Source organism: Centroberyx gerrardi, chromosome 14 (assembly GCF_048128805.1).
Source record: "Centroberyx gerrardi isolate f3 chromosome 14, fCenGer3.hap1.cur.20231027, whole genome shotgun sequence".
In the NCBI taxonomy this organism is placed as follows: Eukaryota; Metazoa; Chordata; class Actinopteri; order Beryciformes; family Berycidae; genus Centroberyx; species Centroberyx gerrardi.
Window position 1 is genome coordinate 10,656,074 of NC_136010.1, and position 142,306 is coordinate 10,798,379.

General features: G+C 43.3%; 7 protein-coding genes and 1 long non-coding RNA gene across 21 annotated transcripts; 6 read left to right on the plus strand and 2 right to left on the minus strand.

Annotated features, from left to right (window-relative positions):
• Nucleotides 1–1,203: 1,203 nt before the first annotated feature.
• Nucleotides 1,204–14,722, plus strand: larp4aa (La ribonucleoprotein 4Aa). The gene is made up of 16 exons (XM_078288289.1): nt 1,204–1,754; nt 5,213–5,330; nt 5,778–5,936; nt 7,042–7,126; nt 7,238–7,374; nt 7,473–7,576; nt 7,707–7,817; nt 7,920–7,973; nt 8,088–8,297; nt 8,569–8,672; nt 10,395–10,619; nt 10,772–10,826; nt 10,933–11,091; nt 11,221–11,366; nt 11,484–11,688; nt 12,108–14,722. The coding sequence occupies exons 1-16, from the start codon at nt 1,638–1,640 to the stop codon at nt 12,498–12,500; spliced, it is 2,382 nt and encodes a 793-aa protein (XP_078144415.1). The 5' UTR covers nt 1,204–1,637; the 3' UTR covers nt 12,501–14,722.
• A 492-nt stretch (nt 14,723–15,214) lies between these two features.
• On the plus strand, nt 15,215–20,509 carry asb8 (ankyrin repeat and SOCS box containing 8). The gene is made up of 4 exons (XM_071919904.2): nt 15,215–15,264; nt 17,711–17,916; nt 18,010–18,114; nt 18,894–20,509. The coding sequence occupies exons 2-4, from the start codon at nt 17,788–17,790 to the stop codon at nt 19,527–19,529; spliced, it is 870 nt and encodes a 289-aa protein (XP_071776005.1). The 5' UTR covers nt 15,215–15,264; nt 17,711–17,787; the 3' UTR covers nt 19,530–20,509.
• Nucleotides 20,510–22,969: 2,460 nt separating this feature from the next.
• On the plus strand, nt 22,970–38,088 carry atf7a (activating transcription factor 7a). 4 transcript variants are annotated; one of them, XM_078288390.1, is made up of 12 exons: nt 22,970–23,007; nt 27,878–27,949; nt 30,579–30,675; nt 30,937–31,067; nt 31,779–31,943; nt 32,246–32,394; nt 32,549–32,642; nt 32,745–32,864; nt 34,775–34,924; nt 35,432–35,620; nt 36,133–36,238; nt 36,515–38,088. In XM_078288390.1, the coding sequence occupies exons 2-12, from the start codon at nt 27,902–27,904 to the stop codon at nt 36,745–36,747; spliced, it is 1,482 nt and encodes a 493-aa protein (XP_078144516.1). In that variant the 5' UTR covers nt 22,970–23,007; nt 27,878–27,901; the 3' UTR covers nt 36,748–38,088. The 4 variants fall into 4 exon arrangements, with proteins under 4 accessions (XP_078144516.1, XP_078144518.1, XP_071775985.1 ...); XM_078288392.1 differs by lacking the exon at nt 22,970–23,007 and adding an exon at nt 27,690–27,714; XM_071919884.2 differs by lacking the exon at nt 22,970–23,007 and having other exon boundaries at nt 27,725–27,949.
• A 4-nt stretch (nt 38,089–38,092) lies between these two features.
• LOC144542324 (uncharacterized) lies at nt 38,093–39,006 on the plus strand. Its single transcript, XR_013507183.1, has 2 exons — nt 38,093–38,295; nt 38,336–39,006. It is a non-coding gene; the product is annotated as an uncharacterized LOC144542324 (long non-coding RNA).
• A 2,010-nt stretch (nt 39,007–41,016) lies between these two features.
• dip2ba (disco-interacting protein 2 homolog Ba) lies at nt 41,017–84,529 on the plus strand. The gene is made up of 38 exons (XM_078288024.1): nt 41,017–41,225; nt 58,736–58,807; nt 60,141–60,296; nt 60,473–60,598; nt 60,792–61,025; nt 61,146–61,268; nt 62,510–62,629; nt 63,135–63,332; nt 63,622–63,713; nt 63,799–63,909; nt 64,812–64,935; nt 65,267–65,376; nt 65,988–66,090; nt 66,744–66,808; nt 66,916–67,009; nt 67,416–67,535; nt 67,672–67,786; nt 68,291–68,430; nt 68,599–68,735; nt 69,414–69,494; nt 69,631–69,758; nt 70,355–70,469; nt 71,112–71,313; nt 71,766–71,878; nt 74,090–74,170; nt 74,408–74,531; nt 74,737–74,858; nt 75,598–75,709; nt 77,016–77,125; nt 77,535–77,665; nt 77,775–77,943; nt 78,430–78,600; nt 79,043–79,104; nt 79,231–79,288; nt 79,416–79,490; nt 80,402–80,576; nt 80,790–80,913; nt 81,106–84,529. Exons 1-38 carry the CDS (start codon nt 41,141–41,143, stop codon nt 81,356–81,358), a joined length of 4,731 nt encoding a protein of 1,576 aa, XP_078144150.1. The 5' UTR covers nt 41,017–41,140; the 3' UTR covers nt 81,359–84,529.
• Nucleotides 84,530–85,626: 1,097 nt separating this feature from the next.
• On the minus strand, nt 85,627–89,072 carry LOC139927654 (transmembrane protease serine 11D). The gene is made up of 5 exons (XM_078288086.1): nt 89,069–89,072; nt 87,763–87,946; nt 86,616–86,881; nt 85,962–86,104; nt 85,627–85,863 (listed from the first exon to the last, which is right to left on the minus strand). Exons 1-5 carry the CDS (start codon nt 89,070–89,072, stop codon nt 85,627–85,629), a joined length of 834 nt encoding a protein of 277 aa, XP_078144212.1.
• A 5,536-nt stretch (nt 89,073–94,608) lies between these two features.
• On the plus strand, nt 94,609–131,999 carry scn8aa (sodium channel, voltage gated, type VIII, alpha subunit a). 11 transcript variants are annotated; one of them, XM_071919849.2, is made up of 26 exons: nt 94,609–94,887; nt 100,219–100,337; nt 101,840–101,929; nt 102,273–102,401; nt 103,067–103,158; nt 105,989–106,210; nt 106,486–106,549; nt 106,696–106,837; nt 108,793–108,999; nt 109,159–109,440; nt 110,690–111,004; nt 112,649–112,784; nt 113,021–113,259; nt 114,763–114,936; nt 115,176–115,532; nt 115,695–116,168; nt 117,071–117,188; nt 117,780–117,934; nt 118,641–118,814; nt 124,166–124,288; nt 128,758–129,042; nt 129,460–129,513; nt 129,682–129,819; nt 129,931–130,035; nt 130,172–130,442; nt 130,739–131,999. In XM_071919849.2, the coding sequence occupies exons 1-26, from the start codon at nt 94,609–94,611 to the stop codon at nt 131,896–131,898; spliced, it is 5,904 nt and encodes a 1,967-aa protein (XP_071775950.1). In that variant the 3' UTR covers nt 131,899–131,999. The 11 variants fall into 11 exon arrangements, with proteins under 11 accessions (XP_071775950.1, XP_071775952.1, XP_078144598.1 ...); XM_071919851.2 differs by having other exon boundaries at nt 110,690–110,971; XM_078288472.1 differs by having other exon boundaries at nt 110,690–110,923.
• A 7,337-nt stretch (nt 132,000–139,336) lies between these two features.
• LOC144542282 (glucagon-2-like) lies at nt 139,337–140,801 on the minus strand. Its single transcript, XM_078288009.1, has 3 exons — nt 140,717–140,801; nt 139,916–140,068; nt 139,337–139,544 (listed from the first exon to the last, which is right to left on the minus strand). Exons 1-3 carry the CDS (start codon nt 140,749–140,751, stop codon nt 139,508–139,510), a joined length of 225 nt encoding a protein of 74 aa, XP_078144135.1. The 5' UTR covers nt 140,752–140,801; the 3' UTR covers nt 139,337–139,507.
• Nucleotides 140,802–142,306: the final 1,505 nt, after the last annotated feature.

Below are 142,306 nucleotides of genomic sequence, written 5' to 3' on the forward strand. Positions count from 1 at the left end.
GTGTTTTAATGGCTTATCACTCATTCCTGATTGCATCTTAAGTTTGACAAAAAGGTGATTGCATCACAGGAGTTTTTCCCTTCAAGTCTCCTTCTCTTTCTGGTGCCTTACAGGTGGAACTGGCCTGGCTGCTGGTATTGCAATCATTAGAATCCTCTTTTCAGGTATCACCGTGATAGCAGTGTATTAACTCAAAATACAGGTTCCTTACCAAAGGGAGCATTGACAATTTCATAGGGAAAGATAAAATATTTATTATTTCTCCCTCAAAAGCATCTGCAAAATGGAGCTCTTTCCTCTTTAATGTTTATGGATTGAATTTACATATTGAAAATATTGTGGAAAATATATTTTGATGAAGAAAAAACTTTCAGATCAGAGGTTCAGTTTAGCAATGTCTTAACTGTGGATGGTTTCCTAACAATATGCTGCTTCACCATATACACAGCTCATTGGCTGTGACTGTCATTTGATAATAATCACCTGTTAATTTATTACAATCACCTGTCATTTTCCTACCAAGATGGCTGTGCGGTGATGTAACAGAATACTATGAATTAAATACTATGAATTTGGTAAATTGGCTATATTGGTAATGCATAAAAATGGCGGGCAAATTATTGGCATTAAAAAAGGTAAACCAAAAGTAGCCTACAACTAGCGGGTTATGAAGATATGGTTCTGATGTGAAAACAATGTGTCAATATCCCTTGGCCAGTTAACATTTTATAATCCCAAATCAAGACTCAAGTGAACAAATCAGTAGCAGCTGTTTCATAGCGGTCACAGAAATGCTAATAACCTCACCACTGCTACATTATGAGTCATTAAAAAACAAACATTGTGATCCCAGAGGTGTGTCTGGTGAAAAGTGGGCTGTGTAACAACAGTGCACACCTCCGTTTCTACATATTCTCCCCAAAGTTTCTCTAGCGGTCGGGCCTTGTTGTTACAGGTAAGCAGTTGTTAGTTTAAAAATGATAAAACTATGAATGACATGAACTGTGGATGTCTGGATAAACTGATCTTTTTTTTTTTTTTTTTTAAATCAACCGATACTGTCACAAAACGCAGAGAAAAGGTGTTGTCTAATACATTAAATTACAAAAGGCTGACAGGAAAAGGAAATGGTTCCTCGAGAGGTCATTCAGAATTCGCAATGCCAGCCGGGACGTCGGCGGACCGTCTGCCTGCGCTTAGGAAAGGTGCGTGTCCCCAGTGTCCGCTTCGGTCGCCCGGTTAGGAATGCGCCTCACGAATCTGGTGTGTCTTGAAATATTTGATGAAACGCTAGCAGGGACGATGATCTAAGAAGCGTCATGGTTTGGCATCATTTATACAATTAGTATCTTAGCGTCCAAGTTTGATTCATTCAGCTAGCTGACGTTAGCCAGTTTCGTTGATTCATAGCAACCTAGCTTGCTAGCAGCCATAAGTCTGTAGCATACTTGCTAGCCCTGGCACTTTTAGTCCGCTAGCTAGCTAGCAGGCTAGTTTTAGTGTGTTGCTGGCCAACCCAGTCGAACAGGAGAGAACCGGACAGATTGTTGAACCCAGCCGGTATTTCGAGAAGAGGAGGTGGTGGCAAGCGGGGGCCGGGAGAACGCGACGGGGTAGACGTGAGTCAGGAGCGGCTGATGAGTTCAGACCAGGGCGGAGAGCCGCCGCTGCTGCAGGAGGAGGCTGATCCGGGACCGAAGACCGGTGGGAAGGACGAGGCTCCACTTGGGATCGAGGGAGGGTCAGGCGGCATGGTGAGTTGCGGCCTTCTTTAGCAAGCTAGCTGGCTACACGACTACTGCTCAGAAACCTGTTACCACCATAATTGTTTTCTATTGCACCGGGCCGAATTGCTTTGCAGCCGCCCCCTCTGTATGCTATGCGTCGTTTTATTAGCTAACAGTTAACATTAACCCAACCAAGGCAGATTGTATTAACGTTATAGTAGTAGTATACATTAAGTTTTAACATGGCCGTCGAATTATGTCAGTTTTGTGGAATAACCAGAGTAACTTTGCTGATTGAAGTTTTAATCTGATGTAGTTGTTTTTTAGGCAAGGTGGTATTAGTTACTAAGCGAAACCATCACGCATAGCCAGTTTCCGACATGGCACGAGTTAACGTTACCAAACTCGTGCTGTTATTATTTGTAACTGTTACCAAACTGTGGTGGAACGAGTTACTAAACTCCATTCAATCCGCATCCCTCTCAATCTTTAAGAAAAGGCTAAAGACCCACCTCTTTAGTGAACACCTTCTCACCTGATGGATTGTGCTTTAGCTTTATGGCACTTAATCTCGTTGTTCTCTCCTGAATAGATCCTTGCTTGTGTTGTATAAAAATCTCATATGTACGTCGCTTTGGATAAAAGCGTCTGCCAAATGGGAAATTGTAATTGTAATGGGCACACACGACACCGCTTGCATTACGACCACCACAGCCAGTTCAGGCAGGTAAGTTAACAGTTATCGTTAGCAAGATCTCAGCAGCAGCCCCTTCAGATGGCTAACGCTAGCTTAGCTAACGTTAACCACTGGAGCAAGCAAGCTCATTAAGTAGTTTGCTGAGTAATCATTAGCTTAACTTATGACACAACTGTGAAATCGTGGTAGTGCTGTTTAAAGTTCAGAATCAATGATTGAGCTTTTTGTTAAACGCAGTGTAGGTGCTCGATGTCTCGATTATTAGCCGAATGATAAATGTTCATTCACTCTGCTAATCGCGCAGCTAGCTAGCTAGCTATATGACATGCGTTGCAAATACCTGGCCTATGCTACACAGCGTAGTCAGCTGACCTTAGTTGGCTTGCTACGGCCTGTAACAGAAGCATGCACTGTAGCCATGTGTCTTAACAGTTACAAGTTGCACGGTTTTTCAAATGATGTAGAGGCTAAACCCACGGGCACATCCACTCATTTTTAATTTGTATAAGTTCTGGAGAGGCATATTGTTACTGGCAGCTGTTCTTGTCGGGCCAGCGCGTTGCAAAAGGGGGAGGATCCGTGGGCAGGTGGCAAGTGACAATGTCAAATTATGAAGCCGGTGAATCGGCAGCATAGTTACTGACGTTTCGAAGTTTTTAAAAAGCTGCCGACTGCTCTGTGAATAAAAGCATCATCCACAGTTAGTTCTCGCTAGTATCTGTAGCCCTTGAAATGTACAGTATGCGGTCTATTCTCGGCCGCAGACCTTTGCCAGTCTGCAGCCCATTTGATAGGGGTAGTCTGATCCTCCCTGAATACTGTACACCAAAGCGATAACTATTTTGATGAACGTAAGATTAAGTTTATGCCCGTTTATTGTTACGCCCTATTTTATCAACGGAGTTTATTAGTATGTGATAGACATTTGTGTATCACGATAACAGCGTAGCAGGATATAGTAAACCTATTTAGATAAAACTGACAAGACCACTCTATCCCCTTAATCTCCTCATCTAACGATTGGATCTAGACTAGCATGTGTTTTGCCCTCCTAAGAAGTGAACTAGTGTTACCAAAGTGGGTAGATAATGATTGTGTGTGTGTGTTGCGCAGCGCTGCGCAGCGGAAGCCCCTATTTGGGTAACTGGGTAGATTGACAGTGTCCCACCCCAACAGCGGGGTGGGCCGGGTCTGGTTTGGCGGTAAACACTGGCAAATACAGCGGGTTCCCCACCGCTGTTTTCCCAGACATGTGTTCACCCGATGGCATCTCGCATTTTCGATTAAACTTGTGGTTAGACGCGTTAAAGTTCTCGGGGTAGTCGGCCTTGGCGGGTCTACCGCATTGGAGGTTTTAAAATGATTCTCCTCTTTGAGGTAAGAAGGGAAATGTGCTCTTTTGTCGGCTGGGGAACACCGGGCCACGTGTTGGCAGACTTCATTTTAATTCTGTTTTCCAATTAGCCTATGTGCAACGGAAGGCCAAGAGTGAGCAGGTTTTCATTCCAACCAAAGACTACATCAGCCGATTTCACTAATCAGTCCCCCCTCTCTGGTTGAAGGCTGCTAATTAGTGAAATCAGATGGTGTAGTGATAGGTGAATGAAATATGCATTATGTTTGCCCTTTATGGTATGTCGTTGGAGACCACTGTTTGACCCCGTGCTAATTGATTAGGTCTTTTGTTGTTGCCTGTGTGGTTGTGTTCATGTTGAAGCCTTTGTCATTGCGGAAGCGCATTTATGCATGGCACGCAATACAGCTGTAAAGTTAACCCAAACAAAGAATGTGGTAAAAGTTGCTTTGAATTCACATCAGATGAAAATATGTGTTTCTAGCACTAAGTCGTTCATTTGTAGAGTTGAGGTGATAAGGTTTATCCATGGTTAGTTAAGGCAGCCTGCAAAGCTGAATGGTTATATACTAATTTTTGATGTGATTTTTTTGATATTTTGTTAAGGGGGTGCATTTGTTGTCTTGTAGTGTTTTTTTTTTCTTGCATATAAATTGTTGAAACCAAAGATGATGGTCCCATTTGGCAACTAGATCTTGTTTTTTTTAATTTTATGTTTAGCAAGTCCAGTGCCATTTTAATTTGATCAAATTACAATGTTTCCTTCCAATTTCCACCCTCACTCATAAATATGAATTCATGTAAGGTAACTTTTGATGGCTCGGCATTACAACATAAAGTCCAACTTGTAGATTGTGTGTGTAAAATGTGTGTGCTCTTCGATTGCTCCTATGGGGATATGCTCAGATAAACTGATGAACACAATGGCCATTTGGACAATCAAAAGCACAGCTGATGGGACATAAGGGAATTTTTTTTTTCATTTTGAGGGCAACCTGGGAACATTTCTGGTGCCAACCAGAGAAGAGATTCCAAATCTGGGGTGAACCAACTAGATGATTATATAGATGATTGACAGTGTAATGTAGGTCTAGTATCTAGATGCAGCATATCAATCACATTATGAGCCACTTAAATATTAATCAACTCTTTATTGCAGAGATATGCTTATGGAGAGAACTGACAGACACCATTACATGTAAAGTATTAGCAGTCTGCATTTGCTTGTGTGATTGTCACTTGTGCCAAAATCTGCCTGTACATGTTCTTAAAGGGATGTTTCAGCAAAAAGACAAACCTATTTCTGTGTTGTGTTTAATAGAAATAAAGGGAGCGCTTCCTGTGCTACTTTGGAAGCCCTTTTCTCCCCACTGTTTTTTGTTGTGTTTAACAGATGATTTAAACTTTACTGAACATGCTGCTTCTGCTTTGAAGGTCACCTCTAAGGGCGCCGGTCTGAACCCTAATGCCAAGGTGTGGCAGGAGATCCCAGTGGCCCCCAGTGAGGCGGTGACTGACGGCCCCCACTGGTCCCCCTCCGAAGTCAATGAGGGTGAGAGATGCACTTCCATCACAATTAAACATCCATCTGAAACATCTGAACTGAATTAACTGAGTTGTATCAAGCGTTCCTACGCAGGTCTGAAAAGGATGGAACATTTTTTGACAATTTCCAATATCATTACTTTGGTGTGGACATTAATCATGCCTCAGCTTCCCTCTCTGTCATATTGAATATTTCCCAGTAAACATCAGCTATCACACTAATGATCAGTTTGAATGACACCTAATTTTGCCTAAAGGCCCCATTTTTCAGTTTTTTTTTGCCCTTTTCCCTGACGAGGTTTCTGTACATCTCTGAATATTACACACACAATACTTAACCAAATATTGAGGTCAGGAGACATATTGAATTTCAAAATGGATAAAGTGAAGCTGCTCTGGAAATGATGGCTATCATTCCTGTCAGTCTGAATAAAACTCGTGACCTTGTTGGCAGGTTATTCTGAGCCTTCGTCCGCTGGGTGTAAGCAGTACACTGTGGGATTCACGGCCCTGGAGGACAGCAGCTCCACAGCAACAGCTGAGATAGCAGTGAATGGAATGGACCCTCCGGAGCTGGGCTTTTCCCCCGCTGAGTCCACCACAGGGACCTCCGGTCAGTCTCCGCACATCACATGGCACGCTCTTCACGGGCCTAAACTAACTGTGACTGCAGCTAAGGACTGTTTTGTTTTCAATTAATCTGTTGATTATTTTAAAGACTAAACGACTAATTTAGAATGAGAAAAAGTTTCCAACTGAAACAAATTTGTTAACATATATTTTCATGTGAAAGGGGGACAACAGATGGAAATGGGCTTTTAGCTACAGTACTGTGCAAAAGTCTTAGGCACCCTAGATTTTTTTTAAATATCAATTTTGCCTCAGATGTTTATTCGTTTTCTGCATTAGTGTGTCAGACTGCTCTTTATAGTACATTTTTTGATATTTAGAAACTTTTCATTTCATTATTTTTGAAAGCATCTTCGCTTTATGGATTTTTTTTTACATGTGCCTAAGACTTTTGCACAGTACTGTATATCTGGTGCAATGTATTTATTGTGCATTGTCCCCGTCTCATAAACAATAAATAAATACAGAAAAAAATCAGTACAACAAAACTACACTGCAGAATATCATAGACCATGTCCAGAGCTTAAAAAAGATACTGATTATTGCTCGACACATTTGCTTTCTATTCCAATTGTTTGTATTTCTGTATGGCTGAAGAGCTGATTATTAAGGTGAACTGGAAACTCATGGCAGCCACCTTTAAGAATTTACACTCCAGGAAAAAACTACTCGGTGGCAATTTCAGTGGCAATTTGACCATTAATAGAAGAGCAATAGCTACCTGGCTACAAAATAAAAGCACGCTAGTTGGCTTACATTGTGTGTGTAACAGCTGCTGTAATGTGCATCAAGCTGCAAAGCGCTGGGAGTGTTTTTTTTTTTGTTTTGTTTAAGTTCAGGTGTTCATACATAGCAGTTAGTGCTGTGAACTGACAATAAAGTTGTATCGTATATATGATTTCAGCTTTGCACAGTGTACAAGACATCATATTGGGTTTCATAGCAACACATCATAAATATGCAAAATAAATTTGCATAGTCAGTGTCATCAATGATGTGAACTAATCATTGCAGACCTAAAACCAACATTAAGCTAGTTGGCATGTTGTCAATTTTCCTACCACTGACATGTTGTTTTTGGTTCTCAGTGGACTCCAAAACTGAGGAACAGCCCGTCTCTTCTGAGAATCTACGCGAGTCTCTGAAGAAAGAGCTGGAATTTTACTTCTCTAGGTAAGGCAGGCAGCCAGAGGAACTTGTAATGATGGTTTTGGAATGCAGACTTCTTATTTCCCAGGTCCAAGAGATGACTAATCTTCCTGAATTTGTCCTTGGGTGATTCAGGGAAAACCTGTCTAAGGATTTGTACCTGATGTCCCAGATGGACAGCGACCAGTTTGTCCCCATTTGGACTATAGCCAGCATGGAGGGCATCAAGGTCCTCACCACTGACATGGACCTCATCCTGGACGTCCTGAGATGCAAGTGGAAAATATACGACAATATATGTTAAAAACTCATTTGGATTAATCTGTTACGTGACTAGATTGAAATTTCTTGATGTTTGCCTTTCCCTCAGCCTCTCCTATGGTACAAGTGGATGAGAAAGGGGAGAAGGTGCGTCCTAATCACAAGCGGTGCATTATCATCCTGAGAGAAGTCCCTGAAACCACACCTGTTGAGGTAAAGGAAGCCTGTGCGCATACACATAACCAGAATGATTTTTATTTACATGCATGTAAATTCTGCATTAAGAATCACAGAATTGCAGTTGATGTTCAAGTGTGAGACCAATTCTTTTGTAACTTCTCAGGAAGTGGAGTCGCTGTTCAAAAATGACAACTGTCCAAAGGTGATAAGTGTTGAGTTTGCGCACAACAACAACTGGTACATCACATTCCAATCAGATACGGACGCTCAACAGGTAACAGCAGCCGAATTACACTTTGCTTACACTGTGTGTCTGAAATATTCAACGCAACTGTTGTGTTATGAATTGCCTGATGATTCTCCCTCACCTCCATAGGCATACAAATACCTGAGAGAGGAAGTTAAAACATTTCAGGGAAAACCCATTATGGTGAGTAATATTATGACTCCTGTGTTCATTTTGAAAAGGCCCATCTGTTGGTCAAAATGGATCGTTTCATTCTTTTCTCATTGCTCCTTTTCTGATTTTTCTGCCTCCTGACAGGCCAGGATAAAGGCCATTAACACCTTCTTTGCAAAGAATGGCTACCGTAGCATGGACAGCAGCATGTACGCCCAGCAGTCCCAGAGCCAGTCCCAGTACAACTCTCCGCTCTACATGCAGCACGTCTACCCGCAGCAGCAGTACCCAGTCTATGGCATTGTACCTCCCACCTGGACGCCGTCTCCCACGCCCTACTTTGAAACCCCTCTGGTAAAGGCACACCATACTCTCCACTGTTACACTGGGAGTTTTAATTGTCAGGAAGACGTGCAATGTTTTCCTGCTTTAATGGCAGGGAGGCACAATGGTTTTCTTCACTTTCAAGCAGTTGTTTATCAATGGAAAAGATTCAGCAGATAATTCTTTTTCAGGTCCATTCATTTGTGGTTCAGACTGCATAAATAACCGCGCAAATAGTTTCATTGAACAGGGTGTGTACATGGATTTATGTAAATACTGAGTTGTTTTCTTTCATCTGCAGGCACCGTTTCCCAACAGTAGCTTTGTCAATGGATTTAGCTCTGCTGGACACTACAAAACTGGCTCCAACTCTCTTAATATTAGTCGCCCATTCAACAGAAACCGGTAAGGATTTTCTTTCTCCAGATTGTGTATTTCTGTGCTTTGACTTAACTGTGAGTTGAGTATATGCTCAAACAATTTCTAATCAGAATATTTTGCCACTTGTGTCATTGTTTGCACAATGTTGTAAACACTCAACATCAGATCATCTGTGATAATATTTTGTCTAAAGATAATGTAACCCCACCAGGGAACTGCAGTTCTTTACTCCCTGTCTTTTTACTGTCCCCACAGTGTCCCCCTCTATTCAAGAAAGAATGTAATAAATGCCTTCAGGTACCACTGTTATTGTACAATAAGCTTCATCGCTACTTCCATCTCTTACCATACTCCAGCAGCCAAATGACTAAATCCATAACTGGGCCCATGCCTTCTGCCAGTCAGATTTTTATGGCCATAACCCTTTTCATCAATGTGATAAATGTTTGTTGCCAGGTATTGGACATCCTGGATTTGTCATGTCATTTGATAGATGTAGCCTTGCCTACTGAATGGCTGCAGCTGCTATCTGATTCTGAGCGATTTGCTTTTTCGTGTAACAACCACCTTAGCTCCCAAACGTCAACTTCACCATTTACATTATGACATGTAACCTTTTCTTCATCCCAACTAACCATCCATTGTGTTTCCGTTCATTGTTTTTACTTTGTTTTACTGCTACATTCTTTGGTAATGCATTCATATTGCCAAAGAAATATGCCATAACAAAGAAACGCTGTCTGGCACTGTTTCACACAGCAGCTGCATGAATAAGATTAGAGTTGAGTGTAGGTCAGCCGAGCTGTCAAGCTTTATTCTTTATCTTGTTAAATCTTTTGCAAGAAATGTGGCAACTTTGCAAGTTGGTTTCTCTTGGGAAACACCAGCTTTACAAAGAAAGTCTAATATATCTCACTGGGCTCTCCCAAGTCAGACCTGATGATGAGATCATGATGCGCATAGAGGGGAAATCAGGCTGTGGAATGACTGGCTTTGGTTCTCTCCCTCTCTCTATCTGTCCTCTTATTTCTCTTTCTTTGCTCTCTACCCTTTCCCACCAAAGTCAGGAACCTTCACTCCTGTCCCGATGAGCGTTCAGATTATGAGATCTGAGGGTCAGAGATTAGGGTTAAATTGAGTCCATGTGAATTTATGCTGCTAGGTATGTAGTGACAAACATCACAATCAATATCATAATCCTAAAAGTGTATTATGGTGCATCAAGATGCTTGAAGTAGCCTGTTTTGTTCTTACATGGACATTACATCAGCTCTTCTCAACAAGCTAATGATTGGTTGCAGGTTATTGACAGCCATATGTTGACATCAAAGTCTCTATCCACTGCTTTGACCAATCATGAGCACAAATACAATCAGAGAACTCTTTGCATGTCTGCACATTTACCCTGAGGACACAGCATGCTGTCTTATTCCTCCAGCAAATAATCAAGTTGTGGTTGGTACTACCAGTGTTTCCCTTACATTAATTTAGCTGTGTTGGAAAATTGTTAGCACACTGTAATACAATTGTCATGATATGAATACCCAAATAAGAGTCATTCTTAAACTGTAACACCTACTGTAACTGCTCCTGGAGTGGGCCCAGGAGCGAACCTAGGTCTGCGAACCAAAATTCCCCACACATGCAAAAACTTCTACAGGAAACACTGGGTGCCAGTTTACCCTAAGGATATCTTCAACTGACATGTCTACTTTTCTCATATTCACCTGTTCTCCGCTGCATCAGAAACCATGTGAAGCCTCAGGTGAGGACAGGCGAGGTTGCCCCAGCGTCCATCACTCCTGTCCCCTTGGAGAGTCTGACTGGCCTGCGCAGCCCGCAGCCTCCCGCCGCTGCCACTGCCACCACTAACCCAGTCCAGACCGCTACTGACCTGAGCTCGGCGTTCCCGCATCTCTCCTCTTCCTCCCTGGACCCCAGTGACGACAGCGGCATGGCTGGACGTGGACGGTAAACCTTATGCCTCCGTTTTTATTTCTGGACTACATATGAATGATTCGTACCTGGCCGTAATGGCTGCTGCATATCAATAGACTGACCGTATCCAGTAATGATGCTGATTGATATTGAGTGTTCACACCCTTCGTTTATTTATACTTCAGACGGAGCACTACCTACAGAGGAACACGGAGGAGGCGAGAGGACGATCGCATTACGGTACGTGGCAATTTCATATCCTCATAGAATTTGTGTATGTTGCTCTTAAAGCGTGTGGCATCTCATCTCTTTTCTATGTGGATTCCATTTAAATTTCCTTTTTCAGAGGCCCGTACCGCTAGCAGAAGTTAAGGTTTCTCCTCCCAAGTTTGACCTGGCTGCCACCAATTTCCCTCCTCTACCTGGCTGTGTGGTCAGCACACAGGGAGAGCCAGTGCTAGAAAACCGAATGTCAGATGTTGTACGCGGTTTGAACAGAGACAAGGTAAGAACAACAGACCATTATCAACTCCTTATTGACTACTCCTTAATGTCTTGGGTATATTGCAGTGGGAGAAGGACTAAGGAGGGGGAATTGTACAGTCTAATTTGAATTCCTTCTTGCTTTTCATAGACTGAACAAATCAACAAAGAAGCCACTGTGAGTGCAGGTTCAGGCCCAGGCCAAGGCCCAGTCGCGGAGGAGGCTGTGCCTGTCTCAAGTCCTGCCCAGACAGCAGCAAAATCTGCTACACAACCACTTGGACCCTCGGCCCCCAGGTAAGACAATATCTCAACCACTAGAATCTAAATTGGGATCTTTGGCATTTGAGACTTTGAAATACTAGTATAACATTTGAGGTGATAAGTTGGAGGTCTAAAACTCTTGTTTGATAGTATCACCCGTCAGGAGAAGAGGGTTGAAAGGGCGGAACCCCCAGCTCCAAAAGTGACCCCGCCCACACCTGTTCCGACTACGCCTGCCCCATCCTCCTCCACACAGCCCGTGCCTACCCCCCGGCCTCAGCCCTGCGCTGCCTCCGCACCAGCCGCCCCCAGCACGCCGGCCCCTGCTGCAGCCACTATCGCCACCCCTGCACAGGTGAGAATCTGGGTCTGAGACATGACAGCCAACGCTTGTATAGATTTCCTCCTGATATTATTGGGTTGGGTACAGGTTTTTGTCTTCTTGGCCAACGAATCCTCGCCATGAGAGTATAACCCACGTCAGACCTGATGATGAGATCTTTTGCGCATAGAGGGGGAATTGGGCTGTGGAATGACTGGCTTTGGTTCTCTCCCTCTCCTCTATCTGTCCCTCTCTTATTTCTCTTTCTTTGCTCTCTCTACCCTTTCCCACCAAAGTCAGGAACCTTCACTCCTATCCCGATGAGCGTTCAGATTATGAGATCTGAGGGTTTGAAATGGGGATTAAGAAAATGGATGTTTTGAATTGACAGGACTGCATTAATCTTGTCTATGAAACATTTAAAACCGTTCCTGTCTCTTGCCTTGGTTCAGGAGCCCCGTAAGCTCAGCTATGCCGAGGTGTGCCAGCGACCACCCAAGGACCCTCCTCCTGCGGCCCCTGCCCCAGCTTCCTCCGGCACCGCATCAGGCCAGCCGTTGCGTGAGTTGCGTGTGAACAAGGCTGAGGAGCCGGGCTCCAGCAGTGGCCCTGGAGACAAGCAGGAGAAGGCCCACGACAGGGAGGGGGGATGGGAATGCAAGGAAAGCCGGCCACCGCGTGAACGTGACTCCCAAGGCTACTACCGCAGCAACGGCCCCAGAGGCACCGGGGGCCTCAAGTTTCGTGACCAGAGGCGCCCCCCTCCGGCCCGACGCAGCTCCCCCCAGGGAGGCTATAGGCACACTGGCAAAGAGCAGAATATTCCACCAGTATCGCCAAAGTAAAACTTGATGTGAATGGAAAAAAGATGTATGAATATATACATGGATATATATAAATATATAAAAATGAATAACATAAAAGCAACAACATTATGGTAGCCACCTCCCCCCCTGGAACTTGTCCAAAGAAAAGCTTTTAAAATGACAATGAGACTGGGACATCCAGGACTAATGGGCAAAAAACATCATCTGAAGAAGTGTGAACTTTCAAGAGTGATTTGAAAAGGAAACAAAAATCTTGTTTTGGCCTCCAGCAAATGCTTAAAAGAATTTAAGTCAGTGTGATTTATCTGGAGGTCATTTCCTCTCAGCTCTGCTGGGGAGAGGTGGGATGCTGGGCCGTGTAAATGGCCCTCTACCTTTTTTTGATTTTAAAGAATAGATGTTGGTCTGCAAGGAACATATGCACTAAGAAGAAAAGAACATGCATATATGTCATGTACATATACAAAGATATCACTAACACGCAATGAGACATCCGTTTTTTTTTTTTCCTTGTGTGCTTACGTTTGCAAGAATGACTGAAGGATTGACTCATGTCTGTGTATGCATTGATTGTTAAGCAAAATGATTGGAGTGCTACAGTTTGCTGTTGCACTGATTATAATGAAATGGATAATTTTGATTTTTTACATCAGAGATTCAGAATCATTGTCCAAAAACTGGACAATGTGGTCCTCTAATGTATATTAATGAAATGTGTACTATGGTGGTATTTTGATCCTGGTTAATGATTGGCTTAAATGTATCATTAAGACATCAACATTTTTTGGTGATGTAAGCCACAGTCATGCCTGTAGTCAGAAGATGGGTGGTTTTGTTTGAAGCCGAAATCCACTTTGGGGTGCCCACTGGCCTGTTAGCCAAGGTGAACCTGCTAGCCTGGTCCAAAGTTGTTCATGTTAAGTTGTTTCATCCCTGCTATCTAATCGAAATGTTTTGAATCCCCCTGCCCTCTAATGGATGCAGAACATTGTCATGTTGATAATCAGTCAGGCTCTCTGTTTACATGTTTCTTTGCATAGTAGGGCAGTGTTACTTTCCAACAGAATAAGGAATAGGTTAACAGTCAAATGTGACTATGTAATGCGCGTGATGGTTTAGGTGAGATTTGGCTTTTCTACATCAACACAGGATATCCAGGTTAAGCTTATATTTGTGTATTGTTCTTAACAAGGGTATAGTGTCAAAAGTAGGCTGGAGAGTGCTGTTAGCTGAGGATGATAGCTACATAATATTTGGCAGCCAAGTCAAGGGTATAAGAAAATCTGAACATTTTCATGTGCTATGTGCCAGCTGCCTATGATCATAGTTGACTTTGATAGGTTAAAGTTTTGAGTTGTGTTGACAAGGTCTACTAAATAATGTAGTCTTGGGGGATCTTTTGGCCCAGTTAAACTGGACTTTGAAAAAACTGTAGAGGTGTAGTTGCCTATGCTATATCGTAATAACCCTTCACTAGAAATGTGTGTGGGAGAATGTAATTGTTCTAGTACTGAATTTAGGGAGGGAGGCTTTTGTCAGCAGGTATCCACCAGATTGTTTTGTGCTTTTAGGGTGAGTTTGCTGTTTTTTTTTTTTTGTTTTTGTTTTTTTTTTGTTTTGTTTTGTTTTTTCTTCCTTCTTTTTTTTTTTTTTTTATTTGAAAAACAAACAGGTTGACTTAGAATTTGCAGTTTGACTCACTGTATGTATTGCTTTTTAAATTTATTTATTTTAATCCTAACGTGCAACGCTTTTTTCCCAATCTTGGTAGGCTGGTTTCCCCAAAGTTGTGTGAAATCGCATTGGCAAAAAAAATCACGCATATGACATTTATATATTGTTCAAGATGTCAGCTGAGAGAATACTTGATGCATTGACTTTGGGTTTAGTAATGCAGTAAATGAGTAACCAATCACTGGGGCTGTTATTTCTTTTTCATTAATGAGTATGAGCAGCTAGTGATTTTAGTGTAATTAAATAAATGCACTAACTTGTTTTTAAAAAAGAATCTTACTCAAGTAATGTGAAATCATTTTAGAAGCATATGGTTGATGTTGACAGGCTTGCAAAAATCTACAGGAATTGCTTTTTTTTTTTTTTCCTCCATATGTTTTGGGTTATTTTCTGTTAATTTGGGTTGGGGTGGCAAAAGGAAATATAGTAATGGATCAATTAAGTGTTTGAGACACAATTCTAGAACTGTATGAAATGTCACCAAAAATAAATTATTTTGATTTGGCTTTTGAGTGTCCCATTCCTTGTCTACAACCGTTTGTGCTGTCTGCATACAGCAAACATAAACACCAGTGCCAGTAGGTGAATGTGTTTCAGTTTTTCATAACGAGTAAATCGGCCATATTTGACCGTCTGTTTTGCTTGCAGGATCTATTGGGCCGCTGGTCCTTGTGTGTAGGGTGAGCCATTTGTTCAGTGTCTCTCTGGGAGACTTCCTTATCCTTAACATGGGCATGAGGCGAAGGCATTTATAGCATGCCGGGATGCCTGTCGGTGAGTCCATGCCTATATTGGGAAAGAAACCACACGTCAAACCCGTCCGTTTCGGCAGACTGCGTTATAGTCGGTATGCAAAGAGCAAGTCATTAGGCGTTATTACAGAATAAACGAAGTATTTGCTCTGGGCTGGGAGCTTCAGTGAGCGTAAGTGGCTTTCAAGCTCAAGACAGAGGGCGTGGCTGCGACCAATGACGTTGCTGTGTTTATGTCAAACAAGCAGCAAGCAGGCAACGCCGCACTCAGACCTTCAAATTGTGGATCATAAACGGTATGTTGTCTCATTTATAGAGGTAATTTATCGATACCCAATGTAAAGAGAATATTGAAAAAGCTTTCCCAAGTCATTGCAACGAATGGCATTCGATAATATTGGCTACAAGTGTCGATTGTTCCTCGCATCTCGACGCTAGCTCGGTAGCTAGCCTGCTAACTGGTGAAAATGTAGCTCGAGCTGACATTTCTTTGACCAGCCCGTCGCCTGCTGCTTGCCAGCCAGGCGGCACGTGCGACTTCCATACACTAGCTATCTCAAAAAGCGACAATTTGGTGTGAAACATGCAGCATTTTACGGGCCTTCTCTGTTCTTTTGTTTTGCAGCATGTTCTTGCCAAGCGAGCTAACGTTAGCTGTCAGTGTCACTCATCAATTTACATGTACATTGTTGGCATTTTGCTGACGCGCTGCTCGCGAGCGACCTAAAATAAGTACAACACTAGAATAAGCTTCAATTCACCAACATTACAAGCACCAACTAGTAAGAGTGTAAATTTGGAGCCATGGTGCCCTGACGATTTTTCTCTGAGCCTAAGATGATCATTTAAAAGGAAAAGAAGTAAGAAAAATATGCGCTTGGGGGAATTTGTTTTTACTTCAAGATAAGAGCATATGGCGCTGTGACGAAACAAGACAGATGTCTTTTCCTCATGCACGATTGCTTGCAACTCTGATCAAAATCATGTTTCATGATTATCTAAGCTTATGTAACAAATACATTTGTTGCCAAGATGTCTCAATGTTCGGCAAAGCAAAGACTAAAGGTGTCAGGATCACTGCATTGCCTTCCTATAAATTCAGTAGGCCTATTTGTCTGGCAAGGCTTTTCCTTATGTATGATTTCTTATGAAATAGGCTATAAGAACACATAGAAAAGTAAAAGTAGCAGGTTTTATTTTATTATTTATTATAATAAATAAAGAAAATATTCTCATTCTCAAACGTCTAGATGCAATCTAATGATGAGTTGGTAAGATTAAGCTTGAGAATGTTATTGCCAGTGTGCCAGTTCAGTTCAAATTACACCAAAGGGGTGAATATTTTGACAGACTACATTTCTGTTACTTCAATTTTATAATTCCAAATTAATTTCTAGAATTTCCTTTTTTCCTATAATGAAGTAAAACACTTAGTGGCACAGAACGCCATAGGAAAAAATCTCAAATTAAAGCTTTTTGAAAGAACCTTGCAACACATGCGCGCCAAAAGTCCAGGTGGTGCTGGTTTAAACGGTTAGCTACATGTAGGATGGATACTGGAGAGTGCTGGGGAGTGGATGCACTTATATTAATGTAACAGACACAATGTAATAAGGAATTGGTCACCTGGCACACACTCCCTGGCACTGACTGATAAGTAATTATATAATGTAACAAGGAGAGGAGACATTTCTAAAAATCCTATACTGTAAACATCATCACGTCCTTCTCAGATGAGACAGCTTTAATGGAAGATTTTGCTGCTATTTCCAGAACAGATGCCCCAGGGACTCTTTAACTTTCAATGTTTTCAAAGAGTGAAAACATCCTCCACATCTACTGTTATTATGGCATTCAGACTTACACAGCCCAGAGTTGGCCTCTCCAAAGATTAGATTTATTTATTTTCGTTCACAAATCCAGAACCCACTACAATCAAATATAGCTGTAGTTGTTTTTCATTTGTTTCAGTCTCAGTGCCAGCATTACAAGCCTTATCTTCAGATTTAAAATATGTCCTGTAGATTTGAAATAAGGCAGATGTAGTCTCCTCGTGCAAGATTGCTTTTAACTCTGACCTTGGAAACAACAATGAATGACCGTCATATTGTAGTTCTGAAGTTTTAACTTCTATTATAAATGAAATTTCCTCAACCAATCACATAGCCTTCGTAATGGGTTATACTTTATGAGAAACAGAGTTACCAAACGGAAGCAAACGGCAACTAAAATACACTTGTCAAACCATGTGAACTCGTAGATGTACAACCAAACAAAGTTACTGGTTGACATAGCACATATACACAGCATGTGAAAAGGCCCGCCTACAACTGACTTGTGGGTGGGAGTGATGTCAGCCGATTTAACCACACCATGCTTTACCACAAAGGCCCTGATTGGTGCTCTAGTTGCTTGCTGAATCAGGGGAATGTATTTTTTTTTAATAAGGACCAACATTAGTGACCACTGAAGCACCCTTTACAGAAACTACAGATTGGTTATACTAGAAACATCCAGGAGCACTTACTTAGTTTGTGCTTGCTAACGTCTGATTAATGATTGATCTTTATTTGCACATGTGCCTGTATTTGATTTTTTATTGTTTTCACACATCCATATTTAGGCACTGATGGGTGTGAAATGCTTGCATCTTAGTCTCTTTTGTAATTTGTAATTCATTTTATTGTGCTAATTTGTCACTCCTTACTAACTATAAACATTAATCTCTATAATGTCTTACAGCTTTTAAACATCTTGAAGAAGGTGTTCAGTGTGCTGCAGTGCCACCCCCGCCCGGGTGCCATGTTCCTCTGTTACACATGAGCTCTACTATGTGGTACATCATGCAAAGCATTCAAAGTAAATACTCCTTGTCCGAGCGGCTCATCCGCACCATTGCAGCCATCCGTTCCTTCCCACACGACAATGTGGAGGATCTCATTCGTAAGGTAGGCTTGCTGATCTCTTTGACTGGCTTCAACTTGATAGGATCTCTCCATGTTATCAGTTGTATTGACATCATATCCTCCCATATGCCTAAGGGTGCTGATGTGAACCGGATGCACGGCACACTGAAGCCCCTGCACTGTGCCTGTATGGTAGCTGATGCCGACTGTGTGGAACTGCTGTTGGAGAAGGGGGCAGAGGTATGGCATGGCTGACTTCTGCACATTGACTACGTTTACATGGACAGCAATAATCCCATATTAACCCAATTAAGTAAATAGTCTGAATAAGAAACTGCCACGTAAACAGCATTTTCTGATTACCGTAGCCCCGAATAAGGTCATAGTCAGAGTAAGCATAATCGCATTTAGACATGTGGAGTATTCCGATTTTAGTCGCATTATTGAAGGGCATTTTAGACATGTATACACCTTAATCAAACTATGACTATCGGAGTATTTGCAGCTTTTTGCGACACAAGTGGCAATCCAACTGCTTGATGACGCATGCTCTACCTTCTGGAGGTTGTTTACAGAGGAAAACGATGACTGATACCAGAAAAACAGAAATCACATCATTTTTGTGGTGAGGCTGAAACTGTCACCATGCTCAGGATTTTGAGGAAAATGGATATCATTAAGTTTTCAATAAAGGCTTAAACTGTGCATGTGTTCCAGTGACTTCTCCTTTGTTCTGTTAATCAGACTTTGCTCCGTAGCATGTAAACAGGAATATGAATGGAATAGTTCTATAAGCAACCCATTTAAACAGCTTAATAGGAATATTGTCTTATTTAAGGCCAATAGTTGGATTATTGCTGTCTATGTAAACGTAGTCATTGAGGAAGCTTATGATTTATTCATTCATTTTAATGTCAAGTCTAACTAGCAACAAGTCTCCCATTAATGTTGCCCAGAATTGTAAAAGGTCAGCAACCCCTCTGCTTATGATCATTCATTACACTGAATTTCCTTGTCAGGTGAATGCGTTGGATGGCTATAACCGCACAGCACTGCACTATGCAGCAGAGAAGGATGAGGGCTGCGTGGAGCTGCTGTTGGAGTACGGGGCGCAGCCCGACGCCCTGGACGGCAACAAGGACACTCCGCTGCACTGGGCCGCCTTCAAAGACAACCCAGAGTGTGTGAGGGCCCTGCTGGAGAGCGGAGCCTGTCCCAATGCCCGGGACTACAACAATGACACGCCTTTGAGCTGGGCAGCAATGAAGGGCAACCTGGAGAGCGTCAAAGTGCTACTAGACTACGGGGCCCAGGTCCACGTGACCAACCTGAAGGGCCAGACCCCTATCTCCCGCCTGGTGGCCCTGTTGGCCCGTGGCCTGGGCAGCGAACAAGTGGAAGAGTGCCTGGAGCTGCTGTGCCGGGCAGCTGGGCGGTTTGAGATCCGGCGGGCCGACGGCACCCTTCCCAGGGAGCTGAGTAAGGATCCCCAGCTACTGTCGAGGCTGACCAGCATGGTGGCTCAGGCCCCAACGCTCCGCGCTCTGGCCCGCTGTGCTGTCCGGCAGAGTCTGGGAGTGCAGTTCCTCCCCACTGCAGTAAAAGAGCTGCCTTTACCAGAGTCTATCAAAGACTATCTACTGCTGAGAGACTGAGGGGGAGGAGCCAGACGGGACCTCAGTTATCACTGGCTGATTATTAGACAGCTCATTACACTGCTTTTCTTGGCAAGAAAGTCTCTCTCCATTGAGTTAGATGATATTGTTCAGACAGTGTCTGATGATGCAAGCTGTTCAGTAATTCTGTCAGAGGTTGCAGTTCCTTAAGTGACGCTTATGAATGGATGTAATATGGTGCGTGTGAGTGTGCAATTATGAGTGATCATGCTTTTCTCAACGATTTCCCACTGAAATCATGATGCAGAATGATTTTTTGCAATCCCAAGGAAAATTCAGTTCAAACGAACATAATAGATTGTGCCAGATGGGAACAGTTTTATTTGTTATGTAGAAAAAACAATAAATTACAAAAGTCACCCGATGCCATTGGTGTCAGAAAATGTAGATAATTGGGCCAGGTAGGCTAATCTTGTCTTCTCAAAATGTACAACGCTGATAAAATGACATGCGCTTCCTGAGCTCCATGTCAATATGCCTGCCGTCAAATGTGATTTGGTATTTGTTTGGGATTTATTTTAATGTAAAGAAAAGGTGCAGTTTACTCTGCAGTTGCCAAGGAAGAATAAACGGCTTGTTTCTGTGTAGGTTTACTCACAATCTTAATTTTCAAAAAATATTAGAATTTTCAAGGGTGTTCACTGGTCCAAAAAATTTGCAACATGTTTAAAAATCTGTTTATTTTAGACTAAATGTTTAAATGGTAGAAACTGTGAAGTGGCATGATCACTTTTAAGTTTTTGTCTTTTAAAGATAAACTAAATAAGCATCTGGAAATGTACTTAAGTTTGCATCTGTCTAAATCTGACCATTTTCTGTGCTTGATTTTGTTTGCTTGTTCTGCAGATGTGTAAAAATAACCCTCTTAGATTGTGTCCTAGTAGCGCCAATTTTGTGTACACCCGTAAAGTGCTTTTTTTTTGTTGTCAACTTAATGAAAGTAAATGCCTTTATATTCATTTGGTTTTCTCTCCATTGTCTTTCATAAAAAAATTAACCAATATTGAGCCATTTAAGTGGACAACTCAGTTACATTTTTGGCTATATTCTTTATATCTAACAAATCATAATTAGGCACCATGACTTTAAAAACCCAATTGTAGGAGAGTTCGACACCCCTGCTGAAAACTGGCCGTACTCCACTCAAGGTCTTATTCGGATTAAGCTGTTTACATCCCCTTGTTACCCTGAGAATGAGTCTCCGTGTTTCGATTAATAAACAAGTTAACAGAATATTTCACCTGTGGTGTCTAACCCACAGACAAAACAGCCTGCAAGCTAAAGAAAGGTGTGGTCGCCATTACCCTCTCCCTCTTTGATTGAGCAATACCAGATTACTTCTAATACATGGGAAAGAAATGATGATGCCTATAATCTCTGCAACATTCTTAATGCTACTGACAAATGAGATGATGTTACAGGCAATTATACTTTTCCTTGTCATCCAGGAGTAAGATGTTCACATGCCACAGAAACCCATTTAATATTGGAGTAAGACGGGCATCTTGACACGGTTTCTCAAACCAGGGTTTTTCTAATAGAGTTATGATGTTATGAGCCATTGTTGCTCCACTCCAGGTTGTGTTCATATATTGATTTTTGTATTGTAGACATTTACTCAAAAACGTATTTTTAGTGTGAAGTTTGTTGGCTGAGCTTTTGATAAAAGAAGTGAAAGTATGCAACAGCTAAACCTGAGCTTTACATATATTTTGATTTTCAACACTGTGAAAGTTTTGTTTACTTTTTGAAAACAGCAGTGAACTAAACCTTCATGGGAGCAGCAATGTGAATATAGGCACACAAAAAAAAAAATAGATGGCCAAATATATTGCTGATCTTTACTTCTCAATTTTAGCACGCCCAGTTCTCAAATTATCCACTAGGGGTCTCTCTAGACCTTTGTCTCTGAATCCACATAAATTCACTGGCTTGTAAAGCAGTCAGCATCTGTATGGGATATTCGCTATGATTTGTAAAAACCGAGGGAAATTAATTGTTCAGAAATAATTTATGGCATTTAAAGCCTTCCACTGTTGTACATCAGCTGCGTCGTCTTTAATCATTTCCCCACATTTCCAGACACTCGGCATAACCAGGGTTTACTGTATATGATTTGTTGCCTATTGTTTTGGGGCATTTACAGCACGTTGCCCTGTCCTTCCACAGGCAGGACGTTCACTTCCAGGCAGAGAGAAGAGGGTGAGGATTTCAGGAAGGAAACCAAAGCAAGACTGAAAAAGACCCCCTCTCTTCCATTGTTCATTCCATCGTTTCAACATTATGCTTTTCTTGCGTGAAGTGTGATATCAGCAGTTATGTGGATAAGGATTTAAAAGGAGGAAGAGAAACACGGTTTTAACCAAGTGGGGAAAGACAGAAGTATCACAATAACTACACTCATCCTGCAGTCACAGAAACACACCACATACCTGTTACTGTCAGGCCTGCTGTTATGCAAGGTTTTATTCTAGGGACCGCAATAACATAAAGTATACTGTTCTTCCCACGATATAGAAATGGGAACAGCCCGAGTGGCAAAAGAAAAAAAAAATTGCCAGTTAATTCTGAATTAATTGGGTTTATAGAGGTAACTGTAAAATGTAACAAATTTTGGCCAAAATCATCATTGTTGATTTAAGACAGTTTGCAAGTGTTGCATTTTGAGGAGTCTCGTAATTTGAGATTGGCAAACAGTCAGTCAAACTGTACTGTATTGTACCTGCATTATCACCAATAAATCATAGGGAGACAATGCTTTGAGAATGTAGATACACAAAGCAATGGGTAAAATCCATTTTAAATTTAGTTTATGCTGTTAAATTATCTGATAAAATGCCCAAATACCCCCAATAACAAAAACATGTTTCTTCAATTTTCGCACACACGCAACAGTTACAAATGAACGTTATTTTTTAAATGCATTTATATGTTTTGTATAGTAAGTCTAAACCCTTATTATGCATAATCTAAGAGTGTATTAATGAACATGGGTGTTGTGCTTTTTGAATACGGTCAAAGAGAACACTTACACAGAAAGGCAACAGGAATGTGAGCGTAGGGAACATTGGTTGTTGTTTGTAGTACGGAAGTACGGAAATGCATCAGCGATTAATATTGCTAGTTTTCGCATACACTTCATGCGCTTGCCTTATAATTGGCATGTTTTTATCTAATGATCTTTGGTCTGACTTGACAGACAAATCGACCATTTCCCACGTTGACCTGTAGCCCCCCTCCCCGCGTTATTGAAATACCAGCAGACAAAGGAGACTCATTATAATATTGTGCAGACCTGGTATGCGTCTCCGCCTAGTGTCCCAAAAGTCAGGAGTCTTCTTGTCTCGCCATCTTGGGTGAATATGGTAACTGACGTGGAACCTCGCGATGATTCGAGGGCGAGGGGAGTGTCAAATTCCAAGAGAGAGGAGAGGGAGCCAGAGAGAGGGGCGCAAAGGTGAGTTTGTAAACAATTTATTACCCCTTAAATTTACCATATTTATGTAGTTCATACTAAACTATGACAAAGTAGTGTTCGGAGCAGTAGTTTTCAGTGTTTTTTACCATTAAAATTGTATGTCCAACCAATTGTCAAAACTGTTGTGGTAACGTTAGCTACAACGTTTCACTCGCACTGTCTCGTTTGCACTCAAGTGTCAGCCTGCTAACTAACTGCTAGCTTTTGCTATTTTTTGGTGATGTTTGACTGTGTACGAGTTCTTATTAAATGCGCACAGTCAATCTCAGTGATAATTAAATGGATGTTTGTTTTTGTTGTCATCGCTGAAACTAATAGTCGTTGGCGACGCTTTAGTGTTGCAGGAGCGCTGTTGTAGTCACTTGAATGTGTGTTCCCTCATAGCGGCCTGTTGTTAACGTTAGCTAGACCAGCTAGCCATCAGTTTCATGGATACAAAAGTTGATTTCGGTTTTAACCAATTGGATTCTACTAGCCGCTGTTATTGACAGGGTCCAAAGCTATGCATGAATTACATGTTGTTGATTGACATGCTTATAACCAATAACTGAAAAGAATAGGCGGTCTTGTACGGGAAAAGGCAGGGCTAAGTTTGCTCGTGCGCAGCCAGAAGGTAATGGAGGCTAAAAGACAAACTTTTCAAGCCAGCTAACGTTAGCTGGAAGAAACTGACTTTAGCAAGGGGTTTAAGTTTAACGTTGACATCTTCTACATCTCTTACTACATGGAATTTACTTGCATATCTGTTGTTTGGCGATGGGATATGCTGTGATGATAATTTGGGTCTGCAAGAAGTCCTCAAAAGTGTTTATTTAGTAGTCAAGTAATAATGATATCCATAGTATTGCAATTTGAGCTCTTGAACACCCCACGATCCGCATCCCCATGCATGTCAACACCTTCATTAGGAATGTAGGTCATGTTTTTGGCAGAGTTGTAGCTCATTCCATCACATAGACCAGTGTTACACCAGAGAAAACTGCAGCCTGTTTTGTCAAACCAAATATCTTGATCTATTTAATAATCATACAAAATTGAAATTATATGTAATTGAACTGTTTTTTGTATTTTGCTGGATTTGGTGTAACATTAACATTTGTATAATCACATGCTCTGAGAATAAATTCCATATGCAGAATATATGTTGAACATAGACACTCACCTTTAGATATCTGGACCTGTATCTGAGATTTCAGTGACTTAAGCCTAGCCATGTTATTACTGGTTTGATATTACAATATTGTACTGTGCACACAATATAGTACTGAGTGTGAATGATTAAGCTAAACTGTTGTCAGCACCGGAGGCTATGTAGGCTCTACATTTGTTGAGAACCTAAGGATCGAGTGACATGGTCTGTTTTCCTCTTAAATTGTAGTCATGGCATATAAACCCCATGGCAATTGCCTTCACAAATTGCTGATCCATGAATTGATGTGCAGAGTGTTTCTAGTTTCATTTTAGAAAAGTGTGCTGGGTCTGTCCTGTATTGTCCCGCATTGTCTGTTGGCTCTGCATGGATTTAGCGTTTAGACCTTGCTAGTTATGCAGACATGGATATAGGGTTTCATTTGTTCCATTTACCAAATCTCAGGTTCACTTTGCTTACATAAATACATATTGGCTGTTGCACACACCCAGCTGCAGCCTAGATCTCCTGTCTCAAACGTTCATAGCCCACATTTACCAATACCTCACCTGTGATCCAGCAAATACCCTTGATCCTTCACTGAACCAATCACTGACCCCTCTTTCTTTCTTTCTTTTGCTCTTTCTTTCTTTCTTGCTCGCTCTTTTGCTCTATCCCTCCCCCTCCCTTCCTCTTTTTTTGTGGGGTCTCCCCTACCCTCTGGCAATTCAAGCCTCAGATTCCAGAGTCGCGGCTGCAGCACGAGCTATTAATACAGTTTGTTTAGTCAGTTTCCTAGCAGGCTGCATCAAACACTGGATGGCTGTGGCTGATTATAGCTGGGACTCGTTCCCCTACACCTGCTGAGTAGGAGAAATCCAAGTTAACAGTGGGACTTTGCCGGCAGCTCAATGAGCGGGACAGGAATTAGGGCACTTTGATGGGTTCCATGTCACCTTGGATGAATGGAGGCGAAAATAGGTTGACTTGATATCCATGTCTGTAATGGATATCAATGATGTGCATCAGGACTAATGCGGCTTGCAAACTGATTTATTGTCTCACACATATAGTTGAGGTCTACAGAAGCAGAGCGTAGTCATTTTAGAGGGTGCAGTAAACCATTACAGTGTTTAGAGTCCACTCAATAATTATTCTCAGGCTTTATCCTCAATGTGAGAATCCTGACAATCAAAGTAGTACATAAACGGGATCAAATATTCCCGTATTGATATTGATCTAGCAGTTACAAATAGTTCTGCAAGTTTTTTATGTTTGTTTATTTATTTTTTAGCATGCAACAACAAAAAAATAAATAAGAACAAAACAAGAAAATCCATCAAATAAGCCAAAAAAGAAACAACAGCAACAAAAACAAAAACATACAGTAAATTCTTGACAAACAAAAAGCAGTACATTTTTAAAGATGTCTTTTAAGATGGATTGTCTTACTTCAAGGCCAAGCAGTAGATGCAAAGTGAAGAACTTAACACATCTGTTTTAATCAGGTTTAAGATATTGGTTGGGGCAGCTATGAAAACAAATGGTTTTTTCCAGTCCTGTCATCTGGAATTTATGGTGGACTTCCCACAAAATCAAATTCCACAATTCATGTCAGTGCCAGCCAGGCTAGTTAATGTCTAGCATGTCTTTAGTAAGATGTAAACTCTGAAATCTGTTCCCCTTCTCACGCCAGATGTGTCCATTTCCCCATGCAGTCCACACCCTCGGTATAACGAGCTAGATGGAGTATCTCGTTTGCAGACACATCTCTGCCCAAATAGACTCAGTGGATTGGAAGCACTTTGTGAAGGCCCTGGCACCGGCCTGTTGCCTTTCTCCAGAGCCTGGGAGGTCTGCAAGAAATCAGACTGCTCCGCTTCATCGGCCCTTTGATCTGCATGGGAAGGGACGGGGCTTTTACAGGCAAACAAGATGCAGCCCCTTTCCTCATAAAGGCATGGAGCCGAGAGACACAATGGTTAGGCCCTGTTACAAGCCTAACGGCGTGGTAGACCGTCTTATTCCAGCGCAAGTCATCGGGAATCATGTGTTGGCTCAGGGGCAACTGTCCTCAGCAGAGGGAGAGATGGAGGGAGGAAGGAGGAAAATATACTGACTTCAACACTGGAAAACTTTCAAACATTTATGCCTCGCCAACATAATGAATAATCTGTCCCACTCAATAATGTTAGGCTACATGCTCCTCCTTAACCCATATAGTAGGTACAATGGAGGTTAACAGCTGTGCGATTTCGTAACTCAGTAATACTATAATAATTATACTTGAAGTTCTTAGCTAATGTTACTTGCCTGTCTGTGGAATAGGCTTATATATTAAGTAATATATCAGTGGCTTTTGTTTATTGGAATGTTTCTTCTTGTGTACATAGTGAGGACCTTGATGCATGCTGGTAGTTGGTGTGCTGTCATGTTGTCTCAGCGGTGGGACGGAGTTGTGTAATAGCTGCCAGACGTCACTTTGAGCCAGTCGGGAGTGCTAAAACATTAATGTCCCCACTCCACCGCCACCACCCCTCGCATTCCCTGATTTAAATTTAATGACCAAGTTATTTTTCTAAACTTCCCAATTTGTCTTCACATGGAGCGCTGTTCAGCTGTGCAGTGGAGGGTGGGGCGGTTTTGGGGAGGGAGGGGAGTGGGGGCTGTGGGGTGCAAGAGTTGTGCTCCTCCGTGGAGACAGCTGACGGACAAAGACGCTGCGAGGCTTGCACAGCTTTAGTTTATGTCAGTTCAGCTTCAGTCACAAGAGGAGGAGAAACAAAACAGTGGCGTGTGCATATTTAACTCTCGTCAATAGCATGTACTCGGGAAGAGGGGGGAATATTTGGTTTGCAGTCCTGTGGAAAGCTTAGCATTCTAAGGGCTAGTATATGAAGAATTACTAACTTTTTGTCCCTCTTTCTTACACAGTCTGTCATTTACTGTTTGTTAATAGTAGCCATAGTAGTAGTAGTCACAGTGTTATTATGCACCAATAACCATAACAATTCATTTTCCATACTAATTCAACCAACTAGCAGAGGCCTCTCTTCCAGTTATATTTGCATACTGAAACACAGAGATGGTGAACGTGCAGGGCTTCTACTTTGCACAGGCTTTAAAGTGAGAAAGTTGGTGACGACCAGGAGAGCGAGTACAACTGAGAGATGGTGACGGGGTCAGTGGGAGAGTGCCGTAGCAAGATATTTGTGCCTTGGAATCACATGAGACTTCTCAGAAACTAGGTGAAGATGATCGAAACAGAGATTGTGTACAGAGAGGCAGTTGAAACTGGAAGAGGGAGAGACTGAGCTTGGGGTTCTTGTAGGGAAAAGGTGGGGGCTGCTGGAGAGGTGAAGAGAGGGAGTGGTGATGAGAGAGGGAGGGATTGGGAGTGAGGGAAAAAAGAGAGAGATAGAGGGAGAAAGAGAGAGAGATGTCTTTGTGTAAACGGTAGCTATCGTCCTCGCTGTAAGCGGTTCCTCATTGGCCAACCAGAAGCCCCCCTGTGTGAAGGAAGTATCACCAGGGAAACTTCGTCTCGCTGCCTCTGTGTGTGTTTTCCTCCTTGCCAGGGTTATTTTTAAATAGCATTCTGCTTCCTGCTTCGACTAAAGACTACGAACCACAGCATCCCTGCTTTGTTGTTCTCAGGATTTGCCAATTCACAAATCAAGAAAAGCCGCAACAATGTTTTCCTCTTCTCCCTTCCCACAGTTACATTGCAAGCTCTTTGCAAAAATGGGGGATGACCGACCTTTTGTGTGCAATGCTCCTGGCTGTGGACAGGTAAGCTCTCTCCTCCCTTGTCTTGGGTTTCAGGTGTGTGTGTGTGTGTGTGTGTATGTGTGTGAGGAGGGGGGTACTTTTTGCTTTTGTGTAGCTGCTCTCCGGAAGTTGACTGGAATTACTCATTATTTCAACGTGTTTTCCTCTGAACTGAAAGTAAACTGAAGGCAAAGAAAAAAGAGGTAATGTTGTAGTACTTGAAAAGGCACTTCATTTTGGTTGAGTATAGCTTGATATACGATGAGAGACCTTGTTAACCCTGAAGAGACTCTTGGTCTGCCAACTCTTCCTCTCCTTGCCTGCATAGGCTAACCGGCTGTGATTTATGCGACACCGTTCATGATCATCACACAGATAGCATTCTAGGTAACGCTCTGTCTTGTGAAACAATGCTGTCTCCTTTAGCAGTGACTCACTGGCAGCTCCAGTGAGTAATCAGAGCACAGTTATTGTTTCAACCTGTCACTGTTGACTGCTACCGCCTGCAGACACAGGTTTGAGCCACGGGAGTGACTCAGCTGAGTGCCAATAGTGCGCTCACATGCCAGTAACTTTTGTTGGGGCCTGGCCTGATGTACTGCGAGGAAGGCTCACAACAAATTAAAAGACATGTGTTCTAAGACTCATGATCATACAACACAGGAAATACACCATCTGATATCGTGTTCAATTAGCTGTCTGACACTGTGTTCCATTGGGTGCGATATCCTCAGATTTAGTGATGAATTATGACTTCTCTCCTGAGTATAGACGGATGAAAGTTAGCCTAAGTATTCATGTGGTTGGGAAACATTTGTGATTCATAAGCCCACTTCCAACCTCTGATCAAAAGTGATCTGTTGTACATGAGTTTGGCATTTGAACAACAGGCATGTAAAGCAGTTCAACATGCATCTGTCCAATGAATAAATTATGATCTGTTTGCTTCTTTTCCTCTCAGTACTTTATGGACACCTGGGGACCCCATCCCTGATAGCAGTAACATTTTAACTCTCCTATGACTTGTTTCTGTGACGTAAATCCTCTGCATATTTTATCTGTTGACATCATTATTAATTTAGCTGCCAGTTAAAGGAACGGAAACACAATGGATGGTTGTCAAGGCAAAGTCATGGTTGATGTCAATGTTGGGTCAATACTGAAGGCTGTGGCACTCTGGCCTGCTTTGTGTGATGTGTCAAGCTGTTGTTGTGTAAACATATCTGCGATCATAGTAGGGTGTGATGGGGCTAGCTGTTTGATAGTGTTATGATATCAAAAACACACCCAGAGTTGTTATTTACACATTGTACCAGCTTAGGCACCAGTATACAAAGTGTAGTAAGGCCTACCCATGTTCTGTAATTCACAGACCTTTATATTTGTCAACTTTGAGGTTATTGTTGGTATTTATTTGTGCACAATAAGATATAGAAGATCCTTTATGTTATGAGCGAGCGTCTAATGTCCGAATGTCTGTTTCACTGCTGCCCTTTGCACGCCACAGTTGTCTACCAGGAAACTTTGAATCATGCCCATTATAGAACAAGGATGATTGACTCCTGGCTTTGGCCAAGATTTTCCCTTTACCAAGTTAACAACAACAACAGCCCCCCCATTCTAAGCTGCCCAATATTTACTGTGTGGGGAGGGGTAATCCTAGCTGCCAGTATCTCATACAGGGAGATTAGTTGGAGATAGTTTCCTAGTTTCCTCCCCAGGCCCAGCCGCCTTGTTCAGAGGAATGAGACAAGTGAGACATGTAGTTGTATTGGTGATGCTGCCTGGTGGGGCTAAAAATAATCCCCCTGACACTTGACTGTGTTTCCACTTCACTCTCTCACGACTGAACTCGCAACTGCGACGCGGCGCCCGAAATAGGCTGTAAGGGACGGTGAATAGGCTGGTGCCAGAGCCACGATTATTCCTCCTACGTCTCTGACTGATTCACCTCACCACTTCTCCAAAGAAGAGGTGCCATGTCTGAGAGGATGACTGTTGGAGCGCTTCAATAAGTCTGATTTGCTCAGTGCCAGACCTACTGCAGCTTCCACTAAGGATGACTGATAGGAAGGAACGACGCATAGGCTGTTGTAGAGCTTTATTGAGAAAGTTTACAGCATCCATTTGTTTGATACAATAACTTGTTTGACATAAAAGTGCTCAGCTCTGTAAAAACGCCTTAACACTTGCGTTTGAGCAAATAGTTTGATGTGTCAGCTCATTTACATTCAGTACTTTTCTGTGTCAGTATTTTTCACACATTTCTCATTTCCTAGATGCTATGAAGATAATTTCAGTTTTCAACCATGCTTGCCCTTTTCTAGTTAAGTCTAGCATGTGCTAAGACATTTGAGGCCATGTCCTACGGCTATAATGGGCCCATACAGGGTTCTAAGACAGAGTATTATGCACCGCAGATACAGTTTTCTTTGTGGTGCGTCTCATAATGGTACAGTATACATGTGTTAGGCTACATCTCCGAGAGATCGTCTGTCTACGATTAGGCCTATGTGCAATACGATATCTGGGTTAAGGTGCTATCTGCCTTCAGTTCACTAGGACAAGTAGACAATTACCTCTAGGCCAATTCATATAATGTACTTTTCTTTCCTTTCTTCTTCTTCTCTTTCTTGTTCACTTGTTCCAGAGGTTTACCAATGAGGACCACTTGGCTGTACACAAACACAAGCATGAGATGACACTGAAATTCGGACCAGCCAGGACCGACTCTGTCATTATTGCAGGTACTGTTTCTACAGGTACTGAAAAATGTTCAGCTTTATCTCTTTGCTACAGGGCCTTTCCCAGCATTCAACTAAAGACTGTTTAGCCAACTTCAGTGCAATACAACACTACAATCTTGCAAAGAAAAGCATCTCCAAAAACACATTTATGCCTGAATGACTCAGAGAGATTTCTATATTAAATGCTAAGTGTTAACTAAGTGTGAAAGCGTTTCTTTGAATAGTTATCTCTTCTTTTTTTTTTTCATTCCCTTTTGCCAGACCAGACACCTACTCCCACTCGCTTCTTAAAGAACTGTGAGGAGGTTGGTCTGTTCAACGAGCTGGCCAGCTCCTTTGAACAGGAGTTCCGCAAGGCGCAAGAGGATGATGACAAGAGATCCAAGAACCCTGTAAGAAGAGGGATGGGGGTGATGTATTTCTCTGTGTGTTGATCTCTCTTTTGTCTGCATGTTGATTTTCTTAAAAGTCCCTATGAAATGAAAAATGACTTTTTTTTTTAACTTAAGTGATATAGCTATCCATAAGTTACTCCAAAAGTTGTGTGGTGTAGGCCAAAAACAATTCACAAAAGTTATGCCTTGGACAAATTCCCGCTCACAACGGCCAAAAATACATTTCTCCCTTCTTCCTTTTGCGCTCTATGTAAGTCTCCTTTAACCTGCACTTGGGGGTGTAACATTTTGATTAACATCAAGCTGGGGGCTTGTTTCCTAAGTGCGGTGTAAACAAAGGTCTGTTAGTTCATCTTTACCATAGGCTAGCAATTTCAAAAAAGGCACAACGATCCCAGTAATTGGCAACAAATATGGCAACATAATCTGTTTTGACTACAGCCATATTTCATCACTGCTTCTTTGTGTTGTTTTTTTTTTTTATTTCCCCCTCCTCTTATAGTGTGTAATAAGTTGATGCTGTTGGGCATTTGGTTCAATGAGTCCTTTCATTGTTCAGATTGCATGACGACTGCCAGTTTCCTTTTTTAACATTAGGTCTACAAGAATATTCTAATCTTTGACGCCTTAAGAAGTGCTGATTCTTTTTCCCTGCCATTATACCATGCCAACCTGCTCTCTCTCTCTCGGTCTCTTTGTCTTTCCCAGCTCCCGGCTCCCAACTCGGTGGCTCTGGACATGAGCCTGCAGACAGCATCAGATGTGAAGGTGAAAGAGGAGGAGCCTGTAGAGGTGGACTCCTCACCGCCAGGAAGCCCTGACTCCATCTCTAGCACGTCAGACAGCAACAGAGAGTCCCTGGTGAAAGGAAGGGTAAGAGACAGAGGAGTGACAGAAGGGGGGATGGATTTAGTTGAATGGAGAAGAGGATGGACACTTAAATGATGAGGAGAGGATATGGCAGATGATACAGGCCAGCATGATTAGTGCAGTATTACGTAAATGCAAATTGTGGAATCTGTTCAGGAGTGCACCATGTTACCATCTTTTTCTTTTGCGTGGCAGAGGTGTGAATGCCTGGGATGTTAGAAAAACAGAATCGTGTCTATGATTTGAATACTTGCCTGCTGTATTTTAACTGCTCTGCCTAACTGACCGCACCCCTAATTCCCTAGGACACACCACCCAGAAGTTCGGCTCCCACCCCCACCATTGTGCGCCCGGGTTCCCTCCCACTCCACCTAGGCTTTGATGCCCTTCAGCCCACCATGCCCTCACCCACCTCCGTCATCACACAGGCACCACCCTCCAATCGCACTCTGGTGTGAGTAAAGCTCTCTGATATATTATTATTCTCCTGTTTTACTGATGGGGAAAGTTGCTTTCTTACAGGACTTTTTCTAATGTACAATTGTAAAGTCATACAAAAATAATTGAGCCTCCTGCTCCTCCTGCCCCTCTCCTGTTTGTCTGTCTAGCTCGCCAACCAGCCACTACCCCATGATGATGCTTCCCAATGGCCAGGCAGTGCCTGTGCTCCCTGGCCCCGTACAGATGCCCTCTGTCATAAATGTAAGGCACACCAACCGTCTAAATATGTGGTATTTCAATTGAATAGCTCAAGAGATGGTTTCAGTTGTTAATATGTGTGTGTGTGTGTTATCTGGTCTCCAGCTGGCCCGGCCCATGTGCATGGTACCCAACATTCCTGGGATCCCTGGTCCTCCTCTGGGAGGCAGCAGCAGCGGCTCCAACTCCCCCTCTGGCTACAGCATCCACTCAGAGGCCAAGATGGTCAGCACTAGATTAGCTCTCTCCCTGGCTCTATTTTTGTCTCTCTATCTGTTCTGTTCTTTTTGTCTCCCCTTTCGCCCTCCAGCCTTCCTCTGTCCTGGCTTAGTTTGTTCATCATATGACTGTGTTTTTATTACCTCAGACAGCAGATTTGTTTATTTAACCCTTACACACTTCACACTTAATCTGTAATGCATTTATGTTACAGAAAAGTATATGCAGGGTTGTATGCAAGGATCCCATGTTTCAACTGTACTGAGATGAAACTAATCAAGTGTGGTTATTGATTATAGTATTAAAGCATACACTCAGTGTCCACTTTATTAGATACTCCCCATTTACACAAACGGCTCGCTCCTCCAGACAGTGCGTCATGCATAAATAAAGTGTAAGTATAAAGCGTCCAGACAGGGTTGAGAGGTTCAGTTTGTCTAAATGTTAGATGGGCAAGAGGCATGATTAAAGCAACCTTGAATGTGGCATGATCATTATCATTAGTGCCAGACGCGCCGGTTCCAGCATCTCTGCCCCTTTGGGATTTTCACATACTACAGTGTAGAGTTTACCAAGAATGGTGCGACTCGTTGAATCTTGAAGTAAATGGGCTACAGCAGCAGAAGACCGTGCCAGGTTCCACTCCTGTCAGCTAAGAACAAGAAGATGAAGCTACAGTGGGCACCTGACCACCAAATCTGGACAATTGAAGAGTGGAAAAATGTTGCCTGGTCTAATGAATTACGATTTCTGTTGCAACATGCTGATGGCAGGGTAAACATTTGGCGTAAACAGCATGAATCCATGGATCCATCCTGCTTGGTGTCAATGGTACAGGCTGGTGGTGGTGTAATGGTGTGGAGAATGTTTTCTTGGCGCACTTGGCCCCATAGTACCAATTTAACATTGTCTTAACGCCACAGTGTACCTTAACATTGACCAGGTGCATCCCTTCATGGCCTCAATCTTTTTCAAATCGATACAGCAGGATAATGCTCCATGTCACAATAACATCATCTCAAGATGGTTCCAGCAACATGGCAGTGACTTTTGTTTACTGCAATCGCCTGCACAGTCCCCAGATCTCAACTCCATGCTGCAAATTTGGGATATGGTGGAATGGGACGTTGGCAGCATGAATGTGCCACTGAAAAATCTGCTGTAACTGCGTGACACTATCAAGTCAGCTGTGATCCTGTGGAACGTGTCGAGCACCTTGTTAGATCCATGCCTTTCTCCTATGCTCCTACCTGGCTAGCACCTAGTTAGGTGTGCCTAATACAGTGGACACTGAGTGTAAATTTTCATTTCAACTTAGATTTCATCATGAAAACATCAGAGAGCTAGCAGAAAACAGGGTCAAACAGATTTAGGTTACACATGCATAAACAACACCTAAGTGGAATAAATCCAATGCATGCAGCATTTGCATTGCAAAGTAATGCACCTGCAATGCAATGCTGCAGCATTAGGATTTTGTCATTTGAAATGAATGAGCATTTAATGCGTAAGTGTGCCCAACAGGTTAGTTTGGGCTATGTTGAAGATACAATGTTTATTCTAAGTTATGTTTGCTGATATAAATGACTCAGTGGGCTAACATGGGGCCGGCTTGCTAGTACAGTTAAGATGCACATGGCTCTCTTGCTATACTACTGCTTTGATGTTTGAATGATAATGGCAAAAAATACTCTCAAGTGCTAGTCCCACAGTTGCCAAAACTGTAAATTTTTGTCACAGAAACTGAACTGCTGTGTCTTGACCTTTTTCAATGTATAGATCATGTGTGTTGGCACAGAACATGCTAGACCCAGACTGAAAGCTTAACCTGTCAGTCCCTGTTGACATTTTTTTTTGTCTTGTATATTTATTATTTATTTATTATTTATGTTGGTCATATCATTGTTCCCCTGTAGCGTCTGAAGGCGGCGCTCTCCCAGCAGAGCCCATCGGGACACAGCATGGGGGGCATGGCCATGGGCAGCAGCCCCATGGTGCCCCAGAGGGCGGAGCAGAGCCAGCTGCTAGTCCAACATCCAGATGCTCCATCGCCTGCACAGCCTCAGGTACAATGTATCGTCTATACACAAAGACCCGACTGTTGACATGAGTCTGGAGTCTGATACCAGTATCAGTAAAAATTCAGAATAGTCAATATATCTACAAACAATGATTTGCTCTTGTGATATTGTTGTTAACCAACATAATTAATTATTGTAAGTCATCTCAAAACCTGGACCAGTAGTCTTAACACATATTGGGATTTTGTTTAGAGTTGTCCTTTGCTCTCAACGGTCTAGTATACTGTAAATGTGGAAATCTTAAAAATAACCAAAAGTACTTGAGCCAAAATCTATTTCATATAGTACATATCAACCATATCATCCTATTTTAGTTACAGAAAATTATGGGTGTACGTGCTGTAGTGAGATGACTATGATGTACTCTGACTAAAATAATGATACTATGACTCAAACTTCCCTTTTCTTCCTCTCTCTCTCCTCCCCTCCCCTCCCCTTGGCTCCCCTGTTGGTCTGTCTCTCTCTCGTTCTTTCACCCCGTTCTCCCTGCAGGTATCTCCAGCCCAGCCTACAGGTGGGCGTCGGCGACGGACAGCAGAGGATGACCCAGACGAGCGGAGGCAGCGCTTCCTGGAGAGGAACCGGGCTGCGGCCTCGCGCTGCAGACAGAAACGCAAACTGTGGGTCAATTCCCTGGAGAAGAAGGCCGAGGAGCTCAGCTCCATGAACGTCTCGCTGTCGGTGAGTGGGCTTGGAGAAGTGGGGGGGGGGGGGGTGGAGGCGGGGCTTGTCTGTCCTCTGTAAGTGTATGCATATATGCTACCGTCTTTGTGTTGGTCACATTATAATTAAGTAATAGTAATTAAGTAATTATTGGAATATCATGGGATTTGGGGAGGTGTATTCTAGACAGGGAACGCCAGGGAATTTGATCAATTTCAGGGAATATCATGGAATTTTACAAATGGGTCAGGTTACAGGAATATAGCAGAATGTATTTTACAACTTGTTTCACATATTTACTGCATTAGATGGTGGTTTCAGGTTTTTTTCTACATTGTTTGTCCACTTCTCCACAGCTAGCTCAACTGGAGTGGAAACCAGACTGTTTACCCGTTTAGAACTTTTCCGAGCTGAAAAACAACATTAACAAACCAGGAGGGAATTACGTTTTTAGGTCATGGAAGCTCTCTGAATTAGCAATGGAATGAATTGTTGAGAAGTGTTGATCCTCCTTTTTTCTATCCTGTCAGAATGAGGTGTCTCTCTTGCGAAACGAGGTGGCTCATTTGAAGCAGCTGCTGCTGGCCCACAAGGACTGTCCTGTGACCACCCTGCAGAAGAAGACTGCCTACCTAGGTGAGCCTCGCATATGCTATTTCTCCCTTGGTTGGACCCTTACATTTTACTTTCTCACTCATGTAATCCATTCTGGGCATAATTTTTAAATGGTGCAGTGTGGATACTGTTCTTCAGTTCAACTACATTGTAACTGTTGAACATTGAACGTGATTTCCTCTGCTTTTCAGCATTTCAGGCAGGTATGAAATGCATTGAAGGTTGAGAGTGAAATGCTTGTCACTTTGAGCTTGCATGAGCATAACTCTTCAATTATTTCCTCTTTTTTCTGTGTAGCAGCAGAGGAGAGTATGAAAGACCCCTCAGAACCGACGGGCTCCCCTGCCCCAGTGATCCAGCACAGCTCCCTGGCCCACAGCCCCTCGGCAGGGCACAACGGCCTGAGCTCGCGGGCGGCGGCCGAAGCCATGGCCATGTCTGTGCTGGCAGGAATGGGCCAGCAGCAGAGGGCTGAGAGCGGATCCTCTCACATTATCATGGCTGCACAGTCCCAACCTGCTGCCAGATGATGAGCGATGCCACCACGGCCCAGACTTGGCTCACACTCATCACCGAGGGGCAGGAGAGGAGCAGAGGACTTCCTAAAAGTCCCAACCACTTTCCTCCCCCTTCCCCGCGCTCCTCTCCCCTCTCTGCCCCTCCAGTGGAGCCATCTTGCTGTGGCCTGGAGCTCAGCAGCAGCCTTCTGGGAATGGACTGAGACTATTGAGAGAGCTTCCTGTTCACTTTGCCATAGACTACAGGGGCTGGACTCCAACCTCCCTCTCCCCCTCCCCCCCCCCCCCCGCCTCCTCGCTCATCTCTCCTCACCCTCAGTCAAAATGACTCTTCACTGGACTGTAGGACTGCATCGCTCCGAGTGTACTGCCGAAATGAACTCCCCATGTGGACAAATACCACATATCTGCACGGTTTCAAACACACAGGCATAAACATTCTCAAATCAATTAAAATACCAAACACAGCACACAGGGCTTCACACTGTTGCAGCAGGGAATAGTGCCTTGCGGCCATCAACTTTTTACCCATACACACACACACCCACACACACAGCATACATCCACATACATCCTTGGCTCCAAAGATGCAATAGTTGTCTAGACTTCAATCACTCAGATGATCAGATCTCAAGTATTTGCCCAAACCTTTTGTAAGTGGTTCCACCTCAAGGTAATCTCAACATGCACCCAAAAACCTTACCTCATTTACACCCCTTTATGATAAAATTTATAAACTGTGTGTGAGTGGCTGTGTGTGTGTATATATTTATGTACATCAGAACATAGCAGTTTGCTTATTCATGGTCTGATACACTAATAGCTATATTGTTAGCATGTGACTTTTTCTATTAGGTTGTTATATTCTTGACATGTGCAGCTACAGTATCTTTTAAGTTAATTGGCACATCCTCCCAGCTTGCGCCGTAGAACCAAAATAATGTCCAAGACAGTATAGTGTCTTCGAATCAGTTTCAATCAGTTTCAGTAAAGGCCCAAACGCACTGGACACGGCTTGTGACGCGTGTCTTTTGACGCACCTTGTTTGACGCTTCTAGGCGCACTGCAGGCAGGAGATGTGAAGCGTCAACACCAAGGCACTGGGATTTGCACTTTGCACTGCAATGTGGATAGTATATTTTTGCGTGCAATAAATTCTATAATCTGGTATATAGTCTCTCTATTCTATGAAACTTTACAAACTAGCCAACTTCACAAGCTGCCAAAGGGTTCTGATTAACAAATCCCCAAAACACCCTGTAATAAAAGACTGCAAATGAGAAATTAATAAAAATGTATCATGGACATGCCCATTTAGATAATTAAAATACCTATTGAATATCGCGTCCTGAAAAAAAAACATTATTTTACCTTTTTTCTTTTGTTCTGCGGCTCCTGAAACCACAAATAAAAGCCATGCTGGTCCTCTTGACGCTCCCAAAAGTGAACCAAGTTCAGAGCGATGCGTCAAGGCAGTTCCACACGTTTGGCCATTGGAAACAGTTGGTGCGTTTGAAAACACGTGCGTCTGACGCTTCCAGTGCGTTTCTGACGCTTCCAGTGCGTTTCTGACGCTTCCAGTGCGTTTCTGACTTAATAGTCAGCATCTTTTACTGTATTTTTCTGGCCTGAAAGGAATTCAACTTCTCTTCCCCTTTTCACATTTCCTCTTCACCAGGCAGTTTTAGTATTTATTGGTTTCTAAGTGGATGTGATTTCCATCTTCTATGAAACCATTCTAATGGCTGTGTTTCTCTGTGTGGGTCCTAGACTTACTGTAACTGTTGTTTTCACTCTTCACGGGATGGTTGCACATCCTTGCTGCTCGTCGGAGTGTAATGAACCCCTTAGTCTTTTTGCTCGTTACCAAACCTAAACTAAGCCATAGTTACAACAAATCAGATCTCTGAATCTCCAAAGACCCCCGTGGTTCTGGTTCTGGGGCAGGATGTAAATAACCTGACTGTTATTTTGTGGTTCAGAGCTCACAGTGACACCATACAGTATATCACTGCTTGTTACTTGCACTTACACACACAGTCTCACACACTATGTCTCATAATTTTGCCTTAAGATCACGTTGGTGCCTCTGACATCCCCACTCAAATATGTATTTGCTTGTGTGAAAAACAATGGAGCCTTAGGAAAAACATCATTGTCTTAATTTGGTTGTTTTACCAAATGAATAGCCATCACAGTGAGGAACAGATGACCTAATAATTTGTTGAAGATGCCTTTTAAAATCAGGGTTAGTCTGCCCTCCAGTCCCTGTGTCAGTGATACAAAGTGATGAAATACTTGTCTGTCATCTGGTGGAGAGACATAGCAAAGACATCTTCGCTGGTAAAAAGCGAAAAATAAAATTCAGAGTTCCTGTGGCTGTCTCTGAATAGCTTAAATTCTTCAGGGATCCCCCATTTTACCAAGATACAAGATATTTTTACATAAATGCCTAAACAAGGGGTTTCCTTTTCTTGTTTTTTAGTTCCATGTATCTCTGTCCCTCTTTTGTCTGATATGAGCATGTATTTGCAAAATGAGATGTTGCAAAAATAAGATATCTGTCCATGAACATAAGGGCATGCCTTTATGCACTAAAGAGATGCAAGTTTATTGTTGCTTTGTATTTTCTGTTCATTTTAATTTTCTGCAGACCTTTTGTCCTCTTGACACAAGGTCTCTTTCAGTGATGTCAGAATATTGCTTTATTTCTCTCGTATCTGTACTGTATACATGAATGGGAATTTGCTCAGCAACTCCTTAACACCTCTCACAATTGACTGAACCTCTTGTCCTACAGTCCCAATGGTGACCCTGGCATTGTGTTGTACTTTTCAGCTGGCACTATATTTTGCTGGCAGTCCCTTATAGACGATTGTTCGTATGAAATGAAAATTCAAACTATATTCTGCTTTCATGTTAGTAATTGTCATTGGCACTTTTTCTTTCGTTTCTTTTGTTGTGTGCTATTTTCAGCACTATTCAACTTGCTGTCATAATGCTTCTATTCTGTCTCATTGTACTGATGAATATAGAAATTAATTTGTTTAACACATGGATTTGTTTTTATTTCCTCAACAGAGTAATTTCATTAGTCCTGTTTTAAAAAAAAAAACACTTATCCCCTTTGTATCTTCTAAGATGAATTCTGTCAAGCCTTTTGACTGTCCTTGTGTAAGTTATTTTTTAATTGGTCTAATAACAATCGTCATAACAGTCTTTGACATATTAACGTTAACTAGAATTGTTGCGAAAAGAGCAATTTAATGAGAATGCAACAATGTGAAAATTGCTCATAGTGTTTTAATGGTTTTTCACACTCCCATTGTTGGACTGATGATTTCAGAAACTGTCCTTGTACTGTACATATCTGTACTATATGAATATATTTACTTTTCCATGCATGTCCAAGTGGAATACTACACTTACAGTGCTGCAGTTTTAATTAAAGAAACTACATCTTAATGGACATTACGAGCTTTTCTTGATGATTTGTGTTTACAGTGTAGATCCAAAATAATCACACATAGTTGAGTTGTTGATCACACATAGCCATAACCAGTGGAGGCTGGTGACTTGATGACAGGTCTTGGTAAAATGTGGGATAAAAGCTTTGGCCCAAAAATGCATGTCTAATAAAACAAAAACTAAACACTCTACTACAACTAAAAGGCTAAAAATGTGCATCCCCCTTATCCTCTATCCAGCTTCCCCTGGTTACAACCACAAGCTAATTCCCACAGCATTTCCCAAAGCGGGGTCTGAGGCCCTCCAGGGGTCCTTGAAGTGGTTCCTTGGGGTCCGCAGGAACATGAAGAACTGTTTAATTTCACTATTTCAGTAGATAATGAGAAAATGTATCAGTATGACATTGTACAATGAGTATTTCGTTCATAGTTTTCACTGTAGCCTCTGTTACCTCCCCATCTTTGGTGTAGACCACTATGCAAATTCTAGACACAATCATCACTAACAACAAAAATCTTCCTTGGGACAACATTTTGTGGGAGGGGATATCATATCAAACCGTCTAATGGTCTAATGCTTGTCTTTTTTGGAGGTCTGTTACATGAGAAAGTTTGAGAACCTCGCAGCTAATCAACACACTTTGTAATATCCGCTAATTACCAATGAAGGATGTATCTTTTTGCCTGTAACGCAAGAGGGAGCAACAGCTTTGGGGTTTGGACTGGATGCAGTGAATTAATGTACAGGCGAGGTAAATGATGTCACGTGACCGCTCATTGCCGTTGGTGAGTTTTTCCCATTATGGCGGAGGGGCCAGTCGTGCGAATGGATTGTCTCTCCCACTCTGATGCTTGTTTTGTGTCTTGAAGGGGGGGTATTTTTCACAATAACCCGGCTTCTTTTCAATTAGAGTACACTTGTGTTTATCTGCTAAGTCATGGCAGACCGTGGCGTGGATTTGTCCGCCCTACCAAAAGAGGTTAGAGACCAATTGGCGGAGTTGGATTTGGAGCTGTCTGAAGGTAAGGAGGGGTGACGGGGGATGCTACAGCAGATTTCAAGCTAGCTATTCATCTCAGCTGTCTTGCTACCGGTATCGATTAACCCAGTACTTTCCCCAAGTCTACTTTCCATTTATAAAACGTGTAATTGAATGGGTCGGTAGTGAGAACAGAGAAGGACGCATAGTATTTCAGCAAATGCTGTGCCACCCAGTTTATTTTGTGCTAGTACAGGATGTGATAGCCGGCTGGCAGACGAGCTAGCAGTGCATGACAGGCAGCAGAAGGAAGAGAAAGGCTCAACCATTGCCTCGTGTTTCCTTTCTCTGTCTCGCACCATGTAATGGCTCATTAAAGGCAAAACATCGATTGAATAATAGGTTATTATTATGGTTCTGTATCAAATCTCTCAGTGTGCTGTGCGATTGAATGTCAAAGCCATACCTAGCCCGGTGTGTCTGTCTGTCTGACAGATTGGGCTAGCCAGAGGCAAGGTCTGGCTATCAAGCTTGACCCTTCCTCCAGCCCATTCTTGTCTGTCATCTCCAGTTTATCATATGATCTAGATATATTTACGACCTTGGCCGCCAATTTTCCATCATAAAAGCCTTTGTCAGCATTGTGTTTCATTTTTAAACGGTATGAATGATTGATCCGCTTACTTGGAATCAGTGTCTAGGTTTCAACTGAAAAAAATTATTGCAGAACTGAATGCTGTGAGTCAGTGCGTGGGGTTGTGACTAGTATTGAGATGTAATGACAAGGTCTACAGTCATCATCTACAGTGATCTCACCTGAAGATGCAGTCTGTTATAAATGACTGCCAATAATTACCAAGACCATAATCAAACGTAGTGCATGACCTCAGTGACATTAAATGAAGTGATGCGCATCAACTCCATGGTTAGACATGCGTACAGAGCCTCATACACCTGTGTAAACCAGCTATTACTGGAATTATAGGTTTACCTGAATTGTTTGTCTTGTGTTACACTACACTTACCCTTGTGGTCAGCAAATTGTGTGAGCTGTAGGTGTCTGTATGCGTGTTTGTGTTTTTGTGTGAAAGCTCATGGGAGTGAGGATGGATGTGTGTATTTGTTGTAGTTTACACATATGTCAACCATTCAAGGCATAGCCCGCCTCCTTCCCCCCCAGAACAGCTGTTAGCCCCTTTCCTGCTCCACACCCGCTGTCACATCCCTGCCAGCCCCCCCCTTCCCTAAACACCTGGGCTGCATACCTCCAGCTGAGGAGACCGAATCCAATCATCCTGAGCAATGACCAGTCAGTGTCTACTTATCCATGCCATTTGACATTTGGTTATTTGAGGAAGCAGACTACCCTCTCATGCTGTTAATGCATTATTAACCTGAAGACCTATGATATCTGGTGCGTTGCCCTCACCTGTTAAGAGTTGGCTAAGCTCATCTAGCCATAATGGCTGAATAATTTTGTGTGTGCAGTGTTTCAGGTTGGTGTGCATGTCAGCTAGTCCCTGTATGATTGAGTGCTTGCGGTGTGCCACACTACCTTATAGGCTACACTCCCCCAAGTCCATAACAAGCCCTCCGCAGAACCAAGCGGAAATGCCTGTTGTTGGGTTGCTCGGAGAAGAACACAGGCCTGCCAAATGGCCTCTTAAATAACAACCCAGTTCTGCTAGCCCCCTGTGACCATGGGGACACAATGAGCACCATTCAGCTGGTCTGAGCCGCCGTGGTCAGGAGCTCTGCTGCCATTTAGGCCATTCAACTGAACTCAGTCTTTGTGTGCAAGTTGGAATGAGCTGCCTCCATAGGAAGGGAGGGGCTGGTGACTGGTCATACATACAAGATGACGTATAGTGTGTACTACACTCAGTGGGAGTGGTTCAGCCCCCCCTCCCCTGCCTCTTGTGTTGTTGCTGTTCAGCTGGGTCAGGAGTAAATGGGCGTGTCTGCTTCTTCTTCCTGTAACTACCTGGTTGACATCCCCCCTGCATCTGTGAAGCACGTTACAGAAGCATGATATCTCTGTGGAATTTTGCTTGTGTCAGCAGTGAGTTTTTTGAGAATGAATTAGTAGCTGTCAGTCCAGGTCAAGGTGTAGCAGGCTTGCAGCCAAATCAGCTATGTCGACAATAAAATACTGCAACCTGAAACTATTACAGTTTCCTCCCAGTCAGCTTCTTAAAGTGATAACCAGGAAGCACTTTCAGGTGTGTGTTTGTGGTGTGTGGGTGCATATGGATATCTGTGTAGTACTGCCTTGTGATGAGAGATGCAACCTTAGTCTGTGCCTGCATCTCTGATCAGTGTGATTGAGAGTCCAGATTATTGCCAGTTGCTTCCTATCTAGGCCAGCCAGCCAGCTAACCAGCCAGCCAGCATTCAGATGCAGCAGAAACAGGCTGTGCTCATTTGTGCTCTAAGGGAGTGGGGTCAGCAGTAGAGGACAGACAGCAGCAGCACAAAAATGGACCCAGTCTGTATCAGCCATCCATCCTCCCAACCATAGCCATCAGTGACAGCATTTAGGATAAAGCTCGATGGACACATGAGGACGACTCTCCTCCCAGGCAGGGAGGAGGTCTGATAACATTTCTCTTCTGTCTCTGTATTATTTATGAATGGGATGAACAGCAATCTGTTGTTTCTGTAGTCAGGCAAAGGGCTTATTTTGAGACAGATTACAGACTTGTGATAGACTTCCTCTAACTCAGCTGATGGGTTGCAGAGCTATGCTTTTAAGGAGGGGGTCCATGCTGGCAAAAAGGGGAATAAGGGCATTTCACGCTGAGAAATGTTGTAACTGACTACATTGTGTATGACTGGAACTTCTGCCAAAGATCACTTCAGTGCTTTTGACTGAAGGCCTGATAGTATATTCCCTGTTAACTGCTCCACCAGATGTTAGTGAAACAAGCACTTGTCCTGCAAGGCAACATGGGGCCTTTCTCCTTTTCTCACCATATTCAAATCATCTGTGTGTAGTCTTCAGAGTTTTCAAGTCAAGTCCTAGTTTTCTGATGAGATATGTGGGTAATATAGGCCTAGGCTACTCTTAGGCTCATGTGAAGTGCCCAATAGGTCAGAACCCAAGAGGGACAAATCATCTTTCTTGTAGCTTCAGAGCCAAGGCCTTAGGCCTGAGCAGATGGGAAATGGGATATTCCATCAGCCTTGGTTAGTTTTGGCAAAGGTTTTGCTTGATGTGTGTATGTACATGCACGTGCATGTGACATAATACTGTGTCTGTGAATAGTTAATGATGGCTGCAGTCCCCTTCCTCTTCCAGGCCAATAGTAGGCTGAATAATTCACATGCTCTCATTAAATACCAGGACACAAGGTTGTTGCCACTATCCAACAGCCCTCTCACCATGTGGTGTGGTGTGGTGTGGGTGTGGGTGGGAGTGTGTATGTAGGTGGTGTGTGCACGTGACTTCTATCTGCTCCCTAGGTAGAAGTTGAAGCATGTGTGGAAACAACCTGACCTCTGTGTATCAGTGCCAAGAGATGTATTGACATCCTACTCACCAACCCTCGAAGCCCGTGAGCAACTCTGGTGTTTGTAATTCACTTTCTACAGTTGAAGATGCCCAACTTGTTGAACAATCTTCCATGAGATGTTGGGGCTCTGTATTTCCTATTGCCACCTTGTGTTGTGGAAGTCAAAGGAGACACAACACACCAGAGTGGCACAGTGAGTAGGGAGACTGCCGTTGAAATTGAGGGCAGGTCTGGGTTTAAGCCCCCGTGCTAAAATATCACATTACATTAAAACTAACACTCAGACTTTGGTGTGATGTTTATCCTACCTACGAATCTCAAGCTAAACTAACAGTGTGTGGAAATACGACAAGCCTGTATCCTCCCTTAGCTGTGGATCTATTAGTCACTGCAGTTAGGTGTGTCCTCCTCTCCAGGGCAATCCAGCCACCACAAAGTGAGAGAACCTGTTCCCGGCTTCAGTGTTGTGCTGTTTACCAAGTTGATAGGTGGGTTTCCCATCTTTCATAATGAAACTGCGTCATAAGGAATGAATGGGAGCTTTGTGAGATCAGACCCCTTCTCCCAGTCAGCTCTTACCTTCACACACCACTTGACCCACCTGTATTCTAGACTATAGGCTACAGTGAAACAACTCTCTGACGTTGCATTGCGCAACCTTCCCACTCACTGCTTTAGTGCCCTGCAGTCATTTAGTCAGAGGCCCAGGCTGCGACACACCAGGCATGTGCCGACTGACACCTTCCATCATAACCAACACATGCCACTCACTGACATTACAACTCATTTAGCACTGAAGAGGAGCACAGAGAGGCCCCAAAAAACAACTCTGATGTACACTTTGATTTATGCCTCATTGGCTGAATGATGAATTCATTGGTGACAACATCCATGGTGACAAAACACAAATAGAGCCTGGTTGTGTTGTCTTGTTGTTCTCAGACTCTGGGAGCTGAGGCAGAGCCCCTCCAAGCTATCGCTAGGCTATATCCACTGCCCGGGAGGCCATGTGACTGTGCTAATGCTGAAGAATGCTCTTGTGAATATAAATAGACCTGGCTGGCAAGACAAATTCGCTTTCATGGCTGAGGAGGAGAAAACAAGCATCCCTTTGACACAAAAGCTCCACCATTATTGCAGTGGAGGCCCCCCTCTCCAAGTCCCAAGGAGTCAGTCCTAATTGTGTGTGTCTGTCTCTCTCGTGTTCCTGGCTAGTGGGCAGAGGCCAGTGGTAAACACGTCCACGTCTGACCGGTTGGCTGCCACATGTGGGTCACTGTTACACCCATGGGCTGTGTGTGAAATACTGCGGCCTGCGGGGAACTGCCCATCTCTGACCAATCAGTCTACTGTCTGGCCCAGTGAAGAAAGTTGCTATAGGCATGCTAATTGTTAAATCCTTTGAAATGACAAGAGCTCTGACTGTAAATAGATGTTCACAGGAGCTGCTGCTGATTGTACAGGTGTGGTACCTTTTTTATAACAGCTGCAGTCTATTGTAGTTCATGTTTTCCCTAGTGTATCTCTCTCCCTCTCTCTCTCTCTCTCTCTCTCTCTCTCTCTCTCTCTCTCTCTCTCTCTCTCTCTCTCTCTCTCTCTCTCTCTCTCTCTCTCTCTCTCTCTCTCTCTCTCTCTCTCTCTGACCCTGTCTCTCTCCCTCTCTCTCTCTCTCTTGGCTCTACAGCTGATCACAGCTGATCATTACAGCCTTTGAAGAGGGCGTGGAGAACACAGGGTATTTTCTCAGCAGCTGGTCAGTTTCTATAAATGAAAGCTCAGGCCTGCGTCACAGGAAGAGTCGATGGGAAACCAGACCTCTGTGGGAGGGCAGTCCTACTGTATATATACAATGTAGGTTTCCGAAAGGCCAACCACTTACTCTGTCAATCACCCTTGAGTTGTTTTCTCTTGGACTCCTTGCATTTGAATGGTTGTCTTCCTAATTCTTGTGCGGAGCTGAAGGGTTATCGAAAATTCCCAGTGAGTAGAAGTCCTCAGGAAGCCCTCGCAACAAACCGATCCGTATCTCCCCTCTTGCCCCTCAGAACGCATTGTGTTGGAGCCCGGCTTGTAGTCATGGACCCCTTTAATTCAACTCCCCAGAGAAAGAGGTAAAACAAAGGCCACGAAAACACATCGAATGGGTGTGGTTTCAGTCTCTTAACCCCTAACCGTCAATAGCACCGGCATCTAGGCTAATGCAAGTCCACCCATTGTCTATTCATTGCCTTGAATGGAAAGGATTAGCTTAATATTTTGACACCCGTTAGACTCACAGCAGCGGTTCCGGCCAGGCTGGTGTTAGTCATTTCCTGGTGATGAGCTAAAATGGGTTGTTTGCTGGTAAGCTTGAGCTGTGGTATCTTGATCGATGTTGAGCAAGATCTGGTAATGTTGGTGTTAAATGAAATAGAGGCTCTGATGATGGTTTGTGGAGCTAAGGAGTAGCCGCGTCACTGTGAGTAATGAGAACATATATATCAAAGCGCTGCTCGCCGAATATCTCACACTCCTATCTCACACTCCTATCTCAGTAGTAGGCCCTCGCTCTAGGTTTGTGTCTTATCATACGCTCCCACGGACACTGACGACACACTGATGATGACTGTTGTCTGGATGTTATCAAAATCAGATGGTTTAATAGTGGTGAAACACAAACTATTTTGATTCACTGGAGTTATAGGCTAGCCCAAGATCTTCCACTTGTTAACTCTTGAACCTGTCCCTCACAGGACTCAGCATGTTGTGTCAGGAGCACATGGTTTTAATGGGTGCACTGTCAGGTTTCTCCCTCTCTTCTCTTCTATCACAACACCTTCCCCTAATCCTCTAATTGTGTGGAAGTGAGTAGCCTGTAGTTAACATGATCTCATTACCTCTCACCCTGTGAATATGCACCTCCAGTTCCACATGGTTTATGTATTTTAGAACTTGACGGATGCTTATACAGCCTACTTTTCACCAGAGTGTATTTCTCTTTTAAACGCTCTTGTAATGTTGCGCCTTCTTGAACGTGCCCATAGATTTTAGGGCCACCGGTCTCACAGTGAATATAGATTTCCATCCTGGTGACAGGCTGTTTAATGACTGTGTGTAGTAGATGTAGGTGGGAGGTCAGGAACATGAGCTGTCCAGAGAGTGAAACATAGGCAGTAGGCTTGCCACGCACGGTTTCATTGTCAGCGATACACTCAACATCCTGGATGCGGGTGTTCCTCAAAGGCCACTCATTGCTTGTTATGAGCTTTTAATATTGATTTTAATGAGTCAGCTGGCTGGTTAACATTCTCCCCTCTACATTAATGTCCTCTTTTAAACTGAACTGCCATGTGCAATTAGACACAATCATGGAGCATAATTATGAATATGCCATATATAGGTAGATGGACAGGCATGGAGAGGCCAATACTAAGCTAAGCTCTCTTTTTTATGGCACATGCTTATGTATTTTTTGTGTTGTGTACTTGCTGACAACATTTGCATGTTGATGTTAATGGGTAACACAACAGGCAGATGACAGTGCTGTTGATGTGCGTGGCCCAGTGGCCTACAGGTCAGGTCTGTGCCGCGCCGCTGACCCTGCATCTCTTCACTACAACGCCGCCGCAGTGAAACCCGATACCCCACACTCACTCTCACTGCTCTAATACACTCTGGTTACCCAGCAATGCTGAAACACTGGTCTGTCATGCAGCCAGCCAGCCTGTCTGCCTGTCTCAGTGACTCTCAATGACCTCGCCTGCATTTTTTTTACAGTGCGCTGAACCAAGAAAGAAAGAAAGAAAGAAAGAAAAGTGTATAGCTCACTAGTGACATAAGACAGAGTGAGATTGAGTCCACCTGATGAGGAAACATGTTAATCAGTCTAGGTGGCAGGGCAGCTGGCGAGTCAGACCAGAAATCAACCTGGGATGTGGCCTCTCACCTCAGATGGTCTCTCTCATCTGCTCACCTAATGCCACACACCAGGGAGACTCGAAAACATGAGCTGTTGGCTAATAGCACATAGGTTTATAGTGTGTTTTTGGGTAGCCTAATGCGAGAAAGAACTATGTTTATCTCTCCTGGCTGGTAACAGACAAACCAATCATGCCTGTCTGACGTAAATTGTCTGACTCAGCGATGAACCAGCCACAGTTGTTTTCCACTCTTATCGCTTTGATGAAGTAACTTGCCGTGGATTTATCTATAAAACAGCTTATCACTGCATCCCAATACTGTGAAACAGAGGTCTGTATTAGTCCTCAGGGAAATATTGTGACCCAAATTGGTGTCGGAAAGTTATATGTGTGAATGATAGCATAAATGAGAGGTGGGTGTCGTGTTTTGATGAAAGGTGCAGTAGGGACTGAAACTCTGATAAGGCCTGGCTTTACAGAGAGTAAGCTTTGTTTCGTTTGCTGGGTTGCAGGATTTCGGGGTTGGAGAATGTGCTCTCTCCTCCAGTATGGCTGTCTGATGGAGCAGAAAGTACAATTTAGCTCTCCACTCTGTAACTGTCCTCGGCTCAACACTCCTCTCTACTCGCACAGCTGGCCCAAGAGTGCTATCCCATTCCAACCGGTATAGAATTCACAATGTAATACAAGTAATGGAGGAAGTAGGGCAAGAGCTCAACACTCCCTCTGCGCTCATATGCCCACGCTTTAAAGACACGGAAGAAACATTTGTTTTCTCTTTGGCGAAAATAACTTTCAGGATGCTGACCGTTTAGTCTGATTGTACCTCAGCTACAGAAAAGGGTGGTCACTTACAGTTCATAGTGGCCATATCTGTATTTTAATCTTATTAGGGCCCACACAATTGAGCTGCATTGTTTTTGTCCTGAAGAGGAAGGCCTGATTTGATGAAACGATTAGGAGCTTGATTCAGGCAGGGCTGAAACATTCTTCAATGCTCTTCCGTGTGTGGGTGTGTGTGCATGCATGTGTGTGTTTGTGTATGTGCATTTGCATGCGCCTGTGTGTTTGTTTGTGTGTGCACATTTTCGTGTGTGTGTCTGCTAGAGGTGAAGATAAAGATCTTGGTAAGGCTTTAAAGGTGAAGGGCGTTCTTCATAATCTGATTGATTTACATTCAGGGGAGTAACCCTGGAGCCTTGATGTGCATGTGTGTGTATGTTGCGTGTCTGTCTGTATATATCTGTCTTTCTACTCCTGCCACACGGTTTCCTGCCAGTCAGTTCCACACGGTTTCACTTTCAGGCTTCAGCACTGCTCAAACCCTCTGTTACACCCTCTGCGTTGCTCACATCCTTTGAATATCTACAGTTATCATCTTGATAGGCCAACACAGGAGATACACGGCTTTGATTTGTAAGTCATAATTGCACATGGGAATGTTCCAAGTTAACTGATTTGTTTGGCTGTAGGTGCAACCGGCCTCTTCTGTGCTAACATGCGGGTCCTGTCTGATCCTAATCAGTCTTGGTAATGCTGAATGCCCTATGCAGAAATATCACTTCTACAGACTGGCCTTTAAGTAATTGTTTATCTTGTTTTAAATCTTGTCTTCTTGCCGTATGCTTTCTATTACTGTCTTTTGTACTACTGACTATCTCCTGTATTGCTGTCCATCTCTTTGAGTTGTTTCTTTTGTTTTCTGTAAAGCACTTTGTAAACACTTTTAGAAAGGTGTATACAAATATAGTTTATTATATGATTATTATAATTATTATATGATTCTGTATGCAGTATGTGCACCAAGAGGAGAGCGGGTAGACCTAAGACTAACTCTGTCATTGACCAGTATTTTTGTTTCGAGGCAGACAAGCTTTACTCGGCCTGTTTGTTGAGTTTTCCCAGGCTGTGAAAGTTTCACTCCCCCAGTCTCTCTCTCCACTGGCCTGCAGCTATCCACAGCCCTCCAGAGACCACTTGCTTTCCTGTCTCTCTCTCTCTGAAACCCCCACATCCACTGGCTGAGTCCCACAGGACTTGTATGCTTGCTCTTGGAGTGGGAGATGATGGTGCTGATGGTGGGAGGCCTGGGAAACAGCCTGGTCAGTGTTGCATGTTTGGCCGGTTTATAGTCAAACATACAAAATGGTCCATATGTATAGTTAAAAGGGATGGGACGATATGCTTATCTCACAATACGATTCCGGGTTCATGATTCAATACAACCACAATACAATGTAATAAATAAAAGTTCAGTGACAACAAAGTATGACTCTGCAAAATTATGTCTTTCTAGCGATGGCACTGACTTGCTAGAATGTAAACAACAATTTAAAAATGTCATTACAAAGTGCAAATAATATAATTCTGATGGAGAGCTTGTGAAATTGTGATGGGCAAGCTGTCTCATTTGTGATTACTACAGCAGAATATAATGTAGCTAATGTCGCGATTCATTTTTATGCCCCACAATACGTATTGTCACATATTTGTATTGCGATATATTGAATTTCGACATCTCATCCCATCCCAAAGTTAATGTAATCAGTACCCGTGCAAAAATAAAATACCCCTGTGAGTGAGAACTTGATTGCTGGTGTCATTTCACTGCTTCCATTCCAGAGAAAGAGCTAAGGAAATAAGATTGTAACAACTACTTAAACTAATAAGCAGGTGCCATTATATGGCCTTGGTGTCAGACTCATTCATTTGCATTTCCTGCCATGTGCTGTTTATTCATGCTTTGGCACAGTCTGCCTGTTGTTGTTGTTGTGTGTTTCTGCTCAGTGGCTCTATAAATAAGATTCTGTGGGTGACGCCAGTTCCTCTTCTCTCAACCCCTGTGTTTATGTGTGTATTTTCATGTTAATGTGCACACTATGGGTGTTTATGGGAGTATTTTTGTTTGTGGGTGTGCTGTGTCTGTCCTTAGCTGCTCTGTGTCTCTTCACTGTCATCATCTTCTCATCAAGACCCTACGGGATAATAGCTTTCTTCTGTTGGACTCATTTTTCATGCAGTTGAGTGGAAACAGCTTTATACATGAATATCTGGCAAATATACAACTGTCACAGACAATAAACCACTGATACACAAAGACAGCTTTGTGTAAATTGAACCAATATTACTGGCTCGGAGCCCGACCGTGACCTCACAGCCTTAGAAGACAGTCCTACACTACAGAGTGGGATTCAGAGCCTCGGTGCCGACATTTTCGTCATCTGTCCTTTAACAAATCCACACTTTCATGGCCAGACGGAGAGATGTGATCATTATTAAATCAGATGTAACCCTCTGTTAGGTTTGATGTAATCTGAGATTACAGATTAGGATAGAGCATAAAATAGGAACGCTGGATGATATTTACTTCTGCACCAATAGGAGGTAATCTAGGCAGTTTACCATGCTGAAGTCTGTATGTATGTGTGTGTGTGTGTACATGTTTACAGTCATGTGAGAGCAAATGACATGTCACATGTAGGTGCCTCTGTGTGTACAGAGAGAGGAACTGATACTGTGAAGCAAGAGGAAACAGCAATAACAATGGCGATGTCACTTCCTCCCAGAGCTGGTTGTGGCCAGCCTGAGCTGTCTACTGTAATTACTGAGCTGCCTCAGCGGGGTGCTGACTGCAGGACGGGTGGCTCAACACAGGGACGATAAAGACGTGTGTGTGTGTGTGTGTGTGTGTGTGTGGGAGGGGGGCGGTAGTCGGTACATGAGCCTGTTGTGTGTTTGCAAGCTAAACATAGGACTGCACAAACAAAATTAGATCAGCTGACATTAGTATTGTTGCCACATTCTCAAGACAGAGAAGTCAAAAACTGACTCATTCAGCCCAACTAGGCCTATACAATAGTGTATTGTCAGGGGGAAAGCTTTGTTCGGTCATGATCTTGATGTCACTGAATTAAGCTGTCGTTGCTTGGAGGCTAATCAGCTGATTGCTAATGCCATTCAGTCACACGGCCCCCCAACTAGTGCCTGTGTACTTTAATGCACTTTACTGACTTTAATCTGATTGTTTGTGTGAGTGTGTGTGGGTGTGTGTGCGTGTGTGCTGTCAGGGGAGGGTTAGTGGTGGTTAAGTGTTAACTCTCTTGTCCGGACTCTCTCCTGTCTGTTGGCATCAACTATTAGCTCATCCCTCTGGCTCAGAATAGGAAGCATTAGCCCAGCACTGAACCCTGACGGCTAGCAAAACCCCTCGAAGCTATGCTGCCTCCTTGTTTTCATTGCTTTGGTTCATTGTAGACTCTACTGCCCGGCTGATAGTGTAGTGTTTTCACTGCCCGGTCCCTGGATTGCTTGCAGAACATGTTCCTATACTGTTCTTATTATTATACAATCCAGGCTGTTTTCTCTATACATTAAAAACAACCAAAGGCATATTCACACTATTGTGCTCTTTTCAAACTGTTAATGGCCCTTTGTCATTAAAGAGAATGTGGAGCGGCCGCAGAGTGGATGGAAAGCAGTGGCTTTAGAAAGGCGCTGCACCTGGCCTCTTTTTAGGCAGAGAGTTGAGAACAGTTTAACTTTTTAGGAGTGCTCATGATATGTACCCATTTTTTGTGAGCCAACTAATCTCAGCGAAGAAGAGGCAGGGTTTCACGGTACATGGGCAGCTTACTATTTATGACAACAACCAGAATGAAATTAGACAAACAAAAAACTAATAATAATATGATGCCCCATTGTTATTGCCATACATGACACACAGCATCAATCACTTCTACTATCTACTATGGAAATTTGCACTTTACGTCATTCCTGACGTGTGCCATATGCTGTCACCATTACGCGATGCCAAATGCCAAAAACTGTGTCCCCTTCTCACCATTACGCAATGCCAAATACTCAACGTGCATGTCCCGTTAATCGTCATCACACATTGCCAGTTGCTATAAATACGTAACCTACAACCAAGAAAACCAACACAGTAAATATGTAAAAAGTACAGCCCAGCAAAAAGTCATGAAAATAACCTTCATCCGACGCAGTGGACACACACAACGCACCCGACGTACAACGTACCCAACTCACACACACATTCTTATAATTTCAGCCGTCAAAAAATCTCTGTGAATTTATTTTTTCCATCCCGGGAGACTGAGGCTAATTACCAGAGTCTCCTGGCCAATCCGGGAGGGTTGGCAACCCTATCTGGACCGTTTGATTTTTGGCTTTGTGAAAGCGAACCGAACCGAACCAGCTGAAAAACGAAACAATGTATCATTCTCGCATCAGGTGCGAACCAAGGAAGCGGACTGTCAGGTGTGAAAACGCCCTTAGATGAAATTAAAAATATTTTTTCTGTTTTTCTATTCATCTTTGGACCTCTCCTAATATTTCCAAATATTAAATCTTTTCTTGAAATCTTCCTTTCATGTCCTCTCCTAATCCCTGTATTAATTCCACCCAGTGCTGAATGACCTGGAGGTTTACACAGGGTTTTAGGTGCTTCCGGTGAGGATGTGTCCCAGTTCGTGATAGAGTTTGTGTTTCATTGCCAATTCCCTACAGTGTGCTCCTGTAACCATAAACCCAGCCCTTCCTCCCCAGCTCTCTCTGAATGTTTACTGCACTGCACTCGTATCACTCTTCAGTAACAGAGAGTACTCACTGTTGTTGGTCACCATTACAGGATAACGGTGTATGTTTATAAGTTTAGCTGAGAAAACCAACTCCTTATTATGAATGGTGACCCAAGACATGAAACTACACTTTTCTAATTTATGAGCCATAGCAGTCAGAGGATTCAGTGTTTCATCTGTATATTTGTAGCAGCTGATGTACATGGAGTGGTCAAAATAATGGAAACAACTAACAATATATGAATATCTAGCATGTTTTAAGGAATCGGGCCACGCTTTGCCTTCAGAACATCTAACAGGTGGAAATCTACTTCGTACTCTGTGCTCCAGAACGTCCCATAAAAGATTGAATGATGTTCAGATCTGATGAGTGAGGAGGCCATGGTAGGCGTTTCTTGAGGCTGTATGTCACCTTGTTAAGGATCCATCTATCCCTGTCGTGAGCTTCTTCTTGCAACCACTGTTCCTCCCTACCGATGCAGTTTGTCCTATTTGGCATACAGTACAGAATTTCAGACATTGAATAATTTAGCAGTTTTTGTGACCACTGCACCTGCAATTCTGGCACCAACTATTTGGCCTCTTGGGAACTCCATTTGAAACTCAAGTATTGAAGTGGTGCTTGTCAGACCCAAGTGTGAGCGAAATTCTAACCTGGCACATACTGCTAATTGGCATTCAACTTAATATAACTTGGCACTTCCGTTATTTTGGAATTTTTAGAATAGAATGACTGACTGAACAGAGGTTTTATATCTGCCAAAGTGTTTAGTTGACAGATTTATAAGCCACAGCCAAACTTTAGCACCGCTTAGGACTGGACAATCTATAATCATATTCTGCGATTTTCATTTCCATAATTAATAAGCGTAGTATATTGGTGTATTGGCAATATTGAAACATTTAATTTGATTAAGAAAGAACGCGGTAGGTGAATGTTGATACAAGATACAAAAAAGGCAGTGAAGCACTATTCTTAAATCTATTCTTAAATCAGTGACATTAACAGTTACAATCAACATCACAATAACTAGTACAATAATCAGCCAGGGTAATCATTTCAGCTATAATTGTACAACCCTACCAGTACCAGCAGTTGGCTGGTGGAAATTTCAAATGCTTTGATGGCTTAAACCATTCCAAGGTCATAGTTCAGCTTGGAGTGATACACACCACACAGATAAAGCATGGAAGAGCTGCATTAACACAAAAGGCTCTAATGCGCTGGATCAGGCTGGAGAATGTCACTGCAGATTAAAACTGAAATGGTCAGTATTAATAATGGCAGGATGGATGACTTCTTCTACTGTAAAGCCTTTTAAGTCAGAATGCGGTTTAGCTAGCTATGGATTGGTTTGACCGGGCGTGATGTGTATTTGTGTGTGTATGTGCATGTGTGTATGTGTAAGAGAGACAGGGTTAGTTGGTGGGATTGTGTGTGTGTGTGTGCCCCCCATCTGACCCTGGGCCATCAGCTGTGAGGGGATCATGTCCCTCTATGTCTTGCCCTGAGGTCAGGGGTCAACAGCAGCAGTTTAAAGGAAGAGTCAGAGGGTCACTGTCGTCTAGTCTTTAATGAGCTCTGGGACGGCCATATCGGTTGGCCTGCTTACAATACCAGCTTGATAAAGACAAGTTTAAGTAGGCTGGATGACAGGAGGAAGGATTATGAAGATTGCTTATAGGAGTGAGGTAACCTTTGCCATTGACGTTGTGCATTTAAAGACACACATGCGCACACACAAACACACACACTTTCCTCTATATACCCTGCAGCCCTGTATCCACCTTCAGAAAACTGGGGGCTTAGGAAACCCTGGAGGTCAATGTGGAGACACACAACAACAACAACACACACGCACATACACACACATGCACCGGCTGGGTTTGACACACTGACATACATCTCACTAAGAAGGCCTGCCATGCCACTCCACTTAAAGCTCAGTCAGCACTCATTCCTCTGAGTACTGTAGCACCCTTAACCTGCACCAGCTGTGTACACACACACACACACACACACACACACACACACACACACACACACACAGATACACTCGCTTCCTGTGCCTCAGGGGAGTTTTTGGCCAATGAGCTGGCTCCTCTGGCCAGTTGGCCCTCTCTGTTAGTAGGGTGTTCTCCAATCAGCACATTCCTCTTTCTGTAGACAGACACAGGGAGACGATTTTGGCAGCGCACACACAGGGTGGGGTAACGCTCATATCCTGTCCACTGACCTCGCATTACACACACACACACTCACTGTACTGTTTGCTCATGCTCATGTTCACACTCAAAACACCACATTCTTGCTCTCAAAACATACAGCTTTTCCTCTGTTTTGAACCAGCTGTCACAGTCGCTCTCTTTCATTCACACTTGTGGTGCATTCTGACCCAGAGCCGCTGCTGTCTCTCTGCCCACTCTGCCTGCCCACTGCCAACCACAGTGCCAGTGTGGTCGTGCCAGTCTGTGCCTGTTGTTGTGTCCCAGACCAGTACAGACTCTCCTCTGTCTGTGTTAATGACCCCCCCGCCCCCATCTTTCCACCCATCCCTCCCTTCCTCCCGGCACCAGGACTGGGCCGGACAGAACCCACTTTCCAACAACAATGGAGCTCCAGTCCACCACCGTCAAATCTGCTGCTGATTGCTGTGTGTGTGTATGGAAATTTGATTTTTTTTCCTCATTGTAGCCGAGCCTGTTTTGTCTGTGCGTTACGGTAGCATGGCTGAGAGAGAGAGAGATGGAGAGAGAGAGAGAGAGAGAGAGAGAGACAGGCAGTTGCTGCTGTGTTTCCAGGCCATGGTGTATTCTCAGGCCAGTGTGTGTACCCAGGCATGAACTCGATGCTGAATGCTGGCTGTCCCCTTTGAGCTTTTTTACACAGAGAATGACAAAGCACTCAGCACTCAGCACTCAATCACACACTCTCTGTCTCTTTCTCTCCCTCTCTGTCTGTAAAACTCTCGTTGACTTTGTTTTACTGTCTATTTCTCTGTGAATTGTGCACACTCCCTCTTTTTTTTTCTTTCTTCCTATCTCTCATGGTTTCACACTGTTGTTGTAACTTCAGCTTGAACCCCTCCTCCCTCCCCAATGTTTTCCATATTGAAAGGATCTGAAATCTGAAAAGTCTGCAAAACTCATCTAGTAATACCCATACTGGCTTGGCTAGCTACATACTCAATCCTATGGGAACTTGTTATTTGATCCTACTGTTTCTCAGATAAACATACACACCAGAGAATAGTGGTCACAGAGAGAAAGAGAGAGAAAAACAGAGAGAGAAAGCTTTAAGACACAACACAGTGCATCTGAGTCACACACGGGACTCCCCACCCAGTCCCAGCTTATCCAGCCCACCACCTCCTCCTCATCCTCCTCCTCCTCCTCTTCCCCCATCTGCTGTTGAACTTTGGCTCCCCCTCTCCTCATTTTCTTTCCATTGTTGTTTCACACACACTAGGTTATGTTCCCTCTCACTTCCCCACTGCCTCTCACCCTGTGTTTATCTTCCTCATCCCCCTGGCTCTTGCCCTCCCCTCTTAATTCAACTTCTACCCTCTCTCTCCCCCCATTTTCTCTCATTTTCTGCTCCTCTCCCCCGGTCCTTTCTCTCCCTGTGCCCTTCGTGTCAATAGGTTGGGTGAGGGTCTACTTGTTGTCGCCAGTCAGTGTGGAGGAGGTGTCAGGGGATTGAGGCTAAGCAGTCCTTGGACACATTGCACTTGACAACGCATGTGGTGTTATCACTGGACACACAGGAAGGGGAATCAAGTCTGTGTGTGTGTTTGACAGAGAGAAAGAAGAAGAGTGCAGTGGCGAGATTGTATTTGTATAAGTTGAGTATGTTATTTGACTGGATAGGGTGTGTTGCATGCATGCTTGCTACACAAAGAGACTGTGTGTTTTTGGGGGTGCCCAGGCCCCAGTTGAGTGGACTTTGCCTTGCTTCTGTTCCTCTCCAACAAACTCTGGTAGCGGTGGGAGTCCTGCCAGTCCCAAGGCCGAACGAGGAAGGGGTGGTGCTGGGTAGGGGTGAGGGGTGAGGGGGTGGGGGCGAGGTAACCAAGTGAGTCCCATGTGAAACTGGCTCACATGGCTTCCTCTTTGCTCTGCTCACTATCCCAACTGTGCCCGATAGCCTTCAAGCTGCCATTGTTCTCTGCCCGGGTATCAGCCAGTGCCGTAATCATATTTGGGTTTCGTAGCCTCGAGGAGGTCTGTGTGCACTCATCATGTTTGTTCACCAGGGCTAATGTAAGGCTAAACAATGGCGTTATCTCTTGCCTGGTTGTAAGTAGACTGAGCCGTCAACATGTGTTCAACAGTTCAGTAGATTTGGTTTAAAGAGGATTATTATGACTCAACCCCTGCAAATGTATTATCCAAAGTGGAGGCTGTGCGTGTGTAGTTTCAGTGTGTCAGAGCAGTATTGTGTGTACTTTATCTGGTTGGTGTGTGTGTGAGCAGTTCTCTGGTGTTTGTGTGGTACTTATGACTAACATAACGCTGTGGTGTTGTTGTCCTCTCTCCTAGGTGACATCACGCAGAAGGGCTATGAGAAGAAGAGAGCCAAGCTGCTGGGCCCCTACATCCCCCATATGCCAAGTAAGACTAGCTCTTCCTCTGCTCTCCACTTTTCCTCATTTGACTTCTACCCCTCCTTCTCTCTTTCTTTTCCTAATTTCCTTCCTCTGTCTGCATTCTTGGTTTTGGTCACCCCATGCTGTGGAAAGTTAATGCATTTGCATCAAAACCCATCAAGATTATAGGCGCGACTTGAATCTGCTGGAATTGGCATCTCAGCTGGTGGTTCTTCCCCTCCTGTATGGAGAGTGATATACAAAAAGTAACCAAATTAGTGTCGTTTGACTTGTTTTAATTTTGTTCAACTCTATAAAAAAACAACTTGATTGAATTTCCAGTGTGGCTGTTTCTCTGTTTGAGAGATTTCTGACTTTCTGTGGCACTCTAGTGGTGATTATGGGAATTACACCTCTGCTGGCCAAACTTAACTTCTAACAACTCTTCTAACAACTGCACCGCAAAAACCCAGAATAACACTGTATGTGTCAGAGTTTGTGCGTCAGTTTGTGAACCTGCACTATATTTTGCTGAATCCAGCAGCGGTTTACCAGCACTTGCACCAATAGGGAAGTGTCACTGTACTTCTGTGGCCCAGTCACCTCTCCTTATTGCTGTTCAGTCTTTGTCAGTCAGCAGCCTTGCACAAGTGTGTGGTGTTTCCTCAGGACAAATTGCACCACACTAGCATAGCCATGAGAAAATCACCCTGTAGGCTAATTAAAAAAGCGGTTTGATAATCCACCTTGGCCTGCTTTGGCTTGAGCTACCACTTGATACATAATTTGTTAAGTGCTTACACACACTAGGGGAATTAAAAAGGACTGCATGCATCTGATTCTCATGTGGAAAATCCCTAGATTTCATTCTTGAAAAATTCCAAGTGTGGTTTGTGGGTATTGCTTTCTGTTGTGCCTTTGGCAGCAAGCACTGGTTGTCAAAGCAGGTATTAGGGAGCTTTGAAGCTGAAAGATCACCTCGCCTCCTGTTCCAGCACCCGTCACCGCAGGTCTCCTTATCCCTCTGAACCATCTTCTCCACAGGGGCCCTGTGGCCCAAGCCCACTGGGAGGAGCAGACTGACAGTTGACTAAAAATATAGTTGCTTGAATATAGCCCAGTTTCATGTTTTCAGTTAAGAGTGTAAGTTGCATCAGTCAAGTATATGTCCTTATTTCATTTAATGTTCACAGACTTTGTAGTGAGGCTAAATTTAGAAAGGAACACTGCTTTTTGGTGGATCATACAATATTTAGGCCTACATGTGGCTGTAATGACATAGTGAAAAGCAAGAGTGTGTTCTGTTGTGTTGTTCTGTGTTTATATTGACTTTGTGCATACCCGCTCCTGTTCTCTAGAAGTAGATCTGTCCCTGCCAGATGTACAGCTCTCCCCGGGCCACAGTGCGGACCCCAGCCCCAGTCCTGAGGCCCCGGGCCCCTCCACATCTTCAGCCTCCAGACACCACCGCACACACCGCAGTGGAGGGGCCAGGGACGACCGCTACAGATCAGGTACACAACATAAACACAGACGTACACATATATACACACACAAACAAAACTATAAAACTCATTGAATAAACACCATGCAGCAACAACAAATCATCAGTCTATGTCACCCTTTTTTTTAGTGTCTCTTTCTACCTTCCTCACTTGTTTGCCTCGCTCTTTTCTTCCCTCATATCTAGACATCCACACAGAGGCTGTGCAGGCAGCGTTGGCCAAACACAAAGAAGAGAAGATGGCACTGCCCATGCCCACCAAGAGACGCTCAGCCTTCGTCCAGTCTCCTGTAGACAACTGCACACCTCCAGGTAAAACTCTTTTAATTTATCACAGTCATTGGGTGTAGTGATGAGGGAGACTGTCCTGTGAAGAAAAATGTGTCCTTCAGGGATCAATAGAGTATTACAAAAAAAACATTTAAAATCACTCTAATGAAAGTGGATTGAATCAGGACTAGAAGACTGTGTCCCATCCTTGTTTGGTGTTCTCTCTTCCCGTCAGACACGTCTTCTGCATCAGAGGATGAAGGCTCACTGCGCAGACAGGCAGCTCTTAGTGCAGCGCTAGCCCAGAGCCTGCAGAGCCCCGATTACTGGATCAACCGTTCCGTCCAGAGCTCCTCCACCTCCTCCTCTGCTTCCTCCACCCTCTCCCATGGAGAGCCCAAGACCCAGCCTCAGCCCCAGCCCCAGCCTGCTTCTGCGTTAGCTGATGTGCTGGCCCACACACGCATAGGTAAGCTCACTGAAATATACTAAATAGCTTATTAAATAACATCAATAAACAAATGAATCCCAGTAATTGTTGATTATACTTCCCCTTTAATGACGCTCCCCTTCTTTCCTTCTCCTCCAGAAAACAGCGTCCCCCCAGATGTGACGTCCTCCACCCCCCAGGAGAGGGGGTCCAGGGTGCCCCCCGCTGTGAGAGGCATGAGCCGTGGACAGAGCCGCTCCAGCATGCTGGATACTGCTGACGGTACACACACACTCACACATACAAGCCAGACTCTTTCATCAGGGTCCCTACACATGTCTGGAAAAACATTTGGTAATTTCCAGGTTTTGGTAATTTCCAGCGTTTGCTATTCGGAAAAAAATGCTGCCCATCATCGTACACATTATGAATGTTTGCTTTTGTAAAGAATAATCTTCATCTACAGAGTGATATGGCATAGCTAATAGAGGTTAGGCAATATGACTAACAGCATAAATTATCTGAAACATCAACAAAACGTCCTCATATCCAGTCATGAAATAGGCCAAGGCATCGAATTTCAAAATTGAAAGTGTGTAGGAATACTGTTTATTATGAACCATGTTCATAAAGACAGAGGTCTCCTTGGCTGATGTCATCTGGCTCTCCACTCCTATTACACAGTGCAGTAATGCATACCATGCATTCACTCAGCTTCTTCCTCTGTGTTCCAACTGGCAAGAATGAATCTTGCTGTCTTTGCACTGTTGGCTAGGTATGCAAAGAGTGATGACTTCAAACCAGGAGGTTGATCTTTTTGCAGCAGATCTGCTCTGTACTAGTTTTGTTCAGGTGTTGACTGTTGTACCATATGCATGTAGCAATCATGGCACTTTATTGACACATTTCTGTTTTGCATTAACTGTATTGTCCATAACATTGCAGTGTGAGTCCACGAGGTTGATTGGGGTGTGATTGTAGAAATGATCTGCTCATGTTCATCAGAAATCACCTTCAACATCATCCTCATTTCAGCCAATGTGTTGTGAATGCCGCTAACAACAGCTATGTTTGTTCTTTTTTTTTGGGTCCATTTATCCGCCCCCTGTCTTGCCTTTCATTTAAAAAAGGAAAGAGAAAAGGTAATATGAGTCGAAACGGGGAGAGGGGAGGGACGCTCAAGAGGCCCCAATCAGCTTGCTTTCCAACCTGGTGTCTGTCTGTCTGTCTCTGTGTTTGTCTCGTGTCGTAGGTCTAGACGTAGAGAACCTCCTCTATCAGATTCTCAGTAAAGTCGTCCACTCTGTCTGCGTCTATTCAAGTACAAACTACCCTTTTGAATTCTTCCTGCTGCTGATGCTGACTGTTTGCTAGTCCGTGGGGTTCTGCCTGTATGAAAGTGTCTAATAGAATAGAGATTTGTGTCGGTATGGAGTTGCATGTGTGGGTGTGTGGGTGCGCGAATGTGGGTGTTTTATTTGTTGTATATGTTTGTGATGATGGTGTTCTTGGTGTTTGTCCAGGCGTGCCAGTCAACAGCAGGGTGTCTACTAAGATCCAGCAGCTGTTGAACACACTCAAACGGCCCAAGAGACCGCCACTCAGCGAGTTCTTCCTTGACGACTCAGAGGAGATTGTAGAAGGTGAGAGACACAGTGTTCATGTATATTTGTTTTGTTTTTTGATTAGAAAAAGTGGGATAAAAAAAGTGATGATCTTGAACTGAAATAAGCCTATAAGCTTTCTTTTACACGCACATATGCATTTCACTATACCGTAGTTATATTGGGATATTTTACTCGATTGTGGAGCTGCAAGAGGTTTCGATTGCGTCCATGTAGAAGGCTTTTGCACCTAAGCTTTGACCAGCCAGATATTTTTTGCTGCTTTGGTATTGCCTTTCACAACGTTGGATTGTTTTGATGAGTTAACATAGTTAGCTAGCAAACACTAATTAGGTCAATAAGCTTGTTCACTGTTCACACATCGGCGGAGTTTCCCTGCTCACTCAGCTCTATAGGAAATTAATGGACTCCGGGTGATTTGTTGCTCGCAGTGTGAACGCAGGGTTATAACTTTTCTCGTAGCTTCTTCTAACCATCTTATCTCCTCCCCCTCTCCCTCATCCCTACTTCTCCCGTTGCCCAGTGCCCCAGCCGGACCCCAACACCCCTAAGCCGGAGGGCCGTCAAATCATCCCAGTGAAGGGGGAGCCTCTGGGGGTGGTCAGCAACTGGCCCCCGGCCCTGCAGGCTGCCCTGGCCCGCTGGGGGGCCACCCAGGCCAAGAGCCCCGCTCTCACCGCCCTGGACATCACCGGCAAACCCCTCTACACACTCACATATGGTGAGCAGCACTTCACCTCATAGAACTGTTCTGTAGACATTAAACAGCAAAGCTTTTTGTTCAACCTGAGTTTCCTCGGTTTACAAAGCCCAAAGACTATGTGTGAGATCAATCTCTTGCATATGATCTGGTTTAAATGAACAAATATTTGTTTTTCTGCGCAAAACAACACCTACTTTTCCTCCTGTATGGAGCTGCAGTGGGTTGGCGATTTTTTCTTTTTTCCTTCTATGAGTATTGCAGTGCCATTGTTGGCATGGTGACTGGCAATCTTTTCCTCTCCCCCCAGGTAAACTATGGAGCCGCAGTCTGAAGCTGGCCTACACACTGCTGAATAAACTGGGCACCAAGACTGAGCCTGTCCTTAGACCTGGAGATCGGGTAAGAGTCTGTCTGAGGACATGACAATAAAAGGACATGACAATAAAATGTCATGACAATAAAAATGAGTCTGTCTGTGTCTTAGGTGGCGTTGGTGTACCCCAACAGTGACCCAGCCATGTTTTGGGTGGCATTTTATGGCTGCCTGCTGGCCGAGGTCATCCCTGTGCCCATAGAGGTGCCACTGTCACGGCAGGTAAGGCTGGCACTGATGCAGAGGAAGCACAAGGGACTGAACTGCTTTATGACGAGCACTGAGGAATATAAAATCAGAGAGGCCTCTTTGAGGTCAAGCAACAGACCATGAATCGATTGAGTATGATGGAAGTGAGGGCATTTTATACAACAGACAGAAAATTAACACCTGGCAAGCGCCAAGTGCCGATAAAATTTGTATTTGGCAGGTAAATCAATAAGGGTCACCCACCACACTGGCTGGTAAATTTATGAGATTATAACATTTGAATGCCTCAGTTATATTGAGTTCTGCTGCACTTCATGATGAATTACAAACTACATCCTTTGTATAAGTGACTCAGCAAGTTTTAACTGGCAGACAGTACATGAAATAGTATTGAAGATGGGTGGGTGACATATTTCTATGAAAAATGCTTATCATTTTGACCAATAAAAATGACAAATGATTCCTGGCAGTGTTTTTTTTCGTTTACCACCACAAATTGGACACTGGTTCCTATCCTTTGTTTGGATTTTCTGAGTCACATACATAAGTCATTGTACTATACCTGATAAATACGCGCCTGTAACGACATAACTGTTGCTAGAACTATATTTGTAGAAGAATAACATTTAATTATTAGCCTATTATCAAATTATTATTCTTTAAAACATACATACATATTGACCATTTGCTTTGCACAGTTCCTTACAAATGGCACTCAGCTATTCTAAAATCACTCTGAGGCATCTTGTGTCATGGCTTATTGCTCAAGTAACCTGATGGTCATATTGTAAATCGATATTTTCTAACATATTGATCCCTAGAATGTACTTATGGATTTTAATTGTCTCAGTTTTGTATACATGCCTCTCTCTGTGGATCTAAGTCTCTTGTCTCTCTCTTGTCTCTCTCCACAGGACGCAGGCAGCCAGCAGATTGGGTTCCTGTTGGGCAGCTGTGGGGTCAGCCTGGCTCTGACCAGCGAGGTGTGTCTCAAAGGACTGCCCAAGACGCCCAACGGAGAGATCATGCAGTTCAAAGGTCAGCTAACCCCAGTGCAGCTGGCTCAGCAGTGGTCATCTCTTTCTCAATCTCACTGGGACCCATTAGATAGACTCATTAGAGGGAATATATGATGTACACTGGCCAATTTGGGTCCAGTATGGGTGTGTGGGTGGCTGGGTGGTCACTGTGGATGGAAAATATTGGCTAGTCAGATGTTTTTTGGTCAACAGCAGGGGGGTTTAAAAGATGAAAAGTGTTGCTTTAGTGCTGCTCATCATCAGTGTAACTAAAAGACTCTTCGTCCATGTCAGCTAAAATGTTTCTGTATGCTCCATGTTCAGTATAGTGTTGTGGTTTTGTTCACCAGGATGGCCGAGGATGAAATGGGTGGTGACAGACACCAAGTACCTGACCAAACCCTCCAAAGACTGGCAGCCTCACATCCCCACCGCCAACACAGACACCGCCTACATAGAGGTACTGTTCTGTACTTGTGTTCAGACCATATATTCCCAGTTTTAGCATCTCTAAACTGATCACCAGTCAGATTTTGAGTTGACTTTACCGTTTAAAGCATGGCTAGGTCTGGCCCATAGCTACATTATACTGTAGATCGCTTAATCCCCTGATTAAGAGATCTACAGGGCTCATCTGACTTTCCCAGTCTAGAGTCAACACTAAAGGTGACTGTGCTTTTACCATCAGAGCCCCAAAACTGTGGATTGCCCTGCGTGAGGAACTTAAATTAACTTAGTTAATTGAGTGTCATCTTTTAAATCACTTCGTAAGACGTACCTTGTAGTCTTGCTTTTATGTAACAGTTTTGATTTTTCCCACTTTTTGCTCACTGTTGTAATTTTTGGTTTATTTGTAACCCCTTTTCTTTTGAATCTGTTCCCAAGTTTGTATCTCCCTTTGATAAATTTAGATTCCTTGTTTTTAGGCCTTTTTTGTAAAGCACTTTGTACACTTTGCTTTTAGATAAGTCCTATATATATATAATATATATTTATTATTAATGTTATTAGTTTATATTAGTCCTCTCCTGTTGTTGATGTTTTTGTATGTGTGTCTCTCCCCCACCCAAGTACAAGGCCAGTAAGGAGGGGACGGTGATGGGAGTGGCTGTGTCCAAGATCTCCATGCTGACCCACTGTCAAGCCCTCACCCAGGCCTGTAACTACTGTGAAGGTGAGAGCCCAGTATGTTCTTTAGCTCTCTCTCTCTCTCTCTCTCTCTCTCTCTCTCTCTCTCTTTCGCGCTCTCTCTCTCTCTCTCTCTCTCTCTCTCTCTTTCTTTCTTGCTCTCTCGCTCTCTCTCTCTCTCTCTCTGTCTGAGGTATGTTAACTGAGATGTTCAAGCATTGTAAGTCTATATCAACAAATGGTAAATAGCATGAAGGTATAAGGTTCATAGAGATGCTCAAATATCAGTTGAGGCTGTTTTTTACCTCCTTGTCTAAAGTGTAGATCCAGGTTCAATAGTTCCTCAGTGCTGAACTCCTGAGCTCCCCAGCAGAAGGCCCTTTCACCGACAGCCTTGTCCAATAATTTATTTATTTAATTTACCTGTTCCTACCCAGAGCCAGGCACTTATAAACACAGGACACTTTAGCCTCATGTCTTGGAGAAGATTGGGTTCCATGAGAAAGACTTAGGGGCTGCGGAGCTTGACTACAACAGGAAAATATTAAATCTAATGGGCCAGAGAAGAACACTGTTTTCACTCCACCCAGATTATAACGGTTGTACAAACTAGAATTAGCTTGTGACTGCACACAACTTCTCTAATGTATATTGTGTGTGTGTGTGTGTGCGTGTGTGTGCACGTATTTCCTACCTCAGGGGAAACACTGGTCAACGTGTTGGACTGCAAGAAAGATATGGGCTTGTGGCACGGCGTCTTAACGGTGAGTTGGGATACACACAATAGGGAGAATCTATATATTGAGACAAATTGACCTTATTGAGATGTAGCACAATGTGACAATGACGAAATGTGTGTTTTTCATTGCAGAGTGTCATGAACAGAATCCACACCATCACTGTGCCCTACGCCGTCATGAAAGCCTGTCCCATGTCCTGGGTGCAGAGGGTCCACATTCACAAAGGTTCAGCCCTGTCCAGTCTTAATTTAATATTCCATCTGTAAAATGGCAGCTGTTTAGTTAGTTTATTTATTCACACATATAAGGTGGTAGAACACAGAAATATATGGAAAAAGAGAAAACAATTACAGATTGCTCAGGTCAGACAAGAAACCCAATGGGATAATAAAAAGAAGAAACAAACTTAAAACACTACTGAATTAGATAACAGAAACTAAATGACAACAAAATTCAGTATAGCAGTAACAGTATAGCAAAAAGAAATCTACAGATGACAAGGGATGAAACAAATTCTAAATACTATATCTACTGTACTATTATTTATATATATATATATATATATATATATATATATATATATTTATATATATATATATATTAACAACGTGTCCCCCTTGTCTTCTGGTAGCACGTGTGGCCTTGGTGAAGTGCCGTGACCTCCACTGGGCCATGATGGCCCACAGGGACCAGAGGGACACCAACCTGTCTTCCATACGCATGCTCATAGTGGCTGACGGAGCCAACCCATGTGAGTCACTTCCTCCTGCATGAACATGAGCTCTTTATAATGAAGAACCGTATGGTCATTTTGTACAGAGGATTGTGTGTTTTTCGGCCACTTGTGCCCCATCTTGGTGACATTTCCGTGCTTTGTGGGTTTACAGGGTCTGTGTCGTCATGTGATGCCTTCCTGAATGTGTTCCAGTCTCACGGTCTGAAGCCAGAGGTCATCTGTCCATGTGCCTCCTCTCCTGAGGCTCTGACTGTGGCCATACGCAGGTACCGCATCTCCATACTGACTGACATGGAAGAGGCACCATATCTTAATTTTTCAATCTTTATCTGTCTACACTGCAAAGTCATTTAGTCTAGTTTTGTCTTAAAATCTTATTTTTCTTAGAACAATTGAAAAAATCTGCTTTCAGGGTAAAATAATTTTACATCTTTACTGTGCAAGAATTCTCTTGAATCAAGAGTAATTTTCTTGAAATTAGTGGAGTGATTTGCTTTATTCTTTCTGCCTTGTTTCAAGATATTGACACTTGTTTCTTGAAAATTCTTGAAACAAATGAAACTGTATTGGAGACAAATGGATTTATCTCACACCATTGGCAGAATTTTCCATTTTTTGGAGTGTATATTATAGTACTGCAGTTTTGCATGCAAACAATTAGAGTAGTTTTGTACATCACCAGTCCTCAACCTTGTCTTACTTTTCCACTCCCTTCCTGTCTAGCCTGTCATTTTCCTCACACTATCACTTCTCTTTTTTCTGCCCTCCAGGCCTGGGGCACGTGGAGCTCCTCTGCCAGCCAGGGCCATCCTGTCCATGGGCGGCCTGAGCCATGGGGTGATCAGGGTCAACACAGAGGACAAGAACTCTGCCCTCACTGTGCAGGATGTGGGCCATGTTATGCCTGGAGGTCAGCCATTGTAGTTTGCTGTAATTGGCACTGTAATAGTGTAGCAGTAGCAGATTTTGCTGCCAAATTTGCATTCTTGCTGTCAGTTTCTTTTCTGCTTCTGTCATCAGAAGTCAGTTTCCTAATGTGCATTTGGCACTAATGTTTTGACCTGTGTTTGTGTTTCAGCTCTGATGTGTATTGTGAAACCAGACGGGTCTCCCCAGCTGTGTAAGACAGATGAGATTGGGGAGATTGTGCTCAACTCTCGGGCCGGAGGCACCATGTACTACGGCCTGCCGGGCGTCACCAAGAACACATTTGAGGTCTGGATTCCTGTCTAAGTCTCATCTCAGAATATATGGCAATGCAAGCCTAGTCACTTGAAGAGCTAGCACTGTGACTCATTTGACTTTTGTGTTTGACACACTAGCTCAGCCTTTTTTATGTTTTTGTTTCCTCCAAAACATCGAGCGGGTTATAAAAACATTGTTGGTGATGTGGCTGTTACAGAAATGTTTTGTAGCGATGTAATCAGCAACTTGAAAAATCACATCCCTGCTTCAAAAGTCATACAACACCTTAACCTTAACACCTTTGAATGCATTTCCAAGTAGTGAACAGTGGATTGATTCAAATGATCCACTAGATGGAGCCAAAGAAGTCATGCAACAACTGCATTAAGTAGTATTTCCTCTTTCACGTAGTGTGTGGAAGCTTCAGAAGGCTCTGTTCACAAATCTTAGTAAAATCATTTGATTCCTTTAGGAAGATTCCAGACTCTTCTCATAAGCCCCTTAGGGTTTCTTTGTCTAATCTACACTGTTTATATTCCTTTTGTTCTCTCTCATTCTTTTTGTTTTGTGCTGTAAACAAAACCTAAAGCTAAACTCTGAACTGGAGAGTCTGATTATCTATTTTTTATGGTGTGTCTATGAGATCTGGTGTGAAGGTGAATTTTAAAGTAGTGTTTAAAGTAGTGCTTTTATCTCTCTGTTCTGTAGGTGATCCCTGTCAACCAGGCTGGAGCCCCTATTGGAGAAATCCCCTTCACTCGCACCGGCCTGCTGGGCTTTGTAGGACCGGTAAGGCACACATACACAGAAATAAATTCCTGCTCCATCCAAATATAACACAAATATGTTATTTGACTGAACCAAAATTAAAATGGTGCGGCTTCTCTTGTGTTCTTGCTGAGTAAAACCTCCGCCTGCTCCACAGGGAAGCCTGGTGTTTGTTGTGGGGAAGAACGAGGGGCTGCTGATGGTGAGCGGCCGAAGACACAACGCTGATGACCTGGTGGCCACCGCGCTCGCAGTGGAGCCTGTCAAGACAGTTTACAGGGGGAGGTGAGCCTTTCACTACTTCCTGCGTGCCGACCTGCATGATTCACTGTTCTGTGTGTATGTGTGGTTGAAAAAGTATTCTGGCACAACTGAACCCACTAACAAGGTGCATTGAATAGACAGGTAGCGCTGGGAAAGAGGAAATGCCAGCAACACTTTCACTACTGAGATCAGCAACCCTGACAAAGGCCACATGCTGAAACATGTTTGTTTTGCTAATAAATCTTTGCCCTCTGTTCAGCAGGTATTGCTGGAATTTACTTTCTCCCTGTGTGTGTGCCCATATAAGTAATGATAATAATTATGTGATATTTTATTGATCCCTGGAGGAAAATTCTCCTTTCATTTGCCCTCCTGCTCAGGGGGGGTCGGAGCACTACAGAGGGAGCTGGTGGGGATTCAGTGTCTTGCTCCAGGACACTTCAACAGGGTGGCTGCGTGCCGACACGAGGGCTTGAACCCTGGTCCTCTTATTGAAGGACGGTGTCTCTAACCACAAGGCCACCCTGCAGCCCCCTCTGTGTGTGTGTGTGTGTGTGTGTGTGTTAATGTGGAGTGTGTGTGTTATTGTGCTCACTCCTCTGTTGTGTGTTGTGCAGGATCGCTGTGTTCTCAGTGACGGTGTTCTATGATGAGAGGATAGTGATTGTGGCGGAGCAGAGGCCCGACGCCAGTGAGGAGGACAGCTTCCAGTGGATGAGCCGAGTGTTACAGGTAGAGCACACGTCCACTAGTGTCATGACCAAATTCAACACTTCTTGGACATCCTATAAATATTTTTTGCTTTTCGTTTCTAGTATTTAGTTATGATGATCATAATTGTGTTGTAGATCTTACCCCAATAACCAACCTACCTCTTCCTCATGTCATTAGTTGTATTTGAAAATGCAGCTATCGTCGAGCAAATGTAGTTGTATTATCTACATTCTCTAATGATTTGCATTGTCAACATGTTTGTGCACTACTCCCTCCAGACATAGAGTACATCCTCTGTTCATCTATTCATCCATTCTCTTGATACATCCTTCCTCTATCCATTTTTCATCTCCATATAATTCTATCGATCTACCATATTGACATTATTTAAGTTGGAGCATGTGGTTTATCAGCCTCATTGTTGTTGCCTGCATTCATTTTATTTTATGGTGCAGTTTTAATAGGCATTTTAAAATCTCACATGCGTTTCAAAATCATCATGGATAACACAAAAAGTCAAAGACTTATTTCCATCAAAGTTCTTTGACACAGACAGAGCATCAACACTCAATGCTAATTTCTTTCTGGCATTTATCAAACCATATTGGTATCATGATTCCATATTTATATTTCACTGACCGATGTGTGTTTTCTGCACAGGCCATCGACAGTATCCACCAGGTCGGCCTGTACTGCCTTGCGCTCGTCCCGGCCAACACCCTCCCAAAGACGCCCCTCGGAGGCATCCACATCTGTGAGACCAAGCAGAACTTCCTGGAGGGAAACCTGCACCCCTGCAATATCCTCATGTGCCCTCACACCTGCGTCACCAACCTGCCCAAGCCACGGCAGAAACAGCCAGGTAGGCCGCCGTTCTCTGGCAGTGGGCCAGCAATGCTCTGGGATGGGACGATATGTTTATCTCATGATACGATTCGATATGCAAGATAAGATAAGATAAGATATCACTTTATTAATCCCCTTGGGGAAATTCGGGATATGGGGTTCACGATTCGATACAACCACGATACAATGTAATAAATAAAAGTTAATTGACAACAAAGTATGACTCTGCAGAATTATGTTTATTTCTGAGCCACAAATCTTTCTAGCAATGGTATTGGCTTGTCAGAATGTAAACAACAATTTAAAAATGTCATTACAAAGTGCAAAAGAGCTTGTGAAACTGTGACGGGCAAGCCATCTCACTTGTGACAGCAGATAAAATGAAGCTAATATTATTCCAGTTAGATTTACTTACTGTGAAAAGCCTGTCTCTATATAGATGACTCTAACAATCTCTGGTGTGTGCAGTGGGTGTAGGTCCAGCTTCCATCATGGTCGGCAACTTGGTGGCAGGGAAACGGATCGCCCAGGCTGCAGGCAGAGAGCTGGGCGTCATCGAGGACCAGGATCTGATCAGGAAGGTACTGCCACACAGACCCCAAACCGCACTTTTTACCACACTGACCATAGAAAATTTAGCAATTTGTATTACCTTGATTGGTTAAGGGATTCTACATCTGTGACTCTAACGTTAACACCCGGACGATGTGACAAAATTACTTTATTGTCGCTGTTTTGTGAAATCCTTGTATCTCCAAAGCTTTTCAGGAACTAAGCAAAACAGCCTTGATCTTAACTTGACCATCTTAACTTGACGCATTGTAGAATTTATAATGAATTTTGAAAGAGTATCATAAGAGATCACCAAAATTGGAGTTATGAGTTTTTCACAACAGCAGCGTGATACTGTTTCTATTCTATTAATTCATCAGTCATTGTACATTACAAACTTTTTGTAAACATGAACCCATTCCCATTAAGCTGATGTATATACTGGAAATGCACTAGATTTGTTTATCCAGTTAACGATGAGATTATATAGCTATCAGGGAAAATGGATGCTGATTTCTTATCCTAAAACTCTGATTCTGTTGTTGTTCTGCCTTTATTTTGCTCGGGTTGGGCTTTAGCTCTGTATGTGGCCCACCATGATGGTAAGGCTCTAGTCTGGCCCCACCCGCCACTGCTTCTGCTGCTTCTGTCAGTCAGATGTGCTTTTGTAGCCGTGAAAACCCGATGGCCAGCAGCAACAGCTTGGCCTAAACTGCAGGGATCACAGTCCAGGCTGGCTCCTTGGTCAGCAGGGGTCCACACACTAAATTTACCTGTACTAACATGCTGAATAAAAAATGAAAAGAAGGGAATTTCTCCATACATCAGTGTCCCCTAGCAGACCTGCTCTGCCATCACCTTTTCAGATAGAAATATGCCAGCAGTCCACTAACTTAACCAAACCAAAGGTTCAGCAATACATTTGCATTCATCTAAGTGAATGAAAGTCTCTTTTCTACATGGATCACAGGCCATGGAATGTAAATTCAGACTGGCTTTTAATTATAAAGAGGTAATGGAAACTTTGAGCAAAGGATCATCAGTGTCCTAGCCTAAAAACATTATATGAAACTCCACATGCAAAGAAGTCCAAAATATAGAAATATTAAATATGGCCATGCTGGTGTTTAAATGAATCCTCTCGTGTGCACCTCTGCTTGCTGTGTCAAAAGCTGTGTGTGCTGTGATGCTCCCCTGTCTGGCATGGCTTGATCAGTGGTCCAGGCAGCCGGTCTGCATGATGTGCCACTTTACTCCGTGCTGCAGATCCGTTCTAAACCAGAGCACAGACTCCCTGACTGAAAGAGTGGATGGATGATTTCAGCCAGTGATATTAAGATGGCCAGCAATGTGGCACTGCTAAATACCGTGCGTGTATGTCCAGAGAATGTCGTAGTGTTGAGTGTTGTTTTTGAATGTGCTGCCTACTGTCGACTTGCCCACTGCCTTTAAAGGCCTCCCTTGCTGTCACATATTGTCCTGTCCTGTGCACTGGCTAGTTCCTGAGCTTGTCCTTGTTGAGTCGGTACTGGCTCCCGTACCTGTCGATTTGCTGTTTTGTCACTCTGTCCAGACCAAGATAAAGTCACTACTGATCAGGTTAAGGGTGGCTAATAATGCATTAATGTTGTTTATTTGATTTTAAAGATATCCATTGGATTTTTTCCCCTTGAAACAACTCTGATATCTTTAAATCCTCACTTTACACAAGTAGAAAGTGTGTGTAGTATTGGACTAACCTATAGGCTGGATAAGATACATTTCTTACTTCCTCATACCATTGCAAAGTTTTAAGATTATTTTTCCTGCTGGATTGTTAAAATCTATTTCCCATTGTTAACGCAACAGACAAAGGCTCGGCAAAGTAGTTATGGCCTCTTCATTGAAAGTCCGGTGGCTTGCTAGTTTCTGATGGTGGATCCATTGCAAAAATAGTTCTCTGGACAGTACACTCCCATACCGCTGTTGTGTGTACCAGAAAAATACGTACATGCACAACCTTTGATGTGCCGTTTTTCTCTTTCCTTACAGGCTCCAAATTGCTAGCTAGAGGTCAAAAGTCAAAAGTGTCATTGGATATCTTTTAAGTACATTACTTTAAAATGTTTTCTGTTTTCTATTGCACGTCAGTTCAGTTCAAGCTGGGCTTATTTTGCTGTCTGTTACTGTCTGCTACTTGGTTGGTGGATATCTGAAGTGCAACTCATGTGCTGACACACTCCTCCTGTCTCCCTTCTCAGCACCAGTTCTTGTCTGAAGCGCTGCAGTGGAGAGCCCAAACCGACCCAGACCATGTTCTATATGTGCTGCTCAATGCCAAGGTAGATCGAACACACACACACACACGCAGGTATACATATAATCAGTCTAAGAAATCAATCAAGAATGAAGAATTGATGTATCAGACACACATACTGATCCAAAGACAACTGGTTTAATCACTGTTCAAATATTTTATTCACCTTTTATACGGTAATGGTACTCACATTTTCCTCACCTTCACATGATCCATTTTGTTGTGTGACGTTTCAGCTGTACATTCTCTGTTTTCGCTCTAGGGGGTAGCAGTGTGCACAGCCACGTGCGTCCAGCTCCACAAGCGAGCAGAGAAGATCACTGCTGCCCTTATGGAAAGGGGAGGCCTCAACACAGGAGACAACGTGGTGCTGCTTTATCCCCCAGGTGAGCTATCTATACACACACACACACACACACACACACACACACACACACACACACACACACACACACACACACACACACACCTCACAATTGTTATTTATATGGCTGTCTTTCCTCATTTTTCCATTTAATCTACAGTAAAACACACAATTTACATTTTACATTTTTAGTTAACTAGTTTTCTGTCTTTCTCGTACTTCTCTAGGTATTGACCTGATAGCTGCCTTCTATGGCTGTCTGTATGCGGGTGTCATCCCTGTGACGGTGAGACCGCCCCACCCACAGAACCTGGCTGCTACCCTCCCCACCGTGCGCATGATCATCGATGTGAGTGCAAAAATGAGAAACACTATGACAAATAGCACATCTGTTTTAATTGCTAATCTCCTTCAGAGGTGGAGAGTAATGATGTACTGTACATTGACTCAAGTACTGTGCTACAGGTACTTCAGTTTTTAGGTACTTGGACTTTACTTGTGTATTTCCATTTTAGCTAACTTTTAATTCATTACATATTAAAGCAAATATTTTACTTTCTGTTGCACCACACCTATCTGATACAAAACATGCAATAAGTCTGAGAAGTGCACCACTAAACTATTTAACATAACTTTAATAAATGAAGGACAATTATTGAAACTAGTGCAGTGCCCGTTCGCTTTGAGCCCCGCTGCTGCACAGAGCGCTGTTTGCTTGTTTATTCAAAGTTTATTAATATTGTCCAATCCGACACTGCACGTCCTTGGGTCCCAGCAATACACCCGCCAAGTGTGAAGTAGATCGAACGAACGGTTCTCGAGATATGCGAAAGACACACAGACAGACAGAGACTCCTTGCTTTATAGTATGATGCCCTTGAGCGAGACATTGAATCCCTACCAGCTTCAGTGGTGCTTTTCTTTCGTTGACCCTTCACTCTGATTTCCCTGGAGGGGAACAATTAAATTATTTGAGCAGCACCTTGAGTGGAGGACTTTCACCAGAGTTCTACTGGAGCAAGGTAGAGCTGCTTTCTGTACTTCTTCCCTCACTGAACTTCTCTGTATATGTTTGCTTTGTTTTATAGGTGAGCAAAGCAGCCTGCATCCTCACCACTCAGCCCCTCATGAGGATCCTCAGGTCCAGGGAGGCTGCTGCCAGCGTCAACATCAAGACATGGCCCACTATCATAGATACGGGTACTGGACTCTATGGAGCTCTGTTCAAATTAAGCAATAAGCCAGGAGAGGCCATACTTTACAGTGATTTTAAAACAGCTGGGAGGCATTAGGCACGATGCGAAGCAGCTGTTCCCCAATCTTATATTCAGTGCCATGCTTGTATTCCCTTCTTAACACCACTGTAATAAAAAAAAATAAAAAAAATGCAAATGGGACACAGCACCTCAAGCACAAAACGTTGGGACCAAAGAGTGCGTTCCCCTTCTGGCCACAAGGTGTCCTGCTTGCCCTTTGCCTAGCCTTAAACACCATGGGGGAAAAATATTATTTATTTTTGTTTATTATTAACTTATTATCTGGAAAAACCAGAGTCATTTCAGAATTTCAGCATGTGAGCAAGTCTTTGCAAACCCACTCTCACATCTGTGTGCACTGGCGTGAGAGGGGTGATGCATTTTATGTAGGTTACTAATAGCTTTTAAATTGCCCATGACTGGAATGTGACTGCATGCGATGTAGGCGTGATGACTTCAACTGGAATGTGGCTTTTAAATGCACAATGAAGGGGCATTTTAACATTTTAAATTACAGTATAGGTCCTTGCAGTCAAGAAGAGAACTGATGAACAATTATCAGGTGGCGGTGCGTTCCCAATAGGAGGCAGTAGCACAAGACTCAGAAGGGGAAGCACAGGCAGGGACAAAACCAGCGCACCCTGAGGAAGGCTCTGGGAAATGTGTTCAGGCTTCCTTCTGTGCTGCCTCTAAATGAATTTTAAATCAACCTGAGTGTAATTTTTGTCCCCCTGCCTGTGCTTTCCAATTTGAATGTCTTGCACTAGGCTACATTTTAAATTACTGAATATCAAGGTACTTGAAGTCGGCAAAAAATTGGCATGGGAATTTCCACTGGTGACAGATTGAGTCCATTGCCGATCCCCGATGTATTTTTCCAGTCACCCAGTCCTAATATATGATCCTACCTCTGTCTCATTCAAGAGACCAAAGGAGAGTAGATGTCCCAGTTATTCAGACTGAAAGGTAGAACTCTGTTTGACTTGTGATCAAGGAAAGAAACTGCCATCAATCACCAACCAAATGCTGGTATGTTTGTACTGTGGCTGGTAGGTTAGTCTCTGCCGGACACTTCGGCAGGTAAACAACCATTTTCCTGATGTTCCTTTCTATTTTAAATATCAAATTGGCTGGTCAAACAGTGAAAGTGGGTGATTCATTTTGTCAACCAATAACTAGCTGTAGGCAGTGGTTAAAAAAAAGTCAGTTTCCTGCTCTGTTTGTGATGTTTCTCTTCCCCCTCCTACCAGATGATCTCCCCAGGAAGCGGCCTCCACAGATCTATAAGCCTCCCACAGCTGAGATGCTGGCCTACCTGGACTTCAGCGTTTCCACCACAGGCATGCTGACCGGAGTCAAGGTAGATACGTTCACAAGCCATGCTATAAAACTTGAAGCAGTATAAAAAGCAGAAAACAAGCCAGAAAACAGTAATATCCTGTTAGAAATCTATGTGAGTTGATATGAAATCCTAAAAAACAGAAAAAAATCATATCACTATATAGTTTATGGACATAAATCAGAATTAGATTCACTTTAATTTGCCTCGCTCATTGGGTGCACAAGAAACTTGATGTACTCAGTTGGTGTTGACACATTTTATGACATTTACACATTACACAACACACTAGGCACAGGACATAAATGTTATTTTAGTGGACGCCATATTTGCAAGAAGGCTCTTTTTAAGTGGATGGTCTAACTGAGCTGGTCTGACGACAACAGAAGTCACTATTTAATGGTTTATGTTGTTTGTGGTGTGTTGTCAGATGTCCCATGCGGCGGTCAGCACTCTGTGCCGCTCCATTAAGCTGCAGTGTGAGCTCTACTCCTCTCGCCAAATAGCCATCTGCCTGGACCCGTACTGTGGCCTGGGCTTTGTCCTGTGGTGCCTCTCCAGGTAACACACACACACCCACACACACACAGACTGAATATCACATTTCATATTACATACCATCCATACAAATGTTGAGTTGTTGCTGTAGCGAGTGTGTTTTTTGGACCAGTGTTTACTCAGGTCACCAGTCCATCCTTATCCCCCCTCTGGAGCTGGAGAGCTCCCTGCCTCTCTGGCTGAGCACGCTCAGTCAGTACAAGATCAGAGACACCTTCTGCTCCTACTCGGTCATGGAGCTCTGCACCAAGGGCCTGGGCACCCAGACTGAGATACTGAAGGTGAGGATGACACCCATACTCAGTCTCACTCAGACTGCCACCTGTGGTAACCTCTTGAAATTACTGCTCTTTCATTTCTGTATTTACTGTGTAATAATCACACTGTAAAAAAATATAATGTTGTAAATTATACATTTTTGAATGGACTAATACTATCTACTTTATTTACTTTATCTACAATTTACAATTGATTGTTTTTTTGTAATCAAAACGATAAATCTGAGCAGTAATTATTCAGTCAGGGGCAAGTGAGCAATAGCTATTTGTGTTTTGTTAGACTTTGTTACGTGATAATGACACTTTAACAATGCAAAAAAGGAGGAATTTAAAGCATTCAAAAATCAGAAGTCTGGTACCATGCTAAAAATGTCTGTAGGCCTGCTTTATGGTAGGGTAAAGTGCTTTGGATAAAAGTAGTCCACCAAACGGTAAATGCATGTTTGTATACGCTTACCCTCGATGTGTGAATAACTTGTGTGTCTGCAGGCACGCGGTGTGAACCTGTCCTGTGTACGGAGCTGTGTGGTGATAGCAGAGGAGCGACCTCGCCTGGCGCTCACCCAGTCCTTCTCCAAGCTGTTCAAAGATCTGGGTCTGTCGCCCCGGGCCGTCAGCACCGCCTTCGGCTCCAGGGTCAACCTGGCCATCTGCCTGCAGGTCGGCTTCACCACACCTATTCTTCATTCATTCTCCATATGGACACGCATTGAACTGACAAATGAGCACATTACACATATCTTTACCTTTCCTCATCATACACCCGGGTTGTTATACTTTTTGATTCTGTATACATTCTATTTGATGTTGATTTTATTTTGTATTTTGTTTTGTTCAATTTCAGTTTGTTTTATTTTTGCCAAATGATGTACGTGTATATATTGCGGATGATACACATATATTAATGAGAGAATTCCCTTAAAATTTTCATTGTGTGTATTAATGTACTGATTATATAGATGGGTCGTATTCATTTGTACTGCTCTCATTCTGGCCTTGACCAAGAGATTAAAATTGAAAATACTGTAATTAAATATTTTTTTCAGCCTTCATTAAGTGTTAATCTTCACCCTCATGTTTTTCTGTGTGTTTCCATCTGCAGGGCACATCTGGACCGGACCCTTCCACTGTCTATGTTGACATGAAGTCTCTCCGCCATGACAGGTAAGACTGGAGCCACTGCACAGGCAGCGACAGTGGACACATGATCACACTGGTGAGACCTGAGACAGTGGGTCAGTCAGACTGAATGTGATAATTGACAGGAAGTCTTTTGTGTGTCTCCTTCAGGGTGAGGCTGGTGGAACGAGGGGCGCCACAGAGTCTTCCACTCATGGAGTCAGGCACTGTAAGTATTGATTATTGACGAGTAAGCCTCATTTGAGTACTTGCTCGTATTGGCCACAGACCTAGAGAAGTAGGAGGAGTGGTTGAATTACCTCAAGCTAAACTCTCCTCTTCTGTTCTCCCCTTAGATCCTGCCAGGAGTGAGGGTGATCATAGTCAACCCAGAGACCAGAGGCCCGCTGGGAGACTCCCATCTTGGGGAGGTGAGTGGGCAGAAAGGCTCATGGGACACTGACATATAGACATTTCCTCCTTTGTCATTTTCTCTAATGAGTCTTAAACATGTTGTGTAATAATGAAAGTAGAAGGATTTGAAGCATCTTACATTTGCAACATCAACGATTTATTAAAGCTTCAGAAGCGCATCAGTAAACAAACAGCGCATAATGAGCAGGTGAACATATATTGGCTGGTAAACATGCAGAATCTGCAACGCGTTTCGAGCTCAGTGCTCTTCCTCAGGCAGCACTGAGATGTAATAATGAAACCAACCAAAACGGCTGTTCAACCTGTTGTAAACTCATTGGAAATCCCCACATTATCATATATAGGAAATCCATAACCGCTCAATGCACAGAAAGACATTAACGAGAAATGCTCTTTACCTATAATAATACACGTATGCAAGGGAAGTACACCAAAAACAAGTGATGGTTTCTAGACTCATTTCTTGCATTTTTCCTGTACTCTATCTATGTGGTGAAAGTATTTAGTAACTACATAATGTAGTTAACACTAAGCATGACTGAACAATAGGGCTAAGTTGACTTTATTTTTAACGAAAATATTTTATATATACAGTGGATATCAAAAGTCTTTATACCCTTTTTTTTTAGGCGTTGAGGCCTGAAATGAAAACCCATTAAAACTTTTTTTTTTTTTTTGCTTTTTGAATATAGTAACCAGCAAAATCAAGGCTAAAACAAAACAGTACTAATTTCTGACAAAGTATTAAATATGTTAAACTGAAACACTTTGGTTACATACTGTAAGTGTGTTGCATATGTTCTCAGTTGAGATGATGCTAGTTGTTTACTGTCACTCAACATGGTGTATGCTAAAGTGTTGCATGGATCACTCATTCCCTTCCCGCGGTGTGTTTGTCTGTGTCCAGATCTGGGTGAACAGCCCCCACAGTGCCAGTGGCTACTACACCATCTACGGAGAGGAGAGCCTGCAGGCAGACCACTTCAACACCAGACTCAGCTTTGGGGAGCCCCATACTCTCTGGGCCAGGACCGGCTACCTGGGCTTTGTCAAGAGGACCGAGCTACTGGACGCAAGCGGAGGTGAGACACTTCACAAAAGACTATCTCATAAATTCTGTATGTCTTGAATGTGAGGGTTGTCTACATAACTTTAGCGAGGTATCTCTTTTATTATCTGTGTTTCAAATTGGCGTAAAATCACAACTGGTTTTGGGGTCTTCATTTTGCTGAGTGTCCATAGCCATAACTGTGAATAATCAAATACTTACAAATTCTTTCCCACCACCCCTCCAGACCGTCATGATGCCTTGTTTGTGGTGGGCTCCCTTGATGAAACGTTGGAGCTGAGGGGGTTGCGCTATCACCCCATCGACATTGAGACCTCCGTGTCCCGAGCTCACCGCAGCATTGCAGAGAGGTGAGGCTCTTCACTCCGTCTATTCACTCAGATAGCATTGGTCATGTGCATCTTGTGAGATTTTAGAAGCTATACTCACTAAAATCCACCGTGGCCTTCATTCTAGTACTCTTATAGAACGATAGCACAGAAAAAATTACTTAATTTCATTCTTTACATGTATCTGTGCTATAAACATTTGTTTCTCCACAGTGCTGTGTTTACATGGACCAACCTGTTGGTGGTAGTGGCTGAGCTGAGTGGTTCGGAGCAGGAGGCCTTGGACCTGGTGCCCCTGGTCACCAATGTGGTGCTGGAGGAGCACCACCTCATCGTGGGTGTGGTGGTCATCGTGGACCCCGGGGTCATCCCCATCAACTCCAGAGGAGAGAAGCAGAGGATGCACCTGCGAGACTCCTTCCTGGCAGACCAACTGGATCCCATCTACGTGGCTTACAACATGTGAACACCCGTCGCCGACTAATACAAAGAAAACTGAGCCAGGCTCTGAGAACAGACATGAGGGAGGAGGACTGGGGGTGCGTGCAGTAGCAACCCCAATGTTTAACCTCAGACACACACACAAGCAAGCGCCACACATTTGGGGATGAAAGTACAGTAAAAGTACTGTGATGAGCAAGTGTCCCCCTCTCAGAAACTGCAGTTCCTTCCCTGCTGCAGTCTGCTGGATCACTGCAGTCCAGGTTCACTGAGGTTGCCACTGGGGGAAAAGGATTTTTCTCTCCTCTTGATAGTACAGACACATGCATCTCTCGACTGGAGGAAATTACTCTTCATCCACTCTCGCCATCCCACCTCTCCCTCACAGCTCCAATTCATGATTTTTATTTTTTATCAGACATTTATTACATAGTTTCACCACAGAGGAAACTTTTATTTCTCACCTCCTTCCATTCCTTGGTTTTTAGCCTCGCCTGTATCATGCAACCCTCTCTGCTTGGTTTTTCCCAGCCATCCTTGAAGGCAGGATGGCAGCCTGGAACTGCTGAGAGGAGCTGGAACTTTCCCCATGCACTTTAAGTCCTTGCACCTCCGAGTCCATTTCCTGCCCAGCCCACCTCCGAGGGGACACCCCCCACGTTTGCTGCTTCACAAGAGCAAATCCACATCAGTATTAAAGTGCCACCAGCAAGTGCGGCCCACATGGGCAGCGCTGATATGTTACCTTCCTATCAGGTGCACCGTGGCTTTCACCACCTATCGCATATTTGCCGATAGATATGCTATTGGCATTCACACTTGCAAAATGTTCTACAATACACTTGAATTATTTGTTGGTGTGGGAAAAGAAAGACTAGCTTTGTAAACATTCAGCCTGCATAAAGACGAGCAGTGTTCCTTTTGATGGACAGAAAAACAAATCCTTGATATACTGTGTGAGTAGAAGTTGGTCCGTTAGATAGTTCTTATGATTGTGATAGTACTAATAATGAATTTTGCAAAATTTTAAACTCACCAATTTTCAGAAGTTGAGTTGAAGCTGTACCTACTGCTGTGTAGGTATGCATGCTAATTGGCGGTGCAATCAATGTCTACATGTGGGCCTGTTTATTTACTGTACTGATGCATACAGTAAGAAATACTGTGTCAAGCCAAGGAGTCACAAAGGAGGGCCGATGCTAAATGTCCAGGCAGGACTGGCAGGTTTCACAGGAAAACTCACAGCTTGCTGGCTTGAATCGAAACGCCCCACTAACTTACAGTATATGTCTTTGTGTAGTTTCCCATGCTAAAGCAAAGAGCATCTTTCATAATAACATTAGCGTCACGGTTGATTAGGTAAATGTGGGTTATCAGAAGGCAAGTTAGTGCCTTTATATTGTACCATCATGAAGCATGGCATTTGTGATCATGGACTGGTGAATTTCTAAAAAAGTAGATATCGAGAATGAGGACAAAACTTTGCCTTATTAAACCTGTGGGACTTCAGTAATTTTATTTCTTGTTAAAGGCTTCATTTATGGCTGTGCTACTTGTGTAATTAAAGAAGTATTCCACCATTTTTGACATGTCAGATGCCAATTTATAACTCAAAACACACTCATCACATTTTGGGGGAGGTGTCTTGTTCTTTTGAGTTTGCAGTCATGTATTTCTAATTTCATCATCATTACATCCATTATTTCCAAATGTCTGTAACACTGAAAAAATCCTGTAATTAGGAATCAACAACAATCAAAGTAACTGTTGTAATAGGCCCATGTGTTAAAAATGGCAGAATCCTCCTTTAAAAGAAAAGGGAGGTTTTATTACGGAGAGCAAGGATGTTGTCTGTATACTGTATTTTAGAGGTCAGATACTGTATTACTGGTGTTAATGTGTACATTGAAATGAACTTTGTTGATAAAACTTGACTGATCTTTCATACTTGACAGCATTTTTCTGCATCATTAATTTAACGGTATCACATTGCAAAAGAAGAAATGTTTCAAATTATTTTGACAGGAAGTAACAATGTGCACTTTCCCAATATCATGTTACATGTGTGAGTGTGTCCACCTGGGTGTGTGAGTGTGTTTGTCCAGTTTAATAGTGACATTCGGCTGTTCTGGCACAAGTTTATCCTTCAAAAACGATCCCAAACTATTGAACCATTTTTATTCCGAATGCAAGCTTCTTTGTTATCTGCATTTTTTTATGTCGCCTCCACTGTATTTGAATTCTTTCCATCCAAATTGGAACTTAATATATTTTATAGGGGTTTCATCAATATTTCCTGATGTTATCTTTCTTTGAAACTGCACAACTTCTGCAAACGATTGCTTTGATTTAGAAGTAGTTTGACATAATACAAACTGATATACCAACATTTCCATTCAGTGACGGACATTGACATGTATGCAAGCCAGTCTTTTGGGCAAGGTTGAATTACTCATAAATAACTCCAAGTGAAGCTTTTGAGCTATTATGTGGTAATTGCTTTGTTGCTACTGTTTCACTCCAAGTTTTAATAAAGGTTTATAATTTCGTGTTGGCCTTCAAGCCTTTTCAATAGACATTGGTGCTATCTATTAGGGAAAGTTTGAGTTTCAGATAAGAAATGACACTGACAGACTTTTGTCCTCCAATGTCATTACAAAAAAAGTTTGAGATTTCTTCCTGGTTGCCCTTTTGTGTGAAAACTAAGTCATTTTCTCATTCTTTTTCAATGCTAACATTTTCATAGTTTGACTCACTACTCAACTCTGTGTTTAATCACTTAATTTTCATCAACTCTGTGATCTTATCAAAAATCTATCCTTGAGCAAATTGACATGGACATTGCAAGTTGACATACCCACCATTTCCATTGTATATTTATTTCAATTTTCAAGTTGTAGTGTTGTGGAGAATGGCATATATTTCTAACCTCTAAAGTTATTATTCTAAGCACAATATGTATTGTATCTGTGAGGTAATGAAATTAGGATCTTTCACACAAAACTCAAGGGCCCAAAATGTATACCTCAACAACTGTCTGTACACTATGCATAGCCGAGCTGCAGCAAAGACATTCTCAAATAGTCAATGGTGCGATAACTTCTAACTCAGAACAGGCATACATGTCTTACTTGGCAAAACACTGTCACACTGTCATTGGATGTGTTTCATGCAAAATAAAAAAGGCTTTGTCAGAGTTTCTTGTGCTCTTTCTTGCGAATGTCTCTGGAAGCTTCGGGATTCAGCTCTACTGTGAAAACAAAGTGGCGTCTTCTTTCCACCAGGTGTCAGTCAATCTACTTCCTTATCTGAAAATGAAAGATGTTTGCTCCGTGATGACGTCACGGCCCAGTTTCTGACAATTTTGGCCACATCTTCCTGCTATCTAGCAGTTTCTATGAATATTGACAAAGCTGGTAAACATGCTGTGCTCTGATACATATTCTAATAACATTAAAAATAACAAATCATTTTCACTTCTCTCATCCTATTTTGAAAATGTTAAATTATTTAATCAGTAATACTTTTCCTCAGGTCTCCACAAGCTGAGAATCCAAATAAAGTCAACTGTCGATAATAGAGTAGGGGCCCTATGGAGGGATTAGATTACTGATCATTTCTTTTTTTTGTAATGAACATTTTATTGAAAACTTAAACACAGAAATAATACAGCCAGGGATCGATTCACTTAATTGGAGAACCATCAAAACTAAATACCCACTCACTCATAAAATAGGAACATAAAAAAAACCCAAAAGAACAAGCAAAGCAAAACACAGACCGATTATTGATCATTTCTGACCACTGGTGGGGATCTAAAGTGCAAAAAATGTCCCTTAACTAGACTAAAATATTGTGTGCAAATGATGCTGTTTCTTATACAGTGCAGGAACTATACAGAGCCAGGACTGCTTGGGATTGAGCTCTGTAAATTTAAATATCTCATTCAGATCTAATTTTTTGTGTAGTACTTAGGATATCTTTGTAGGGCAGCTATAAAATTTAGGATGTGTAACAGTTTTCCTTGTAGCCATGCATGTTCCCCCTGTGTTAAAGCCCAACACCATGGCTTATTTCTGGACTACAGGACAATCCCCCACACTCGTTTATTTATCTGTGATTCTGTGTGTCTGCATAGCGTCCTTATAGCTTAACAAGTATGGTCTTCTAGACTGTTATGTATAGCCTCAAAGTCCATGAAGAACAACATCTTAACAGTGATATTGATTTACAGTGTTTCAACTGTCTGTTGCTAAGCAGTGATATTTAATGATGAGACACTGTCTGGCTTTTTCAGATCAGCATCAAAACAGCACTGAGCAGAATTGAGGTGATTCTCGTGCTCAGGCCGTGTGCAGCAGACACGGATCTGGCCTGAGTCGTCTTCAGCCAGGCTGCGAACTTGCTGGTCCGAGCGTACACCCCCGGCCTGCGAGGCCGTCCGCACTCCTCCCCAAAACTTGTCACTCCGAGCACAAAGAAGCGCTCCTCATCTTCGCTGTAGCACTGCAGGGGGCCGCCGCTGTCTCCCTAAAACAGACACAGCCAAGTCTTATGGAAATGAGACTTGTATAGCCTGTGAATGGAAAAGTCAGACTGTGAGTTTAAAAATGTATGAGAATGATCACCTGGCAAGCATCAGCAGCCCCGCTCTCTAATCCGGCACAGATCATGCTATCGGTGATGGAGTCGTCGTACCAGTTGATCAGGTTACATTTTTGTGTGTCGATGATTTCCACCTCAGCTTCCTGCAACCTGGTGACACCCGCACCTGCAGCAATTAGACAACACCCACCATGTTGCACAATGATAAGAATAATAATGTGACACTAGGGCTGGGTGATATGGCTGGTAATCAATATCACAATAATCATTTTTCGATATCGATATATATCACGATATGGCTCACATATGTAAAAATCATGTTAAATTGAACCAAATAGTAATGTTAGGCTGTGAGGTCAAACAAAACTGAAATTTTCAAATAATATTCCTATCATACCTCATTTTGTCAGAGTTTTTAAGTAAAATTTGCTTGTTATCATCAATTTAGACAGCAGAATTGTGTCCCGTTATCCCAAAATCACCACATTATCACGATATGATTCCACTGAAAGACGATAAACGATAATATTGAGTTATCGCCCAGCCCTATGTGATACTGTATTGATCCTAATAGGTAAATTCAGAGCGCAGGCTCTGCTAAAAAAACATGATCATGCATTTCATAACAGTGCTGTAGAGAATCAATAGCTAAACAGGAGCTGTGTTTTAATACCAACCCTTATAAAAGGTGCTCCCCCATCCAGTGACGAAACAGTGGGTGAGGTTCAGGATAAACTCATGGGTCATGTTATCAATAGTGCAGATAGGTTGGACATGGTCGCCGAAGTGCAAAGGAGAACTGAGGCGCAGAAGTGCCACATCGTTGTTGAAATTTGCTGCATCAAAGTTCTCATGGATTCTGAGTTCCCGGACGGAGCGAGTCTGGGAGTGTTTTCCTGGTGCTGATAACACATGAAGTCCTGCCACCACGTGAAAATAGATCCTGCTGAGCTTACTGGAAGCAAAACAGAGAGGCAGTGATTAGTTGACTGTGTTTAGTGACTTGGACTCATTGTGGTTTTCAGTTTCTTGTCCACTCTCACCCGGCTCTCCTTTTCCTCTACAGTCCAAATCAGGTTTCCACATTAGCTCATCCTCCTAAATAGCGCAAATATCAGGTGTGGGTAACTGGAGTTGGCTTGTACATTTACCCATCTTCTCTAAGTGTGTGTGTGTGTGTGTTAGGAGATGAAAAACAGCCTCAACTGATTTGTCCATATCTGTGTACCTTGTATCTCCATGTTATCTACCATTTGTTGTTACAGACTTATAAAGCTTGAACATCTCAGTGAATATACCTGTGTACACACACACACACACACACACACACACACACAAAGAGAGAGGGAGAGAGAGTATATATCAAATTGATCTCTGCAAGGAGTGAGTAAGATAACTTTATTTGGACAGTCCAATGTTGATACTCAACTTACTATCAGGTGATAAAAAGTAGATGTTCAACAAAGTGCCACTTGCCTATTTACTGCATCTCCACAGACTATGTAACCCAAAAACCTGACTTTACAGTCTCATCCCAACACTAACCCTAACCCTGTCCCAATGTCTAGCATCAACCCCAACCCTAAAATTAACCCTAACCCAGACATTGAATCTATAGACTGCTTTTCACACAATTACAAGTAGCCTATCACCTGAAAATCAGCAGTAGACTTTTTAGTGACACATTATAGTCACTTGATAGGAAGTTGAGTGTCAACATCGGAATATCCAAATAAAGTTTGACCGTGAGTAGCCTAACGCTACTCTATACCAGGTGGTATGGGTGCCGGTAAGTCACATGTAGTTAGAGTGTAAGTGACTCACGGGTCTTTTCGGAAGCAGTGTGTGGCTGTGAGCACCCACAGGCTGTTGAGGATCGTCCCGCCGCAGTGATGCCTGGACTGCCGCTGGATGCTGACCTGCCAGGGCCAGGCGCCCTCACGAGCCTCCCGGCCTCCTACGACCCGAGAGCCGCCTGGGGGGCCGAGCAGGCGCCGCTGCCCGCAAGCTAGCAAAACAAGAGGCAAAATGGCTTCTGCTTTCACGTCCTTTTTGAAGCAGTCGCCTGTTATTGACGTTGTTAGAGCCAGTGGTGTGACAGTAGGTGAGCAGGTGAGTCCTACTGTTGAGGTGAAGGGGGGAACTGTGTGTGAGCGGCCATGCTAACGTCAGATATTTTAATGGTGATTAACTGATAGCTGAGCATTCTCTAAACTGGAGTTTTAGCATTCTTTGCCTTGGTTTTACTCACTGTGGAGCAATGAAACTTGTGAAAATACACACAGTGCCGTTATAAAAAGCAGAAGTGCTTTACAATCCATTTAGTTTTAACCTCTGAGAGGATTTTGGCCGCAAACAAACAAAAGTAAACACTAGAACTCTATGACGTCACCGGGAAAGTTTAGCTAGGTTTATTCTGTATGAAAAGTAGGCTAACGGGTAAATAAGATAAATGAAAGCAGAAACTGTAAGATATTATATGGGTTTATAATTAAATACCATATGAAATCAATGTAACTCGTATCGCTTGATTGCAGCCTAAATAATCTCCCCTATGAAAGTCTACAATAGTTTACATGTTATCACATTTCACATCACACTTAAGAAAACTTTATTTAGCCTATCCCACATGGGCCTATTCAAATCATTAAAAACAAGACATAGATTACACACATCATATAACAAAAAGAGACAGGACAGAACAGGTTACCAGAGTAACAGACAATTTGCATGTGTGTGCTATTGAAGTGCAGAGTGTGTGCAGACTGGGTCAACTGAAATTATAATAGTTTACAATTGTCCAGTGCTGGAAACCTCACGATGAGGCGAGATATGTTTCAAAATTTGCACAAATTGGCCAAAATGTATTCATACATGTAGATGGCATTCATTGGAATTAAATTTTGAGGGGTCAAAATGTAGAATGTATGGATATGTACTTGAAGCTATAGGATGTAGGCCTATATGTTTTCATCAGTGCATAGAAAGAAATGTAGGCCTATTTACAGAGTCTAACATATATTTAGAATAAATGTCAAGTATGCACAAATTTATTTTTTGGCTAATTCCTGTATGGTTTGAAACATATCTTTAAACATATGTGAAATTTAATTTTGCTGTATGGGCTCACCCATGCTATTAATTTTATTTATTTATTTATTTATTTTACATCTCAGCCATGCAGTGGCCTTAATCGAAGGTGTCTCTGACTAAATCCCCATAGCCTGATAGCCAATAAATTCCTGCACTACAAACTCACTATACTGAGCTCACAGCGAGCCAATGCGATTTGAGCATAGGTCAGATAAACCTTGGCCAGGTTGTCTGTGCAGAATCTCATATAGCCTCGGCGAGTCTTTCGGAAGTCGATCAAGCCCTATATTTTGTGAACCAAATACTGGAGCTTATAGGCTACAGGCCCAAATGACCTGTGATTTTACGAAACGCACTTGCCGACACTCCCTTACATTTTGCTGAGAGTCATCAATTATGCAGGGAAACTGCACGCACTGAGGGGGAAGATACCAGCAACAATATGGCGACAACCGCAGTTTCTCCCCAATCTTTTCCACATCTGCAGTCCAGCAACGCCTTTCTGGATTCCTTGTAACGCTTACAAAGTAAGTCAATTACATTTCTTTGTGAAAAGAGCGTATGTTTTTAGGTAAAGGTAAATTTTCGCCCTGTCGGTACCCTTGCATAAATGTCGCAGAGCCGCACACTGCCCTGCATCTTTTTTTGGGGGGGGACTGAAGAGGATGCCTGCGTGTGCTGAACATCTCGGCTATCGGCTGTATCGGAGCAAAAAATATCCATCGATCAATAGATCGTGATTGCTGGGTATTACTCGATTAATTATTTCGGCGATCATCCAGGACATTGATTAGACCTTGCGAGAGAAAATGCCTTGTAGGCTAGGCTAAAGGCAGGGTGCCGTTCGACCGCTTCAGGACGAGATAGCCAAAAACCTCAACATTTCTCATATAATTGTTTACTCTTTTCGACTATTATATCCATCGGATTACAGGATGATACAACATAACGCTTCGAATATGCGGTTGAAGCTATGTGAGTATAGCCTATTCCTTCCTCCATCATCAATAGTCAAGAAATTTACATCCCTCTAGGTGCTTTTCGTGTGGCATCATCATCAACTGTTCATCTTATTTTTTCAGTTTTGTCTTCATATTGACGACTGTGTGTGATTATTAGGCTTCTGTCTAGATATGTATCTGTGCACAGATATAGCCCTTATTGATTTGGCAGTCGACATGGCTTCACGGGTGTGGTGCAGATCCTTCAAGGCTACGCGCAAAAAACGCACAGAATATCCTGGGGAAAAAAAAAAAAAAACCCTCAATCGACCCATTTGCGAAATATTAGGAATAACATTTTGCACGGACTGTGCGATATATTGACATCATACATGTGACTTTGATAAATCCACGGTTGCAAATCACAGCGTGACATTTTCAACATAGAAACCACCCACTGCAGCAATTGGTTTGGCCAATTTGGTTGTAGCGGGCCACTTATATGCGCAATATAACCTCTAGCTTCTTACTGTGGGTAAGCAGGCGTTTCTATTCACGAACATGTATGTTTTAGCCCTTTAGAAAACGCGTTTGGGCCCAGCTTCTTCATCGGCAGGTTGAGTAAACAAGTCTGTTTCTTTACTGCGTCTCTGGAAACAGGAGAAAATGTCAGCGTGTGCCTGTCTTCTCTGTGGAAACTGGTGTTGCATTGCGAAGCCTGCCTGTAAGAAATCTGCAACCCAGGAGACCGAGACACAATAAGAAGAGTGTTGTCTTGACTTAATAACATTGACTACCGTCCTCCACTTGCAGAATTGAAGGATATAGGCCTAGGTGTCGAGAAGGGACCTTATCAAGTGGGCCTGTGGAAACAGCTGCTGTATTATTAGCCTGCATTAGACCTAAAAAATCACGACCAGGACGGACGGTTTTCCAGACCGAGGCAAGCCGATTGGATAATGGATTCTTCTTTCTGGGATAATGGATTATTCTTTTTTGCTATGAACTGTGCCTATGCGTTTTTGCACAATGTGTGTGTGTGTGTGTGTGCGTGTGTGCGTGTGTCTTGCTGGTGTAATGTCACGCCGACGAGAGAGTGACTGTGATGTTTGTTATTTGATCCTCTTCTGCTGCTGTCCAGGCTCGTGTGTGCGTGTGTGTGTGTGTGTGTGTGTGTGTGTATGTGTGATGCTGAAATGGACAGCGCCCGTAAAGCAGCAGAAGGCTCAGTGACTGCAAGGTTCCGGGGTCCATTTTAAAACAGACGTCTTTGCTCATACAAGGACTCTCATAGCAGGAAAAGATAAGAATAAGCTTCTCCCATGTTATGTCAGCTTTTCATGCCAAGCATTTTTAATTAGGATCTGTTATGCAAGAAATACAGGGTACAGGAGAGGAGCAGGCCTAGTAATTCAGATGGCTGATACTATCCCAGTGGTTAAAGTCGGGAGGCCCCAAACCCCAACCGTTCCCTCAGGATACACTGAGTCTTAGGTAATAAAAAACCAGCACAAAGATGTTTGTGTTTAATGTAAATAAATGGTCAGGAAATGGATATGGGGCTCACTGCTGAAATTATGCCAAAAAATGAATTGTTCTGCTCATGTCAAGTCTTTCAATTAGCGTTATACTCACAGTCCAGGTCTCAGTTCAGGTTTGGCTGTGTTCCCCTGAACGCCTCATCCTGAAACCCTTCATCCTGAACTCACCCTAAACTCCTCATCCTAAACCCATCTTGAACCCCTTATTCTAAGCTCCTCATCTTGAACCCCTCATCCTGAAATCCTCAACCAAGACTCCTCATGCTGAGCCCCTCATGCTGAACCGCTCATTCTGAACTTCTCATCCTGAACCCCTCATCCAAAAGTCATCCTGAACCCCTCATCCCGAATTCCTCATCCTCTGAACCCCTCATCCAAAACTCATCCTGAACCCATCATCCCAAACCCCTCATCCTGATCTCCCCATCCTGAACCCCTCATCTTGAACCCCTCATCCTGAACCCCTCATCCTGAATTCCTGATCCTGAACCCCTCACTCCTAATTCCTCATCCCCTGAACCCTGAACCTCTCATCCAAAACTCATTCTGAACCCCGCATCCCAAAGCCTTCATCCTGATCTCCCCATCCTGAACCCCTCATCCCGAATTCCTCATCCCCTGAACCCTGAATCCCTCGTCCAAAACTCATCCTGAACCCCTCATTCTGAACCCCCGATCTTCTCATCCTGAATTCCTAATCCCCTGAACCCTTCATCCTAAACTCCTCATCCTGAATTCCTCATCCCCTGAACCCCTCATCCAAAACTCATCCTGAACCCCTCATCTTTGACTTCTTATTCTGAACTCCCCATTCTGAAATCCTCATCCCAAACCCCTCATCTTGAGCCCCTCATCCCCTGAACCCCTCATCCTGAACCCCTCATCTTGGTCTCCTCACCCCAAACCCCTCATCTCCTAAACCTCTCATCCTGAAATCCTTCTCCTAAACTCCTCATCCTGAACTCCCCATCCTGAAATCCTCATGCTGAACCCTTTATTCCAAACCCCATCCCCCAAACCCCTCCTCTTGAACCCCTCATCCTGATCTCCTCATCCTAAACTCCTCATCCTGAACCCCTCTCCCCTCATCCCAGCTCTCTCCCCTTCCTTCATCTCTGCCATACACCATTAGTCCATTGACTCTGAGATGTGCTGCAGCTTGAACAGTTGTCATGTAACTATCATCTAAGTGTGTTGGAAGAAAGGTCTACTGAACCATGCAACCATAAGTGAATTGGATTTTCTGGCAGCATTTTCATGACTATTCAGAAATTATAAATAATAAAAATCATTATATGGGGTTGTCATGGTTGTCAGAAGTTTTAACAGCATAGAACCCAAATGTCCAGAACATGTTCCCAACCTTGGATGAAAATTGGGCTACACGCTTTTTTTTTTTTAGCTATTCACTGTTGTTGCCTAAACTTAAAGCCAGATACCACAGGAAAAAATTATGTTCCTTGGATATGGCAATGACAATGTTTTTGCTCCTTTAGTTTATGTAAGGTCTATTGTTTCTTGCTACTTGTTACTTGCTAAGCCAACAAAGCTAGCCAGCTAACATGTACTGTACATATCTGACTATAAATTGGCATTTTGATAATGCAACTAGCCAGTCAGATTCAGAAGTGAGAAAAGACTTGCTATGACTGCATCTATGGTTGGGTTCAGCTCTTGTTCTGGTCGTGTTAGAGGAGCGTTTAACACAACCTGGATCCTCTTTCCTCCAGTCTGTTTATGTGCCTATTTACCTTATCTCTCTAACTGAGATAAGGAAAAGCAAGTAAGTGTCTATAGGATTTCCTGGAGCTGAAATGATAGATAAAACAGAGCTTAGCTTTAAAGTGATATTTCACTTTGCTATAATAATTGTAGTTTGTGGCACCTATCTGCCCTCGTTAGTTCAGTTGTCAATATTGGCTGCTGTCATTCACTTTCATTTTTCCTCTGTTAGTCTGAAAACTATACCTATGTACAAAGTAAATAGTGCTTCTCAAGATAACTATTATCTTTAATATCTGCAGCTATCAATAAAGGATGAGGAAAAAATGCCTGAACACTGGTGGTGAATACAGATTCATAGGCAGCTAATACTGGAGGCAGACTGTTGAAATATTGCTTTAAGTAAGCATTCCTGCATCTCATTGGCCTATTGAAGACCACAACACATCTTCAGCACCTCTTTGCCCTGAGTGGTAATGGGTAGGCCTACAAGTGTTGTAAAGTTTACTATTGTGTACCCTCTTCATGAAGTTGATTGGAGCCTCTTCATGAAGTCTCTTTGATTGTAATTTGTTACAAATTGTTAGAATTTGTTGTAATTTGGGTTATGTATCACCTAATCTTTACCAAACAGTTGTAGTGCCTGCTTTATCACATTAATGTGGATCAAGGAAAAACTATCAAATGTATTAAGTCTATGTGGCAAAAAAGGTAAACTGAAATTGCCATATTCAACAGCAAATTGTAAAATGTGAGTATCATGTAAATTAATCATATGACATAGAAGCTATATTCAGGGCGCCATTTTTGCAGTACTTAATATTTTCTACAGTATCCTGTGCAGCCTAATAGTACTCTACTCTACTCTGGAACCAGTGGAGTCATACATTTTACATTTAGTTACACTGTAATCACTTCAATGCCTTAAATAATATTTTTAATGTAGCTTCATGACTTCACAACCACATCTGTGTGTGTGTGTGTGTGTGTGTGTGTGTGTGTGTGTGTGTGTGTGTGTGTTCTGATGCCTTGTAAACTTGTGTGTGTGTTTGTATCCTTTTCTTATTCATCAAGAAAGAGATGAAGAGCATTGCTTTAACGTTCATGTTCATAGATGAAAAAATTGTTTTTGTTATAATGATCAGATGTTCAGATGCTTAACATCTCAGGTGTCAGTCTGTTCTCTTTAAAAGAAGATGTAATTTGGAAGTCATGAACTGATTTCATAAAAAAGTGCTGCATGGAGAGCTATAATATAGATTTATAGATTCCTTTTGTCGGTTGACCTTTCCTCTCTCTCCCTCCTTGTGGGTCCAGAGCTGGCTACCGTGGATGGTACAAACCTAAAGACCAAGTAGCTGCAGGATGAAAACATGGCTGCACCCCTTCTTGCACCGCCAGGACCTGACAGCTTCAAGAAGTTTACTTTGGAATCTTTGGCGGGCCTTGAGCAGCGCATCAATGAGGAGAAGAACAAGAAGCCGCCCAAGCAGGACAGCAGCTACCGCGACGACGATGACGAGAACAAGCCCAAGCCCAACAGTGACCTGGAGGCTGGGAAGAGCCTGCCCTACATCTACGGCGACATCCCTAAAGGAATGGTGGCGGTACCACTGGAGGACCTGGACCCATACTATGTGAATTCTCAGAAAGTGAGTTCATAAAACCCCCAAAATACCTTAGGTGGTACAGTGGTCTGCCAGCAGTCCCAGTCCTGCCTACCTGCACGCACACACACACACACACAGAATGAGCGTAACACCTATTTACTAGAATTGTTCAAACCAAAAGATTTTTCAGATTGATATTTGTCACTCTACCTCAGTTGTCCCAACCCAAATTACTCTGAACCCTAATTTTACTTTGCAATCAGCAAGTTGAATCCAAAATATGATTACATTGCATCACCATCACAGCTCTGCTCTTGTGCCTGACCTGTTTTACCTTTGTTACCTAATTTGTTTTGATAGCAAAGTCAGTGGAGGCGTGGTTTTGAGATTTGGACATTTCTGCGGCATCAGTCATACTTACTCATTTGCATCAAATGGACAGATTGTGTGACATCTTGCACATTATTTGGTACATGTTTGGCCAAAGTGACTGTGTTTTGCATCCGATGCCAATACTGAATTTCAAGGAGCAAACTTTTCAGTGTATTGGATGATTTCATTTTGTTTTCTCGATTTGAAGAAAAATAGTGATAACAAAAAGGTCTGATGATTGTTTTATTTCCATTTGAACAACATATAACCGACTTTTGATGCTAAGGCCAACAGACAGGTGTCCTGGTATATCTGCCTGACCCTAACACACATATTAAAGCTTTATTTAATGATCATTAGATGAGTAATTACATGATATCAGGGCGAGTCATTCAATATGGCTGGAATTTGCATAGAAAAAACTTAATCACAAAGCAAAGATTATCACAGCACTTTGTTCGGTTTGTGATAGTTGGCTTCCAGGTATGCGGTTTACAGTTATTTTAATTTCATGATTAGGTTGCAGAATGTAATTATGTTTTGCTCCTTGAAGGCCTTCGGGGAGCGAGAGTTGAGTACTTGAGTTGTTGAGTGGGCCGTTCCATGTCTCTGATGGCTCACAGGGCTTTGGGGAAAAGGTCAGAAGCAGTAACTGTTGAAACACTGTTGTTCCACATGACAGACTTTTCTAATTGTTCAAAAATTAATCCGGCAGGAGAGAAAAACAGCAGCAGGCTGAGAGGACTGTGGCTGTCTTAAAGGAGACATGTTTCTCTTGGGTTTCTGTCCTGTCTGAAGCTCACAGTCAGGTTGGCTGCTTTGTTCTGGTGGATGACCTTGAAAGTGATCTCTGAATATCCTATGTGTTCATGTCAACAAATGTAGGCTTTGGCTCAGTTTTACAACAGCCTGTGAAACAATAGACGGCTTATTATGGCAGTTTATACATTCTGAATGGGCATACAATCCTAAATGTAATCTAAACAATGTGTCTGCCCAAGAATACGGTGATGTGTTGCATGATAAAGATGAAACACAACGTTTAGCAGTCAGAGGAGAGAGTATTTGTTTCACATGACAGTATCTTGCTTCCTCCTTGTAGAAATAGCTCCAAAATAAACTTACAAAGATACAAAAGACATTACTTGTAGATACTGTACAGGGACGGAATAGCGTCACCGAAAAGTTGCGATATTCCTAGAAATTTACAGTGTGGCCTTCTGGCAAATCTGAACCGTCAATTTTGTGACCCTATAAACTGAAACAGTGTTTTAGCAAGTCAAGTTTGAGCGGTCTGTGTTCTTCATAAAAGAGGCAAGAATACTCTGTCTTAAAATGGCTGTCTTTTACCAGAACATTGAGTTGCACAGTGTTGCGAGGTCAATTTAAGGCTAGTGTGTTGATAACAGGACAACATGGCCAAAATTTTCTGCCATGGTATTTGGCACAACATACACTTTGATGTCTTCTTGGTGTCCAAATTTTTGTGTCAAAAACAAAAAATCTTCTAACAAATTTGGTATTTTCATTCAAATTGGTCTATTCTATCTTTCTTTTTATTACATTAAAAATACTGTTGACAATGGTATTGTGTAACTCTGTCGGTCCACACCAGTAAAACACAGTGAGTCCTAGTTGGAAAAATGAGCCTGTAATAATCTGTTAAGTCATCATTATTAGCCAAACACGTTTGTTCAGGTTTGTTTGTTGTTTGTGTGTGCGTGTGTGTCTGTGTGTGTGTTTTTGTGCGTGCACTGGTGGGTGCGCATATGTGTGTAGGTGCACACAATATCTCTTTGTGTTTCTCCCTCTCTATCTGTCTGTCTCTGTCTCATACCTCCCTCTCTTTATAAAGTGCATGCTGGCAGTTATGTAACACACCAGTCCGGTGCACAAGAAGGAAACACGATTCAGTCGATGAAATGTGGAAAACATGCCCAGCGATAGGTGGGATTGTTGATACCTTCACGTTTTCTCCACACATCCATGCTTTTTTGTCATGGATGCATGTGAGCCATGCGAGCCTCTTTGTGTTGCTGTGTTTTTTCAGTCTACATAGTCTCCCAGCCTGCCTTTACCACCAGCCCTATCAGCTTTCAGCTACAGGCAAATCTAATTATGGCCCTCAAGCTAGTCTCATTCTAATGCCAAAGGGAGCGGATGCTGCTTTGGATCTGGCAGCTCGACCAGCTGTGACGTCAGATCAGGTGGTGACCTTGATGGGAGAACGGCGCTCTGTATGTCTTTGTCGCTGAGAGGCAGCAGCCAGGTTCTGGTTACATCAGTCTGTTTCTTGCAGGGAGGGGGCAGATGTGGAGAAATGACTGTGGAGGAAGGCTGTTCTCCGTCGCTGTGTCCCCTGACAGCTCTGGGTGATAAATCTTCAGTAGTGGCTCTCTCAGATTGTGCCAAGGCTGAGACAGAGGGCTGGCTGGCCGGTCGATGATGCAGCACCCTGCCCTCCCCACCTAGCTGCAGCGGGGGCCGGGCCGGGCCGAACTAGGCCAGGTCGGGCCTGGTGGATGTTTGTGTACAAGTCCAGTGAAACAGGTCGTTCTCAGGGAGAGGAGAGAGGGAGGGAGAGGGAGGGAGAGATGAGGTGAGGACAGGGATGAAATGGAAGACATGTGCAAGGATGCATGAGTGGATTTGCTCTCCTCCTAGATGCAGCCAGGCCCACTGAAATGTGTTTTTGCTGGGGAATACCTAAAGGTACAATCCAGAGGAGACAAAAAATGACAGAAATACCACACAGAGCCTCCTCAAGATGTTCTAATCTGAAAGCAATCTCATCAGAGAAAGAAATGCTTACCCCTACCATCTCATTCTAAATCAGATTTCCTTCAAGAATGCAATTGTCCTGCAGTGTTAAATCTGCCGTGACAGACCGCAAACGAATCTTATGGATCGTAAAATGGCTGGAGCGGAGAAAAGGACAAAGGCAGTAGGGGTTGGCGTGGTGAATGTAAAGGTTGACAGAAGGGGCTGGTTGAATGGCCGCTGCAGTCCTTGTGGATGCAGATGCTGCAACCCTGCCTGATGACTGGAGCTTCTGTGTCGAAGCTGCTTTCTCTCCGTCTCCCACCCATCCCCCTCCCCCTCACTCTTCCACCCAGCTCCCTCGCTCCCTCGCTCTCTCTCTCTCCCTCCGCCCTGCTTCTCCTCAGTCTGCTGCTGCTACAGTTGCTGCCTGCCTGCCTGCCTGCCTGCCTGTCTGCCTGCTTCACTCGCTCTCCATCTCTCTCTCTTTTCTGCCTTTCCTCTCCTCTGCTCTCCTCTTTGCTCAGCTCTGGATTATGAAATTTTCAGTAGCTTTGCAGCAGTTTAGTCATGCGTTACAGAAAAAGACTCCCTACATACATAGCAAGTCATGTGTGCGTGTGTGTGACAGAAAGAGAGAGAAATGCATGTGTATATGTTAAGAAATTTGGTTGCTTTCATTTTCTGTGTGCGCGTGTGAGTTTATGTGTGTGTTTATGTTTGTGCGTGCATGTGTACATGAGTGTGGGTGTGTGTTTGTTTGTGTGTGCTGGTGCTTGCATATGCGCACAGCGTGTGTGTGTGCAATGGCTGTATTCAACAGAAATGTCACGCTGGCATTCCTAGCTTCCCCAAATGGCAGTTGGGGCATTTCCAAGTGTATCAGTATAGCTGACCATAGTGCTGACTGGGAATGTTGACAGTATATATGATAGTACAGTATCAACGCTCAGGGGCCCGCTGCTCTCTGACCCATAATAGCGACTGGAGAGGCTTGTAAGATTATCTAATCATGACTTACTCCACTGGCTTCATCTGAGTTGTCTGTAGTTTTCAGTCACATTAATGTCAAGGGGTCATGTTTTGTGTCTAGTCCTCTGGGCAGATAGGCTCTCCATTTCGTTTTGCTCCACACACACACACACACACACACACGCCCCTCCCCCGTATGATGTTTATGTTAACGAGAAAGCTCATTTCTGTTGGCAGCGCGCAGATTGTATACGGTCATGGTACAGCATGTGACACCATGTTGCCTGTATGTACGCTGGTAGTACATGGTGCTTCCCCTTCAGTGAGGATCCGTCCCACTGAGGCTGGGGCGCTCTTACTTCTCCCCTCCTTTCCTTCCTCCTCCTCCTCCTCCTCCTCCACCTCTTGCTCCCTGTCTCTATGTCTCTTCATTTCTCTCTCTCTCTCTCTCCTCTGACTCCACTGTCTTCTCCAGCCTTCAGCACTGAGCCGGCGGTTCCGGCTTAATGTAGTGAGGGATGCCTTGTTAAAAGCACAAGGGTACATATCACTTTTGCAAATGCACAGGGTCTCATTAAAGTTTCATGCAAATCGCCATGTTTTATTTAAACAATTATGAGGTTATCCACTGAAAGCTTGCCAGCTCCTCTCGGCCTTGCTGCTCTCCTCCTCTCAAAACCACCACAGCCATGACAGGCAGGCAGGCACAAGTGAAGGCTGCTGAACATGTGCACACGGCGTTTCTACACGCCGGACGTTTCCCGGTGGAGAAGGGAAACACTGTGATTGGTTGGGAGGCGCTGAGTGACTGGGACAAAATACCTGCATTAGAAACAACCTGGCTCAAGACTGATTAGTGGCCATTTTCACTGTGTTAAAATGTGTTTCAGTTAATTTCATGTGACAGAAATTTCATGGCTTACTATGAGCGTATATACATTTTATCTTGTACATTTACTTATTATGTTTTTGTTATAAATGAATTATGTATGCTGAGATATGCGTATGCAGAGAATGTGCTGGCATTTTAGAGAAATAGGACAGCATCTTGGGTTTGTATGAAGTTTAATTTCTTTTGATAGATGTTTGTAATTACAATCTAAATGATAAATGATAATCTACAGTATTTTCTCAACAGCTTGCAGTTGCTTTTAATAGACAGTATATGCATTTCTGTGTGATTGTGCATACCAGTGTACATAGCTAATACTCTCTCCCTTTCTCTCTCTCTCTCTCTCTCTCTCCTCTCTCTTTTTTTTCTCTCCACAGACATTTATAGTGCTAAATAAAGGGAAGACAATCTTCCGCTTTAGTGCCACACCTGCCTTGTACTTCATAAGTCCTTTTAATCTGGTTAGGCGAATAGCTATTAAAATTTTGATACATTCATATCCTTTCAAAAGCTGTCTTAACAGCAGAGACAAAAGTGTTTCCTGTCCGTGTCTATTATTCATGATGATATGGCCTCTGTCTTTCTGCTCCTACTGCTATTGATGTTTCATGTGACTGCTGCTGTTGGAGAGGATAGAGACACACAGTATGTCATGGTCAGGGCCGGAGTCTGAAGGCTGCGACCACCGGCGTGACAGACGACGAGGGGGAAATTAAAGAAGAGGATGTTCTCTTTGCATCTCCGACATGGAAAAGCATAGGCTCTTACGCAATCGCCATTTTATCACTGTAAGGAAAGGCTAGCACAAATAATGACTCATCCTAAATACTGAACAAGGCCGGACTCTCAGTGAGCCCATGGTGGTTAAACACTACGCCGTCCGTCTGAGTGCAGAGACGAGGGCGCGCAGCCAGCTGGAGGTTGCACCCCTGTTTTGTCTAGAGAACTTTCAATTAACGAGATGAAGAGGGGGAAGCAGATCGGTCGTAACGCCGGCTGCGGCTGATCGAAGCAATATTGCTGTAAAGTAGGTCAACTGGGCCTATTGATTTACTGGATGCTGAAAATTACACTGAAACTGATCCCCGTTTGATATTGGACCCCATCCAGTGACCATTCATAGGCTGCAGTTACAATCTGCAAACCCAAGATAGAATACACATACAAATCCAAGTCCAAGTCAAGTATTTTCTTGATTCAAAAAGAATTTGGGATTTATAAGCTACCCAAATCTGACTGAGTCTCTTATTAGTATTAGTATTAGTATTAGTATTAGTTTGATTTTTATCAAACAAAAGGTACAATGCTGGAAACATAGAATGCATGTTGTCCATCTACAGTTCACTTTCAAATAACATTACAAACAATGAATTTTAGTGTCATAGTATCCAATATCTCATTCAGAACTCAAAATAAATAAGATTCCTTCCTTCTTTACCACGCCTTAGAGATAATAGTATTAGTTTTAGTGTTAGTATGAAATGTGTGTGTGTATGTTTTTTCCTCATCACTATAACTCTATCCTCCCATCCTTAGCCACACACCACAGCTATTACTGACCTCTTAAAGCAGCCTCTAAAGCTAATTTTGAGGTTTTCCTTAGTTCCTCCATGTAGACCATTCTGCAGTGAAAGCCTCACAGTGTTAAAATGTACTATAGCATGGTTTTGGTCATGTTGGTATTGAGAGTGAGCCATGTACTTCCACTAAATATATACCAGTTGAATATTTCATGTGTAAAATAATGGCCTTTGTGGCAGTGGGCACACACATGACCACCTTCTGTTAAGTGCTACTAGTAGTGTTTTTTTATGACATTAACCCTTTAAAAGTCCTGTTCCAGTCGACTGGACTCCAGAAATCACATTAAATGCTTACTGTAGGTAGATTTCATGTTGTTGTGTTCTGCATCTTCAGTAAGGTTTCGAGGATTTTGATGCTAAAAGATGATGTTTGTGCTTTCCTCTGTGTCCACATTTTCCTTAACTGGCTCCTCACTCTTTTCAGCATGATCATTATGTGTACTATTTTGACCAACTGTATATTCATGACCTTTAGTGATCCTCCCGAGTGGTCAAAACAAGTAGAGTAAGTACACATTCCTTCTATGCACTCAACACTATAAATGCATGCCTCAGCGCTAAAAGCATGCTCTATTGTAATGTGTGTTAGCACCCATGGCAATTCATAGTTTCGGCTTTTTTTAAAAATGACGACACTTTTGCTTAGTTTAAAAAATGAGAACAGGCTCGGTGACACTTTGCCTGACTTCCGCTCACACTTTCTCGTTCCAAATTTATCTTTAGCTCTCTATACTCAACTTTGTCATTTCTTGGGCTTTTCTCCAACTAATGAGAGCGCAGACATTTAGAGATCACCAGGCTTTGATCCAGCACGGTGAACTGATTCTGTCAACACTTTTGTCTTTCAGGTACACGTTCACGGGAATTTATACATTTGAGTCTCTTGTAAAAATCACCGCACGAGGATTCTGTATAGACGGGTTTACATTCCTTAGAGATCCATGGAACTGGCTGGATTTCATGGTCATTTCTATGGCGTAAGTATTTTACTGTGAACAACTTGTCTTTTACTGTCAGAGACCCTAGATGATGTGGAATCATTTACAAATATTGCCATTGATTTATTAAGACGCTCAGTCAGAGCATCAGTAAAGAATGTGAGTGTTAAATGCTACCGATGACTGTTCAAGTTTCTCTCTCTCTCTCTCTCTCTCTCTCTCTCTCTCTCTCTCTCTCTCTGATAACCCATCTGTTTCCTCCATTGATCTGAGATTCCTCTGGTCTCACTTTGGGAATTGAAGGTTTCCATCAGACACTCTGCGGCCTCCCTGACAACACCCACACCTCAGACCCATTCATCTGATTCATATTCCTCTCTTCCTTTCTAACGCTCTCTCTCTCATTCACCTTTTTCTTTTTCAATCTGCCGGAGTCTACAGCATCCAATTTAAGGCCCAACATCACCCTGTCAATTCTAGCCGCATATCTCACCCATTAGTTGATACCAGTCATTTAATTGCCTCTATATGAGAAGTTACATAACCAGAAAGAGAACAGTACAATGCAAAATACACTGTCTTCATGGCTGGTAGAGCTGGCGCACAACCCTAAATCAGCTTTCATGATGTGTGAATGTGTTTTTTTTTTTGCTCATATCTGCATGTAAATAATGAGCTGTTGTAACTGTGGTTTGATCCTGCAGGTATATAACAGAGTTTGTAAACCTAGGCAATGTCTCAGCTCTGCGCACGTTCAGGGTGTTGAGGGCATTGAAAACTATTTCTGTAATTCCAGGTAAGACAGGATGGGGGGATGGGGGGCGGGGTCGGTGTTAGGTGTGTGTGTCTTTCTTTCCTTTTTCCTTCCACCCTCCTCCTCAGTGGACAGGCTCTGTGAGTGGCGTCGTTCCTCCTGGTTCGGTGGTGTTGTGCTCTTGCGTGTGTGGTTTTGTCATTGGTGTTTGTTCTGTGTGTGATCCTTCCCCTATTTCAGATATATAACAGAGTTTGTGGACCTGGGCAATGTATCTGCGCTGAGAACATTCAGAGTTCTCCGAGCATTGAAAACTATCTCTGTCATTCCAGGTGAGACTCAGTTTAAACACTAAGGCTGATCCTCTCACCCTTTCTTTTCTACTCACTATTATTATGGTTACAATTATGATTTAAGCAACAAAAAGAATTGGAGACAACCATTTTTTGATTTATTTTTCCTCCGAAATTATCAAAAATGGTACTAATACATTTTTGATAGGCTTTGCAGTCTACTCTAGGGCCCTCCAAAGTGTCTGCACTCTCTTCTGCCCCAGTAGCACTCTCATTATGAGACTCGTTTCCAAGGCAGCTGTGTTTCTCTTCAGAAATAGCTTTAACCCACTCCTTTCACTAGCTTTTGGAATAAGCAAATGCCCTCTTCTTTATCAAAGAAATTTGTAACATCTAGCCGATAGAATATCCTCAACTTGAAGACAAACATTAGGTGATTATATGGTATTCATCAGCTAAGAATATAGAGAAGAGTAAAGCTCTTCAAATTTGTAATGAATCAAGTATTTATCCATCAACAAGCCTTCCAGTTCTTATACTGCAATGTTAAAGTACAAGTTAAATCAGAGGATCATTAATTTTGTTGCACATCTATGACTAGTGATTGGATTGGAAAGCAAGGATTAAATTGGAGATTTTTTTTGGATTACACAAAGACAAACCTTGTACATGTCGATGTTCATATGAGAAATGGCATAGCTCTTAGAGAGATCCCACAGAATATACCCATTATTTATGTATGAAGACTGCCAAGCCTAGTTTGTGAACATATCTCTTATGCTGCATGATGCTTTTGAGTCACTTGCTTTACAATATTAGCCTACTAAGAGCTTGGCTGACAAATGGCATTGGAAGTTTGATTTGCCCTCTTTTGTTTTTAGTTTGGTTATTGATTTCTTTCTTTTACGACCTACTTGAATGGTGCCACACAGAAAAAGAAACAGTCTGCTCACATTCTAGAGGTTGGGGACGCAGATGGGATGGTTGAATGACCTATTGACCTTCTTGAGTGACACTGGCCAGGCATCTATCTATCTAATGATAGAGGATGTTGAACAGAAGTCATTGTCACTCAACTCAACTGTGGATCGCCTTTGTAAACAACACATTAATTGGGAAATCTGGAAAAAAAAAATCCTAGAAAAGTGCACACAAAAAGGGATCATACTCTGACTTGTAACAATAATTCAACAAGGCCTATAGCACTGGAGTGGTGAAAACTTTTCTGTTATAGTATAGTGTTTGTCCTGCTGACAATACATAGATTTGGTATACAGCGGAGGGCAAAGAACTAAACCAGATATGGGGGTTTTGTAATCTAATGCCCTATTAATTGCTATATAACACTTAATTTGATCCATTGTTTCGAGTTGGTTCTTCTCATCTGCTCCTAGATGAGAAAAGTTGCCTCGATTTTGATAAGAATAGCTCTGCTGCTAGGCTATTTGACTGCTATTTGACTTTTCACTGGGGTTTTCTGAATGTGGAAGCCTAAATTTACACCATATTTTACAAGAAGAGATGTACAGTTGGTAAAGCCCACTGTACCTGTAGAGACCAAACAGAAATCCTGGTTCCATGTTTGAGTTCCTCCTGGACCCAAGTGAATGCTGCCAGAAGATGCCGGTCCGGAAGGTAAAACCGATTTTGTCTTCAGTAAAGATATGGATGAGACAGACTACAGGGTGGCGGTATGGGGAGACAGTGCTTTCCTATTAACACCATATACAAGACAGTTCAAGAAAGTGCCCTCGCTGGCACTGGCATTGAATTGCTCCTGTTCAGCCTTGGAGTTTAAATGACCTGCATGTGGTTTCTAGCCCCCTGCCTGTGCCTCTGTCCCTCTCATGGCCCCTCGTTGTGCTGCTGTGCTCTCTTTCTTATGGATTTCCTCTCACTCTTCTACAGAGTCTTCCCCCTCTTTTTCCACTTAATCCATCGCTAGCAATGAAATGCAAATCTCTCAGGAGGTCCAACATTTTCTTTGGCCTGACAGCTGAAGTATTTGATTTCTTTTAGAATATGACCTGTGTCTTGATGGCTCTGAAAAGAGTGGGAAGGCTCCTAAATATTTTCTGTTTGTTTTGTTTCTAGAAATGTTATGTACGTCTAATCTGTCAATTTCGTCCAAAATGTATTACTACCTATACCTAAAATTTTAAATCTGCCCCATTTAAATACAATATGCAGTTTCAAAGTCAAAAAGACAAAAATTTAAACAATTTTAAACTATGGCATCATAATGATATTTTACTAATTTGTATTTAAAAATTCTCTTGCATATGAAAATGTATTACTTTGTATGCCTTAGCTACTTTTTATGCTCTAGCTAAACTGCAGCCCCTCCCATCTTCTTAACCTAAATCTAGTCTAAACTGGATATTTCCCAGTGACAGAGCCCTAAAACTGGATTAGCGTATTACCAGTATTACCTACAACAGTATTAGAGAACTCCCAGTAGAATTAGAGAGACTCCAAAGATGCAGACCTGGGACACCAACAGCTCTTGCATCACCTCTGTGGTTTGTGTGTGTGTGTGTGTGTGTGTGTGTGCGTGTGTGTGCGTGGCTGCCCTCCAGGCCTGAAGACCATTGTGGGCGCCTTGATCCAGTCGGTGAAGAAGCTGTCGGATGTGATGATCCTGACCGTCTTCTGCCTGAGTGTCTTTGCCCTCATCGGCCTCCAGCTCTTCATGGGCAACCTGCGCCACAAGTGTGTGATCTGGCCAATCAACTCCACCGAGAACTACCTGGCCAACGGCAGCAAGGGCTTCGACTGGAACGAATACATCATGAACGACAGTAAGTAGAAGCCTAACCAACGGTGAGCTGGCAGCGCTCTAGGAGTATGAGTCAGTCCATATGCTGAAATGAGAAAACAATATGTCATTTTGGCACTGGGTGGACAAAAGGAATTGGTTTGAAATTAACTGCGCTGAAATTAAAATGCATGTGCAAACTGATGTCAGAAGTAGGCTTGAGTGGATTTATAGACCATCGCAGTCCAATAAACAACTGTAGCTGCGACAGAACGCGACAGAAATGACTCATAACTGCTGTGTTTGTTTTCCCCTCAGCCAATTTCTACTTCCTGCCTGGCCAGCTGGACGCTCTTCTCTGCGGGAACGGCTCTGACTCCGGGTGAGTTGCCTTCTTTGCCCTCCTCCCACTGCCGATCCCACCAAGACCCACTGTCGTTCTTGTATCTGCCTGGAGCCAGATTAGATTATAAGTAAATAGTGCTGAGTCATTTTTGGGCCGGGTGCCCCTTCTCTCTCCCCCCTCAGCCGCTGCCCGGAGGGCTACACATGCATGAAGGCTGGGAGGAATCCAAACTACGGCTACACCAGCTTTGACAGCTTCGGCTGGGCCTTCCTGGCTCTCTTCCGACTCATGACACAAGACTTCTGGGAAAACCTCTACATGCTGGTAAAGTTGATGTGTCAACATGTCCATTTTCTCTCACATTAGACCTATACACCACATATCAGTCCAAAACCATGACTGCATATAATACTGTATTATATATTAGAACTGCATAGAGCAAGGTGTAGTAAACTGCTAGTTGCTGAATTATAGATATGTCATTTTACCCAATCTGTCATCACTCCATGCTGATTCTAGGCCTGTAGCAGAGGCAGCAAGGGCATTACATGAAAGTAGTAGATAACCTGAGAAACATAGCTACTCCTGCACATAAGACTGACTTCCTGTTCTCCCCCTGTTGCCACTTCAAATCTCCTCAAGCCTCATCTGCATACTGTGGCCGGGCCACTGCTGTCCACTCTGCCTGTCAGCCCGGCAGAAAGCTACTGTGTAATGGTGGAGACACTCAGGCCTCCACATACAGGGGCAGAGTGGAGGGAAAGAAGCATTAAATATTAACAGCTCAGGATTACAGTATGGCCAATGAGGGAGATGAGACCTGATCGGAGCATCCCAGCCCATACTACTATTTTTGGTCCTATCTTTGAAATTCAGCTTCCAAGCACAGGCTCTCACTGCTATTTTGTATCTTCAGAGTGATGATTATGCAGCCGAGTTTAGGTCTGCTGTAGAATATTCTTTGTCAGATGTTCAGAATAATTTGCTGTTGCACCGACTGAAATTGGATATGGCAGAGCAGAGCAAATGAGATCCTATTTTTCATACTTCATCCCCAGTTTTGCAATGAGGGGGTTTTGCCTGCCCACACCCTCCACTCAGGCATTTGCATTTTAAAAAATATAATGTAGGTGAGTAATTTAACTGATGCTGAGGGCCAGTTTTCAGTAGTGTGCCTGTATTTAGACACTTGAGGTTTGGCAATGTGTGGGACTAGAGGACAGTGTGTGAGACTCATGTCAGTTCGTGCTCCTCTTGTTGGGAGTGTCGCAGTGTGTTGGATACCCTTCCCAGCACTGCATGTAAACCACATTCATAATTGATGTGTGAGGGAATTGCTCTGCTGTATCCCAGGAAGTCTTCTTGGCTCTGCTCCCTGCTGACAATAGTCCCCCTTTTGAAGGGGGAACCAAGGGAGGCAGCCAAGGGGGAACATTTTAATTCAAAGCTGGGCGGCCTCGGCTTCACTTAGAATCTCCTAAACGCCTGTGAATAGAACAAAATAGGAAAGATCTCTGCTCACCTATATACATACCACAACCCTGCAACATGCCTACAACATGACCATCATATGTTACCCCAAATGAAGGTAGGCCATCATATATGAACATTTAGAAGTTTCTCAAGCTTTTTTCCAGAATGTTCTCATTTGTTCTGCCTTGCCTCTGCAGCTCGGTCTGCTCTCATCCCATCTCCACTGGGGATAACACCCCAATCCATATATAGGAAATGATTGGCTGTGCACTGACTGGTATGGTGTGCATGGAAAACTAGGTCAAAATGCGTATCTGGTGGTTTTCTCTGATGAACAACACAGCCATGGGCCCATGCTGAGAACATTAAGAAACACAGAATATGAGATGTTACCTGTGCAGACCAGGAATAGCTTGTTTCATATCACTTCATCACTCTATGATATGAACAGCGTAGGACAGCTAATTTGAGTTTAGCAGCACTGTGTTTGCAGCACACCAGAAAAAGGTGTGAAAGTGCCGTCCATGTTTCCTCCTTCTATCCACAGTCCAGACGAAGGGACAGACATTTATGCTGAGTTGATTTTTGCATCCAGAAGTGGCCAGTCTGCCCTTTCTCGTTTTCCTCATGAACCGCTGACTCCCTTTTATTCTGATGAGTCATTGTGAGAGATGAGCGGAGAGGTCGATGCTGAGCTTGACGGGGGGTTGAGGTCGTGTATCACATGTCGTGAGTGTCTCTGCTGTCTTGTCTCCTCCACCCCCCCCTTCCCCCCCTTCCCCCACCACTACACTGCCTCCCAACAGACGCTGAGGGCGGCGGGGAAGACCTATATGATCTTCTTCGTGCTGGTGATCTTTGTGGGATCGTTCTACCTGGTGAATCTGATCCTGGCTGTGGTGGCCATGGCCTACGAGGAGCAGAACCAAGCCACCATGGAGGAGGCCCTACAGAAGGAGGAGGAGTTCAAGGCCATGCTGGAGCAGCTGAAGAAACAGCAGGAGGATGCCCAGGTCAGTACTCTGCCCTTTGCTATTGACGAGTGTGTGGTTAGTAAAATACGGGAAGCTAGGATGGAGGCCCTCTATGGCCAAGAAATAAAGTTATTCCTGAATCATGTTGTATCAATGTTCGGACTCTAATTTCCATTCCATATGTGTGTTTTCTGTCAGGCTGCTGCCATGGCGACCTCTGCGGGCACAGTGTCGGAGGATGCGGTGGAGGACGACGGAGGAGGGCACCTGTCCTGCAGCTCCTCCGAGATGTCCAAGCTCAGCTCCAAGAGCGCCAAGGAGCGACGCAACCGCAAGAAGAAGTGGCGGCAGAAAGAGCAGGAGAAGGAGAAAGGCGACAGCGAGAAGTTTGTCAAGTCAGAGTCGGACGACGGCAGCAAGAGGAGCCGCTTCCGTTTCCCCGACAACCGCCTGGGTCGAAAGTCTTCCATTATGAACCAGGTGAGAAAAAGAGGATAATGATGTCCAGGCACATTCAGCCATCTGTAATGCACTGTGAAGCAGATGATTGAAGGTTCTCAAAATGTTTCAATGTTTTAAAGTCATTTACTTTCATAGTTGTTTTGTAAATTTGGCTTGGGGAAAGCTTTATGAGGTTCAGTGATTATTTATCATGTGCCAAATGTGAAAAACGATGCCACATAAATTAAGACCAAAACAACAGAGCCACAGAATTAGAATAGAAATGCTTTTTATCTCTATGAATAGAATATAGACGTCAATGAATAATACGGCTGCTGAAAAGGTGTTTTTTTTGGTTGAAGTCAGTCAGATGAGGAACCTTTCTGATTTAGAGTGCTGCAACAGCATAGCGTTGCATGAGCTCACGTACAGCGGGCATATAGTGGCCGAAGATACAGCAGCACACGTCCGGGCCCTGAATTATTCACAGTGATTACATGAATGTTTCAGAGGGAGCAGTCCTACAGCTTTGTTTAGGCCTCACTCGGGCTCCACTGGCTCTCATATTGTCTTTTACATTATAGTATTTGCCAAACAAGAAAACAAGGCGCATTGGGCTTACATAACACTTAAATAACAATGTAGATGATTCAGTATGGTCCAAACATTATCAAACATCAGTTATTATAAGGGATCTTGCAAAGTCAAATCATTCATGTGACTAGCAATGGTTTCAGTGTTAGTTTTCACTCAATATATATGTATACCTTAGGATCTTTTACTGTTCATTCACCGTCTGCACAGGCACAGGCTTGTGGCCAAAAATATGTTAATTCAGCTGAGCTAGCATATTCTGTGTGGCGCTATAATAGCATCAGGATCGATACTAGTAGTAGCCTGGATTGATGTTCTCACAACTCATGTTCCTTTCCATCTTGTTCCAGCCGTCTGCATCTCTGTCCTGTGTGTGTGACCTTGCCGGTGTAGGATATCACTGACCTAATTATGTATTTCTCTCTGTTTATTAAGTCACATGATCGCTCCGGCAGAATATGCCCCCTCAGGGAAAAGCGTCCATGTTGCATAAAATTTCCCACACCCCACAGATGTTGCCTTTCATCCTGACCTCTGGAACTGATGACAAAGAGCGTAGAAATGATGGCGCAATCAATGCACATTCAAAAACACCCTGAGCTACATCAATCACACACGTCTTCCTTCTCCTCTACCTCTCCTCTCTCTTCTCCCCCTTCCCATCCATGTCCTTCTCCTCTCTCCACCCCTGCAGTCCCTCCTCAGTATACCCGGCTCGCCCTTCCTGTCCCGCCACAACAGCAAGAGCAGCATCTTCAGCTTCAAGGGCCGCAGTAAGGACGTGGGCTCGGAGAACGAGTTCGCCGACGACGAGCACAGCACGGTCGAGGAGTGCGAGGAGCGCCGGGGCTCTCTGTTCAGCCCGTACCGGCGGAGCAGCTACAGCGGCTACCACGGGAAGAGGAACAGTACGGTGGATTGCAACGGCGTGGTGTCGCTGATCGGCCCCGGGCCCGGTGGACGCCTTCTGCCTGAGGTGAAAATAGATAAGGCAGCTACTGACGACAGTGTAAGGAAGTCAATGAGTAGACCCGTCTAGGCATGGCCCCCTTTCTCGTTCGTTCCTCTCTCTATCTTCTACTCTGTCATCTTTGCAAGTCCGTATGTATCTCTTGGCTAAGCGCTCGCGCCTCCCCTCCCCCAGCCTCTGTAGTGTATGCTGCCCTCCAACACTAGGCAAAGGATGGAGAAACTAATATATTTTAGAGTGAATATACTATAGCCAAACCCTGTGGTTGATAGGTTAGTAAAACTGGGTCTTTCAGTGACTTCCAGGCAATTTGTCATTCATATCAACAATTGGTAGTTGTTGCTATGGATACATTTGTTCCAATGTTGTGAATGTTTTGAATACGTCCATAACAAATGATTTATACGTGCATAATACTCGCAGCATTATACAGGCATTAAATAGACATATGCAGACATGATGTTTGCCTATACATTAATTTTACTCCGTCCGCCATGGTCCATCCGATTTTGGCATATCTAGATCAAAGCATAATTAAGATTTAATACACAAATTCATGTGTAGGAGGACATCAAATTTATTTAAAAGTCTAGTAATAAGACACCATTTTCTTAACTGTTTTACAAACAGCATATAATGATGTGTTAACATCCTCCAGTCATTATACTGTACTGTGCTGATGTGTTCCTCCTCCAGGCAGCCGGCCCTCTGCTAGCCTGTGTGGGTAGAAGTACAGTAGGAGGTGGAGGAAAGAGATGCGACTAGTGCTGTAGAGCCACAGACATCTTTCTCTGCTTCCCTAATACAAAGCTAAAATCCCAGAGTATATACAGTAGCAACACATAGCTTTACTTGACACCATCCTATCAGGCATAAATGAGGATGACTTGGCAAATAAAGGAGGGCTGCTGTCCTTGTCTGTCTTTACCTCTCTCTGTTTCCCAAACTCTCCCTGGTCAACCTTAGTGAATCAGTTGTGTCCTCATGTTAGTTAGCATGGTAGATCTAAACTCTAAATCAGAATACTAAGCATGATATAGAAAAATAGAATAATGGCTATGGTGTCTGTAATTTTCCTCTCCTTCTCTTTGACTTGGTGCATGCTCATGCATGTCAACTGGATGGATCTGAACTACTTGCCCCCATTTGATCTCTTTAGAATGCTCTGACTTGATGGTTGCAATATAAGTTGTATGGTTTCAAAGTAGGAGGATAGCATCAATTCGGAAATACATAAAATGGCCAGATTTGGGAGACATTTTATAAAATAGTTGTAACCTAATGGCTATATTGCAATGTTAGCAAAGCCTCCATTATTGCATGACAGGACTGAAATGCATTCATGCAGAAACAGTTCTCCTTGCACAATATCTCACAATCCATCTATTATTTAAACGGGATGAGCTAATTACATTCGAACACAATTAGGTCAAGTAGCCCTAGACCGCTGCTCCCACTTTGGCTGAGACCTGCATGCATTTTCAGCATACACACGTCTTCCTTGAAACCAGCATTGACATAGAAAAGAATGAAACGTGCCCTGCCCCCACCCAAAATCTGATCCTCTACTACTTTATTCTGCCAATGCTGTTGTGCACTTCCCTCCGCCGGCCACCGGTGGTGCTGTGGGATGGTGTTCATGTCCTCTCCATGGGTGCTTGATTCTTCCTCTCCTCCTGACAGCCGACTACTGAGGTTGAGGTGAAGAAGAAGCTGTCGGGCTCCCTGATGGTGTCTGTGGACCAGCTCAATACCTCCTTTGGGCGGAAAGAGCGGGCCAACAGTGTCATGAGCGTCATTACCAACACACTAGTGGAGGGTACTGCCACTTTAACCCAGCTATTTAACCTGCTCTCTCATTATTCTCTAACTAGGGCTCCTCTCATTGGTTGATTAGTTTGACATGTATTTCCTGCTTATCTGCTTTGCATATCCAGCAGTACCAGATACATACAATGCATACAGTTTTTTCTATCATTTGATGCCATTGCATGTCGTATGCTCAGGGTTGCCAGTATGTTTGGTTTTGATGTGTGATCCGCGCTATGTCTTCAGAACTGGAGGAGTCTCAGCGCAAGTGTCCGCCATGCTGGTATAAGTTTTCTAACACATTCCTGATCTGGGAGTGCTCCCCCGCGTGGCTGAAGATCAAGGAGATAGTGAACCTGATTGTCATGGACCCCTTCGTGGACTTAGCCATCACCATCTGTATCGTCCTCAACACGCTCTTCATGGCCATGGAGCACTACCCCATGACCGACAACTTTGAGTCAGTGCTGTCAGTAGGCAATCTGGTGAGTGGTGGCAAACTTTGTGGTGTTTTATATATTTATCCGATTACCCCCCCCCCCACCCCCCCCACCCCCTGTGAAGAATGAGTAAGTAAGAAGAGATATTATGTGTCCTTTACGGTGAGTCGGCATCTGCTCTCGTAACCTCCTCTGCTTCTCTGCAGCTGTGGGAGAGCTGTTATTTTTGGACCCATAATTGGCAGCTCTTTCATTGCCGATTCAGAGTTAAAAAAAAACACAAAAAAAAACATTCCCAGACCCCCTACAGTTTCCTTGTATCCATGCTTTTCTCATGTCTTCCAACACACACGCACACACGTTTCCCTGTCTTCTCCTCCTCTCTCTCTCTCTCCCTCCCTCTCTCTCCTCTGGTTGAGTGGAGCTGCTGTTTGCTACAGTGGGGCCAGGCTGCCTCTGTGCTGGTTGGCTGACTGGTGGGAGGCCTGCATTAATATTTCATGGAGCCTGATCGATGAGCTGCTCTAAAATGGTGCCTGAATCACGGCTCGGATAACTCAACCTGGCCATTTTCACCATTAGCATTTTCAAAGAAAGAAAGAAAGAGTAAATCTGAGCAGTGCCACACGTTTGTGCTATTTTTCAACATGAGATTTGTTAACATAGGTTGTGTCAATATGTGATTTCGGCTATTATTAGCATATGCTGGGTTGAAAAGTAACCTGAATGTGCATTGTCCCAAAGAAGACACACAGATATGTTAAAAGTGACACATCCTTTTTAAGACTGTAGTTATGGCAATTATTAACCACCCATTGTGTTTGTTTGTTTGTGTGTGTGTGTGTGTGTGTGTGTGTGTCTGCTCACATGTGCGTGGATGTGAATCTACAATTGAAAGAGGATAGAAATGCATTATTTACCAGTTCTGCCCCAGGATGATTTATCAGAATAGGCCAGTGGGTGTTACAGGTGGAAATTTCTAGGTCACCTTGATGCAATATGAGTCATCGTCTTGGACCAGGAACTTACACACACACACACACACACACGCGCACGCGTGCACGCACACACACACACACACACACACACACACACACAAATATACACACGCATCCTTACATTGTGCATTTACCCATGATGTGGGCTCAATGATTAAGGATAAGCTTCAGTAATTTATTAGAGCTGTTACGAGACCACAGAGGTGCCATGGCATCCTCACTGGCTACATAACACACACACACACACACACACACACACACACACACACACACACACACACACACATTAACCAGATGTGCTGCCTCTTTGAATAATTGGCTTTTTTCCTACTGGTACAGTACATTAATATGCAGTTACTATAGGGGTAATTTATAATGTGATGGATTTTTCTTAAACATCTATAATGCACAACTCAGATGATAGAACAGAGCAAATTTCACAAATGAAATCTTTCATTGCCCATCGTGCCTCAAATTCTCACTTCGCCTGTGAAACGCGGTATTGAGCCAAATCCATTTGTTCTCATCTGTGCTCTTTCCTCACTGCCAGGTGTTCACAGGGATCTTTGCAGTGGAGATGTTTGCCAAGCTGGTGGCTATGGATCCCTACTACTACTTCCAGGAGGGCTGGAACTGTTTCGACGGTTTCATCGTGACGTTGAGTTTAGTGGAGCTGGCTCTGGCTGACGTTGAGGGCCTGTCTGTGCTGCGGTCCTTCCGATTGGTAAACGCTCCCTTTAGCCCCTGCCTTAGCAAAACCAAGAGGAGATAGCATGTGGAGGTAGCATATTAGCATGTGGAGTACAGATCTGTAGCTCAAACTCTGAACCTGAAGTAGTTACAGTTAAGTGAAGTAGTGAGTAATAGCTAAAATGTTCTAAGAAAAACTAAAATGTTCTGCTAAATAATTTTCCTCCTACCCTTTCCACCCACCCCGTTCTCTTCTCCTCATGCCAACTTCAGCTGAGAGTGTTCAAGCTGGCCAAATCGTGGCCCACCCTCAACATGCTGATCAAGATCATCGGTAACTCAGTGGGAGCTCTGGGAAACCTGACTCTGGTGCTGGCCATCATCGTCTTCATCTTCGCTGTGGTGGGCATGCAGCTGTTTGGCAAGAGCTACAAAGACTGTGTGTGTAAGATCGCCCAGGACTGCGAGCTGCCCCGCTGGCACATGAACGACTTCTTCCACTCCTTCCTGATTGTCTTCCGGGTGCTGTGCGGCGAGTGGATTGAGACCATGTGGGACTGTATGGAGGTGGCGGGCCAGGCTATGTGCCTCATCGTCTTCATGATGGTCATGGTCATCGGTAACCTGGTGGTGAGTGTCCAGACTGGGTTTACAGGGTTTACAGGGTTTTTTGGAGGTGTGGATATGGTCAGTGTCTCTATAAAATATTGGAAAGTGGTCAGAGAATGAAGAAACACCCGATCGCCCACTTGATATCCAGTCATTGATTTGCTCTGTATTCTTTGCCCAAAGGTGTTGAACCTGTTCCTTGCCTTGCTGCTGAGCTCATTCAGCGCTGACAACCTGGCGGCGACGGATGACGACGGCGAGCCCAACAACCTGCAGATCTCCGTCATGCGCATCAAGAAAGGCATCGCCTGGTTCAAGGCCAAGATGCGGCTGCTGGTGGCCAGCCTGCTGAAGAAGCCGCCGGTGGAGGACGAGCAGAAGCCTCTGGACGACATGTATGACAAGAAGCTGAACTGCATCGCCAACCACACCGGAGTCGACATCAACCGTGACCTGGACTACGCCAAGAATGGCAACGGCACCACCAGCGGCATCGGCAGCAGCGTGGGCAAGTACATGATCGACGAGGACCACATGTCGTTCATCCACAACCCCAACCTGACTGTGTGCGTGCCCATCGCCGTGGGAGAGTCCGACTTTGAGAACCTTAACACTGAGGACTTCAGCAGCGAGTCGGACAACGAGAACAGCAAAGAGGTCAGTGAGAGGGGCGCATGGATTTAGGCAGTTCTGATTGGATAGCACACAAATGTTGGGGGGAAAAAAACAACAAGAAACAGGCTGGAAACCACTGCATACATAACAATGAAACCTTGTTTTCCAGGAAATTATGAAATCTTTTAGGATTTCAGTATGTAAATATTGCTTTCATTACATCACAGTTAGGTAATAGTGGCTCGGGTCCATGTGTTATTGTCTTTGTTGTTGTTGTAATGCTCACCTACTCTATTGTTGCCGTGCGGTTTCTTCTCCCAGGGCAGTAAAACCATGGGTGTGGCCGGCCGCTCTGCACTGCCAAGACACCAGTATAACTCCATTACTCAATAGAGTCGTCTAGAGCGGCTGGAGCTGGCCGGCGGTGTGGATGAAATGGATATCTGCTGACCCGGGTCTTTTTACTAAACACATTTAAGACTCTCGGAGCAGATGGTCTGCCATTTGATATTCCACTTTAGTAATGTTCGTGTAGATGATATGCGATGTTCAGGATTGTTATGGAATCCATCCCAATGTAGTAAAGCCTCGTAGATCAAATACTACACGTGTTTTTGGAAACAATGAATATCATTTACATATCATGACAGGTCATATTAGGCTAAACTGAGCTCATCATCTTTTCACTTTTTACTTTATTCCTTAGCAAATCCTTGGCTGTGCAATGAAAACTGTAAAATATTTCTGAGTCATAGCAGCTTTCTTCCTCTGTGTGTGTGTGTGTGTGTGTGTGTGCGTTGCATGTGTTCATCATGCGTGTGTATCTGTCTGTATCTGTGTGTGTCTGTGTCTGTGCTTATGTGCATTCATGCATGTGTGTCTGTGTGCCTGTGTGTGTGTGTGTGTGTGTGTGTCTGTGTGCCCATATGTCTGTACCGCTCCAGCTGGATGACACCAGTTCGTCTGAGGGCAGCACCATCGACATCAAGCCAGATGTGGAGGAGGTGGTGGTGGTGGAGACGGTGGAGGAGTACCTGGACCCAGAGGCCTGTTGGACAGATGGTAAGACCACCGCTCCCACACCACCTATTACCTCCGCTCCACAGTACCGATACTCCCCTAGGGGCCGGGTGGGAAGTGATCGGGCTACGGGGTGAAGGACAGCTTCATTATGGAGGACCGCTCACCCATGGATATTCTGTCTATCTGTCTGTCTGTATCTCGCCATCTTGGTATCTAGCTAGCTATTTTCATAACGGTTCCACTTCTAACATTCTGTTTATGCATACTTACATTGACATATATATAGCACATATGTTTGTAGATACTTATATTTAGATATACAGCACATATTTCATATTTAGTAATTCATATCGAAGTAAGCAATCAAGACTATTGGTAACTTAACACGTTGACATTTTCAGTAGCATATATGTTTGTATAACACCACAATTGTTTAATTGTATTTTGCTACTTTTATTATTCTGTTATTTTTCTACTGTTTTAATTTGTTTTGATTTTGTATTCTATTTTTGAGCTTAAACATTTTTTTCAACAACCTCATTTCCTCATTTCGATCAATACATTTCATCGTATCGTATCTTTATCTTGTCTTATCATATCTTCAATGTTGCCTCTTCTCTATGTCCTCAGCTTGTGTGGCCAAGTATAAATGCTGCGACGTTCCCATCACTCACGGCTGGGGGAAGCCCTGGTGGTTCCTAAGAAAGACCTGCTACCTGATCGTGGAGCACAACTGGTTTGAGACCCTCATCATCTTCATGATCCTCCTCAGTAGCGGTGCCCTGGTGAGGAAGCATTAGCATTTGCATCTGCTGTACATACAGAAACAATTTGTACATATACCAAAACAATGCACTTTCAGCTGGAAAAGCTTTAGATCACTGACTTGAGAAAATCAGTCTGGCTGTCTTTGTTTTTTCATGATGAGAAGAGCAAAAATATGAGATTAAATATACAGACCATATAGAGGTGTAATGTGTGGTTCATTAAAAACAAAGGTTAAATACTGGGAAAAATGTGTGTGTGTGTGTGTGTGTGTGTGTGTGTGTGTGTGTGTGTGTGTGTGTGGCAGTGAGGCGATAATACAAGCCGCTCTGTGGTGCATTTGGTTAGGTCGCTCAGTCCCAGTGCTGCTGGGCTGGGGGAGGAGCCAGGAGTGGCAGAGCGGCACCGTGTGATTAATGGACTATACCATTTATCAAATAGGGGATCTATTTCTGGTGCCAGGAGGGCTATGTTCTCAAGCATGTCAAACGCTACTAAAATAAGAGCACGGACTGGTGCACAGCTACATTAGCAGCAGGGATATTTGAAATATTTCAAGTAGAGGGGGTATTTTTTTTTTTAGCAGTAAATCATTGTTAGTAATCAGTCATGATTGGGCTGTAGTGCTGTACACAATTTCATTAGCTGAAATGTAAATCATCAAGTGGAATATTTCCCTCGCCCCCCCCTCACCCTTGCTGATGCATATTCCCCGTATCTCCACAGGCCTTTGAAGATGTGTACATCGAGCAGAGGAAGACCATCCGGATCATTTTGGAATATGCCGACAGGGTTTTCACCTACATCTTCATCCTGGAGATGTTGCTGAAATGGGTGGCCTATGGTTTTGTCAAATATTTCACCAATGCCTGGTGTTGGCTGGATTTCTTCATTGTGGATGTAAGTCCATTTCCTCTGTCCTCTGTCGTGTGTGGTAGACTAGAGCAGAAGGGCAGTCAGCAGTCCTCAACCACACCCTGGTCCAACAGCAACACACTGGTCAGCTGTAGGGGGGTAAAGCGCTTCCTGTCACAGAGGAATACATGCAGCCTCCTGAACAGCAGAACCACCATATTTTATCTGTTTTGGCTGTAATGTAAAAGCACCTCATTTGTCTTCTGTTGCATTTAGTAGGTGGTCATGAACCACAAAATATGCACTATATTTGCATAAAATATGAACTATATATACCATATTCATTCCAGTAGTGTTGCCCCTATTGTTGTCTATTGGGTGTGGTTAGGTTTGAGAGGTCAGTTAGGTTATAAAATGAATATCTGCTTCATGGCATGCAATAGGTGAGAGGGCATGTTGTTCCCTCTAGTTTGTTTACTACCGTAAGGACAGTATTTTACAAGACTATCGTAGTCTGTCCATATCAAATGCACACATGCCTATCTCACCTCTTACAGCTCCATCAAGCAACAATTCCCTGTTTTTTCTTGGTTTCTTGTCACTCTGAGATGCTTGAATATGTCCCATAATTCTCTGCTTGTGAATCAAGACACTGATGCTGGTGTTCCACAAGCAAGGAATTGTTTAGCCTGTTCCCCTATTGTGTGCAAATTGAAACCAATTTTATTGTTTTGAGACAGACTTAAGACAAATGATTCAAATTTGAACACACTGCTAGTCAAGCATGGATGCCGACGCAAATTAGAATCAGCCAATCAATAACCAAGCTTATTGATTACGCCCATATTCAAGTCATGCTCAGTCCAATGGTATGGTGTCAAAGATGTGTCTCTGTACAGATGTCTTCGGCTGTGTCTCTGACCTGTAAGATGTTTGATACGTGCCTTTGTCCTTTCTCTCTGTGTACTTCTCTGCTCCTCGTGTCAGTCAAGTCTGAAAGACCAGAACAGGGAACGTTCTTCACTCTATTCTTTGGCAGTTACGAATATAACCAGCATTTAATCTTGTTTATTCTGCCTATTTTTAGAAGAGGTAACATTCGATTGCAAGATTGCTGATATGACTATAATGGATTTCACTGAGAGTTTCCAACATAACAGAGAAAGGAAGGGAGAATTTCCATGGCTACAAGCTTAAAACAGTTAAATTTCACATAGACGCTATTGTTGTTGAGTAACCTGCACTGATTGGCAAAATAGTCAATTAGCAGGCAATTGAATAGAAGAAGAATTTCCCTGAGTTCTGACTTTCTCCTTGAACTAACCACCTCTCCGCAGTGTCCAACACCTCGGCCAATACCCGTGAATGGACTCCTCCTAATGGCCTGAGGTTGCCATGTTGACACATTATAAGATCCTGTGAACCAGACCCCCTGCAGTAATCATACCCTTATTACACCTCATGGATAATGGACACATACTGTAGTTTTTAAACCATGCATTTTACACTGATGCATTTATACAGCTTATAGTTTATACAGCTTGAAGTTACATTACATATGTTTCTAATAGGGATGGGACAATATGCTTATCTCACACGATTCGATAAAACCACAATACGATGTAATATAGAAAAGTTCAATGATGACACAGTATGACTGTGCAGAATTATATTTATTTCTGAGACACAAGTCTTTCTAGCAATGGCATTGGCTCTCTAGAATGTAAACAACAATTTAAAAATGTCATTACAAAGTGCAAATAATATAATTTGGATGGAGAGCTTGTGAAATTGTGACAGCCAAGCTGTCTCATTTGTGATTATTACAGCAGAATAAAATGTAGCTAATATCACAATAATTTTTCTACCCCGCGATACATATTGTCACATTTTTGTTTTGCGATATTTTGAATCTGGATATATCGTCCCATCCCTAGTGTCTAAAGATTTCCTAAAATGCACAGCTGTTTCCAATTCACACGTCACAAGGTTAACACACATAACACATAGATATCATAATCGTACAACACTCTATTGATCCTGGTAAGATAATTGCCATTGTAGACTCCCAGGTGCACACCACTTATTGTTAATATCTCCCAAAATGCCCCCCCCCCCTTCACACACCAACCCCCTAGTCTCCATTCAGCACCCTGGTTGTGGGGGGGGGAGCTGCAGGTGTGTTGTGGAACCAAACACTTGGGACGGTGCGCGGCGCCACGTTTCCCAAGCTGTGAATGTGTTACAAAGAGTGCTATCCCTCCCCCTCCCCCCTTCCTCTTTCCCCTTCCTCCTCTCATTCCCTCTTGAAAGTCTAACCTCAGGAATGTGGTGATATTGTGCTGAGATGTAATGATGGTGGGTGACAGGCGGCCAGCGGTAAGTTTGGTCTTCACTAGCGCTCCCCCTCTAAAAAAAAACAAACCCAAAACGTTGTGCTCGATGAGTCTGGGTTGTGTCGTGGCCTGACTGTGCCTCTGCCGTCCTGTGTTGTGGGGTGAAACCATTTCCATGGACTCAGAAGGGGGGCACCATCATTAGACCGGCCTGTATTTTTCTCCGAGTGTGTGCCTGACTGTTTGTGTGTGAGTGTGTTCCTCCTCATACCTCTTGTGTTTCTGTATCTTTCTGTTACTCATTTGATTCGTCCTGATTTTCATAATGACAATGTTTTTTTTTAAATGTATTCGCCATACAATGCAAGGAGCAAGGAAATGTGACATTAGTGTCTGATAGCCATAGTGGTCTAAGAGGATGGAAAGAGTTATGAAATAGGTTTTGCTTTGTCATTATTGGACAACACAGCTAGCCTTTTGTGCAGCAAAGTAATATATTTTCAATCTCTTATTTACACTGTTGGATAAGAATTCATAGGCATCTTGAATTAGCTGTTTAATTAACAAAATGGTTAAACTATTCTAGATTAGTAGTAATTTGCGGCTGTGTGAGAGTGAAGTGAAGCTGATAGCTGCCATACTCCATTCATCTTTCTTTTTCACTCAGATTATTATCATTGTTTTGTTGTGTTTTTTCCCTTTGGTTTTAGTTTGTTTTGTTTCTGTTTGGTTTGTGCTGTCGTCATCATGGGATCACAGCCCCAGATGTCATTGGCCTTGCCTTGCAGAGCTCTGTGAGAGGGACGCTGAGGCACTGAGGCCACTACCGCACAGCTGGCCCAGCGCGGGCCAGTGGCCAGGCACCCCAATGGGGGGGGCACTCCAAAGGGTCAGGCTGAAGGTGACAATTACCCCAAACACTGTAGACCAAGGCAAAATCTTTATTTTACTGTCTCCCTGCCAGGGTAGTCACCCAGTTTGCTGCCAATTTCTTCAACAAACAAGTGTATTGATTTACGTAAGGGATATGTTCCAAAGAGTAAGGATTTGGAAGAAGCTCAAGAGAATCTAAATATAGACCAGGCTCAGGACATCCTGGACACGATTTTTGAACAACAGGGTCCAGATTGGACAACTAAGAATTCTGAATCCATGCTTGCACCTTTTCTGCTGTTCATAGTTATGATTAAAACAGCTCAGTCCACTCTTGAATGGTTGAAAGTTAGTCTATTGTTGTCTGTGTTGATAATGGCATCAGTCAAAATGAAGATTTTGCCTGTTAGAATCCTCCCTCCGTGACTTTGGTAAGCTTTGGATGTTGTGTACTTCTTGCGGTGAGTTTGACCGGTTGGTGTCGGTGGCTGGTTGGAGGTGCTTTCACATGTGTTCACTGTTGATATTATTCTTTATTCTTAAGGAACTGGTACTCCCCCTGTTTCACTCCTACCAGTCTCCACCCAGAAAATTGCAGTTATGGAAATATGGCACACAAAAAAAAAAAGACCGAATTAGGATTCCTCTGATCAGGGATACACTAATTCTTAAATACCCAAATCTCTCTCGTTGCAACTGAATTAATTAGACCGGGAGCTCAGCAGTTATGTGATAATATTGATCTGCCAATTCTAATGCATGGACACCTGCCCACTCCTATTTATTATAAAGAAGGCCATCTTGAAAAATCTGCATTCAGCCAAAGAACCCTTCTTTACCGAGCTTCCCTGTGCAGCAGACGGCCTGTAATGGCTGTCTCAGCTCACTTGAGGTGACTTCATCACGGCGAAGCAGTTCCTAGCTGCTCACACTCTCCTCGCAGAACATAAGTGCAGCTTATTGACCACACTCCCCATCGTCCATTTCCTCCTTTGTTAACGATGCAATACCGTATATGTGTTTAGCTTAGATCAGCTATATGGCCCGGGACTATAGGGGCCTCACAATTACCAAACCATAACTCAGGCCACTTTGCCTAAATTTACATTGATTTACGATGGTGCTGCGCTTTGCAAGTGTTAAGTGAATGGCAGCGTATACAATAATATACATAGAAATCCTACACTGGCTTCATTTAAGGCTTTAGTGAGCCTATTTTTTTATTTTTATTTTCAACGATAACACTCTATGGAGTGTTCTTTGGCTGCAGCAATGCCTCGGTGGCTGCTGCCGGATGCGAGAGGGGCTGCACCAGTTTCTTTGAGGTTGTGTTGCTGTTATTGTTAACTGTTAACTGTACTGTGTGTAACTCGACTGTACTCTGTGTATTTCTGTCCTTTCAGTGCCGTCCAGTGCTAATAACTAGCCGGTCTGCCCTTAACCTCCATCCCTGTTTCTCGTGTGTGGTTCATGTGACTGTGGCTCTCCTATTTGGTTCTAAATGCTGTGTGAAAATTTTGATATGATGTCTTAGAAAGAAATGGCAAAATGACGCACTTGTACATGTTTACTTGTATTCTTTCTCTTAGGTTCCATTAGTTTGTCTGTCTTAAATTATATGGGATTTTATGCCTCAGCCCAAGAGCGACATGGAGAGACAATGTTAGAGGGGCAAGGGTAAGGCTCTCAAGTCTGTTGGGTTTTTATCAACTTCTACAGGGTAACCTCTCTCCTTCCCTCCCTCCCCAACTCCTCCTCCTCTGCTCCCCCAGTCCCTTCGCTTGTATCTTTACTAAATCATGTAGCACACTTTTCTGCCTAATTTACCCTCTATTTGAGTCTTATGTCTCTATCTCCTCTCTTTCTCTTTCTCTCTCAACCACAAGTTTCTTTGCAGGTACAAAGGACTTTTCACGTCTCGTCAACTGCCCTAAAATAACAGACAAACAATCCCTACGGCCTACTGCTACTAAAAATACTACGCACATAAAACCTATACTAAACATTGACCTTCTCTCTCAGTGTATATACATGTATAAATGCAATATTATACATGTTTATACATGCATAGATTTATGTGTGTATGTCAAGCAACTCTCCGCCTATGCCAGGGCCGTCTCTCTTCCCTAGTGAATATTCTCACTTCTAACAGTTTGGAACCTCTTTTGCTTCTCTGTTTTTGTGTAGGTGTCTATAGTCAGCCTTGTAGCTAATGCGCTGGGCTACTCCGATCTAGGGCCCATTAAATCACTCAGGACACTAAGGGCCTTGAGACCCCTCAGAGCCTTGTCACGTTTTGAAGGGATGAGGGTAAGATCCAAAGCTAAGCAGCTGATCCTTCCGCATGCCCATTCAACAGTTTAAAGCATGCTAGAACTGATCCAAAAACAAAACAAACCAAGAGGATAAAAATTCCAGTCATATTGGGGGATTTTTTTAAAAACAGGAAACGAAAGACAAGAAGTCACCTTTCCATGCACAATCCTGTACCATGCCTTTGTTAGAGCGAAAGAACAAGTCATGATGCAGCTGGGAGATTGAGTAAAGTAACATTAAAGTTGTGTTACCAGCAGAACAACATGTATTTCAATTGAATTTCTGACACAAAAAACAAATCTGAGAATGAATTGATTTGCTTCATAATAAAAAAGAGAAATAGAAATGTTTTTCACAAAGCTGCCTCATCACATAAGTGACAAACTAGAAATTCAATTACTTCATCTTATTTTTATTTTTTTTATTTGTGATTGGCCAAAGTAAAGTGAATGCGAAATTGGTCAAAGCTAACCAAGTCAAACTTACATGCCATCTCATAGAGCATTTTGAATCAACAATTAGCTGTTCATTTGGCCTGATTCTCAACCACTGCTTTTAATCGAGAACCCCCCCCCCCAACCCCCACCCCCCAGCCCTCCCCTCCCCTCCACATGTCCCCTGCTCCCCTAACCCCCTCCCCAGCTCACACCATCCCTCAATGCATCTGGCACAGAGAACAACCAGCAGGAACCAGGGAGCAGCAGCACGCCAAAACCTCTGCCCTCCAGTCACACCAAAACTCTCCAGACAAGATGGCTGCTAAACAACCGGTCAGAGGAATCTGTCGCATTTGTAACGGCAGAATCAGTAGCGCAGATTCAGCGGCTTACAGAACAGAAACCGTTTGCCTTGGCAGCGCCTCTGGTTGCTTCAGCCATCTCTTCCTAAAACGCACAGATCCGATTGGTCCTCTCTGTGACTGGTGGTAGTGATAGGTTGCGCCTGGTTGTTGTCACCTGTAGTCCCTTGTTTCTCTCTTTCTCTCTCTCTCTCTCTGCCTCTCATTCTTTCTTGATCTCGCTCTTTTTTTCCCCTCTCTCTCACTCTTCTTGGACTGGTTGCCTTGTCTTCTAGTTTGAGCTTCTCCTCTTCACCTCAGTCCCTCCCCACCTCCCCTTCAGCCCCACATGTGCAGCACTGTGCAGCACCCACCCCTCCCCTCCCCTCTTCCTCCTCCTCCTCCTCCTCGCACCCCCTTGTCCCTCCACTGCTCACTCCATGTCGACCCAGTTTGGCTGGGCCGGACCGCTGGAGGGTCACCACACTCTCTCCTGCTTGTCCAGGATCTATCTGCATCAGGGACTGAGACAGAAACCACACACTCACATGTTGTGGGTTTGGGAGGAAAATATTTGTTAAGCTTCTGCCAGTGTCAGCACTTTGGGTCAAACCATCCGACTGACTGATCTGCTAACAGTCCATTCTGGAGGCAAGCCCAGTCAGGTTGTTCAACGTAAATTAGGCCTTCGTTTATGCTTGAACACGGTCCAGATATATTACTTGTAATAATTGTATCACTTTGTTTTTGGCCTGGGGGCAGAAGCTTAGGAAATATGCTAGGCTGCCATTTCACACAAGGCATTATTGCTGTCATGTCATGGCACCACACAGCGCATACAGCAGGCCCTGGCTTCCTGTTGCCTTCCACTCCCACGGGACGTGAAACTGGGAGGCAACAGCGGGCCCAGTTCAACTCTGTCTTTGAGTTCTGGGTCTGGGTGGGTGGTGGCCCATAGGTTGACTAGCACTACAGCGTTCGGACAACACTCTCAACCCTAGACAGACAATGTGTCTCCCCACTATATTATGTCCCAAAAATGACAGACCGGCAGGTGAAGAAGACATGTGCCAAGCACTGCAATTATCTAGAGGGTTGATTGATCATAAATGAATTGAAATTCCATTCATAGTGAAATCTCATTCATACCAGATATCCAGCGGCTAAAATGTGATGCCGTTGCGTACGAGCAGACATCAACGCTTTTAGGCCCTGGATAAACTTTATGGATGCTCTTATAAATGTGTCGACAAAATTGAATAGGTTTGATTCTTTAGTTTGTTTTTGGAAAACAAAACTAGACTGATGTCATTTTTGGGGTTGGAAATCATGGCACATTTGTTTTATCAGAGTGTATTAGTGAAATGCCAATGCCCCTATGAATGACCACATTCATTGGGTGCATGTGGTAAGAGAGGTGAGGGTGGCCCAGTAAAGCAAGTGAAACAAACAGAGGAATTTGATCCTGCTGTACCAATTTATACTACAATGTCTATGTTCATCAATTGAGTTGCCATTTTGTTTGAACTGAAAATGGAAATTTGAGGTCAAAGCAATAAATAAATGAATAGGGAAGTACATGAATGGAGAGATGACACCATATGAAAGAGATTCTGGAGAGTTAGAATGCTGAGAACTTTTACATCCCCGCTGATTGAGTTTTATGGCACGATGGTTCGCAGAGGCCAATGCAACTCAACAGCGCCAAGCGAGCAGTGCAGCTTCAATTGGACACATTGCACTGCTTAACATGCAATGATCATGGGCTGTTCTGACTATGTACTTTGCTCTCTCTTTCTCTTATGCTGCTTTGTAATCCCATTCCTACTTTTTGAGCAATGCATCGTACAGGAATGACACAACCACTAGCCATCCTTACCCCAGTTTCAGTATATCCCTTTTTACCTAACCAGCTTCTTCTAGCTTTTAATTGCATCCAAAGCTTTTGAAATGACAATGATTTGTCCTTTTACTTTGCCAGTGTAGTACAGCCATTGAAGGCGTTAGTCATCATGGGGCCTTTGGATATAATCTCTGAACCCCAAGTTTTTCAATGACCCATCTTCACTAGGATCAAGCCAACACATACAGTAGGAGCTACAGACCAATAACGCCAATAACTTGTTGTTCTAGCCTCATAGGCTTTGGTCTCAGCACCAGCCATATTGTGCTGTAGATATTTGTCAGATACAGAACCGATACAACCCATATAAATGCCAGAACGGCTTGTCAGACCCGCAAGCAAGTAATGTTTTATCCATTATCTCTTTAGCCATTATCTCTCTATCCACACATTTCTCTATCTATTTATTTATTGATTTGAGCGGTTCTTGAGATTGCACAATGCCATGTAACACGCATGTACTATCTAATTGCCGATGCACATTATGCACTTTTGAAAGCCATTTTCCCTCTTTTTGAGAATGCTTTCCATACAGCATGGCCCAATTCTTTTTCAAACACTATGAATCTTTGAAAGCGGTTCAATTGCACCTCAGATAGAGCAAACAGTCATTCTCTCAGCGGGTGCAGCGTCCTGTCAGGGGAAGTGGGAGGTTCAGCACACTGTGAACTATGATTTGTGTGTTTTTGACGTAATAATCTATGTTCGAAAGACATCATTTTCAATTGTCTGCAAATTCATCAACCCCAAAGCCATTTTCCTTTAATAATTCACATTTGGCTAGTTAGAATCTTTTAACACTGTGCCTTCCACACACCACAAGTGAGTTTAGTTCTCCATGTTAACATGAATCAACCTGTGAAGGTCATGCACACGCTGAGAGAATCCTGCTCTAGAGCTCCTCCCTGTCTGTCTGTCTGTAATGAGGAGGGAATATGGCTCCACAAACGAGTCTGCAAAAGACATGCATGCTCAGCTGTCTGCCTGAGAGCTGCTGGTCGGCCTGCCTAACACCGGTAGTGAGCGGTCCACTATGCGCTGAGCTTATTACTGGCTATGATGAATCTATGGGAAATTGGATTGGATTGCTAGAAAGGCCTAGACTTTTGGGGTGGTGGTGGGAAATTTACTGTAGGTGATTGTTTAAACTGCTGTAGTGTTAATATTGTTTGATTTGGGCTAGTTATGGAAAAGGGTCGGTAAGCCTAAGAATATTGATTGTCTAAGAGGGTTGGGTGGTTAGAGTGGACACTGCATAGTGGTATGGCAAACACTTGTAATTAAATTATTTTATGACATTGTAAGCTTTATAAAACCACAGGGAAGTGGTACGCGTGCACGTGTCTGAGTGTGTGTGTGTGTGTGTGTGTCTGTTTGCCTGTGTGTGTGTGTGTGTCCGTGTGCGTGTGCTCGAGCATCCCTTAGGCGATTCTAGCCGCATGCTTCATCAGATCAAAGAGCGTCTCAGAGTCACATCAGTGCTGCTCTAATTAGAATGGGACTGATACAGCTCTCCTTCCTCCTAATCCTCCACACTTCAGTATGCACATCACAGTGGCGTGCAGTGCTTGTTTTCTAGTCGGTACGGCCACGAAAAATGATAATAGGATTGAAATGCCACTCTTTTCCTGAGCGTCACCTGTAGAAATAGGTTCAATAGCATTTCCAATAGCAAGTGTAATGCCATAGCAGTATGCAGTGTCTCGTCAGAGGGGTTGAACGCGCTGTGTTTGTTTCCAGGTTCTCACACTGTCATATCCTGTCTTCCCTGGTCTGGTCTAGGTGGTAGTCAACGCCTTGGTGGGTGCCATCCCTTCCATTATGAATGTGTTGCTGGTTTGCCTCATCTTTTGGCTGATTTTCAGTATCATGGGGGTCAACCTGTTTGCGGGCAAGTACTACTACTGTTTTAACGAGACGTCAGAGGCGTACTTTGACGTGGACGTGGTCAACAACAAGACCCAGTGCATGGCCCTCATTCACCAAAACTTTACTGAGGTCAGGTGGAAGAACGTCAAGATCAACTTTGACAATGTGGGCGCCGGCTACCTGGCCCTGCTGCAAGTGGTGAGAGTTCCCCTCCTTCTCTCCACTCTCTCTGATTCTTTTTTTTTTTTTTAACTCACCTGTTAACTTGGTTGCTCTTTCTCATTTTCCTGTGCACTTCTCTCAGTTTTTTGTTTTTTTCGCTTTCTGTGCTTCACCAGATGTTTTATTCTCACTTGTCCCTCCATTTGCTTCCACAGTGCTCTGAGGCCGTTTTGCGTGCGCTGTGTATATTTTTTTTATGATTGTGTTGTTTTTTTTCCCGCACCCTTTTCTTCATCTACTTGTTTCTTTCCATGCACAAGCTCTACCACAGGACACACATCAGTTTCGGTTTGAGTTTGAGTATTCTTTGAGGATTTCCATAATTTATCATTTTCTTGGTATTGTCTGTTTTGGGTTCTCACTATGTATTTAACCGTGTTTCTGTTTTGAAAGGCTACATTCAAAGGCTGGATGGACATTATGTACGCGGCCGTAGATTCCAGACAGGTATATATTCCTTCTGTCCTCAATATGTATTGTAATGCTCATTTATCTGTATGTCAGACAGTGTCATAAATAATTGAATGTTGAATGTATTACCATGTAAAGAAGCAGGTCTTCAGTTGTCCTAATACAATATATAACAGTACCTTCCACACTGTGCGTCTCTCCCAGGTGGAAGACCAGCCCATCTATGAGGACAACATCTACATGTACATCTACTTTGTCATTTTCATCATCTTTGGTTCCTTCTTCACCCTCAACCTCTTCATTGGTGTGATCATTGACAACTTCAACCAGCAGAAGAAAAAGATAAGACCCTTTCTGCCTCCTCACCCCTTTTTTTTTTGCATGCTGCAAAGTAGTTTCCGTTCAAAATGTGTTGGAATATGATTGTAACCAAATCTGTGTGTATCCCTTTACTTTGGGGGTCAGGATATCTTCATGACAGAGGAACAGAAGAAGTACTACAATGCCATGAAAAAACTGGGTTCCAAAAAGCCACAAAAACCGATTCCTAGACCACAGGTATCACTTTCTCATATTGAATCGTTAGGATTTAGAAGTGATGCGTTTTGACTGAAACCTCAATCGTCAAATTCTCCACGTCTGTAGCTCCGGATTAATCTTGATTTCATCGCCATTGTGTCTTCTCCCCTCTTAGAACAAGATCCAGGGCATGGTGTTTGACTTTGTGACGCAGCAGGTCTTTGACATCTCCATCATGATCCTCATCTGCCTCAACATGGTGACCATGATGGTGGAAACTGACGATCAGTCGGATGAGACGGAGAATGTCCTCTACTGGGTCAACTTCATCTTTATCGTGGTCTTCACCACAGAGTTCGTGCTCAAGCTCTTTGCCCTTCGCCACTACTACTTCACCAACGGCTGGAACATCTTTGACGTGGTCGTGGTGATCCTGTCTATCGTGGGTGAGTGAGAGAGGAGGGAGACAGGGAGCAGTACATTTTTTTATAATTCATTGAGGTTTTTCTTGTAGGTCAGTTTGATCTTGATTGAGACTTAGACAGATAATCCATTTATTTCACCAAAGTCTCAATGCAGACTGTAGATTAAGATGTTCACACAGACTCAAACACAGTCAAGGTGGTCAAAATATGTGGTTAAAGCATAATTGCTGACTGTATTCTCTTCTCCTTTTCTTTTATCATCTCTGCTTCTCAATTCTCTTCTTTTCTTTACATTTCTTTTCTTTTCCAATCTCCAGGTATGTTCCTGGCTGACATCATTGAGAAGTACTTTGTGTCCCCGACCCTGTTCAGGGTGATCAGGTTGGCTCGTATCGGCCGTATCCTCCGTCTGATCAAAGGAGCTAAGGGCATCCGGACTTTACTCTTCGCCCTGATGATGTCACTGCCAGCCCTGTTCAACATTGGCCTGCTGCTCTTCCTGGTCATGTTCATCTTCTCCATCTTTGGCATGTCTAACTTTGGCTACGTAAAACACGGAGCAGGCATAGACGACATGTACAACTTTGAGACCTTTGGTAACAGCATGATCTGCCTGTTCATGATCACCACGTCGGCAGGCTGGGACGGCTTGCTGCTGCCCATCCTCAACTACCCGCCAGACTGCAACCCGCTGTTGGAGAACCCCGGCACGACGGTGAAGGGCGACTGCGGCAACCCGTCAGTGGGCATCTTCTTCTTTGTCATGTACATCATCATTTCTTTCCTCATTGTGGTCAACATGTACATCGCCATCATCCTGGAGAACTTCAGCGTGGCCACGGAGGAAAGCGCCGACCCGCTCAGTGAGGACGACTTTGAGACCTTCTATGAGATCTGGGAGAAGTTTGACCCCACCGCCTCCCAGTTCATTACCTTTGCCAAGCTGTCTGACTTTGCGGACACACTGGAGCATCCGCTGCGTGTGCCAAAGCCCAACACTATTGAGCTAATTGCTATGGATATGCCCATGGTGAGCGGCGATCGCATTCACTGCCTGGACATCCTGTTTGCCTTCACCAAGCGTGTGCTGGGTGACAGCGGCGAGTTGGACATGCTGAGGCAGCAGATGGAGGAACGTTTTGTGGCAGCCAACCCCTCCAAGGTGTCTTACGAGCCGATCACCACCACCCTCCGCCGCAGACAGGAGGACGTCTCCGCCAGGATCATCCAGAACGCCTACCGCGCCCACCTCATCAGACGCGGCATCATCTTCAAGCGGCAAACTTTCACCAACAATAAGCTTGAGAACGGCGGGACCAACCAAGAGAAGAAAGAGAGCACGCCGTCCACGGCCTCTCTCCCCTCTTACGACAGCGTGACCAAACCTGACAAGGAGAAGCAGGAGGAGAACGAGGAGAAGGGGGGCAGGAAAGAGAAGGACAGAAACCAAAAAGATGAGCGGGAATCCAAGTGTTAGGGTTCAATGACTGTAATCCAATAAGACATAGTGAGAAGAGACTCTGAGCCCAAACCCCAACAAATGTACAAAAAGTGATCATTTGCAAGTAAAAAAACAACAAAAAACACACAAAAAAAATGTTTACAGACTCAAATACATCTGAGGCAACATGGTTTCTTATGTCGTCAAAGACAACCGAACCAAACACAATCAGTTTACCATGGAACTTTGCTGCATAGTGACCAAGTTCTTAGAAATGAGGAACAACCACAGGAAATAATGACTTATAGTGTGCTGGCCAATGACACACATTTCTTTGGGGACCAACTGCCAAGGGACAGAAATCTCTGCTAAATGATTGGAGAGTTGCAAAATTCCTGCCACCACCAAGCGTGGACCCCCGCAGCAAAGGTCCTCCTCTACGGGATTGGATCGCACAGATCCCACTAGAACTGTGTTAGCAGTCTAAGGGAGGCTCTGTAACATTGAGTTTACCATCTTTATCAAGGAGAAAACAATAATCAACCAAGCAAGTTTAGCTAGGAAGGAAACACTAGCGAGGGAGGGGGAAAACCCAGAACAGTAGACAAAGTGTTTTTGTTTGTGCTGAGTATACTTGCATCTTTACATTATTTGAGCAGCAAAAAAAGATAACATTTAGCCCATGTCACTAGTCTTTTCATCTCCTCTTTGTTATACTGACATTGAAAAAGACATTTTCTACATGGGCTTTCACACTGACCGGGTAGGGGGTCATTAGTCATTGTTTTGACTTGGGCTGAAGGGGACTTGCTCAGACCGAGTTCCAGATAAATAATAATTATTGTGCTCGTTCAATGCATAGAAATGACTTGCATGAAGGCATGTTTTGATCAGGAATCATGCATGAGTAATCATAGTCCACAAGACACTAATTCTCAGACCACTGCAGTGGCTTGACTAGTTTGAGGCTGTCCACTGGGGAAATTATGAGAACTATAACTGGAAAATGAAGATTATGGAAAATGATCTATATAGAATATTGGGGAATGATAGTGGGATGATCCTGCCCTTCACCAGTTTTGCTTTTCAACTGGCAGATCTTTTAATCCAGCCCATCATCAGAGTTACAGGTGAATGAAGGATGTAAGCACTCAGAGGCAAATGCTCAGTCGGAGCGTGCAACAACACAAACTAGAAAGGTTTTTTTTGCTGCTCTGAATGTTAAGAGTATAGTAGGAGTGAGGGGTATTAGGAACCAGACTATCCTCACGTCGAGGATGCACAGATTTGGAGCGCCATTTCACTAGTCCTGAACCAAATCTGGGGCTTACATCTCTTTGTTTACTTACATGCATCCAACAGTCATTTTCCTTACCTGTGGTCCCTGTTACAGCAATGAGAGCAGGTGAAGTTTCACGCCAAGGAATCCATATCTGGCACCAGCGAGGGCTTGGTGTGCTCAAGTGTCAATAGATATTCCCCTCTAATGCTTTAGTTCCTGGGGAAAGGACAGCAGTAGGGTTTTTGCTTTTGTTTTTGTGTTTTTTTTTGGGAGGGGGGGGGGGAGCTTGAAAGAGCTGATTGAAATCCACTTTCTAGGTAGGTACATTAGACGTTACTTTCACTGATTCCTTTCATTACAGTTCCTCTTTTGTCCTCTGTCAGTTCCCCATTAGGATTTCGCACTGAGTTGTGTCTCTTATAGCCTTTTTCAGACACTTTGAGTTGCCAGCTTTAGAAAAAAGAAGTCATGAAGTCCTTCTCTGATGTCCTTGTGATGCAATCATTCTCAGAAAAGGCTTTGATCAGTGAGAGTGTGACGCTGACCATCTGAAACAGCAGACTTAGCAGAGAATATCACAAGGACATGCCTTGTCGCGCCCAGCATGTATGTATGGTAGGTGGATGGCCATGAAGGGCTTGTGGTTTTGGACTGTAGAACAAAATGGACTGAGTTTGATATTTCAGGGAGGTGGGTGGATGATAAATAATACAGTACACATGGACCAATAAAGAGGTAGAGCCCCTCCCTTCAGGGTTTTAGACTGACTGCCATGAGAACCAGAGAGAAACCGAGAGAACCAGAGGAGCAGGGGAAGAGAATAGTGCTGTGGTCTGAGTCGGAGTGCTGAAAGTCCCATGTTTGTCAGTGTATCATTGTGCTTTTGTGGGACCTCTTAAACACTGTGTGGTGTTGGACCCAGGCTCGCACCATCTTTTCACACTTTGCAGGCTTTCAAATGCTGTCACCCGCTTCAGAAGAACCTGCCAGAGACGGAGGTAGAACCGCTACACTTGTCAAGATAGAACATCAGTAGGCCTCACATCGACGCAGCTACGTTGTACAATAAGCTTTGTGGGTCTTTTTCATGAAAAACGAGGCTTTGTCAAGTGGTAGACGAGACACAACTGCCTCCTTAGGTATATCTGCCGTTTCTTTTCTACACAGGAGTGATGGTCCTATTTACAAATGGATGGCCGGACATATATCTGGCATCCACAGTCACACCACTAATGCCATTTGGTGTGTTTAACACTGCCTGTACCAGAACCCCCTGTCTGTAACAATACCTGAGGTCTGTTTACAATATGAGGTCTCCGAATCAGTTTGGCTGCTGCACACTGAAACCAAATACATTCCCAATGAGAACCACAGGAGGAGTGAATAACGCCATCCAATTTACCCATGTTCATCTTGGATGTAATGTTTTAGAATGATACATTCACACTTGGAAAAAAAAAACACAAAAAACAAATATATGTACAGTGCAGGCTATGATGTAAATGGCACAATCGCTGAAAAAGAATGAACTTTTTGAGAGAAACTATAAATACTGTATTATATTCTTTTATTTTATCGGCATGCTTTGTTGTGTTTTTTTGTAAATACGGAATTTTAAAAAGTTACTACTAATAATCAAAAAATGAATAATAACAATAATATAGAATGGCTTCCAGCTATGCCCTTTGTCACATTTGTTACCTTTTGGATTTTTTGAGACACTTTTCACTTTGTTGACGGAAATTGAATGAAATATAGATATTATATAATACAAAAGATATATACATGTATACATATATGTCTATATGTATATACATTAAACAGAAGAACACTGTTTGTCACATTTGATTTATGTGCAACACGTTCAGTGGATGTCTAAAACTGGTTGGTCCAGCACCCTTCTATGTTGGGGAATAGCTCATGTGCGATGTTACTGGAGCTGCTTGCCATGGATTGTAGCCTGATCATGATGAAAGGAAATTGTTACCAGCACATTTCTCACTTACTGTCATATCTCTCACCTGCACTGAATATACAGCACACACCCACAGTCACGGACACAGACACACACAAGGACACAGACAACTGACTCTCCTCACTGCCCGCCAACTGAACCAGTGATCTGTTCCTAGAGGGAGTCAGCTGGTGTGACTGACTGCCTCGTCCACGCTGAAGACGGCTCCGAACCCCAGGGCCTTTTCCCCCCTCATACCCACACACATCAGTGCCGTTACAGTTCAACACGCATACGACAAACTTCTTGCTTCTCATCCTCACGTTTCTTTTGTTGAACGGTTTGTTTCTAGTGTTGTTCCACTCAATGGCATGTGCCTTTTTTCTGCTTTTTCTGCGAATTTGGACGACGATGCCACACTTTCAAAAAAAAAAAAAAAAAAAAATGTTTCCAAACTGTGGAGGGTGGGGGTTTGGGGGTGATAATATGGAGCACAACATTAATCAGGGACGTCAAGTCAGAAATACTGCCGGAGGATCATCCAGACACCCCACTTCATCTTGATATTCAACAGTGTGTGTGTGATGTTAACAGAAAAACAGCTAACTCAAAAATGTCCTGTTCTTAGTGCTATGTGTGTCACCCACTTGGCTTGTGAAAAAGCAGCTTGCCTTCTATATTTCTGTTCTTTCCATCTGAAATTTATTTTTGTATCAATATTTGATTATAGGACTCATTCTTTTTTAGCATGGTTTATTATGGGCGTTTTTTCTTTTCGCTGAAAAATTAAAAAGTGCTTTTCAAACTGTTGTTATCATTTGACACCGTGATAAAAGAGGATATACAGTACAATATGATGGTGTGTTGCACAACCACTTGGACTCTTAGTAAGAACATATGAAAGATTGTCTTCATTTGAGCACGAACCTTTTTATTACCAATAAAGCAGCCTTCCAGTTACACCTTGTGTGTTGGTTTCTTAACAAAATGTTCAGTTTTGAGAATACAGAAGACCTTTATTGCTCTTTTTACAACAGATTTGGTTCAGATTGATGCCAATGCCTCTAGATTTTCTGTTCTACTGTCCTTCACACACATTTCAGATTCATTGTTGCCACTTTAAATAGTGGTCTGTCACCATTTTGTGTGGATTATTTTACTTTTGTGGTGCTGTCTGAGGATGCAAGTGGATTACAGCACATCCTATGAAATGGAGCTGAGTGGCGCTGTGGTAACAGAGTCCTGCTGAAAGGCAGCCTTTCAAATGTAATGGATGTATTGAATTTGTTAAAAGCCCCATGTTAACATCCCCCTCACAGGCGGAAGATGGACTACAGCCCCATTGTATGACCCAGTCCATCTGTGCCGTGATGCTCTTGTCTGTGGTCCACCATAGAGTAAATAGCCCAGGGGTATGATATTACAATCATCACCCCATAACCTCATGTGAATAGGGCCGAGCTCGCCACGCTGGAGGATATTGATCTGTGTGTGATTCAAGAAGCAGGAGGAGGAGGAGGAGGAGAAAACCCTTTTTGGAGAGTAGATGGAATTGTATGTAAATGATGTATGGAGTTGTCCTCTCCTGCTGTCCACACACACACACACACACACACACACACAGTGCACAGATACTCTGTGAATAGATGGTACATTCTCCACGGAGCCCCTCCCTTCCCATCTCTTCCCTTCTCTCCTCCCTTTCCCTTTTTTTCACACCACAGAATTTTCTCTCCCTGGCTCTCTCTTCCAAGTCACATGGACCGCTTTCCTCTCCCAGCATCTCTCTCTCTCTCTCATCCCCCGCCTTTCCTCCGTCTCCCAGGATTTTTTGCATGATTTTTTTCTCTTTCTCTCTCTCTCTATGTTATCTATTCATCCACACAATTACGCGTTTGGGAACCAGGTCCTTATCGCCTATTGACCATCTCTCCTCCTCGCCTCTCTTCCCAGGATGGCTGTGTGAGAGTGCGGTGAGGTGGAGAGGGGAGAGGGAGTGAGAAAGGGAGGGGGGGGGGGGGGGAGGAGGAGGAGAAGAAGGGAGCGGTGGAGCACTGCAGTGCAGATAAATTAATGCAGCAGTCGAGGCTGAGTCAGCAGCACACTCCCAGTTTGGCCCAGTGCCTACATCAGCTCGCGCCCATGCACAGCAAGGGGAGACCGGCTGCCGCGCACAAAAAAAAATCACCCCAAAATAACGGAGAATCATATAGAAATGCGTCCAAATTTCACCCTAAAAAACCAGGCTCGCGACGACATTTGAGGGCGCCGCTCCGGTGGCAGCCCGTGCTGCGCGCGGCGGTGCGGAGCTGTCCTCGGTGCTGATGGCGCGAGGAGGAGCGGCCCGGACAAACTGGCTCCCTGGGGCAGTTTAGGAGGAGAACAGCGCTGGACTAAACCCAGCCGTGCAAATGTGTTTAGTGTGCGGAGGAGAGCCTTACACAGCTCGACCTAATTCGTAGACAGCCACACCTACACTCCCCTCTCCTCCCCTCTCCTCTCCTCCCCTGTCTTCCCCTCTCCTCTCCTCCCCTCCCCTCCCCTCTCCTCTCCTCTCTCTCTCCCCACCCCACCCCACCCCACCCCACCTCTCTCCTCTCCCTCTGAGGTATTCTGCCACATAGCATGTGGTTTCTCTGTGGGTAATTATACTGATTAAAGGTGTCACAACATGTTTTTTTCTTACAACAATTAGCTATTTAAGAGGGGAGCTTTGTTTAACCTACACTTCGTTTTTCATGCACATTTGCTGTGTCAGTGATACTAACAATTATCCTTTTTTTTATTACCAATAGCTTATACATCACTTACAAAGACTTTGCTTCATCAGTTTCCATACAATATGTCAGCCCTATATTGTTCATTTCCTCCATGATACTCTATTCTATTCTTATATCTTCTTCCTCCATCCTGCTGGCAAATGTCAGGCAGGCTGCGACTTTGTCAGCAGCAAAAGGGGTTTTCCTACTATCTGATCCCATTTAAACCCCTGACTAGGATCAGAGGGTTGTGTTTGTGCTGTGCTGGTGCTCCCCCCCCCCCCCCCCCCCCCACCTCCTCCTCCTCCTCCTCCTCCGGCCTCCCTCTGTCCCCGGAGAGCCAGACTGTGCGGGGAGGACGGAGCCCAGAGAGGGAGCTCTCCATCACATCAATGGCCAGCAGCCAAGAGCCCCCCCACCCCCACCCCACCACAGCTGCACCTCATGCAGTTCACATTTCTCAATGAGAAATGAGGCACACACATACCTGCCCCCCCAACACACACACACACACACACACACACACACACACTGCTCCTCTCCACCCACCTACTCTCCACCAGTCTCCTCCTGTTTTCCAAAATCTTAAAACTCTATTAGTTCTTGTGTGTTTTCTGCATGCCTCATTGCATAACCTTATTGTGCAATAATGTAAATTTGTGTTATCACAGTGCGTGCTATTAGTATGTATACGGTTTTCATTGCAGAAGGAAGCAAAACAGATGCCTTTACACCCACACACTGGGTTTTGGGTGGGTTTTTGTGGTTTTTTTTGGTTTCCCAAATCAGCATGCCTGTGCTGAGCTGTGTTGGCTGCCTGCTTTTCATTTCTTTCATTTACTAAACAACAGCACCCACTACTGGTCAGCTCCATGTATGAAATGTGGGCATTTATTTATCAGAGTACAGAATCACCAGATCTTACCTAATCCTATTTTGTGATATGATGATCATGCTCACTCAACAGTCAGCAAAAGGGCACATGATATATATATTTATAACATGAACATTTGAATAGCATTCAGAGTACCTATCATCAATCTCAAATGCAATACACAAACATTCTCACTTTGCAGGATTTTATTCTAAAATATGAAATATCTGAAAATATAACATTTGACATTTGTGTGCATCAAAACATCAAAGGCATGAATGTGAATAAAAGTGAAGATGGTCTCTTTGTTGAGAATTCAGAAAAGACAAAAAGCCCTAATTTATTATTTCAGGTAATTTTCTTCATCACGCATCTTCTTTTATATGCATGTCACTTGGAAAATAAAAAGAAGCTGCCAAAACCAAGCCTGCATACTGTGTAAAAAAAAGGTGTATAAAGGTTTGAGCATGAAAAATCAAAGATATTTGAAATGTTAAAAAAAGCAAGCCTGTATATGAATTTCTGAGCCTTGCCATCTTGAAATAATCTTGACAAATAACAAGCAAGATTAGATAGGGGCTTGAATATTTTGATTATTTTGCATCACTTGCACACATTTATTGTGGAAATAGCAAAATATAGCTTCGATCTGAGAATACATCATAATAATAAACTAATGGATTACTGTTTTCTATTTTGCTACTAAGAAATCCTCTTCTTTTATGATGCCGGATGATGTAACGGACTGATGAGGCATCTATGTTTTCTGTGCTGTCTTATACTTCTCCCATTTGGAGCAGGTCTTCATCACATCTGCAGGTCAAACATAAGGAGTTCAAGTCAAAACACTAAGATGCATCCCATTGCAAAACATTAAAGTTAAGCACATATTTGTCCATGTGATCATTTTTTCATTTGTTAAAAAAAATTACAGATTTTCGACTATTGATAACCTAAGTGGGAATATTTGTCCCATTAGAAAACAACTTCACTGTAGGAACTATTTGACAGAATTGGAGAGGATCAATTTTCAGTTTCCATAGATGAACTTGTCTGCAATCTACAGTAAAACACATCATTTTCTGTGTCCCCCTCTATGGTCCCATCACATCATCCCTTGTATTATACTGAGGCTGTTTCCTTTGCAGAAGCAGCTTTGTAGTGAATCCTTCTTTTCAACTCACCCCACTCGCTTGGTGCTGGCCAGCCACTCCACAAAGTCTTTAGCCTTGATCTTATCCAGGTAGTGGGTGAAGTCGCTGGTAAATGTTCCATCTGAGTGCCGTTTGAAGTTTTTGACGATGTCCTGCCCTTTTTCCATCTCATATGTAAGCCATCTGAGAGAAACGGGGTCGAAGAGTGAATGTCATTAATTTACATCAAATGGAAGTGGTTAGGGTTATGTCACTGTAAACCAAGCATTTTAACAAACAAAAAGCTTACTTGTAAATTTTCCTTGTAAATATATGATAACATACATATTTTTCAGATGAAAACTAAAGGCAATGGACTTGACGAGACTGAAATTATTTTGGATTTTTGTCAGCAAAAATGTGACTTTACAAAGACTAAACTTGTTCTTTTACGTTAAATCATATTGAGCCTTTCATGTTTTCCCTCCCTTTCATTCAATCCCAGTTCTCACACTCATCATGCACATCCTTCCCTCGTGATATTTTCTGAAAATTATTTGTACATTTTTAGCAGGTATATTCCGGTCACTATGGGTGTGTCCAAAAAGAAACAAAAGTTTTGACTGAAATAGATGCAAAATAGAGGAGTTAAATGCCCAGAGATTTTGCCCACAAATAGATAATAATGGAAATTAAAAATGGATTAAAGGACTAAAATGTGACCAAAACAAACACTAACAAACTGCAAATAAAATCAAAAATTGCTGCCAAACTTGACACTGATGCTGTTCTAATTGCCAGTATTGCAAATATGGCATCCAATAAGAAAAGAATATGAGAGTCAACAGGTACCTTGCCTGTCTGGTTTTATCCACAACCATCTGCATACTGCCGGGACAGAGCAACAAGACCAGCAGCCACCACACAGGGAGGGACATCCTGCGGTCACCTAGTCAGAACACAAACACATTGAACTGTTACTAAATTAGCTAAAAAAACACATTGTATCTCTAAAGAAAGGGTAAAGTCTAGGTCTGAATGAACAAACGTACCTTGGGGAGCTTTGACACTTGTCGAATGAAGCGCTCTGCTCGCCTCTGTAGAGCACATGAAGTGTAAAATTAGAGAAGCGAAGGAGAACACCTGGAAGATACCTTGGGAATGAACTATACTGCAAAAAAAACGATCATCTCTGTCACTTTATAAAGACAGCAGGTGTCCCGGTGTGGCAGACAGGTCACCTCCCACAGCTGATGACCTTCTCCCTCATTACTGCGGTCTGGACCGTGGTTGAAGCGATCCGGACCAGAGTGAGGAATATGCTCTCCACGCAGGTCAAAGGTCGGAGCCCACTGCCACTAACTAAGACAGTAGCAGGTGTGCAGAGGCGTCATCTGATATCTGACGTCAATAAACAGCATCGAGGATCAAAACAATTCCTAAACTGCATTGTTCACTCCTTTAATATGCCTTGAGATTCAATTCAAGTGCAATGATAAGATGCAGTTTCCAATCCATGCATTGTGTATGAATTTGAGAACACTAAAGCTGACATTTTGCTGTTGAAATTAAATACAGAAAGAGATAGTGATTGACATCCAAGTCTTTAAGATTGTTTAAAATTTCAGTCTTCTTAATTGCTATATTGACTGGTTGCTTTATTGATTAACTGCATTGTAACTCCTCCTAGACTCCTAGCTCTGACGTGTGGGCTGGGCCTGTGATGTCAGAGGTCATGTGAGGTCAAGCCTGGTGTCCATCACCTGACGTTCTGCTGTACGGTGCAACACACACCCACACAGAGGTAATTGAGCCTTGAGCAGGCCCAGATGTCTGAGGAAACCAAACTCAGTCTCCACCTGAGGAGCTGGTGACGACAACGACAGAGATGGCCGACTCCTGCTGTTGTTCAGGCCGCTTCTTCTTCTTCTTCTTCTTCTTCTCCCCCACAGTCCCATTTCCCATGTGGTTGCCTCTTAGTCCCTTATACACCACCATCATCGCCTGTGTGTGTCTATGTGCATGCATGCACAAGGTAAGTGAGCAGCAAATATGTGGTCGAACCTGGTTAGGTAAGAAGCTTGTAATGTAGGTTAGTAACTTGACACTTTTTACTTATCTGAAAGTAGATCAGTGGCTCACAGACATTTTTCAGTGTTGTATCTCCTGAGATCTCCAAATCTCTCAGTGAGAACCTCTCCAGCCTGGCATCAGCTGACTTTTTTTTCGATTTTTGGTTACAAGTTCACATTCAAATCAAAAGAAAACGTTAAGCATCAAATGTTTGAGTTTAATTCTCATATAAATAACTCTGCCTTCATTATTTACCAAGGCACATAAAGCCTTAAGGTAATGTTTCGTGGGAGAATTTTAGCTTTATATAATTTTCCACCCACAGCCTATGTCTGGTTCTTGATTTTTGGTATTGGTGATGCTAGCAGC

Coding starts and splice junctions, on each gene's coding strand:
- LOC144542282 (XM_078288009.1), bottom strand. CDS start 140,751: ATGCAGATGGTTGTGGATAAAACCAGACAGGCAAG. Junction 140,069..140,716: donor GATAAAACCAGACAGGCAAG/GTACCTGTTGAC, acceptor CGTTTCTCTCAG/ATGGCTTACATATGAGATGG. Junction 139,545..139,915: donor GCCAGCACCAAGCGAGTGGG/GTGAGTTGAAAA, acceptor TTTGACCTGCAG/ATGTGATGAAGACCTGCTCC.
- asb8 (XM_071919904.2), top strand. CDS start 17,788: ATGAGCTCTACTATGTGGTACATCATGCAAAGCATTCAAAGTAAATAC. Junction 17,917..18,009: donor TGGAGGATCTCATTCGTAAG/GTAGGCTTGCTG, acceptor CATATGCCTAAG/GGTGCTGATGTGAACCGGAT. Junction 18,115..18,893: donor TGTTGGAGAAGGGGGCAGAG/GTATGGCATGGC, acceptor TTTCCTTGTCAG/GTGAATGCGTTGGATGGCTA.
- scn8aa (XM_071919847.2), top strand. CDS start 94,609: ATGGCTGCACCCCTTCTTGCACCGCCAGGACCTGACAGCTTCAAGAAG. Junction 103,449..105,988: donor AACTATCTCTGTCATTCCAG/GTGAGACTCAGT, acceptor GCTGCCCTCCAG/GCCTGAAGACCATTGTGGGC. Junction 113,260..114,762: donor TGCTGTCAGTAGGCAATCTG/GTGAGTGGTGGC, acceptor CCTCACTGCCAG/GTGTTCACAGGGATCTTTGC.
- LOC139927654 (XM_078288086.1), bottom strand. Junction 86,105..86,615: donor GGGGAGCACCTTTTATAAGG/GTTGGTATTAAA, acceptor TAATTGCTGCAG/GTGCGGGTGTCACCAGGTTG. Junction 85,864..85,961: donor GGGCTGCTGATGCTTGCCAG/GTGATCATTCTC, acceptor TGTCTGTTTTAG/GGAGACAGCGGCGGCCCCCT.
- larp4aa (XM_078288289.1), top strand. CDS start 1,638: ATGAGTTCAGACCAGGGCGGAGAGCCGCCGCTGCTGCAGGAGGAGGCT. Junction 7,577..7,706: donor CTGAAACCACACCTGTTGAG/GTAAAGGAAGCC, acceptor GTAACTTCTCAG/GAAGTGGAGTCGCTGTTCAA. Junction 10,620..10,771: donor GGCATGGCTGGACGTGGACG/GTAAACCTTATG, acceptor TTTATACTTCAG/ACGGAGCACTACCTACAGAG.
- atf7a (XM_071919884.2), top strand. CDS start 27,851: ATGTTTTCCTCTTCTCCCTTCCCACAGTTACATTGCAAGCTCTTTGCA. Junction 30,676..30,936: donor CGACTCTGTCATTATTGCAG/GTACTGTTTCTA, acceptor CCCTTTTGCCAG/ACCAGACACCTACTCCCACT. Junction 32,395..32,548: donor CCCTCCAATCGCACTCTGGT/GTGAGTAAAGCT, acceptor TTGTCTGTCTAG/CTCGCCAACCAGCCACTACC.
- dip2ba (XM_078288024.1), top strand. CDS start 41,141: ATGGCAGACCGTGGCGTGGATTTGTCCGCCCTACCAAAAGAGGTTAGA. Junction 63,714..63,798: donor TCCTTAGACCTGGAGATCGG/GTAAGAGTCTGT, acceptor TCTGTGTCTTAG/GTGGCGTTGGTGTACCCCAA. Junction 67,010..67,415: donor GAGGGTCCACATTCACAAAG/GTTCAGCCCTGT, acceptor GTCTTCTGGTAG/CACGTGTGGCCTTGGTGAAG.